General features: G+C 34.2%; 10 protein-coding genes across 10 annotated transcripts; 5 read left to right on the top strand and 5 right to left on the bottom strand.

Annotated features, from left to right (window-relative positions):
• The first annotated feature begins 17,718 nt into the window (after nt 1-17,718).
• On the top strand, nt 17,719-27,521 carry LOC123661592 (activating signal cointegrator 1). The gene is made up of 12 exons (XM_045596543.1): nt 17,719-17,886; nt 17,959-18,083; nt 18,365-18,550; nt 18,915-19,033; nt 21,474-21,622; nt 21,894-22,057; nt 23,205-23,377; nt 23,744-23,907; nt 24,529-24,650; nt 25,599-25,695; nt 26,062-26,159; nt 27,366-27,521. Exons 1-12 carry the CDS (start codon nt 17,819-17,821, stop codon nt 27,452-27,454), a joined length of 1,554 nt encoding a protein of 517 aa, XP_045452499.1. The 5' UTR covers nt 17,719-17,818; the 3' UTR covers nt 27,455-27,521.
• Nucleotides 27,522-28,006: 485 nt separating this feature from the next.
• LOC123661813 lies at nt 28,007-32,431 on the bottom strand. The gene is made up of 4 exons (XM_045596753.1): nt 32,320-32,431; nt 31,656-31,756; nt 30,712-31,438; nt 28,007-30,607 (listed from the first exon to the last, which is right to left on the bottom strand). Exons 1-4 carry the CDS (start codon nt 32,429-32,431, stop codon nt 28,044-28,046), a joined length of 3,504 nt encoding a protein of 1,167 aa, XP_045452709.1. The 3' UTR covers nt 28,007-28,043.
• Nucleotides 32,432-35,177: 2,746 nt separating this feature from the next.
• On the top strand, nt 35,178-37,264 carry LOC123661812 (chaetoglobosin A biosynthesis cluster protein C-like). Its single transcript, XM_045596751.1, has 3 exons — nt 35,178-35,192; nt 35,787-36,583; nt 36,829-37,264. Exons 1-3 carry the CDS (start codon nt 35,178-35,180, stop codon nt 37,262-37,264), a joined length of 1,248 nt encoding a protein of 415 aa, XP_045452707.1.
• Nucleotides 37,265-39,678: 2,414 nt separating this feature from the next.
• On the bottom strand, nt 39,679-41,056 carry LOC123661811. Its single transcript, XM_045596750.1, has 2 exons — nt 40,867-41,056; nt 39,679-40,616 (listed from the first exon to the last, which is right to left on the bottom strand). Exons 1-2 carry the CDS (start codon nt 41,054-41,056, stop codon nt 39,679-39,681), a joined length of 1,128 nt encoding a protein of 375 aa, XP_045452706.1.
• Nucleotides 41,057-60,707: 19,651 nt separating this feature from the next.
• Nucleotides 60,708-67,666, bottom strand: LOC123661810. The gene is made up of 14 exons (XM_045596749.1): nt 67,407-67,666; nt 67,042-67,212; nt 66,277-66,603; nt 64,067-64,220; nt 63,820-63,980; nt 63,621-63,744; nt 63,400-63,521; nt 63,168-63,282; nt 62,912-63,094; nt 62,563-62,812; nt 62,192-62,410; nt 61,926-62,065; nt 61,356-61,586; nt 60,708-61,097 (listed from the first exon to the last, which is right to left on the bottom strand). Exons 1-14 carry the CDS (start codon nt 67,664-67,666, stop codon nt 60,708-60,710), a joined length of 2,847 nt encoding a protein of 948 aa, XP_045452705.1.
• A 334-nt stretch (nt 67,667-68,000) lies between these two features.
• On the top strand, nt 68,001-72,043 carry LOC123661355 (DET1- and DDB1-associated protein 1). The gene is made up of 4 exons (XM_045596325.1): nt 68,001-68,181; nt 68,291-68,429; nt 69,940-70,001; nt 70,699-72,043. The coding sequence occupies exons 1-4, from the start codon at nt 68,179-68,181 to the stop codon at nt 70,798-70,800; spliced, it is 306 nt and encodes a 101-aa protein (XP_045452281.1). The 5' UTR covers nt 68,001-68,178; the 3' UTR covers nt 70,801-72,043.
• A 128-nt stretch (nt 72,044-72,171) lies between these two features.
• Nucleotides 72,172-73,736, bottom strand: LOC123661354 (inactive selenide, water dikinase-like protein). The gene has a single exon (XM_045596324.1). It carries the CDS (start codon nt 73,734-73,736, stop codon nt 72,528-72,530), a length of 1,209 nt encoding a protein of 402 aa, XP_045452280.1. The 3' UTR covers nt 72,172-72,527.
• A 621-nt stretch (nt 73,737-74,357) lies between these two features.
• LOC123661808 (dystrophin-like) lies at nt 74,358-83,508 on the top strand. The gene is made up of 11 exons (XM_045596748.1): nt 74,358-74,554; nt 74,626-74,762; nt 76,577-76,778; nt 77,080-77,311; nt 78,549-78,716; nt 79,623-79,751; nt 80,007-80,251; nt 80,980-81,106; nt 81,541-81,844; nt 82,714-82,890; nt 83,390-83,508. The coding sequence occupies exons 1-11, from the start codon at nt 74,496-74,498 to the stop codon at nt 83,506-83,508; spliced, it is 1,899 nt and encodes a 632-aa protein (XP_045452704.1). The 5' UTR covers nt 74,358-74,495.
• Nucleotides 83,509-84,660: 1,152 nt separating this feature from the next.
• On the bottom strand, nt 84,661-143,902 carry LOC123661645 (hillarin). The gene is made up of 14 exons (XM_045596598.1): nt 143,608-143,902; nt 135,810-135,999; nt 126,994-127,184; nt 95,873-95,989; nt 95,350-95,549; nt 93,846-94,068; nt 92,337-92,563; nt 91,569-91,787; nt 90,505-90,713; nt 89,016-89,146; nt 88,344-88,487; nt 86,854-86,967; nt 86,347-86,524; nt 84,661-85,642 (listed from the first exon to the last, which is right to left on the bottom strand). The coding sequence occupies exons 1-14, from the start codon at nt 143,755-143,757 to the stop codon at nt 85,506-85,508; spliced, it is 2,430 nt and encodes an 809-aa protein (XP_045452554.1). The 5' UTR covers nt 143,758-143,902; the 3' UTR covers nt 84,661-85,505.
• On the top strand, nt 99,695-101,678 carry LOC123661646 (probable methylcrotonoyl-CoA carboxylase beta chain, mitochondrial). The gene has a single exon (XM_045596599.1). The coding sequence runs from the start codon at nt 99,695-99,697 to the stop codon at nt 101,366-101,368; it is 1,674 nt and encodes a 557-aa protein (XP_045452555.1). The 3' UTR covers nt 101,369-101,678.
• Nucleotides 143,903-144,179: the final 277 nt, after the last annotated feature.

Below are 144,179 nucleotides of genomic sequence, written 5' to 3'. Positions count from 1 at the left end.
TCAAAATTTTAATTTGTAAAATTACGTATTGTTTTCTAATGTTTACGCGAATATCACTCGTTATAATGAAAAAAACTTTTTCGGATACTTTACAGCAACCATGATCATGACCAGTGACCATTAAAAAGTTGTTTCATTATCTATATAGTAGTACGTGAAGCAAAACCTTTTTACCTCTTTTTACGAAAATTGCGCGGACGGAGGAATATGAAATTTCGTACACTTATAGTTTATATGTGCAGAATGCTAATTTTTTTAAATTATACATTAAAAAAAAGATTGAATCAATGAAATAAAAAAAAATTACACACACTACCATGTATTTGACACACACACACACACACACACACACACACACACACACACACACACACACACACACACACACACACACACACACACACACACACACACACACACACACACACACACACACACACACACGCATACACACGCATACACATATACTCTTTTGTTCAATGTTCAAATTTATAATTTAAATTAAAAATGGTCGAATTTCATTTTAATGTGTAAAACGACAATTCGAAGTGCTTTTGAAGATTATTTGAATAACATTGTTTTTGATTTTGATTAACAGAAACGCGAACAAAGCGTCGCTATCGCAGGATTGTGTGGATGTCTCCACATCCTGCACATCGTCAGAACAGTTCTCTGCGCGCCCCCCACCGATACTGCGCAAGCGCCTCACCGTACAGCCCGTCACCGTCAACATAGTGGTCGACCAGCCCGTCGAGGTCTGTACACTTTGAAGTTAAACTTCTTTACGCACGCTTGACTTGGCTAGTAAGCGGGTGAATGTATGACGAGAGCATTACGAAAAGTGTGACCGGCCAAGGCGAACGGAAGATGAGAGGGAAAGGAGATAAGATAGTTAAGATAGAAAGTGGGAGAGTTACGTTGCGTATATTACCGTAGGAGCAATTAACCAAGTTTTACTTCAGTCGTGTGGATTAAGCTCACTCGGTTTTTGGTTGTTCACGTTCCTTCAGGTTGTCTGGAAGAGATTATTTTTTAGTAATATGATCGCCTAATTGTACAGTTTTTGACTAAAATTGCTCGTATCGTTGATTTTATTCTTTGTTTTAATGTGCAATCAAGTATATTATTATTTAACGGACCTGGTAAACGTTTTTCTGCCATATGGGTAGGCATAGCCTCAACATAAAACTAAGGAAGTATGTGTGTTCATTTTAAATATAGTGACCGTAGGATGCAAAATAAAGAACAGTTTCAGCAAGCTGAGTTTAATAATAAATAAAATAAGAATAATAATGTTTGTCTATTTACGTTTCGCAGATGTATCCACAACAAGTGCAGATATTACAACAACAACTACGCCAACACGTACAGCTGGCAGCGTCGAACTTCCTTCAATTATTCGTTCACCCCTTGCATTGGTCGTACGCGCCTAAATACAAGGAGTATTTGGTTTGTAGACATGAAACAGATATATATTTTTTTTTATGTCACCAGGTCGGTAAACAAGCGTACGGCTCACCTGATGGTAAGCGATTACCGTAGCTTATAGACGCCTGCAACACCAGAAGCATCGCAAGCGCGTTGCCGACCGAATCCCCAATCCCCCAAGAGCTCTGGTCACCTTACTCACCAACAGGAACGCAATACTGCTTGAAAACAGTATTATTTTGCTGTGATCTTCTGTAGGTCGAGGTACTACCCCAGTTGGGCTGCTCCATATTTTGAGCAGGAAATTCCTGCTGTGCCCTACCTCAGTTAAAATTACAGGAAAGCTGACTTTGATTCATAAGACTTTCAGTTCTAGTTCATTAGAAATTTGAGGTGAATTTAGTCGATTTGCGTTTAGAAAATAAGTGACTCATTGCTGTCTTAATCGCTTACTTCGACTGACCAAATTGAACACGGCATTATAATTTACTACGATTTAATAAGTAAAGACTCGTCGTTAATCTACTTAGCTTGATACTTGACTACGATGAGTCTCTATTTTCTTACTTTAATGTTTTGTAGGTGACGTCTTTTCAATAAATATATACGTATTTAGAAAAATACAATTGCTGAAACCAAAAATGTACAGTGGCATTGATATATTATTTTCAGTCGGTTAGGTTAGGTAAGTAAACAAACTTTCGTTTAACGTATTTTTTTTTTATTAAATTTTTATTATGTTTTTTCAGGTATCACTAAACAAAATGGTAATAAATAATCCCAATTCCGTTGTGAATGTTTGCAACCTACAGCCGGCGATAGAACTCGTCGAGAGCTGGGAGAGAGCTCTGGCGCATGATTCGCCGGAATCCATTGCAATGATAGAGTAAGACATTTTAGGATTTTAAAGTGATTCTTGAGAAAAATATATATTCCTCGTTTGCAAGCGAACCGATTTTAATTTAATTATAAATTACTCTATCAATTCAGTGCTATTTTACTTTTCACTTTTTACTATTTCACTTTATACGTAATTTGTTAGGTGCATTAAATAGGAAAGTATTAACGATCAAACTTCATTGTATTTTTCTTTTGTTACAGGTTTATTGAAAAAGAATTAGAAAAATGGTAAATATAATCATACATCTTTTTAATCGCATAGTAAATAATTAATTTTCTGAATTACTTATTAATTCTTTATAATCTAACTTTTCAGTCGTATCCGAACGTCGCAAAACAATACTTATATCGGGGATTTCCCCGAAATATTTAAGAACGTAGTGGCTAACAGTTCAGTGTTTCTTTACCCGTATTTGTTGCCTCCCGTGCCGTATAAAGGCGAATATAATCACAGGAGATTCAGTTTTCTACGTTCTGAAGACCAGTAAGTATGAATTGTTTTATGGGTAGGCTTATGTCCAGCAGTAGACTGCGATAGGTCGAAGCGAACGACCGTCCAATGAGCTCATATGCAAGGTTATAAATATAATTTACTAGCTGACCCGGCAAACGTTGTCTTGCCGCTAAACGCTATTAAGAAATAGGGGTTGGTGGTAGAAGGGTGAAAATTTAGGGTTGTATGTATTTTTTAATGTTGTATCATAAAAAAATAGAAATTAAAAATTTTGTCTAATAAATAAAAAAAAAAATGATTTAGGGGTGGACTACCCTTAACATTTAGGGGGATGAAAAATAGATGTTGGCCGATTCTCATAGATACCGGATAAGCACAAAAAATTTCATCAAAATCGGTCAAGCCGTTTCGGAGGAGTATGGCAACGAAAACTATGACACGAGAATTTTATATATTAGAGAGATATCGAAAGGTCGGCTTACGCCGAATCGACTACCGTACTTCTTCTTTTCCTCACGTAGCAACGTTCTATGGTAACTTGCAGGTTAATCGTGCTGGGCCTGGAGCAGTTCTGGCGCTACGTGGAGGACAACCCGCAGCTGTTCCGGCGGCCGGCGCGCGCGCACCCGCGCCAGCGCTGGGGGCTGGCGGCCGTGGCGCGGCTCGTGAGCGCGCTGCTGCTGCCCGCCGTGTCGCCGCGCTCGCTGCTGGCGCACCTGCACCTCGCGCGCAAGGCGGGCGCGCGGGACAGCGCCATCGTGGTAGGCGGCTCGGGGCGGGCGGGACGGGATGTGGTAGCTGGCGGCCGTGGCGCGGCTCGTGAGCGCGCTGCTGCTGCCCGCCGTGTCGCCGCGCTCGCTGCTGGCGCACCTGCACCTCGCGCGCAAGGCGGGCGCGCGGGACAGCGCCATCGTGGTAGGCGGCTCGGGGCGGGCGGGACGGGATGTGGTAGCTGGCGGCCGTGGCGCGGCTCGTGAGCGCGCTGCTGCTGCCCGCCGTGTCGCCGCGCTCGCTGCTGGCGCACCTGCACCTCGCGCGCAAGGCGGGCGCGCGGGACAGCGCCATCGTGGTAGGCGGCTCGGGGCGGGCGGGACGGGATGTGGTAGCTGGCGGCCGTGGCGCGGCTCGTGAGCGCGCTGCTGCTGCCCGCCGTGTCGCCGCGCTCGCTGCTGGCGCACCTGCACCTCGCGCGCAAGGCGGGCGCGCGGGACAGCGCCATCGTGGTAGGCGGCTCGGGGCGGGCGGGACGGGATGTGGTAGCTGGCGGCCGTGGCGCGGCTCGTGAGCGCGCTGCTGCTGCCCGCCGTGTCGCCGCGCTCGCTGCTGGCGCACCTGCACCTCGCGCGCAAGGCGGGCGCGCGGGACAGCGCCATCGTGGTAGGCGGCTCGGGGCGGGCGGGACGGGATGTGGTAGCTGGCGGCCGTGGCGCGGCTCGTGAGCGCGCTGCTGCTGCCCGCCGTGTCGCCGCGCTCGCTGCTGGCGCACCTGCACCTCGCGCGCAAGGCGGGCGCGCGGGACAGCGCCATCGTGGTAGGCGGCTCGGGGCGGGCGGGACGGGATGTGGTAGCTGGCGGCCGTGGCGCGGCTCGTGAGCGCGCTGCTGCTGCCCGCCGTGTCGCCGCGCTCGCTGCTGGCGCACCTGCACCTCGCGCGCAAGGCGGGCGCGCGGGACAGCGCCATCGTGGTAGGCGGCTCGGGGCGGGCGGGACGGGATGTGGTAGCTGGCGGCCGTGGCGCGGCTCGTGAGCGCGCTGCTGCTGCCCGCCGTGTCGCCGCGCTCGCTGCTGGCGCACCTGCACCTCGCGCGCAAGGCGGGCGCGCGGGACAGCGCCATCGTGGTAGGCGGCTCGGGGCGGGCGGGACGGGATGTGGTAGCTGGCGGCCGTGGCGCGGCTCGTGAGCGCGCTGCTGCTGCCCGCCGTGTCGCCGCGCTCGCTGCTGGCGCACCTGCACCTCGCGCGCAAGGCGGGCGCGCGGGACAGCGCCATCGTGGTAGGCGGCTCGGGGCGGGCGGGACGGGATGTGGTAGCTGGCGGCCGTGGCGCGGCTCGTGAGCGCGCTGCTGCTGCCCGCCGTGTCGCCGCGCTCGCTGCTGGCGCACCTGCACCTCGCGCGCAAGGCGGGCGCGCGGGACAGCGCCATCGTGGTAGGCGGCTCGGGGCGGGCGGGACGGGATGTGGTAGCTGGCGGCCGTGGCGCGGCTCGTGAGCGCGCTGCTGCTGCCCGCCGTGTCGCCGCGCTCGCTGCTGGCGCACCTGCACCTCGCGCGCAAGGCGGGCGCGCGGGACAGCGCCATCGTGGTAGGCGGCTCGGGGCGGGCGGGACGGGATGTGGTAGCTGGCGGCCGTGGCGCGGCTCGTGAGCGCGCTGCTGCTGCCCGCCGTGTCGCCGCGCTCGCTGCTGGCGCACCTGCACCTCGCGCGCAAGGCGGGCGCGCGGGACAGCGCCATCGTGGTAGGCGGCTCGGGGCGGGCGGGACGGGATGTGGTAGCTGGCGGCCGTGGCGCGGCTCGTGAGCGCGCTGCTGCTGCCCGCCGTGTCGCCGCGCTCGCTGCTGGCGCACCTGCACCTCGCGCGCAAGGCGGGCGCGCGGGACAGCGCCATCGTGGTAGGCGGCTCGGGGCGGGCGGGACGGGATGTGGTAGCTGGCGGCCGTGGCGCGGCTCGTGAGCGCGCTGCTGCTGCCCGCCGTGTCGCCGCGCTCGCTGCTGGCGCACCTGCACCTCGCGCGCAAGGCGGGCGCGCGGGACAGCGCCATCGTGGTAGGCGGCTCGGGGCGGGCGGGACGGGATGTGGTAGCTGGCGGCCGTGGCGCGGCTCGTGAGCGCGCTGCTGCTGCCCGCCGTGTCGCCGCGCTCGCTGCTGGCGCACCTGCACCTCGCGCGCAAGGCGGGCGCGCGGGACAGCGCCATCGTGGTAGGCGGCTCGGGGCGGGCGGGACGGGATGTGGTAGCTGGCGGCCGTGGCGCGGCTCGTGAGCGCGCTGCTGCTGCCCGCCGTGTCGCCGCGCTCGCTGCTGGCGCACCTGCACCTCGCGCGCAAGGCGGGCGCGCGGGACAGCGCCATCGTGGTAGGCGGCTCGGGGCGGGCGGGACGGGATGTGGTAGCTGGCGGCCGTGGCGCGGCTCGTGAGCGCGCTGCTGCTGCCCGCCGTGTCGCCGCGCTCGCTGCTGGCGCACCTGCACCTCGCGCGCAAGGCGGGCGCGCGGGACAGCGCCATCGTGGTAGGCGGCTCGGGGCGGGCGGGACGGGATGTGGTAGCTGGCGGCCGTGGCGCGGCTCGTGAGCGCGCTGCTGCTGCCCGCCGTGTCGCCGCGCTCGCTGCTGGCGCACCTGCACCTCGCGCGCAAGGCGGGCGCGCGGGACAGCGCCATCGTGGTAGGCGGCTCGGGGCGGGCGGGACGGGATGTGGTAGCTGGCGGCCGTGGCGCGGCTCGTGAGCGCGCTGCTGCTGCCCGCCGTGTCGCCGCGCTCGCTGCTGGCGCACCTGCACCTCGCGCGCAAGGCGGGCGCGCGGGACAGCGCCATCGTGGTAGGCGGCTCGGGGCGGGCGGGACGGGATGTGGTAGCTGGCGGCCGTGGCGCGGCTCGTGAGCGCGCTGCTGCTGCCCGCCGTGTCGCCGCGCTCGCTGCTGGCGCACCTGCACCTCGCGCGCAAGGCGGGCGCGCGGGACAGCGCCATCGTGGTAGGCGGCTCGGGGCGGGCGGGACGGGATGTGGTAGCTGGCGGCCGTGGCGCGGCTCGTGAGCGCGCTGCTGCTGCCCGCCGTGTCGCCGCGCTCGCTGCTGGCGCACCTGCACCTCGCGCGCAAGGCGGGCGCGCGGGACAGCGCCATCGTGGTAGGCGGCTCGGGGCGGGCGGGACGGGATGTGGTAGCTGGCGGCCGTGGCGCGGCTCGTGAGCGCGCTGCTGCTGCCCGCCGTGTCGCCGCGCTCGCTGCTGGCGCACCTGCACCTCGCGCGCAAGGCGGGCGCGCGGGACAGCGCCATCGTGGTAGGCGGCTCGGGGCGGGCGGGACGGGATGTGGTAGCTGGCGGCCGTGGCGCGGCTCGTGAGCGCGCTGCTGCTGCCCGCCGTGTCGCCGCGCTCGCTGCTGGCGCACCTGCACCTCGCGCGCAAGGCGGGCGCGCGGGACAGCGCCATCGTGGTAGGCGGCTCGGGGCGGGGCGGGACGCGACGTGACGTGGTGCGACGTGACGTGATGCGACGTGACGTGACACGACGTGACGTGACGTGATGCCACGTAACACGACGTGACGTGACGTGATGCCACGTAACACGACGTGACGTGATGCGACGTAACATGACGTGACACGACGTGACGTGACGTGACGTGGCGTGATGCGACGTGACACGACGTGACGTGACATGACGCCCTCGTCACGCACTTGGGACTTAAGATTCAGCCTGTACCATCACACTACTGGGCAAAGGCCTCTTTCTCCACAGCGGGTTGGCGGATATATTCTTGCTTTGAGTAACGATCGCTATTAGGTGTCTACGATAACGACCGGTACCGACTGCGTAAAGTTCACAAATCTGAACTTGAAAAAAAAATTGTACCAATCCATCGCGAGCGAGAATTGAACCAGCAAATCGTCGGGCATGGGCATTACATATACATCAATTACTTATAGACTTACAGACGGCTTACTTGTAGATCAATTTGAACACAACGTTCTAATTTATAACGATTTAATTAGTCAAGAGGCGTAACCAAGCTAAGCGACGGCGTTGAGTCACTATTTTCTTAAAACAAATAAACTATAACTATCGAGATGTCACCTGAATCTCGCGTCAAAGTACACACAGAAAGTATGTATGTATGTTTATTTATTGAGTTGTTTCACATTATTTTTTATAAAATTAAACTGTACACCTACACTGTCAATGTATCATCTCCTTTGCCCTAAGGTTGCCTCAAAAAGATTGCTTTTAAACAATAAGGCCGCCTTTTGTACATTTTTCTACTAATTATTGTTAATGTTGCTTGTTTATTTTATTTGTTTGGTTGTACACCAAAAATAATAAAGTAAAAATATAGTGTAAAAATAAATAAAAATAAAATAAAGTATACACTTTTGTACACACTTCGTTATTTCTATATAGACAGAAACATTCAAAATTTACTTTTATTCTTTCATGTTAACGACTATTTAATGAATTTATAATTTTTATTTTAAAATTTTGTGATCGTGTAAAAATAATTGCTATCTATAGTGAAGTAAAATAATCTTAGTTACAAAATATAAGATTTAACTTTGTTTCAGCAATATTTCAAATATAACAAAATAGAGCCTGTCAAGCACAAACTCCTGCCGTTCAATCCGAAGATAACCCTTTACGAGCAACCGGAATTCGAAATGCCACGTCTCTGGATCAAGTATTTAGCGAAAAATAGCAAGAGATTTCGAGTAAGTTGTTACTTATCGGTATCATAACTTGTTAATTTTTACAATAATAGTATTTTTAATATTTATTTTATTAAAGGATTACATACATCGCCGGCAATCACAACCACCAGAGGGGGTAGATTTAGGTTTAGATACAATAGTTGAAACCGTCGAAAGGCATCCACTACCCATCGATTTCATAAAACCCATATCATGCAATAAAATAAACATGAAACCATTACAACCAACGCCAGAATTGGTAGATAAAGTCGACGTACATATACAGAAATTTGACCAAAGTGCGACGTCTAATACGACTGTTTTGGTCGCATCAAATATTTATACACTAATCAATACTAGTAAAGGAGCGCAGTTAGTACCGTTACAAGCGGAAACGAGTACAGTAAACAGTACTACCACGCCTATCCTTACACCGGCTATTGTTAATCCTATTGCCACTGAAAAAACAATAAATGCTGACGACGTTGACGCTACTAATGATGTAGAAACTGCAGAAGAGATATCACACGACACGAGACAACCTACTGACGCTGTGGTTCAAGAAAAGGACGATGGTCACTGCAGATGTTGTAAATTAATTAAAAAGATACGCAGAAAACGACAGACAATTATAACAGAATATTTTAATAGTAACAAGAAAAACAATATTAAAATCTGTGATTGTAGAGGAAGGAAATATCCAAGAATAACTAATAAGTTAAGATTGTTAGCAAATAATTACAAGACTCTATCGAAAACAGTGTTCAATGAAGTGGTAGCGAAATTAGGTAAATATAAAAAAGGGAAGAAATGCGACTTGGATAATCATGTAACTCAAGATTCTGAAATCAAAGACTTAGGTATGGAAACTTTTTTAGTTTTTTGTCCAATGCCGAACAAATAAATTTTTATATCAGTAAAGAACCACGACAACCTCCATCTTTATTTGGGTACAGAGTGATTTGTTTCAAGAAGCCTATTTCTTCAGATGGTATATTTTTAAGTGTGATATGATTTTCGTGGTATTTTTGTACATTACTAGTAGTTGTTTGAGCACTTTTGTTACTGAAAATTAAAACTTACTTTATTTAAGTAAACTATAAAAGCACTTTTGAACATCATTTTACAAATTAAAATTATATTCATCATCATCATTACAGCCTATACAGTCCACTGCTGGACATAGGCTTCCACAAGTTTACGCCAAAAATAACGTGAACTCATGTGTTTTGCCCATAGTCACCACGCTGGGCAGGCGGGTTGGTGACCGCAGTACTGGCTTTGTCGCACCGAAGACGCTGCTGCCCGTCTTCGGCCTGTGTATTTCAAAGCCAGCAGTTTGATGGTTATCCCGCCATCGGTCGGCTTCTTAAGTTCCAAGGTGGTTGTGGAACCTTGTTATCCCTTAGTCGCCTCTTACGACACCCACGGGAAGATAGGGGGTGGCTAAATTCTTTAGTGCCGTAGCCACGCAGCACCATTATAAAATTATATTACCGGTTCAAAATGTAGTTTCGGGAAAAAGAATCGGGATTTAACTCTGGACTTACTTTTTTGTATAATTATTTCCAAATTTTCAGTTGCAGTAGTGATGTTTCAAATAAAACTAGTTGAAAGATGGAATAAAGTAAGAAATTCAAGTATAAAATTGAATACACCCAGAGTTTTTGCTAAATTCGATGTTGACAATGACGATCCTTTGGAGTTAGCTGAACGTCTATTCAATGTGTTTGACGTTGATTTAGCTGAGATGTACAAGGAATTCTTAGTTTTCCTAACTGCGCAACAGGCGGATCAGATTAATAGCTTTAAAGATTACTTTGTACGAAATTGTGTTCAAGAATTGATTGTTAGAATTGAGGTATTTATCATTATTTTTACTAAAATTTTGGTCTAATTCGTATTGTAACTTCTAAATATTTTTTATAAATATTCTTTTTCTTTCAACTTTGATTTATTTTATATATACCTAGGTCAACAAAAAAGCGTACGGCTCACCTGATGGTAAGCGATTGCCGTAGCTTATAGACGCTTGCAACACCGGAAGCATCACAAGCGCGTTGCTGGCCCTATCCCTAATTCCTCCCTTTTAAAGAGCTTTGGTCACCTTATTCATCAACAGGAACACAACACTGCTTGAAAACAGTATTACTTAGCTGTGATGTAAGGTACTACTCCAGTCGATCTGCTCCATGTTTTAAGCAGGAAATTTCCTACTGTGCCCTAAGTTTATAATCTTGAACAAATGAATGTTCGAAAATTATTAACAAAAATACTAGTGACTGCTATAATTAAAATTTCTGATTCAGAAATTCTGAATTAGATCGATGGCTACCGCCATGAACTAAGCAATAAGTTATTACCATCTTTCACCTTACTAGTTAAGTATATAAAACTTGACTATTGACTAAAATTATAATGAATAAAAAAAAAAACAAATATTCATTAAAATAAAATAAAAACTCTATGAATGGTTCCAGGAACACATATCGGATAGTAAAAAGCGTGAAACAATACTTAGGTGTATAAAAGGTATAATATTAAACAACAAGGCGCAAGCGTGCGAGATCTGTTGCAAACTATTGGACTGCGCTAAAGATTATCCGGAACTGGCGCAGTATATTTTCTCGTTATTCCCTCATCGATGGAGAGAGTGAGTTCACAATATTAATAAAATTTATACATAAAATAAAAGCAAAAACTCGACAAACGTTCAGTCTTATATCAGTTACTTTAAAAGATCAGGAATTTCTCTTTTCTCTAATACCAGCTTTAAGGTCATTTTCCAATCTATGCTAATCATAGACAAATAAAATAATGCACCAAATAAATATAAAATCGAGGCCATTAAATTAAATGTCATACTGTATACCATTTCTAAGCTTAATACGGAAAAAAATAGTGAAATAGAAGCAGGCGACACGTTTGCGAAGCGGTTACAGCACTGGCTGATGTGCTGGCGGTCACGGGTTCGATTCCCGCTCACGACAGACGTTTGTTTATATTTTTATATATAACTAGGTCGGCAAACAAGCGTACGGCTCACCTGATGGTAAGCAATTACCGTAGCTTATAGACGTCTACAATACAGAAGCAGTGCAAGCGCGTTGCCGACCCAATCCCCAATCCAGGAGCTCTGGTCACCTTACTCACCAACAGGAACACAATACTGCTTGAAAACAGTATTATTTAGCTGTGGTCTTCTGTAGGTCGAGGTACTAACCCCGTTGGACTGCTCCATAATTTGGACAGGAAGTTCTTGCTGTGCCCTACCTCAGTTGTATAGGCGATATAGATGTTTGCCATGGTCCGGGCGTTTGTACTTGTGTATTGTGTGTTTCCGGACCCCCACACCCGAGTAAAACCTACTGGGGGCCGTTGAGTGTAATACGTTTATTTATATTTATTTATTAGTAGTTCAGGCACAAGAAACATTTTTTGTTTTGCGTAAATAAAACACCTTTAGACATATCGTAAAACTAAAAACCTAACTTATAATAATAAAAAGCTAAGAAGTGTAATTTTTATATGTCGTTTATTTTAATTTAATGTGTATCTTTATTTATTTTATTTTTAAATTTTTACATTACACAGGGAAGCTGACAGAGCTGAAGCTAGCAGTGGATCAGATATAAGTAAAAAGGATATTGACCCAAAAGAAAGTAATTTAAAAATAAGCACCGAAGCGGAAACTGTTGCCGCCGCGGAGTATGAAGCTGACAATTCGTCTAGGTTTGATTTTATTATTAATGTTGCCTTTCTCAATAAATCTTTTTGTTATGCATTAATACCGAATAACATTTAGTACGATTTGACCTCTGGTCTATCTAAGCTCCAGTAGACGAGCTATGGCAATAATTAAACAGTTATTGCTTTCAAATTGCTATTTAAAATATACGTAATAAGGGCTTCTTTTACCAGTTGTGGATAACGCTGTTTAACGGATGACAGTATACGGATAACGGATACAGTAAAAACTTTTTGATTCATTATTCTTTTTTACCATCAAATTCTACTATATTTATTAATATATGCAAATATAAATATCTATTTCTATTTGCATATATTAATGTTGTTGTAGTTTGTTGAGAAGAAATGAGCCCTAATGGTCTATTCTACCTTCCGCTGTCAAAGTCTATTTTGTATCATCATCTGTCAAATAGCGTTATCCACAACTGGTGAAACTGGCCCTGATTATGACAGTTCTTATGAGTAACTAGAAAATTAAAACATTAGCTATGTTGTACTTGTAAGCTACTTTGTGCTAATAGATTTTTGATGCAGTTATATCACGACATATTTATTTTATGTAAAAGAAAAAAAAAAACATAATAATGTGCTCTAAATTTTTTTTTTGTAATGCGCTTGTTTATTGTTCCCAGCAGTCGGAACTTTATACTTACTGTCATTGTAAAAGTAAACATTAAAAATTCTTGTTAAATATCTTAATTCTAAAATGTTGTCATATCATTGTTATATTGTTGACGGCGCGTTAGCGCAGCGGTAATAGCACTGGCTGTTGCGCTGGCGGTCGCGGGTTCGATTCCCGCTCACGACAGACATATGTATCGACCATACGGATGTTAGTCGTGGTCTGGGTGTTGTGTTTATGTATTTATGTGTTTCCGGACCCCCAACACAGGAGAAAATCCTACTGGGGGATCCGTTGAGTGTGAAGCGTTTATTAATTCTAATTTTTACTGTCATTTTAAATAAACAAAAAGTATTTTTTTCAGTGATGATGACGAAGCTGATGAAATTAGGAATGATGTGACAAGTAATGAACTTCAAAAGGAACACAATCAACAAGAGCAACGAGATCGACTTACTACAACTATTAAATATGTATGTTTATGCTACGTAGTATTTAAGACACCAGATCATAGCTACTGCGAACTGAACTTGATATTTATACAACATTAGATGCTTTTATTATATATGTACAACGAAATATCAAGTTTGTATTGAATATCTGATATTTGAACTGATTTTGTACTTTACAAGCTAACCGTTAATCATGGCGCCTCCAAAAGTGGTAGTTACGATCATTCCGGTGCAGTATATTACTAAATACGTTTTCAACTTAGATACAAACGTATTTTGTATTTGTACAAATATTCTGTTTCTGGTCTGGTCTCGAATATCTTTGTGCGTCTCCCCACCATACCTCTGTTTGAATGCTCTTGCGGTTCTGTTTTTTATCATAAATACATAAACAATAATATCACATGGTAGAGATTCATACATTTAATCAAAAAGCTATCAAACGCTGGTGCGACGACGTCAAACGTCTAGTTAAATTAATATTTATTATTGATTATAGTCGTCACAAAATAATAGGCCCGTTTAGACATATGTCATCGGGACGTAAATAGCGATTATAACCATACAGCTACACACGCTAAGTCGATTTTGTATGAATATTTGATCGATTTGATTACGTAATGTTAAGTGCATTTGATTACAAAAACTTAAACTTTAATATTGTAAGTAATTTGAAATAATACAATGGCGCAAAATGTCAATTTGTCTTTATTTTAATTGTTTTTTATTGTTTACACGAATTTTAATAATTATAATGAAACAATTTTTTCGGATTTTATCGCGGTTTATTAGCCAAATCAAAATTTTAATTACGGCTTTGAGCCCCAATACAATATTTAATTACGATTAAAATCGAATGAAGCTCGTGAAATTCAGTAATTATTTAGTTACAGCATATTTAAAAAAATACTTAGAACGTAACTGTTTTTGAGACGTTTCTTAATAATTAAAAATGGCATGCTACTTTAAAGTAAGCGCGAAAAGAATACTCCCAATATATTCTATCACATTATTTAACGCGCCAAAAAACGTACGTATGTTTTAAAAACACTTTATGTTATTAATAATTATTTTATTGTTTCTTACAGTTTCGTACCAAGTTACGTTCTAGGGTATTTGTCAAATGTCCAAACGGGCCGCTTATTTTGTGAGGACTATAGTTTATAATATTTATTTATTTTTACAGGAAGAGCCCGATGATACAGAAATGACCATAGATGAAACAGTAGACAGAAGTGACTCGTCTGATGATAGTATGTCCATGCTCATTATGTCAGAGGATGAGTCTTTCAAAGTAGAACTTCCAGACTGGACGAGAGAAGAGGACAAGCTTATACTAGAAGTATTGAAAAACTGTATAAGCCCAGAAGAGATGAATAATAAAACTCTTATAGATATCATAGAAAATAAAAATATAGTGAATATGATAGCGGATAGCTTGTCGCATAAGTCGTTTGATGAAATCAGGGGAAGAATGTTATATTTATTACAAATTCTTGTGAATAATTTTCCTTGAATAAATTATTTTTTATACCATGTTTTTTTTTCAATGTGTCATAGTGTGGTCAGTTGAAAATAAGTTTTATTATTATAAGATTAAATAGGTTTGCTTCTTTTCCAAGTTACCAATACATAGGATGAGCCATCTATACTTATTTATTTATCTATTGATGGGTGGTGGTGTAAGCTCTACCTTACTTACCATACTTCATTGTAGACTATATATTATGTTTAACTATTGATGGTTAAAGAATGTAATAGATTATGTATGTAAACGGAAAATTGGTGGACTTATTAAAGACAACCCAAACAATGAAAATTTTTAGATTGAAGCCAAATAGGTTCAGTTTTCCTTGAATTTAAGTAATTTTAGGATTGGAAATAAGGAGTTCTCTGGATCTATTTACATCAATTAATTAAATACATATAGTGAAACCACATTAAATATTTTTATTGTTAACTAGCAGGAATTAAATTTTATAAAAATTGTATCGTGATTTCGTTATATAAACTTTAAAAGTTCGATTTTAGCCAGCTCAAAATTCATCCAGTTTTCTACTATATAGTAGGCATATTATAAGATTCGAACTAGCGACCCTCGGTAGCGAGCTCGGTTTTCCGCATTTAGACACAGAGGTGGTCCGTTGTGCGTGAAAAGAGGGCTGACTAATTCAGCCAGCCCAGCTCCTTCCAGAAGCTCAAAGCCTCCTGGGGCGTTCACAGGCTTCTCGGAGCGTCCTTATTCCCTTAAGGATGGTAGCCCGGTGTGCGGCCACTCCCTCGCATTCCAGGATTACGTGGGCGGCTGTTTCTTCAGCAGCCAGACAGCCCCTGCAAAGAGGGCTGTCTGTTGCATTCATGATGAATAGTTGGTGATTAAGTGCCATATGGCCGGTAATCGTGCCAACAACTATTCGGATGTCTAAACGGTTAAGACTGAGCAGTCGGCACGCTAGTTGTGGTGATACTTCTGTGAGTATCAATTTTGACTGCCTACAGCCGGTTTGGTTTGCCCAAAGGGCATTGTGATTTGCACGTGTACGTTGCCTTACCCACGAGCGCAGTTGTCCAAAAGGTTATTAGGAATACGGCATTAGGATAGTTGGGCCGGCAACCTTTGTATTGGACCCCTGTTTTGCAAGCTCGTCGGCAGCGTCGTTACCGTGTGATCCATTATGTCCTTTTATCCACTGTAGTATTACCTCATTATGTGAGGCTAATACTTCCAGGGTTTGATGACATTCGTATATAAGACTAGAGTTGATCGAGTTGCTCTCTAGTGCTTTAAGTACAGCCATGCTGTCCGACAGAATACGGATTTTGCAATACCTAATGCCTTTTGACAGGACGGCGGTGGCTGCATGGGTTATCGCAACACATTCACATTGAAAGATGGAACTGTGTTGGCCCAGCGTTAGTGATAAATTGATATTAAGGTCTTGTGAGTACACTCCAGCACCGGTACCAGACCCCATTTTGGAGCCGTCCGTGTAGATGCGGACCTCGCGTATGCCGGACTGGTCTCTTACAGCCTCAAATGGTTGTATATGGTATTTCCTTTCAAAAATATGTTGTTTGGGAATCCTATCACATGGAGCGGCAAGTAGTGGCTCATAGCTCATAAGGTTGCTCCAAAGTTTGTTGTCTGGACCCTTCTGGTTGTATAAACAGATCAAGCGGTGCCAGGTCAAGCATAACCTCAAGAGCTGCTGTGGGAGCGGTACGCATGCAGCCAGTGATTGCAGAGCACGCTATTCTCTGAAACCGCTGGAGCTTATTTTTAACGGTTATAAGTTATGTTCTCTGCCACCAGATTACCGCACCGTAGGTAATAATAGGCCTGACAATGGTTTTGTAAAGCCATAGAGTAATTTTAGGTAATATGCCCCAGCTTTTGCCGAGGAGCCGTTTGCATTGGCAGAGGATTATGCTGGCTTTGTTGATTTTTGAGTCTAAATGCCTGTTCCAAAGAAGTTTACTATCCAGGATTACTCCAAGATATTTGACCTCCTTGGTTAGGGCAAGACTGGTGCCAAATAATTTAGGGAGTTTGAGGTTCCCTAAATTCCGTTTATTAGTGAACATCACAAGTTCCGTCTTTGCGGGGTTCACTGTTAGTTCGTGGTCTACACACCACTGTTCAACGACTTTTAGTGCGGCCCTCATTTGGTCGCAGACTGTCCTCTCAGATGGTCCACTGACGAGTACAGTTAAGTCGTCTGCATAGCCAACTGTGAGAAATCTGCCTCGCACGGGTATAAAATATAATTATAGCATATGTCATTCACTGAAAAAATGATTAAAATCGATCCAGTAGTTTTTGATTTATTCATTACTGCCCGTGGCCCGCACGCGTTAACTTTAGAGTAAAAGCCGGCCGGAACCGCCGCAAACGCTACGTACCGCAATTTTTAAATCTGTAATCTTTGAAAATATTCATTTAAATCATATGCTGTAAAGGGCCATATAGATCTATATTAAGTCAACAATGTATTTAAGGTATTTAATTAGATAAGGCTGTATTGGTTAAAATCGCTTTGAAAATTAGCAATTATTTGGCGTAAAAAGTAAATGACAAAAAAAAATGTTATTGTGGGATATCCATAAGAGATAGACATATACCATAGCGGAGTTTTCTGTAGACCTTTTCAATGTGTACAATACTTAGTACATTATTTTGATAAATCTCGTAGGGTTCAGGCTGCGTTTGCAATGTAAGCGGAAAAAAATGTATGTATTTACGACATCACATTAGAAACGTCAAAAATAACAGTGTTTCTCCACTATTTAATGGATGTTATCATACATATAAACCTTCCTCTCCAATCACTCTATCTACTAAAACTGCATCGAAATCCGTTGCGTAGTTTTAAAGATTTAAGCATACTTAGGAACATAGAGACAGAGAAAGCGACTTTGTTTTATACTATGTAGCGATAATAGGTTTAAGACCGGTTTCACTATTATGGATTTTAATGGAGGTAGAATAGGCTATTAGGACCTGTTTCTCTTCAATTAATAAGCTACAACTTTTTGCGCGCATATTTGCAAGTAAAGATATCTCATAAATATAGTGGAATTCGTTGATAAGAGATTATATAATAATATATCATAAACTTCTGTCACTCATCAATGATTGATGAATTTCTCTAGGCTCCATGCCCTTAGCATTTAAAGAAAAAAACAGAATATTAAAAAAAAACGAAATGTCAGAGTCAGCTGCTTAAATGTCACGTTTGTTTTACGTTGCACTTGCTCGATTTGTGTGTGAGGTTGAGTTTTCTGAAGTATTGTTGCAAATTATTACGAAATAAAAAATGGATCAGTGGCTCTCCGAAGGATTATCGAAAATACTAGATTTTGAAGTTCCTGAAGACCTTATAAAGTAATTAAAGTAAAAAAAATATTTATAATTTAAATTTGGTATGGAACTTTAATTAAAACGTTGCTTTTTTAGGTATATATTATCAATCAACAATGAAAATGATTTAAATGAATACCTTAAAACCTTATTAGACTTCGACAATTCTCAGCATAAGAACTTTTACTTAGAATTGGTCAAAAAGAAATTTCCTTTAAGAGGTTAGTCAACTTACTGACTTATGATTAACATTATATTTAATAACATTATATTATATTACATCTATATTTTATCTATATAAATAAAAACGAATGTATGTATGCGCATAACTTTTAAACAACTGCATCAAATTGCATGATAATATTTTTTTGCCATTAATATTGCCCAGAACAAGGATTGTATATAAAAAAATCATTTAATAAAATCGATATAGTCACGAAAACAAAAAAATATCGGTACTAAGATCGCCGAGTCAGCTAGTTAAATATAAACATTGTTTTAGCCGGTACTCAAACAAGGCAACAAAAGAAAAAAATAGCAAAAAATAAGCAGCAACAAGATTTTACCAGCTCAGAAACAAATACCTCGAGTCAAGTCGCTGAAACAGACACAAAATCTAAGAAGAAAACTAAATATGTGAATTTGTATTCACAAGAGGGGAAAAATGCTCAAGTTGTTCTATTAAAAGGTACATAAACATCTGCAAGAAGTATTATATTGTTTGTCATGAACGACTCAAAATATCATTTTATTTTTAGGACATTATTTTTGCTACTCTTGAACAGAAAAGTTTTTACTAAGTATTCAAAAGCCTAGCTTTTTAGTCATAGTTATTCATACATTTTATTAATGTTATAACTATAATTATAAGTACTGGCTTATAATTATAAGACTTACTACTATTACTACTTAGACTACCAAATTACACTATTATTATTTACTAACACTTACTTGGCAAAGTACTGTAGGTTAAGTACTAGGTACAATAAGTTAATTTTTAGGCAGTTCATGAAAAAGATGCGCACAATTTTAACTGTCTAAATGCTTTACAGGTCGACATCACTGTGAATGTCAAGCATCAAAACATGAACTCATAAATAACTGTTTGCAGTGCGGTCGAGTGGTTTGCAAGCAGGAGGGTTCAGGGCCGTGTCTGTTTTGTGGCAATTTAGTAAGTTTCTGAGAATTATTTGAGGTAGGGCAGGAAATTTCCTACTCTAAATATGGAGCAGCCTGACTGGTGTAGTATCTCGAACTTATAGATGATCACAGCTAAATAATCAAGTAGTGTTGTGTTTCTGTGGGTAAGTAAGGTGACCAGAGCTCCTGGGGGGAATAGGGGATAGGGTCGGCAACGTACTTGCGATGCTTCTGATGTTTCAGATGTCTATAAGCTACCATTAGGTGAGCCGTACACTTATTTGCTGATCTAGTTATTTATATGTTAAAAAAAACTTAGGAAACCAATCAATTAAATTACGTTAATAAATTAATTTATTATATTATCAAAGTAGTTATAGTAATTAATTAGATATTTATTAGTAGTTTTTTGTTAAAATTCTGTAGTAGTTTATTTTTATGTTACGTACGTGTACGTTTATCAACAAAGACATTGTCTAGGTGTAATTTCAACCTAGTATACAACCTAATATTGTATAAATAATAAATTATGAAGAATCGTAAATATAATAATGGAAGTAAACGATTCTGGTCTCTGTCGAAGGCAGTAGAGTCCAATTTCTGCCGCCCTACATTGCCTCCTCTGCAGAAGCCTGATGGTTCGCTAGCTCACTCGGCAGTGGAAAAGGCAAACTTGTTTGCATCTCTCTTTGCAAGCAATTCGCGTCTTGATGCTAGCTCTACACAACCACCATCCTTGCCTCGATGTGACTCTTCTATGCAAGAGATCACGATCCACAATAAAGAGGTCCGTAGAGTTTTGCTGAATCTTGACGTGAATAAGACTAGTGGACCTGACGGTATACCTGCGCGCGTCCTAAAGGCCTGTGCACCTGAGCTGTCTCCTGTTCTCACGCGCCTGTACCGCCTCTCTCTTCAAACTAGAACAGTGCCAAAATCTTGGAAGCTGGCTAATGTGCAGCCAGTGCCCAAAAAGGGTAGCCGAGTGAATTCCTGCAACTACCGACCAATCGCCATCACCTCCATGCTTTGCAAAGTCATGGAAAAGGTGCTTAACAGCAAGTTGCTGAACTACCTAGAAGACAATGAACTCCTCAGTGAACACCAATACGGCTTTCGTCAGGGGCGGTCTACTGGAGATCTTCTGGTGTATGTCACACACTGCTGGGGCGAAGCCATTGAGAAACATGGTGAGGCGCTCGCTGTATCACTAGATATCTCGAAGGCCTTTGACAGGGTTTGGCACGCAAGTCTCTTTAGCAAACTTCCTGCTTACGGCATCCCTGCAGACTTTTGTAGCTGGATTTCAGACTTTTTGAGTGAACGGTGAGTGGTCGTGGACGGCTGCTCCTCTGACCTGATGGATATAAACGCCGGCGTCCCTCAAGGTTCTGTTCTCTCTGCAACTCTTTTCCTGCTCCATATTAACGACATGCTACGACCAGGCATTGTTGGATACGCAGATGACAGTACGATTGTTGAGAGATACTTGTCCAGCGCAAGAGACAGCAGGGACGTAATACGTTCTCAGAGAGAGGCCATGGTAGAACGAACAAATTCAATACTGGGGCAAGTATCCCAATGGGGTGATTGCAACCTGGTCACGTTCAACGCCGCCAAAACGCAGGCTCGTTTGTTCTTCGCCAAACGGAGTCCTTTCAACTTGACTTCTACTTTCCGTGGTACACCTGTCCCTGTGTCCGATACCCTCGACCTCCTTGGCATAGAGTTGAATTCTAACATCAACTTTGGCAATTACATTGAGTCCAAAGCGCAAACTGCGGCCAGAAAGCTTGGCATCTTAAATAAGGTTAAGCGATATTTCACGCCTGAACAGCTTCTTACGCTGTACAAAGCTCAAGTCCGATCGTGCATGGAATATTGCAGTCACTTGTGGGATGGCTCAGCTAAATATCAACTCGCCACACTGGACTCAGTGGAACGCAGAGCCAAGCGGCTAATCGGTAATGCCGGTTTGGTGAAATCTCTTCACACTCTGGCTCACCGAAGAAAGGTTGCCAGTCTAACGGTCTTTTACAGGTTGTACTTTGGGGAGTGTGCCCTGGAGCTGCACGAGCTCATACCCCCATCTCCTTTCTTCCATCGGACTTACAGACGTACCGCAGGCTTTCATCCCTACCTGATTGATATACCTTTCATACGTACAAAGCGCTTCGAATCATCTTTTTTAATGCGCACAGCCAAGGAATGGAATTCCCTGCCGGCGTCTGTATTTCCGAGTTCATACAACCCGAACATGTTTAAAGCGCGAGTGAACAGGCTTCTCTGGGCGAACTCGCTCCATCTTCGACCTCGTCTGTGCTCTAGAGCTAGACTGAGGTCAAGAGTAAGCCCATAACATAATAATAAAAAAAAAATATATATATATCATTACATTGAATGTCCTTATATTCTTTATTTATTAAATTACAGAAATACTTAATTATTTTATATTTTTTCTGTTAATTCAGGTTTGTACACCAGAGGAACAAAGGGAGATAAATGCCAAGACCAAATCCAGCGCTAAGTTGATGGAGTCTCTGATGGAGAGGACTCGTCCTAAAGGTTGGGAAGCAGCTGTCTCTCATAGAAATAAACTCCTTGAGTATGATAGGACCAGGTGAGTGAAATGACAAAATATAATATATATAAAAATAGAACACAATTTTTGAAGTTAAACTTCTTTACGCCCTGTAATGAAACAACTTTTATGGATTATTTTATCGCGGTTTATTAATTCTTTTAGATGCCCGACGTTTCTGATACTTTAAAGCAACCATGGTCACGGGCACCAGTTTATTCCCTAAGTTAAACGTGCGTAAAGATGTCTTACAAAGAATGTTTGGAAACAAACATGAATAATTTAAAAAATTTCGCTATATATTCGACAGTGAGCGTCGCACGCGTGTCACAGACGATGACAGTGATTACTTCAGTGCCAATAGCGTGTGGTTGAGTGCCAGTGAACGAGAGAAACTACAAAAGTATCAAACTTCTCTACACGAGAAAAAACATGGTTCCAGGCTAAATAAGAAGATGACGTTCGATTTTGCTGGTAATTTACATACAAACTTACTAATATTCTAAAACATTATTACATATCAGAAACCTGCAAAAATATGCAAACAAGCGAGTGTAAATTCAGTTACAGACCATCTTGTGCTCAATGAATTGCTTTAAATAAATTTTATTGAGTTTTTGTAATATACAAAGCTTAAAATATGATGTTGCCCTATCTATCCTCCCTGTTTATTTGATCACCTTATAAACCATAAATTATTTCAAAATAGCGCTTTGTTGCTAAATTATAACTGTAAAAATGTGTACAATTTTATGAAATTACTAGCTTATCCCGCAAACGATGTTTTGTCATATATGTTAACTGAGGTAGGGCACAGCAGGAATTTCCTGCTCAAAATATGGAGCAGCCCGACTGGGGTAGTACCTCGACCTTACAAAAGATCACAGCTAAATAATACTGTTTTCAAGCAGTGTTATGTTCCTGTTGGTGAGTAAGGTGACCAGAGCTCCTGGGGGGATTGGGGATTGGGTCGGTAACGCGCTTGCGATGCTTCTGGTGTTGCAGGCGTCTATAAGCTACGGTAATCGCTTACCATCAGGTGAGCCGTACGCTTGTTTGCCGGCCTAGTGACATAAAACAAAAAAAATAAAGCCCCTTAATCCCCCCACCCTCTTATAACTTAGGGGTATGAAAAATAGATGTTGTTCGATTCTCAGACCTACCCAATATGCACACAAAATTTCATGAGAATCGGTCAAGCCGTTTCGGAGGAGTTAAACTATAAACACCGCGACACGAGAATTTTATATATTAGATTGTCATATGTTACTTCAAATATAATTGCTTAGTGATAACTTAATGCTACGCAAAAAAAAAATGCATAAATCATTTATATTCGCTGTGCTATTAAGTTTGCATGAAATTGCATTTAAATTTTATTTATACCAAAAATTAATCAACACGCGAAAAATAAATTAATAAACAAATTATCTAATTAAATAAAATCAAATTCAATAACAGTAGGTACTTAAATAACTAAAAAACATTAACAGAATATATTGTAGTCTATTAACGAATTATCGCTGTTACTTAGCCACGCCTCTCGACCAATTAAATTGTAGCAAATAAGCAGTAAGCAATTGAGACAGATCCCCTCGAAGTTTTTATTAATTTCCTGCAGGACGTCAAATCGTCGAAGACAATACGATTGAGCATGAAGTAGACGAAGAACGTATTCATCAAATAACGAACAGTAATGATACAAACAGCGTTCAAATGTTGCGACCAGATATTTTGACTAATTCATCAGGTGATAGGGACGTCGCGCCTGGTGTGAACTCGCCTTTATTACAGGTATGGTAATTATAGAGTTACTGGTAAAAAAATTTTTAATAATGGGTCGTCCTTAACTTTTTAACCCCCTGCTCCTTAGTGACCCCCCCCCCCCTTTAAAAATCATGTGTATTTTTTGTGTCAAGTATATTTTAACTTTCAGAATATTACTTTAAAATATGGGTTTTAATCTTATTAAATGTTGGAAAATTTATCATCATGATACAAATGTCCAGATATCAAGGTTGAGGGTGTTGTTTTTTTTTTTTGTTTTTTTTTTGTGGTTTAGAAATTATTGTAATATTTTAGTATGTGTATGAAAATATAAATATTGTAAAATTATTAACATAAATTTGAAAGAACTGAAATATATTTTCTTTTCCCCAGTTCGATGAATCGGTAGAGAATCACAGTTACTCATCTGTTGCTAAGTCAACCTGGGCTCAGTCATCTCGTATCCAAGATTTAGAACTACAGGAGATGTCTGACACCGGCAAGTGTCTATCAATGCACCAGCCCTGGGCCTCTTTACTTGTGGAGGGTATTAAATTGTAAGATAATTTTACTGTTCATTCCTTTTCATCTCCCATTTCAACCCTTCAAGGCTTTTGTCATAATTAATTGAAGCTTACCTCCTTTCCCATGTAATCAATGAAAGGGTAACAGATTGACAGAAATACAGACAAAGAGTTATATCATAGTGATAGTTTTGAATTTTAATATTTGCGAGGATTAACGAACCTTTCGATAATATTTAATATCTTACAGCAATGTTTAAGAGAAATTTGTTTTGTTGAATAAAATGTATTACGATGTTAATGACTTTTTATAACCCGGAATTTAGAATAGTAATTTAATTACTTTAAAGAGAATTAATTAAACACGATATATAATAAACATTTCAGTTATTATAATATTAATAAGATAGTTTTAGTAAATAGTTATATCATATATTAATAATTTAATAATGTATAACTAATTCAATGATAATATATTAAAAATATTGTATTGAACCCCATTAATATTTAATATTTGCACACCGTGAGGTAGAATATGTTTGGATTATACTAATGTTACCCTTGTACAGCCAATACCATGTTCTTGCAAATAAATGATGATGATTATTATTATATCAAAAAAAATTATTATGAAGATAAATTTGAATTACCCAGACATGAAGGTCGCACGTGGTATACGAGTCACCGCGGTCGTCTGTGGATAGCGTCCACTGTGAAAGCTCCAGATCAAGATGTCGTCCGGGCACTAGAGAACCAGTACAAGGTTCTTTATCCGGGTATGTAATGTGCCTAAGTAGTTTGACATAAGAAAACTTAACTTGAAAAGGGTTTGAAAATTAAAAAAAATATTTTTTTTGCTGTCATGCGATCGTCGATTCGTTTTTTATTCAATTTTATTTTACAAATGTAGAGATAGATTAGAGATTTCAGATTGGATGTTTGTTTGGAGGATTATTATTATTATTATTCTTGAAATGGCTCCCTTGCGGATTTGCCAGTATCAGAGTATTTAAACTTTGCTTTATTTGGAGTTATAGTGGGAGTACAAGTTCGGTTCCAATTCCCGCACAAGTTTGCTTGAAAAAAAAGTTAACTTGCCTGAGACAAAAACACACAAAGATATATAAAAATACAATAGTAAATATATACTTGGAATATTTAACTTTTGTTAGATATCTCCATGCCGTTATAGTTTTATATTGTCAGTTTCAATGAAAGTGCATAAAGAAGTAATAAACGGGGAGAAAACACACATTAATAAGGATTTTAGGTCAGTAGGACGTGGAATCTCAGGGGGAAGAGCATCATACAAAGAGAATCGTAATTTAGGACAAGAAAAAAATATATGTTCTGGGGTGCCTTCGTCTAAACCACATTCACAAATAGAGGAGTCTTTGATTCGTATTTTCGCCAGAAATACAGGTGTACACGAGTGGCCCAACCTTAGACGACATATAGTTTAGTAGTTAGTGTTTGGAGGATTAGAGATGACAGATTGTGGATTCTTTTCACCCTGGGTATATATATATATATATTCATTTGTATGTTTATTTAAAAAAAGTAGCTATATCAGTCGGCTGTTACCTGTAACAAGCATTAAGTTGCTTAATTTAGGAGTTGATAGATGTGTGTGTGTGTGTGTGTGTATGTGTGTGTTAAAGATATTTATTTATTTATTTAGATATTTTAGTATACTTTGAAATAATCATATATTTTTTATGCAGATAAGCAATTCAAGTTTCCATCCTTCTACCCGACTGGCTGTCTGCTCGGCTGTGTCAATGTTGACGACTGTTTGCCTCAAGAGGAGTATTCTAAAAAGTATGTTTATTTAATAACATTTAAGTTTACTATCAATATAACATTTATATTAACAATCGCCTTTTACCGGAATAATGTGTGTCTTTCCAAACAAAAAAAATCTGACTTCAACTATATCGATAACTAATAAAATTAGAACGTAATCAACCCAGTCGAAGTCATGTAATAAATATCTCATAAACGCTCGTTCGCTCAAATTTTAATTTTGTAGAAAGAGAATCAACAAATTCAGCCCACTTAGTAAAAATTTGAGGTAACAAGCATAAAAATACACGTCTTCCTTTTTTGAAGTCGGCTAAAAGTACAAATAATTGTGAAAATTAAATATGATGTATGTGGGTATATACTATGTTTTTGTTCTGTTAGATATCCAGACGGTGAAAGTGACAGTCCCTACGTGTTTATTTGTTCAAATCCGGTCAGTCTGAGACTACGGTTCCCCGTAAAGGGGCAGCATAAAATTTGTAAGTACCCTCTAAAAGCTATGTATACTTTTATACGTCTAATACAAAACCTTCTCCAAAATATAAAAGTCTTGTGTCACAGAGTTTGTTATCGAACATCTCCAAAACGGCTCGAACGATTTTTATGAACTTTTTTGTGTATTATATTGAGTAGGTCTGAGAATAGGTCGTGTGGTATTTTTATACCCCTCGGTGATAATGGTGTTCCTATCCATATTGGAGGATAACGTTTGCCGTGTCAGTTAGTGTAGGTATAAAAAAGTGTGTGTGTGTGTGTGAGCTTCGACACGCTATTGGAGTTTTCTCCTTAACAACAATCACCTTGATATTTAAATATATATTTATCTCTTTCCCGCAAGAGCGCGGTAAAATTTCGTTGTCTGGCAGGTCACAGTTTCGCAATATTTGATTCCCCATATCTTTTAAATAACACTTGTCTACGCACGCTTGACTGTGTGACTGGGGATTAAGTTGTGAATGCGTGATGAGAGCGTTTCGAAAAGTGTGATCGGGCTGGGCGAATGGAAGTTGAGAGGGATGTGTAGGTTAGTGAAGATAGAAAGAGAGAGAGATACGTTGCGTAAGTTTTACTTCATTTCCATCGGTTTTATATCGTTTCTTAAGGAGTAAGTCAGAAAAAAAGACATAAATTATTTTTTATACGACTAATTCGGCAAACAAACGTACAGCCCACATAAACACATTGTAATCAGTTACTGTAGTCGGTAGACGTCTGCAACTCTAGAAGCATCCCAAGCGCGCTGCCGACTCTATCCTCGAGCCTGTCCAGTAACTCTCAACTTTACTCACCACAGGAACACAACGCTACATTTGAGCTGTGTTATTTTTGACTAGCCCGTTGGCTCAGTCTGTAGCCCCACTTTCTGCTCCAGGGGTTGTGGATCGATTTCCGCCTGAGTCTGAGTGTAATATCTGTATTTATTTATACAGCCGGCTGGTACCTATAACACAAGGATTAAGTTGCCTACGGTAAGAACAGATGACCGTGTATGAATGTTGTAAGATATTTTTTAATATTATATTTATTTAGCTGTGATCTTCTGTAACGTTGAGATACTTCCCCAGGCAGGCTGCTGCACATTTTGAACAGGATATATCCTGCTGTATCCTACGTCAATAACATATACATACTGAATCCAAATGATTAAACATTACTAAAAAATTAACTACATTTGTTTATTACAGATGCTTTGGATAAAACTATTCACCAAGCGGCGGTTAAATGTATACAGAAAATGGCAAAGATGCAGGCGGAAGAAGCAAATGCAGGCTGATATAATTATACGGCTAAATTTGAAATTATTATTTAATTTATAGTAAATAAAACTATTATTCCATTAAGAAAATAATTTATTTACACATTAAATTACTATAGTCAATATAAATATTTAAGAAACATCCACGCAAACATGCAAAAGATTGACAAACGCATACATTGTTTCAAATTAATTTGTACAAAGTAAAATTTAATAATAAAGAGGATATCAAATACACGTTTAAAGTAAAAGTTATTCGATTACAATAAAGTATAATTTAATTAAATAAACTTTCTGCTCGATTTGTTGTGTTTCGAGTTTCATACCGTTTGTAGAAATATAGAATAGATATTTCACACATGCATATTATTACAGCCACACAATCATAATACTATAACCATATCACTAGATATGTTAAACTTAACACTAAAATGAGCACCAATAGATAAAAACAATGTAAAATTGTTAAAAGTATCAAAGAAATGCAGGTGGGGTCTTATACAACCACATTGTAAATGCTAGCCCTAATATTGCATAAAACTAGAAAATAAACTTCGAGGCTTTGGCAGACGAAAGGATTTGCTTTGGTAATTAAGTAATAGGAACGTTACGATTCCTTCTTTTGGTTCAGCTGAGGAAAGAAAGCCTCTATTGGTAGGATGGGGTCATCGGTTGCTATCGTGAAGTAACTTGGTATCCTTCTGCTGTTTGAAGCCACGGATTTAAACATACCAGGGGTGTTGTAGTCTTTACTAGCAGCAAGAGTTAAGTCCGAAACACGCTTCGAATGTTCGAAGAGTCGTTCTATGTGATCTTGATGTTTCTTATCAGCTATCTTCATAATAGCGCTCTCGGATCTGGTTCTTTCTGAAGTTATATCATTCTTGTGATCATAATTCGCTGTCGTTTCAGTTACTATATCTTGCACAGACTCTTCGATTTCTGAATCTTGATACCTCTTTCTTTGTGGTCTTCTATTATGCACTGTTGTTGGACTCGAGGTTTCTATTGGTTCCTCAGTGGGTCTCGTTCTTCGTTGACCATTACGTACGCGCGACGAAATTTTTTGTGTAGTTCCTTCACTTGGTTCTGGAGTCTGCTTTTGTCTTCCTGCTTGTCTTGAATGTATTTCTTGTTCATTATTTTCTGTTTTGTTTAATCTGTGCCTCGGTTCTTTCGGTGTGAATTTTTTTCTTTCTGTTGTTGTTTCGACGTCACTAAATATATCTGTGTAGGGATTTTTTCTTTGTGCGTATCTACTTTTAGGTGTACTTTCGACAATTTTTTCTGTTGTGCTAGTGGTAGAATTTAGGCGGGTTCTGTAATCTTTTACACTGAATTTAGGTCTTTCTTGTTTATTTTTGAGTCTAGGTCTTTGTATTTTTGTTATTCTTGTATTTGATTCTGTTCGATATGAGAAGGTCGTTACTTCGGGTTCATCCTTTTCTTTAGCAACATCGGTCGTTGATTCTTTATTTTCTACAGGACGGACATCTCTATGGAATGAGAATTCTTTTAAAGCATCTTTCGTTTTCAGGGTGTCGCTGAGGCTTACGAAAATATCACTTGTTGGCGTATCTTTTTCATCTTGCTTGTGACTGTAGTCTGGAATTTCAGTATTTTTAAATTCATTCCTATTTAAATGAGATTTAGACGATTGAGGGCGAGACGATATTTTCATTATTGAAGATTCTCTACTATTGTAATCCTGTATTGGTTGTGTAGTGGTCTCAATTTTATTCGACACAGTAGTCAGAGGTCGGCGATGTCCTATTACCTTTTTCTTTATAATTGTTGGTTTTGTTGGCGAAGTAGTTGGTAGAGCGCTAGTGGTTAGTTCAGTAGTTTCTGTTGGTGTTGTAGCAATTGTTTCAGGTTTAGATTTAGTCGGCCTTATTCTGGGTCGTATGGTATATATTTCTTCTGTAACTGTCGTTGGAGAACTTTCCGTAGAAGAGACATATTTGCGTGTACTAGTTTCTTCTTTGTTACGGTTCGCTAGAGATGGCCGGCGTCTTCTAATTTTGTTTCGCTTCCTAATCTTATCTCTATCAGAAGAGTCAGATGTACTCGGTCGTTTGAAATGCATGTTTGGTGGAAGTGTAGGAAGTGATTCGACCGGCACGTCCGTTACCTCCAGAATATTCGACTGCGTTGTTACATCAGGTGTAGCGGCTTCAGTCGGCTTCTTAGTGCGCCTGTAAGGTTTGCGTTCATTGTATGTTGGAGTTGATACTTTGTAGTAGTAATCTTTCAACTTGTTCGGTCTTATTGGTTCGAAATCGTCACCTAATGGTCGTCTGCTTTGTGATTCAAATTGATTGTCATAATTGTAAGAATTTTCATAATTCTGCTCTGACTCAGTCACGATAGCATATTCTTCTCTTAAATTGGGAAAGGGTGTTGTTGGTTTTTCGAAAATATTATTTACGTGATCATGCGTTGTGACTGGCTCATCAACATTTTGATTGTACTTGTATGATTGTGGAGTTACAGTCCAAGCGGTGGGCGAGGCATTTGTTATGACATCTTCTGATACGTTTTCTACTACAGCATATGAGGGACGATGAGCGAGAGCATTCAAGCTGCTCTCAAGATCGAACAATCCTGGCGCGTTAACGTATTGTTGCGATACTTGTTGCGTGAGTCCAACATTATCTGACACTTTTTTCTTTTGTTTATCGTAATTAACGTTTAGTGAACCTTGGTTTTGATAGCTTTGGAATGGTGTATTTTGATTTAGGTAATTGTTGAATGCTGAATATGCTGCTGTTGATGTTTGTATTGCAGGGGGACTGTATGTAGTTATTTTATTATAGTCTACGTTTTGGAAATTCTTTATAAAAGGGTCTTGTGGGCTAGGTTTGAATCCGTGATTTGTTTCAGCATTAGGATCAATCTTCAACGATGATACTATTTTCGTTTGTGGCGTTGAAACACTTCCTAAGTCGTTCAAAGTGGAACCGTACAGTAAGTTGAAGGTTTGTGCCTTTGTTAACTTAGGAGTTGTCGATGCGAATATGGACGCAGTCGTTTTGACGCTGGGCGAGTAATTATACGAGTTGAAAAATGTTTGTTTAGACGTTTGCGGTGGCAAATACGTTGTTTTGGTTGTCGGGTAAACTGGATCTCTTCCTTTGACAGATTGTAAGCCAAAGGATCCGAATGTACCTGAAATTAGAAAAAGGTATCTTATCCAAATTCCTCGAAAATCATCAATATTTATTTTAATTAAAATGTAATATGCGAAATTGAGAAAAAGGAAAAATACACACCTAAAATGCTGGGTGGAAATACAGTATCCTTGAATGGGTGCCCATACTGATTGATAGGCACTTTTGGCAGTGTGTATGTTTGCTGCTGAGCAGTTTTCACTTGCTGATTGAAATATTGTGATGCGACGTTTGTGTCCGGCAGCTTATATACTTCTGGTTTAAAAATCTCAGTCTCTGCTGACTGCGGTCGCTTTCCATCCGGTCTTGAGTACGCTTCGATCGGTTTTCCGAATAAGTCTAAAGGTTTCACAGTGGAATACTGCCCGAATTGAATTGGCTGTACGTTAGTCAATTGCTGCAGTATATTATTGTGGTATTGCTGCATTTGCTTCGTTTGTTGCTTCTGCAAGACCGGACGAGCGGTATATGAATTTTGTTGGTTTCGTATCAAGACGCTGTCGCCTGGGAAGTTTTGAATGAATTTGTATTGATTAAATCCATTGTTTGGTAGAGAGAACGGATTTAAGTATGAGTTGATCGGTTGATTGGCGGGAAGAGTGTGGGATGGTACTGAAACTGTACGAAGAGTTGTCGGTCTATAAGATTGAGCTATAGACGTCAGTTTCGTGACATCTCTCGTTGCTACTGGACGTGCGGATGAAGGGTATAAATCTATAACAGGAATTTTATAGGATGGTGCATGTAGCGGAGCAGTCCCAAACGACCCGTATAGAAGTCCACCGGATCCGACAACCGGTCTCCAGCCACCCTTAGAGACCGGCAGATTCTGGAAGTAAATTTTTTTACATCAGTTCTAGATTATTTTGTGCTGCAGTAAGAAAAAAGAGAATTTCTGCAATTTAACTCTTTTTCTTACTGATTCAATTAATTACTTTATGTTCTGTAACTTTAAAATTCTCAATGATTTAAAATGACAAATTTTGATAAAATAGCTATTAATAATTTTCTTAATAAAATTATAACTTAAATAACTAAAGGCTTACCGCATGCCCAACTAAAGAGCGGCGATGATGAGGACCTTTTCCACAAAGGACAGTCGTCAACGAAGCTTGTATTGCCAGCGCGACCAGACATAGCCGCACCCCTGAAATTCGAAAAAAAAACTAATTAATAATTATTACTTTTTTATTTTTTATTAATAATTATTTTATTTTTATTTTTTATTAATAATTATATTTTTATTTTTAATTAATAATTATTACTTTTTTAATTTCTACAATTCTAATTTTGGCTATAAGCGTCTTTTTAACTGACTTCAAAAAAGGAGGTGGCTACTATTGTGTTCTAAGTTCACAAATTTAAAATTTTTACTGAGTCTGGGTGTAATATTTGTATTTAATTATTTATGTATTATTTCTATGTCTATTTATCATGAATAAAGCTATATCAGTCACCTGTTATTTATAACATTGTAACACAAGCATACCGTAGGAACGGACGACCGTGTGTGTATGTTGTAAAATATTTTTTTTAATATATTGTTATTAGTTGTTTTAATGTGGACCAATCACTCAACTGTTTTTCACTCGTCAGTCTGTGACAACAAAGATGAATTTTTTAAAGTGGTAAAGATAGGTTAAAATTTTTATTTAATATTTATACATATACTCTGGTTTTTATAATAAAGTTACGAATTCTTATTCTCACAGTGACGTAGCGAGCTCAACTCGCGCCCGGGACACAATACCTTCTTAGCCTCCCTCTCCCCCCATTCGAAAACCAAATAACATGTCGAGCAATTTCTTGTTTTGCGGACCATTTGTCGCCCCTTTGTGAGTAATGCAATGATGCCCCCTTGCCGCCCTCGCTACGCCACAGGTTGAGTGAGCTTTAAAGACGTCGCGTGTTTAATTCCCGCTCGGGATATTGCTGATATTTGTTTTTGTATTAATATTTGTTTCTGGTCTGAGTGTATGCCCTTAAAGGTCTCTCCTCAAGTTCTTGAAGAGCATGTAAAGCAGTCTGTCCTGTTAATTATCTTGGACACACGATAGCAACCGTTACTAATTTTAGATTGGTAAGTCATCCCTCAATAACAGGGATATCAAAGATATGGCCTGCGATTGCAGTGTGTCACAGAAAGAAGAATCATGGCTTCACTCAATTCCTAAGAAGTTTTAAAATGCGCACACTGTATTTATATTTTATTTGAATCTGGCCCGCCAACACATTCTAAATTTAATATATGGCCCTCTGCAAAATTGAGTTTGACACCCCTGGTCTATAGGTATATCCGTAGTAGTTTACAAGGCCGACTCGCGTTTGACCGCTTTTTTCTGTATATATTTTGTAATCACAGTACTGGTCAGTTAGTGTAATTCTCTTATAACAAGTAATTTCATAATCATCATTATTTTGAACTGCGTCTCGGGGTCACGCTTTCTACTTATTTCTATTGTCACTTATCTAGCGGCTTACAACTCGAAATTTACTGAATTACAATTTTACTTAGAAAGTAGTAGTTATGTCTCTCATCATGTTATCGATTATATTTTCGAATTTTATAGACGTAATTTTAATGTCATTTGAAAATTTTTAAACAGGAATTGAATCAAAAATGAAATTATTTACTTTGTACCCAATATCGTATAAAAGAAGAATTAAATATTAAAAAGATTTATCTCGTGACTAACACGACAAAACACGAAAAGAATTTAATAAACTATGTTTGTTAAAAATATATTCTGCAGGTTTATGATAGTAGCGTATATACTAATAGGCTCAAAACAAAAATACATACATTAATACATTAAACTATATATTATGTAATATTAACGTAACGTAATTATTGTATCGTATTTTATTTTAACAACATTAGTAATATATATACGTACATATGTATATGTATATATATATATATATATACTTATCACTAAAAATTTGAATAAATATTTTAATAGATTGTATGTATGTCTTCTAAAAAATAAAAATCGATGCGCATAAGATTACAATAGGAAGCAATGTAGACAGTGTGTATCGGAGTCAATGAAAAAACTCCAGCATGTAGACCGGAACTGACCGTGACCGCGACGTCTCCATCCGTTCCCACGACTTTGGACACGCTATTAAGAAGTCGTTTTTTAATATAAGCTATCGTAATTGAAATTGATTTATTTTGAAATTTTACAATATTATACATTATTTCAATTTACAATTTAAAAACACGTCTGCGGGGAATAGTGCCAATGATGCTGGGGGCATTTTACCGTTGAATCGCTATGCCGATTCTCTGGGTAAAAAATGCACCTGCTCTCTTGTTACAAGTGGAGGCAATAAGATAAGAAATTAAATCTTTTAAACTTTTTCAGCACTGCTACTCCAAGGTATCTATTATTGAATATTTAGGAAGACATTCTGAAAAAGTAATTCGGCAACACACGGAGCATCCGACCAAGAACGGAACAGAACAACTCCAAGACCTTATATCTCAATGGCCTTAAAGAGCAAGTGAGATGTTTGCCTGTCTATATATGTCTAGTATTTTGGAATTCTAACCTTTTATAACTTATATTCCTTATCATATGGAGCCGCACTTTCGAAAGTAAATTATTTGATTGAGAAAAAAAAACTTATAAATACTAAAAAGTTTACATTTCTGAAAGTTAAATTTCAATATTATAGGAATTCCAGAAACTTCATCAAAATAAATAAATTAATCAATTCTTACGTAAAATGATTTATTTGTCAAATATTTTAGAAGAAGTAATTGATAAATACCACACTACGATTCTTCTAATTTAAGAAATACAACAAGAATTAATTTGACGAGTTCTCAAAACTTTATGTACTAGAGAGATTAGTAGTAAGTAGTAATGTTACAAGTAATTATGGAAGTATTACTTTCTAACGATTGCGTTGTGATACGTGCTTTTAATTCATATACAGGCACGTAATCCCTTACAATTCGTATTAGTCATGGTGTTCAACATTATGTTTAATCGAAAGTGATTGAAACCATGGGTCATACATTTTGAATTTTGATTAAATATTTCCTGTAAGACCTTTCCCTACTTTTATAAAACATGCAAATGATGATGATGATTGATCTATGTACCAATTTTATAGTGACCACTGTAAAACAAAAAAAACGAGCGTGCTTTAGACTACACAAGTGTAGTAAAACATCTTTAGCAATAGGCCTGCACTGTGTCTTAGATATACGAAACGTAATTGGTTATGGGAGAAAGACAGAAAGAAAATGTGTGCTCGCACCTTTCTCTCTCTTGCGCCATTCGCCTCATCCGATCACACTTTTCGTAACGCTCTCGTCAAGCATTCACCAGCTTGCTCACTAAGTCGACCGCGCGTAAAAAAGTTTTACTTCAATAAATAAATATAATACGCCTTAGTAATTTGCATATTTCGTAAAATATTACTTAATCTCAAATAGGAAATATAAATGTAATTTTTCACTAATCTCAGGTAACTGACAGGTAATCAAGCATTTTTGATGACGAAGAATTTACTTGAGTAGGGGAGGGTGGGGGAATCACGGACAGCGGGTAATGGCGGACGCGCAGGTCTAAGCGTGTTAGAACAGGACAGTAGATATTTTGATTGACGCAATCGTAAGTCGATCTTGCAGCCAGTGCCAAACAATAAATCTTTAAGTGAGGAGGCTCTCGCGCTTCAAGGTAAGTTAACTTGATTAATTTCCAATAATTACATCTTATTTTTGTGTAAAATTGGATGCATGCTTTTTACTGTACAAAAAATATAGGATAATGATGATTTTTTTTGTGAAATAACACCTAACTGAACAACGTTTTAAAGCACTCATATCATGCACCGCATGGTTCTAACCTCAAATAAAATATTTATATTGCGTTTCTGGGCGAGTCGGTTAATGGCGGACGATTGAGGTGGGGTAAATACGAACGTCCGCAGTTACCCCTAAACGGTATTGAGTGCTGAACTTTTATTAAATATTGTAAATACATATTGTGTGTATATATATATATATATATATATATATATATATATATATAATATTTCACTGATATGTAAATAAGTGTATTTTGGTATAGAGATAGTTGATAAACCTAATAATTATTTTTTATCCCAATTACTACGTTATTTCTGATATTGTTATTAAATATAAATTAATATTTCAGATGCCAAGAAATTACCAAAGAAAGACAGAGACTAAATATAAATTAGTGGACTTAGAGAAAGCCATTGAAGCTGTGAGAAATAAAAGACTTTCAATAGGAAAGGCAGCTATTACTTATTCTGTACCAAAAAGCACTATACATGACTATCTTAAGCAAGAAAGTATGAAGACTCCAAAAAGTGGAAGAAAGGCTATATTTTCTCAAGAACAAGAAGTTGAACTAGTGGATCATATTTTGAAATGCAGTAAACAATTTTATGGTTTAACTATTGAGATGGTCCGCAAAATAGCCTTCAAATTTGCCGAAGTAAATAATTTAAAGCACAATTTTGACAAAAAAACCCATATGGCAGGTAAGGACTGGTTCTACGCGTTCAAGAAAAGGAATCCTAATATTTCACTTCGTAGACCTGAGTCTACTTCCATTAATAGAATCACTGCCTTTAACGAAACAGAAGTGAAAATGTTTTTCAATATCTTGGAATCACTGCAAACAAAATATCAATTTGATACCAATCGCATATATAATGTTGATGAAACCGGCATTTCTAACGTGCAGAGAAATTCCAGGATACTAGCTCCAAAAGGCCAAAAGCAAGTCGGTATGATATCTAGTGGTGAAAAAGGAACTACAATAACAGTTGTTTGCGCATTCAGTGCCTCAGGGAATTATATTCCTCCGTTTTTCGTTTTTAAGAGGAAAAGAATGAATGCTCAATTGTTGCGTGGAGGCAATTCTGATATGATAGCAGCAGTTAGCGATTCGGGTTGGATAAATGAAAACCTCTTTGTTGATTGGTTACATCATTTTATCTCAAATGCAAAGCCATCTGTTAAAAAACCAATTCTACTTGTTTTAGATAACCACGAAAGTCACGTTAGCCTTGCTTGCTATCTGCTTTGTCGCAAGAATGGAATTATACTGTTATCTCTTCCACCGCATACGTCACATCGAATGCAACCTCTGGATTTAACATACTTTGGACCCCTCAAGACTGCATATAACCGCGAATGTGATTTATACATGGCATCCACGGCCAAAGGATTACTCAGTACGAAGTCGTTGAACTTTTCACTAAAGCCTTCAATCGGATCAGCAATATTGAGAAAGCAGCAAGTGGGTTCCGGGCAGCTGGTATTTGGCCATTAGATACAACAAAATTTGATGAAGAATTCATAGAAGCGACATTGCCTGAGACTCATTCAATACCCTCGTCAAATGTTCAACCACCAGAGGATGAGGAAACACAATTATCAAAAGAGAAAAGACCTATAACACCTGAAGCTCAGTTGATAAAGCCATTCAGCCAAGTATGTCAGTTGGACGAATCAATTCCACTTCAGGAAATTGTAACTGTTCCCCAAATATCACAACTTAAAACAAGACATACTTCTAGAAAGAGGCATTCAATTATAATAACCAGCACCCCCATGAAAGATGCTTTAGAAGAAAAAGAACAAAAAAGAAAGAAAAAATAGCATCAAAATAGCGTCAATGAAAAGATTAACAGTAAAAATAGAAGTAATAAATGCGTGAAGAATCTGAAAGCATTTGAAAATGATGCATGCAAAAAAATTTATAATAAAAAAGTCAAATCGAAGAATGAAGAAGAGTATTTTTGTCTGATCTGTAAAGAAAAATATGTACAACCAATCACCGAAGACTGGATAATGTGTAATAAATGTAGATTATGGGCCCATGAAAAGTGCACAAATGGGAAAAGCACTTCGAAGGGCTTTTTATGTGATTTTTGCGCTAGTTAGATTGTGTCCGGGATTACCCCGCTCAGTATCCGTAATTACCCCACATCATGTGGGGTAATCCCGAACACCAGATGTTTAGTTTTTTTATTATAACTTGTTTAAATTCAAAAATTTATAACTGTTGATTATAAAAACGTAAGGTTGATTAGTATAACTAAAGACTGATTAATAAATAACTTTGATAACTTAATTTGGTTTCGTTTTATTTTATTTTTTCCTTAGGTGTTCGCAATTCCCTCACCCTCCCCTAACAATAAAATAAAGGAATTTACGTCGACAGTATTAATTGAATATCCGGTTAATAATGACAGAGAAAGCGAAACACGACAATTTATAAATTTGTAAAACAAATTCTTTGTTCGCATTAGTTGTGCGTACTTAAGAGCCATTTCACAAAAATCGGTAACAATCCGCGAAATTGTAATATTTTGACGTCGTTAATCTCAGTGTTGGATGCAATAATGTAATTTATATTCTTGAAATATAATAGAGCAACCTTTGTTGTAGTCCATAGTCAGATCAGAATTTCGATTTATATTATGTGTATAAAATTATTAACCTTTTCATCAGCCTCCTCCCTGGGTAAACGGTCGCAATGTATACTTTGAAGTCCTACTTTTCAATAACCTCTACGTTGAAACCATTTTAAAAAAATATCATAATATGTGGAATATAATTTTGTTGTCCACTATCATAGATTTTTATTCCATTTGTATCTCTATTAAACGATAAAAAAAAATTTAAAGTTACGAATATTTTCCAAATAAGTACAATTTTAAAAGCGATATTTCTCTTAGAAAACTAAGAAATTTTAACGAACTATCTTCATCAAAGTAAACTTAAATCATTAAGGAATACAAAAAAAAATAATTAAAAGATGTAATTATTTTTAATACATTTTATATTAAATAATAAAAAGATAGTATATATTGCCACGCATCAAGCCCAGTAAATCAGTCGAGCGCTAGCGCTCTTAGAGGTAAGGTCCACGCCAAATTCTGCGCAGCCGTCTCTTTCGCTCACACGCGCCAAGCGCCTGTTGTTATAGCGGATAAAACGCATTTGATACTTTCATAATAAAATATAAATAAAATAAACATATTACGAAAATGACTGTAAAATAATATAATGATAATTTCTGTAAACAAATGTATAATTTAATTTTCTTTTCTCACACTATCAATACAAATAGGCATTTCAATCTGTTTGTCTTGTTATTTGTTAATTAATATGTTTGTCGGTGTCGATGTCATTAAATGCTTTTTTATTCATATCGTAAATATTAGATTCATTCGTAAACTGAAAAAACTAAATCAATTTAAAAAAATTGTTTCATAAAATTGATTTTTTTAATTTTATTTTAAATTTATTGACTGTTGTTATATAACATACTTGAAATTTTTAACAAATTAATTATGTAAAAAACATTTTATACCATAGTTATAATTTTTATTATACATCAGAAAATGATCACGATGGTCTTTTGGTTGTCACACTATACGTACTAGCACAAAGATCGCGCGGCTTGTACGACTCGCGCGATGCGACCAAATTTACCTAAACTTGCAGAGCGTAAAATTGTGAAATGGCTCTTAAGGTTCCTTAACCATTATTTAATAAGTTAACAAGTTAATTATTGTAATAATTTAGAAAATAAGACGAAAGTTACATAAGGCTATACAGCGTAGCTACACTTTTGTAAGTAACGTATTTATAATGTTATTTGTTATGTAAATAACACTGTTTTACTTATTACATAAGTTTCATTAAATATACTGTTATGCGTAATTTATTTTACTTTACATCATATCAATTTAATTTATCTTTACGACATCTTTTACGTTTGTGGAAAATTTTCTATGGAACATAAGTGGTCCAGAAAAACTAGGCCTAAACGTTTTCCGCGTTCATTATTACTATTTATCAAAACAATGGGATATATCTGAGCGCATGCACCGTGGCGACCATTGTGACTTCCTATGATGACAGGCTGAGAGATGAGGCCTTAAGACAATGCAAATCTCGTATACGCAATATGTCATGTCCCATAGCAGTAATGTAATATAATAACAAATGTATTTTGTATATACTTATAGTAGTATAAGGCCTGTAACATCTTGACAGATGATTTAATCAGTGTCTGTGTTATTTATGCGACAACGCCGTTCGTGGCTAAATAAGTCAATCCGTGAACGACACATTCGTCCACACTTTGGACACGCATATTGGGGATTCATCGGTGGAGGAGCCCCCTCGCGATTGTGTCTCTTGGCACGCTTTTGAGCCAGGTCTTCGAACCAGGTGCTATCGTGGGTTCCGCAACCCGTGAAGATGGTCTTCCGCCACTCATTGCGGTTCGATGCTAGGTCTTCCCAAGAGTTGCGATCAATGTTAAATGCAACCATGTCACGTTTAGCGCAATCCCTGAAACGCAGCATAGGTCGCCCCACGTTACGCTTTGCAAACGCAATTTGGCCCAATAAGGTTTGTCTGGGCAAACGCGCACTGTTCATTCGGTGTATATGTCCCAGCAATCTCAGGTGTTTCTGTTTGAGGAGAGCGACAATGCTAGGAAGCTGTGCAATCCCCAACACTCTCTCATTCGTTACTCTGTCCTTCCACGTGATGTTAAGTATGCTACGGAGACAGCGCATGTGGAAAGTGTTAAGTCTTCGCTCTTGTTTGGCGTACGACGTCCAGGTCTCGGCTCCGTACAAGAGTATGCTTAATATGCAAGTTTGATAGACTATCATCTTAGTCTTTGCGGTAAGGTGTTTGTTATTCCACACTCTTGTACGCAGCCTGCCGAACGTCGTGGCCGCTTTGCCGATGCGGATATCAATCTCTCCGTCAACGGAAAGATTGTTCGACACAGTTGACCCCAAGTAACAGAACTTGTCGACTACTTTCAAGGGTTCGCCTTCCAGCAAGATAGAAGGCTGGTAGGTGTAGCCCTGCGCTAGAATTACGGTCTTCGTTGCATTTATGGACATGGAGAACAGCGAACATGCGTATGCAAACTTTTCCAACAAAGTCTGAAGCTCCCCGGGAGTTTTCGCCACGAAGGCTGCGTCGTCGGCATAGAGCAGACTATCGATATATCTCTCGTTTACGGGAAGATTTCAACTGGGCGGTACCAAATAATTTCCCATCCGCTCTTGTGTGTAGGTGAACTCCCTGTTGTGCATCACCAAAGGCAACTTTCAGCAGCAAGGAGAAAAATATGCCAAACAAAGTGGGTGCCAACACACAGCCCTGGCGAACTCCTCTTCGCATGTCGAAAGCGTCGGACATTTGGCCATCAAAAATAACGGTACCCTTCGTGTCATCGTGGAGAGATTTCACCAGCTTCAGCAGTTTTGGGGGGCATCCTATTTTCTTAAGCGCGATGTACAGCCCCTCCCTACTCACCGTATCGAAAGCTTTGTTTAAATCAACAAATGCGATCAACAGGGGCGTGTTCTGCTCTCGGCACTTCTCTTGAAGTTGCCGAAGGGTAAAAATCATGTCCGTGGTTGACCGTTCAGAGCGAAAGCCACACTGGGCCTCAGGGTATACCCGTTCAGCAAGACTTTGCAGTTTAGTCAACATGACCCTTGCAAATAGTTTGCCAACGATGCTAAGAAGAGATATGCCACGGTAAGAGTTACAATCGCCGCGGTCACCTTTCCCCTTATACAATGTAACAATATTTGCATCTCGCATGTCCTGAGGAAATCGCCCCACCTCCCAGCATTTGCCCAGAAAGTTATGCAGAAGTGGTAACTTATATTTGCTATAATATATTAGTATACTTATATTTGCTATAATAATACGTACAGGTTTTTGTAGCGTAGATTTACTGAGAACATCCCCTTTTTTTTAAATGGGATAAACATTTGTTGTTTTATAACTTTTACTGTGTTATTTTTTGTAAGAGTGTTTTAAAATAAAGGAATAAGTTTTTAACTGTCTTTTGTATATATAGCTATAAGTACAAAGTATACAATAGAAATATTTCCAAAAAAATATTTATGCGTAGGTACTTGACATATTTTTATTCGCAGATATTAATCCTAAAGTTGAAGTTTATTAATTAAGGAGAAACAGGTCCTACTGGCCTATTCTATTTCCTGCTGACAAAGTCTATTTGTATCGTCATCCGTCAAATAGCGTTATCCACATCTGGTGAAACTGGTCCTTAAACGTATACAAAATATTATAATTACTGAAAAAGAAGCGTCAAGAATTTCGGAAGGAAAAGCAAACACACTTACAAATTTTGTTTTTAAATACATTTTTTAAACACGTAGTGTTTACAAATCTTGGTAATAGTAACGTTACGTATACTGATTCATATGACAACTTTAATTTTACCTTATTGATATCTTTCTATTCCCGTGATGGACGCACAACGGTAATCCCTTTTCCGTTCATAATCCGTAGGTGTTTCTTTTTAATAGAGAAATGATATACTTGACAATAATTTTTTTTGTTATATTTGTATTTTATCGCTGACGGTTATTCGAAGCATTGATTACTAGCATATCAATAAAAAAAATATTTTTTAAAATCACTGTCGGAGTTTATTAGAAACTATGATAACGCTACGGTTCAGCCTGCAATATTCAACTGCTGGGCAATAGGCCTCTTCTCTTTTCCCATGTAGGAGAAGGATCAGAGCTTAATCTACCACGCTGCTCTAACGAGGGTTGTCGGATATATTCCCTACTATTAGTACTCGTAACGATCGCTATCAGGTGTACATGATAACAACCGGGACCGACGGCTTAACGTGCTCTCCGAGGCACGATGGGAAGACCTAAAAGGACTGCACAAACACCCAGAACACAGCGAACATCTGTATGGCCAATAGAAATGTTTGTCGTGTGCAGAGATCGAACCCGCAACCGCTAGCGCAACAGCCACAAACCAGTGCTGTAGCCGTTGCGTCAACGCGTCGTTGATAACGTTAGTTATTAATATATAGAATGTGAACAGAAACTTAAATCTTCTGAAACTTTTTTTTGAAGTAAATTATCTTTACGCTGGCTTGACTTGGGGGAGTAACATTGTGAATGCGTGACGAGAGCGTTACGAAAAATGTGATTGGGGTAGGCGAACGGAAGTAGATAGGGATATATAAAATTTTGAACTAAGAAAAAAAGAGAGAGAGTTATGTTTCAGATATTAATGTAGGTTCTAAAGAAGTTTTACTTCAGTCGTGTGGTCTAAAGTAAACTCGTTTTTTTGTTACACAGAACGTGTAAATATTGACAGGCATTTATTAAAAATGTATTCGATAATTACACAAGATGAATCAATTGAACACGAATGATAAGTACGGGTTTCATTTGAAAATAGTCCTAATTTACTTGAACTAGCTGCACGACTCGCGTAATGTTCAGCGACCGTGCAGCGTTTCACTCTAGCTATTCGCCGAGAAAACACATACTGATGCTTCATCTTCACGAAATGTGCTAACAAATAAAAATGTACCGTATTCGAATGAAAATAAAAGTTGTTATCCTAAAAAATTTTTCGGTTATCGGACCGATGAAAATTACGTATTGTACTTTTCGATTCGTTGTACTGTCATTAGTGCATGATATGTGACTTAGAACAATTAGTCTGTGCAGTATTTATTTACAATATAAACGGTAACTGAGACAGTCGTTACTAGTGACTAGTGACCAATAGAGGTATCAGTTTAATAATAATAAAGTATCGCTGTTATATGAACGTTGAATGTTAATTGTTTAATAGAATTATAAAATGTAATGCGGGAACACCACCTCGCAACTGAAAATTGCACCACTATCGGAAAATTACTGTCGAAAGATTTTAATAAAATAAAAAAAAATATATATAAAAAAAAAATAATAAATATAAAAATATTTTAATATTAATTATATGACGATCATTCAGTTTTATAGTTATGTAGAAATAGATAAAAATAACTCGAATTTTTCGTACAATATTTATACAAATAGTTTTAGACGACTCTATAGACATTTACTGTACTAAAAACGTGGTAACTATAATATTCTAAGCATAATTTAAATAACATATAAGATAAAATGTGTTTAGCTTTTTAAAATATTTATTTTTACCAATGTTATAGTGATAAAAATACTCAGATAGCTTTGAAACTGTTCTAAAAACCTAAATAAGAAAGGTACATAAATATAAACATAAAAAATGACTGCAGTTAAAAATTATTTAAATTTAAATAAAATATAAAATTAAATCATGATAAGGTTTATAGTTTTAATAAAAATCTTGAACATAAAATGAAACGCAATATGCAAAATTATAATAATAACTTGAGTGAGTGAAATCATCATTGATTGTGATCTCGTAACTTAATTATAAATAACCTAATAAAAATCGTGATGAAATATAAGTACCGTATATAAGTGTATAATCTATGTATAAGTACTGTTGTATTTAGTTTCGTAGTGTGTCGTTTAAGTAACGGGCGCTAATAATAAAAAAAATCTTTTTTGTACAATTTACAACCTTTTCATTTGAATACTGTGCAAATAGTAAGCCAAAATAAATAATTAGGGTAATGTAAATATGGAAAAAACAAAAAATTATAAAATACTACAATGTAATTAGATCTAAAAATGTTTTTTAGCGAACGCGTTGAAATCTTTTGTATAGCGTATTCGCACGCTTAATTTGTACAAATAACATACAAACATGCGTTTACGTACTACGGCAATAAAGTTTAATACTTTAAATTAATATTTTGTTTAAATAATAATAAATATATCACGTTCCACGTTAAAAAGTCCGTTTTTGTTGATTAAATAGATATAAAATTTAGAAAAGGTCTAAGATTTTTTTTTTACGTGGAATGTGAAGAACAGATACAGAATCTCATATTAGAATGAACGCTGATGAGAGTCGAACACTCTATATACAAAAACGTTTAGCCTTTAAATTAAAATTCGATCATTATTTAAAAAAAAAATATTCGAGTAATGCGCTCAAGGTATTTTATTTAAAATTTTAATCCGTGTGTGTTTTTATAATGTTCTTCAATAATATTTATATCAGATCACTTTTGGCATTTCTCACTAGTACGTAAGTGTATGTTCACTAAAATACACAAAATATAAACACAATCACGCGGAACACTTCAAATATGTGTGTAAACTATACATAATTGTCTCAGTCTTTAGTTTACGTCGAGATTTCAGTCGTAAATGCAATCGCTGCACTACTACTCTACCCGAACACACACACGCATACACACACGCACACGTATGCACACAATAAATACACACATTAACATAATTAAAAAATATTCTCTATACATTAATTTAATTTTGTCAGTTAAGTTGTAGCCGACTTCCAATAGAGACAAAACGTAAATATTATTTCAAGACCATCACATATGATTGTAACTCTTTCTAGAAACCAAAAGAACAAGCTAATATTTGAGGTTCTCACATCGTTACGAATATAGTAATGAAATGTGTGCACATGTAAAATATGCTTTCTCTATGTAAAGTTCCGTGACACAAGGTAATTCACCCACTGGCAGTGTTTCTTTTATTCTAATTACCTATATATATTTTGCCAGTAGCACATACTGTTCCTTGATTTTCTCACGCGATGTTATATAATTTATAGACATAACCTCGTTCTTGATAACTATGTCAAGCGTTTAATGTTACCTTATATTATTATAATAGTTGCGCACCGAGGTTTTACGAGTAAATGTGTGGACAAAACGACTTTGTTATGATTTCACTCAATATTTCACTAGAACAGTTTTTAACTTTATAGAGTAAATTCCATTTTTAGATTTTACTTAAACATGAAACTTACCCAAGATTTTAAGCTAGATCGCCATGTTCATAGCTATGCAACTGCGTCCATTTTCGTGCTACATTATTTTGCGAAACACCGACCCAAACAAAAAGACAAAAAGACGACAATTTTAAAAGTAACAGTTTTGGTCTCTATACTTGTTGCAAAGACAATCACAATTTTTTGTCAATTTTTTTTTACAATTATATATTTTTTTCTTCTAATAAATGAAGAGATCTGTCACGTACAGACATACCACAGACATTTTTGTTATATGAAATCCAAAACCAAAATTAACTTTATTCAGTTAGGCTTGAAAAGCATCTTCATCTCGTCATTTTAAAAATCATAATGTGATGTCCTGAATGTTTTATTCTATTAGGAGATTTTGAGCTACCTTTCTCAGCGTTATTATAATTTATTAATTCATAATAAATTTGTGTTCCCATTATGTTTATCTATAACAAATTATTTATTGTTTTTTTTTTGTTTTTTTTTTTTTTTTTTAATTTATATTCTATACTTATTACTTAAGTATTTTATTAATTTCATTAGCAATCCATACTTATCGTAATTTTTTGTAATGTTAGTTTGTATTATTTTAATGTTTAGCAATGTTAGTTGCATCATTAGTCTTTATAATGTAAATTTTTTATATTATTTTTTATTTTAATAACGAAGACTTTAAATCAATTTTTTTTCAACATCTAGAAAATTCGCAAACTCTAAAGTGTAAGATTATAGTTTTAATAAAAATATCCATATATGTTTTGATTAATGCGCAAGACATTCCAACTATTAAAAGAATTTTTAAAGTAAAATTCGTTAAAGTTCGTTACATAAATGTTCTAAGTTTTAAAATCGTTATTAATGTAAAGTAAGGGACTGTGCACCGATTACCGTTACAGCTATCTGATGTTTGACGGTATTAAAAAGACAAAATTTTATGGTACATTTTTCTTGTTCAGCACCAAATTCAACTTTAATTTATTATTTATTACAAATTTCTTTGCGCTGTGCCTAATAGTCTTTTTACCTCCTGTTAACCGTTATTCATAACTTGTGTTCCACATAAATTCTATCAAGAACCGGTGAAACAGGCCCTTTTTATCACTCTCATCAGTATGTGTAACTAGCTTTCCGTCCTTTCTTAGCCCGGATTACACGAATTTCACCGTTCGAAAACCACGTGACCATTTTCTTCTGTTAAAAACGTAGCCTGTTGTAACATGACATTATATTGGTGAAAGAATTTTTAAAATCAATCGAGCAGTTTATGCGTTTATCAATTACAAACAAACACTAACAGCCAATTTCAATGTCTCTAATTCTAATATCTAATTTGCTTATTAGAGATAGAATTTTGGAACTTAAACGCTGACGCTTCAGCCTGTAACATCCTATTGCTAGGCATAGGCCCCTTTCCCCATGCAGAAGAAGGATCAGAGCTACTCCAATGCGGGTTGGCGGTTATATTCCCCACGATATACAACCTATGAGTAACGATCGCTATCACGTGTACATGATAACAACCGGGACTGACGGCTTAACATGCTCTCCGAGGCACGGTGGGGAGACCCACAAGGGCTGCACAAGCACCCAGACCACAGCAAACATTTGTATAGCCAATACGAATCGTTGTAATGTGCGGGGATCGAATCCGCAACCGCCAGCGCAACATTCACAAACCGGTGCTGTGACCGTTGCGCTAAAATGCGTCGTCACAAGCTCCATACAAAGTGAGTCAAAAATCTATCGCTAGTAAGCAAAGCCAGAAATAGATAGATTATTGAAAACAGCCTGTAAATCAAATCTTTCTCTTTATAATATTAGAATATACAGATACAGATAAAAACTTAAAACGCTTTTTCGCTAATATTTTTTGACGTAATACATCTTGACGCACGTTTGACTTGGGGAGTAAGCTGGTGAATGTGTGACGAGAGCGTTACGAAAAGTGTGATCAGGTGAGGCGAACGGAAGATGAGAGGGAGATATAACTTAGAAAGATAGAAAGAGAAAGTTAGGTTTGGTAAATTTTACTTCAATCGTGTGGTCTAAAGCACACTCGTTTTTGTTACTAATTTCATTCTATTACAAAATACACCGATTGATTAGTACAGTGCCATTGTACAAAAGCACATTAGTTTTATTCTCAAAGTTACAAAAACAAAGTTGTGTGGGAACTTCACAACGATTAAACGCTCCTTTGTACCGATAAAGTGATACATTTGCGTAATATTGCATGCATAATGTTTAATTGCATTTGTATGTCATCTGATAGAATAATTAATTAAGGGTCATATCTTACGATTTACATATTCGTAAACAAAAATTTTAAAACTTTTAGACCTATCTTCCGATAGTAAATAAATGAATATAATTTAGTTTAAATCGTATTGGATTCGTTGTTGAAAATTTATAGAGCCCACTTTTTATAGGAATATGTACTCGGATACCGTAAAAGAAATATTATTTTTTCATTAATCGAAAAAAAAAACTGTTTTTTATACTCAGATAATTTATTAGGTGTAGCCTACAGTGAATGAAATGGAGCAGATTAACGAGTTAAGGCAATGTAATGTATTTGTATAAGTATAAGCTTTAGCCTAGAAATAGGTGTCTACAGGTGTTTTACTTTACTACAGCTTAGACTGAAAAATTTGAAAATATAAATTAAAACATGTTTATACTGGCTACATGCAATGAACTTAAAAAAAAGAAAAATGAATTACACGTACATTACACATATTTAATCTGTGTTTAAATTAAATTGCCATTCAACGCGTAATTTCCTCCTCATTACTCATTCCATGCCCGTGACCTTCGTTCACCGAGTTTGAATCGTTCACTTTCCACGACAACGTGGAACGATTACTTATGACCTACGGATGTTAATACTTTCTTTTTCATTGGAATTTAGTTTTGCTTATTGATTATTATGAAATTTACTTACATTTCCTCGTCGTTTTCTAAATAATGATTGTATATTCTTTAATACCTTACCGGACTTTGTTAAAATATTTGATATATTTTAGTTAAGCTCTTGTAAGATCCTAAATCTAATCCTTACGTATCAATGCAAGTAAATGTTAAAATAAAGCTAAGTTAAAGTTATGTTTGATAAATGCTCAAATATTACACTTTTGTGGACTCTATTGTGTCTCTACATTCTTAATTTATGTAAAAAAATCGAATAAAAATACAAATGAACGGATAAGAACTGATGCAAAAACATTTAGAATTTTGCTTTTGTTTGTAACCCGTCTTTTGTTTGATAGCAACATATAATATTAAATACTCATTTTTAACAATAATGAAATGTTGAATACTCTACCGGTGACAACTGATGATTTCAGTAACGGCTCTTCCTAGAGTTTAACTGGTAATTGACCTGCTTTTACATTTTTTTTAGTTATGATCTGAGCATTATGACCACTCACTACAACTAAATAAACAGGAAATATTATGCAACGTCTTGACAGAAAGATAAATACAATACAGTATCCGATATTTCTTGTAAATTAAACTTGTTTTTTTTTCCTTATAATAAAAATATATTAATTATTATTATGCATATTTACACTAAGCAGCGTTTTCGGTGCGACAAAGCCAGCCCTGCGGTCACAACCCGCCTGCCCAGGTGACTACGGGCAACACACATGAGTTTACGCCATTTTTGGCGCGAATTTGTGGAGGCCTATGTCCAGCAGTGGACTGCAATAGGCTGAAGTGAGTGAGTGAGTGATATTTACACTGCAAAACATTTCTGAGCAAAAATTATTCAAGTGATACAAATGTCATCGCATTGATTTATTATAGTTGAGAATCATTGGATACTCTTTTTTGTAAGTCATGGATAAATACTTGTCCTATAAAAAGAGAAAATAAGTGTCACAGCCAGACATTTCAAGATAGATGGTATTTTTATGACAATTGCTGATTCATTTGATTGACAAGTAAATTTACTGTCATAATGACCGTACAATTTCTTTGATAATTTGGCAACTAAAAACGCTACATTATTATCTTATTATATTCCACTTTAGTATATGTGTTTTTTTTTAAATTTAAGTGTGTAATTTTATAAAAGTAAAATAAAAAAAGTTGTAATAAGCTCTCAAAAATCGTGTGTCCCTCTTTTGATAATTAATTATTTCAAATAGTTGTTTTTGACAGATTTGCTTTATAAGTAATCTTTTTATAATGGGATCGGTTACTCATAGGTTTGATCCGCTGGACCGACGTTCTACCTAGATTGCCAGCGAGGCTGGATTAGGATTGCGGAAAACCGGGATGCTTGGCGCGAGTTTGGGGAGGCCTATGCCTAAAACAAAAATCATATAGAACCTGTATCAATATGGATTAAAAAGAAAACAAATTTCATTAATAGACCATTGAAACGATTGAAAGTAGCACAATTGCGTTCCTGTATATGTCCAGGCATTCGTTAAGAAAGCTAATTAACCGTTTATCAAATTGTATAACATATCATTACCAACGCCATAAAATTGCACAACACAACCGAACTAGAATGAAGTCGTAACATTAGCCAACAGTAATAAAGTATACGCAAGAGCATTAAAACTATACCGATTTTGGTATAGTACTTTTCCTTATGTGAAAGTTTGTAATAATTGTTAACCGAAAACGTAGTGCTCCATGCGGTCTGATTAACATCGAAGTATTAACTTAGACCATCACACACGCTCGTCGTCCACCGTGTAAAAGTGAAATGCCGTTTCATTTAAATTATAATCGTTATAATTATCTCTAAATAAAGATTAAGTGTGAATATGTATTATGTATTATGTTTAAATTCTAGTACTGTGTAGTACAAAGGTAGGCAAGAAATATTCTGCTCAAACTCTGGATCAGCCCAAGTGAGGAAGTACCTCGATCTTATAGAAGACTAGCTTTTGCCCGCGACTTCGTCCACGTGGAACAGAGGCGCGCGCAATACTTGATCAGTATTTTGCTGCGATGTTATTTTAAAACTGCGATATCTCCTGAGATACTCATTGAAATCGAATTATGTAAAGGCTATTATGTTTTAAATTAAATACTTGTAATGAATAACGTATTTATTTAGATAAGGATTAATATCATGTTTATAAAAACAACTTCGCAAATAATGCATTATTTTAGAACAAACTTGGTTAGCATAAAAAAGGTTACAGTGAGCCAACCTTAAAAGATATATTTGCAGTCGCGGATTTTTTTTAGAACTTTTAATGAGGATCAATTTTTTCATACATGATTTTTGCGAAACTTTAACTGTTTTTACAGCGTACGCAGCGGAAGCTCTCAAAAGGAAAAAAAGCCCCTATTTTGAAACATTCTTCATTGGTGTTCCGCTCCTTTTGGTCTTAACGTGATGATATATAGCCTATAACCTTCCTCGACAAATGGATATATAACACTAAAATAATTTTTCAAATGGGACCAGTAGTTTCTGAGATTAGCGCGTTCAAACAAACAAACAAACAAACAAACAGACTCTTCAGCTTTATAATATTAGTATAGATCACAGTTAAATAGTACTGCTATCAACCTGTGTTGTATACCTGGGATGAGTAAGGTGACCAGAGTTCCTGAGGGCTCCTGAGCGGTCCGCAACGCATTTCTGGTATTACAGGCGTCTATAGGCAACGATAATCGCTTACCATCAGATGAGCCGTATGCTTGTTTGCCGTCGTTGTTTTAAAAAAAAAACGGAATGCTAGCTAACTTGATCTTGGTAAATTGCAACATGTCACAATTATTAAATAATTTACTTTAAAGTGAACTCTACATTACGTACATAAGGTTCTCTCAATCTTCAATCAAAGCACTCATTATAAAGTTCTAAATCATGTTTTTTTTTTAATTCTAGTACCGTGTACTTTTTCGGCAATGACAACAATAGACAATCATAGAGTACAATTATAGAGTGCAACTTCTAAAAAATTATTTATTTTTAACGTTATATATAATATGCTAAATGTATATAAAGACTAACACGTAACTAACTAAATGTGACTAACTCGTTTGTTTGAAAAAGCTTGTCTCAAAATTTACCGAATTGTTTATATATATATAATATTATATTTCAAAGGCCGGTATTATTTTCTTATGTATTGTGGAATGGACTATGTGGATGGCTAATAGACGATAGGTTATGTGAAAAACCATACAAGTAAGAATTTTACTTATAACATTTTAAATGTGATTAGACTAAATGACGTGTACTAGAAGTAATTATATTATAAAATAATTATATGACCATTCTTCATGTTGACATTTAAACATACCTCAAATATTTTTTCTCAAACTTTTTTTTGTTTAAGAAACTGCCATTTCTTTATTATTTATTTAAATCTGCGCAGAAAACATTATAAGTAGTGTTTGTAATTTATAAATACTTTTAATTTTTATTTTTAAATTCGTTGTACAACTATACGGACTTGAAGCTATTCAGCCTAATCTGCCAACTTTAAAACGTGCAAGAACAGAGCGCATGGTAATAAAAATATATAAAAATAAAACCAATACTTTTTTTGTAATTCTATACCATTAAAAGTTGTTTTCCCATGTCATTAGAAAGTGGTCGAATGTATAGCGCGGAAGACTATTGAATCGTAATGAATGACAATGTAGACAAGGAAAAACATAATTCAGGGGTGGTTTGTGTGTCTTCGTCGGTCGTTCCCACGAGAGGGAAAGCTTAGGTCTTCTTGAAATACATGTCATTGTTCATAGAATATGCCCAGTATTTTTTCAGGGAGTATTTTTATTTGTTTGACAATTGTCGTGCACTTAAACTCACACACTTGTATCTTAATTCAAATATACATTTGTCTTCATTCCGAATCGATTGTAGCTTCTGTTTTAACTATAATTAATTAATTAAAACTAATATCATTTTAATGTGTAAAATTACGATTCGAGGGTTCTTTTGATGGCTACTTGAATAAAGTAATTGTAATTTTGATTTTCATGATTTTTGATATATTTATATTGAAACAAGGGTAGAAAGAACACTGCTTTATATGTATAAAATTTTGAATCTCTAGTTAGAAACCAGTCTTTTAAACTATCTCTGATTTTGAAATATGTAAGTTTAAATAAATTAAAAATATTTTATGGTATGAAATTTAAAAAAAAAGAAATATAATAAGTATATATTTTTTTATAAAATATTGCTTTTTTATCAATACACTTTTACTTTTAAGTAATTTAATTAATTTATTTTTTATATTTCGAGAATTTTAACCAAGCATATTTAAAAGTAACATTTTTAGTTCAATTAAATTGCTACATTACGTAATTTAGTATTTTATGTAAAGTGCTTATGGATAATATCTAATTGCATATGGATAATATCTGATAGCATGTCTTTACTATATAACATTTCATAGCTTTCATTTATCAGTCCCTGTAAGAAGCGAATAGCATCGTAATCGGTTCCGGTTGTATTACCATATTTTACTATTACTCGAATCGTCTGTTCCGGTCCACGTGAGTTTAGACTATGATAGGTCAGATTTATTTTACTCTTTGGGTCAGATGGTACCACCGATTCGGAATAAACTCCGCAGTTACTCTATTGAAAATAACAAATAAACTGTGTAAGTACAAAATTAATAATATCTTGCATCAAATATAGCGTCACTAAGTCCACACCTATTTATAATCTATGTAATCCTGAACCGAATACACTCTATCTATTAATTAATTTTTAATAAACACTAAGTTTATGTCGAGACAATTGCAAAATTGTTTGTGGTATTTTATTATATTTTCAAAATTCAGTGCCCCGAGTCAGTAAAGATTGCTACACCATAAATTAAAGGAACCAACCCGCCTGCCCAGCGTGGCGACTATGGGCAACACACATGAGTTCACGCCATTTTGTCTTTAATAGCTTGTGGAGGCCTATGTCCAGTAGTGGACTGCGATAGGCTGATGTGATAAAAAGGGTAAAAGTAGTGTATGTAGTAGGGATAAGAGTTTTTGGAAAGAAAATTTTTTGGATATTTTTTTAGATCGCCTACTAATAATACCCATTATATTTCGGCTGACCTATTCTTTTCACATACCTAACTAATATGTACCCTCGCAGAGTGCCCCGGAACATGGCCCTTTTGGCTCTATGGAAATACGCCCATGGGATGGCGCCGTCCAAGACTTGTACTACTGGTGTGAGCATTGACGCGAAGACGGGTTAGGCAGGAGATATGTTATCTGTTATCTTATCTAGGTGAAGGTCAATCGTGATTGTAGTACGTACCTTAGATGATTACGGCTAAGTTAATGAAGACAGAAAGAGCATCACTGCATTATGGACTACTTTTGCTGACTTGTAACGTAAAAAAATATGGCATGAAAAAAATACCGTTAGTTTCTGTCGATGAAGATTGAAGACTAGCCCGTCGTCGGCGCAGTTTAATGAAATGACTCTGCTTTCTGTTCCGCGGGTTGTGGGTTCATTTCGAGTCTGGGTGTAATATATATAGATATATATAATTTCTATATATAATATATAATTATTATCATTTTTTATCAAAAAAATATCTATAACAGTCGGCTGCTACCGTTAAGACAAAGTTAATACAACCATTATGTAGCTTACCTTAGTAACAGTGTGTGCGTTATAAGATATTTATATTTATTTGTACGAAACAGAGAAAAACATTCATTCCTTATTTAATTTGTTGAGTATTTGTGAGTAGTTCGTATAAAATTGATGTCTGAAGGAACAAAACAACAACTAGCATTTTTCAAAGTTCTTTAACTTTTATTAAATAAATATTTTTAAACGAAAGCCGGTAACTGACACCGGAGAGTGACAATATAAAATTATTCTTTTGAAAATATAAACGGTGATCGATGGCGTTTCTACTCTTTAAAAAAATACACGCAACAGCTAACGGATTTACCATTATGGGATTTTTGATATTTAATTTCTTAATGGATAATAAGCAGAGGAATATTAGTTCGTCATCTGCTTTAATAAGTATTGCAAAGAGCAAAGGCAGACGGCAATCTATTAAGAGATTAACGTTTATAGAAGTTCGTAACTATGTTAAAATAGGATTTTAATTTTTCGAAAACTTAAAAAAGTGATGAACTAACTATAAAAAAGATCCTATTAGTTACAGAGTTTTTTTCCGAATCCAAAAAAGGACGTTTCTCAATTTGACCGTATATAATTATTTTTTTTTTGTTTGTTCGCGGATAACTTCGCTAATGAGTCTATTGTGATGATTCTTTTTTGTTAGAAAGGAGATATCCCAAGAATGGTACCATGATAAGGAAACCAGGATCTGATGAGGGCATCCTAAAGAAATCGAGAGGAACCTTCGAAAATAGTAGTGGTGACTAGTGGTATTGTTATTTTTTTTGGTCTATTTACTAATATTACTTGTCGATGTAATGTAATTGAAGTCGGTTTTTTCGTTTGCTAACAAACACAACTATTTAAAAGTAATATCGTAAAAAGAAAAAGGAAAGGTGGGATGAGTAATCTAGAAAAGATACCTACCCTCAAAGACATAGGTATGCATAATTATATGTTACTAGAAGCAAGTATATGTACAGAACTACAAACATAAATATTGAGAAGGAATTGATCCTACAACCGCCCGTGTAAATACAGTTCGTACGTATATCAGACCAGTCGGTTTAATAATAAAAAATAATATGATGGATTCAGAATAGTAAACTTACTCAAAATCATTAGTAGACTTTTTCAATGCATATGTTACCGTATTATTATCGAAGTTTTTCGTATCTAACAGTTCTATCTTTCCAAAGCAAACTGACAAATTATAAATTGTCTCACAAAGTAACGTGAGTTACGTTTTTATTAGAGCTTAAGGCATAACACTTAAAAATCACAAGTGGGTGTTTGAGTTTATAATTGACCTGTTTCCAAGGTATAAACCAACGATTTCCACAATAAACTTAAATACATAATTAATAATATAATTGTGTTTTCAGGCAAACGAAAAAAAAAACCGACTTCAATTATATCGACAAGTAATACAACGTAGGTAGGCGAAAACACGGTCAAGTAAATACGCATTATCATTACTTGAAAAGTTGTAATCAGAGCTCGATGAAATTTAAATGTGACTACATGATAAACATCGGCTTTCGATTAAATTTAAAAATCATCAAAATCGGTACACCCAGTAAAAAGTTATGCGGATTTTCGAGGGTTTCCCTCGATTTCTCTGGGATCCCATAATCAGATATTGGTTTCCTTATAATGGTACCACACTTAGGACATCTCCTTTCCACCAAAAAAGAATTATCAAACCTCCTCCTTTTTTGAAGTCGGTTAGTAACAAATGATTTTTTTTTAAATATCACTATCTATTATTAGTCACAATTATTTATTTAAGTATTTTTTCTTATTCGTCAGTGCTTTGTTAAAAGTAAATAATAGTTCTTTAACGACAACGAGAGTGAAACTATAAAATTGATCACGTTTTGCTTTCTTTTGGTTTAAAATAGAATTCATGATTGAAATAAACAAAAACTTGTCTAACTTACTTAGCAATAAATTCACAGATTTTACGAACGCTATACGATTAAAATATATTAAAATATTATGATGTTTAGTTTTTTTTTTTATAACTAAATCAATAATAAAAAAGCTATGAAAATGTTAATATTAACATTTGTGTAAATATTTATAACTTTTTACTGTCACTTATAATACGCTAATCATTAAATTTTTATAATGTTCTGAACATTATAAACGAAAACATTATACAGAAAATGAACGAAAAATAATTTGTATATTAAAATACAAAATAAAATTAAAAAATTAGCACATAGTCACATTGATCTCAATCAGGTCAAAAGAATTATCGGATTTAATGGCAAATCATAAAATTCATTAAAAACTGCTATAAATTTAATAAATAATAAGCACTCACAAAATAAAATATATAGTTTGGCTTGGTATAAACTATATAGTTTGGCTTTTTTAATAATGTAGACTTTCCTTAATGTTCGTTACTTACATTTTAATTTAATTTCAAATTAAAAAAGCAAAAAATATAATAAAGAAATATTGTATACCGATAGGTTTTCTTTATTGTACTTATTACTAATTAGCTTTATTTCAAAAAAAAAAAAATATGGTAATTACATGTTTATTAGATTACCACTTTTATACATTGAGTGTTGTACATTTATTCGACATTTATTTTTGTAGCTTCATCTGTTATATCTACCATAAAAAAATATTGAAAAGTACGTTCTTTATTTGAGATATAAAAAAAAAAGTTTTATTAAGCTGGAAAGTAAGTTATTGGCCGCCTTCGTGCAATTGTTATCTCGGAACGCACTAATAATCACTAACGGGGACTTTGCATTAAATTATATCGGCAGAGAGAGAGAATATTATTACTTTATTTTTTTTTAAGTATGTATTTGAAAAATCTGATCAGTGTTGTACGCCTTTGTTATACGAATAGAGTATTTTATATTTTTTTGTTAGCTACAAAAAACTATCATACGTAATATCCATAAGCCTGTATAAACAAAAAACCTTTAGAAATATCTATATTCCTATTATATAAAATTACCAAGTAAAATATAAATTAAATTACTAGGGCGACATAATCGCTTTTGCGATAAAGCCCTTAATTTTAATTAAAAAAAAATACTAATTTGTCACAATAAAATAATTATTTATTTATTCTGTTATAAATAAAAAACTTACCATTCATTTTAAAACGGCTACTCCACACGTACGATCACAATGTTAAGCTGCGTATACACGTTCGCATCACTATCACAACACTCGCGGTAGGAACGCACGAACTCTTGCAATAGAAAATCGCTTCTGACGCGCCGAACAACTGACCGAAGGTGTGAGCCCGTGGTGGTGGTGTTTGAATAAGGAATCACGTATACGTTTAGAAATTGGCCTCCCGTGGTTTATTGTTTATAACATCATGATTATTTTTACCACTTTTTTATTGTTTAACTTAAATAAATAAAACGTTCTCAATTATTTGTTTTAAAATTTAGAATCATGGCTATAAAACTAAAATGTACATGTCACATCCAAAATTTTTAGTTGGATATAATACTTTTTTTCTTGCTGAGTAGAAGCATTGCTTTATATCTTAGACATTCTTTATCTAAGCTTTATATTAATGAAAAAAAAAAAACATTATGCTGCCCCATTGCGATTTGGTAGATAAACGTGTTTCAAATTTTATTTGTAAATGGAAATTTTCATCGCTTTATTTTGCTTTGTTACTGAGCATGAGACAAAATTTGAAATCACCTTATTCAAAAATTTCAGGATCTAGGAAAAGTCGATACAAAGTCCGGTCAAGATTCTCATACTCTATTTAATGGACTATCAAATGTATCGACTTTCTATAAATTTATATAAGAACATTTTTTTATTGCGAAGATACTTTAAGACACTATATAACGTAAAAGGTTTTTTAATTACGTACTCATTCAAAGCTTGGTATTTTTAAATCGAGAAGGAACGAAAACTCGTAATGCAGTCGATTTTCGACGTTTAATCTTTTACATTTTAGCCTCCTCCAGTATTATGACTTCAATCATAGTTACTTCTTGTACCAAAAAATAATACCATTACCATTGAAGTAGTTTTCCTACTTACGATTTTTGTTTCAAATCTGACTGTTTCATGTGACCGAGATTACTCTATTTGTGTTGTTAGAAACACATGAAAAGAAGCTTTGATTCAAATAATTTCTTTACATCAATCTTTCTTTAGGTATGACGACAGTACTTTAAAAGGCTTGGCCTTTTTTCAAGTATTTGATTATTTAATATTGAAAAGTGCCCCACAAAAGTATCTTTATTATAATAAGTCCTAATAAATGAGACTATTCAACTAAGTATTTAAAATATTTTTAACCCATATCGCCGTCTATCATTAATTTAATTATCACTTCTTCTTTCTTTACTAACCGACTTCAAAAAAAGGGGAATCTTAATTCGACTGCATTTTTTTATTACGTATGTTACCTCAGAACTTTCGATTGAGTGGACCGATTTCGATGATTTTTTATAATCGAAAGGTGGTGCGTGTCATGTGGACTCATATAACTTTTTGAGTAAACTTTAACAATGTCTATTTACTTGATGATTTTTTCGTTGACCGTCATTGTATTACACGTCATAAATTTTTATTGGGTATTCAAGATTTCGATGTTTCTTTTTTTAATCAATATCTAATACTTGTCGTGAAGTTTCATTTAAATTTTGTGATATCTGATGAGTACTTTTTGAGTAATATTTGATAACGTGTAACGACTATTCTTTCGTCTACCTACATTATATTACCTACTTGTCGATGTAATTGAAGTCGGTTTTTTTAATTATTAAGCAATAGTTTTGAAAATAATATAACATTATCTACACTACTACTACCCTATACCTGCCAAGTTACGGTGTAATAGTTTCGAAGATGGTGCATATGTACCGTTACGTAGATACTGTTTCTTCTTTACCTATGTATGTTATTGTATGGATAAAGCATCATACAAATAGGAAAATGGCATCGTTGTCTATCGATAAATATATTATTATCTATTATACTTTCTTTCATACTCATTTCTATTCATTGCAAGTTCCCTTGCGCATATTGACGCGTGATACTATAATTTCTCTCGTCCTTCAGAATATAAAATGCATGGAAAGTAGTTCCGGAATATTTTTTGGACAATCGATAATAAAAGAAAGTAAATTAGTTACGTATGATTACGATGTTGTAAGTTTTATACTTAAGACAAACTTTATTAGTAGGCAATATTGTCCTACGGCGACTAAAATGTTAGAACTACCCCGTTAAATGTTAATTATAAATACTTGGGATAAGTCAACTTTGAGTTGGAAGGATTGGAAGAAAAACTAAACAGACTAGAATAGTATTATTTATGTAATTTTGCAGAATTAGCCGAATACATGAAAATATATAGGTATACTACTTCAATATATGTATGAGAAATGATGTGTATAACGGACGGTTACGGATTTTTATATATTAAATTCTTTTAAAAGTCTCTATTTAATTACCAATTAATATTAACTATGTATAACTTTGTTGGCTTAAGTATGACTTAGGTACTGATTTGGTAAATGTATACGCATTATTTTATGCTATTTTTTTAAATAATGTATTCAATTTTTTTCGTTCAACTTCAATGTTTTTTTTATAATATTAAAAAAAAAAGTCATATAGTTACATCGATCAATCCATCACAGCTTGAAAATAATTTTTATCTTTTAAGTACTAAACAAGTTTAAACTCGATGCTATCTTCCTTTTTACTGCTAAAGAAAGCTACCAATCTGGTCTAAGAATCTATATGGTTATTCTAATTTCGAAAACAGCAAGTTTTTTTTCCATGAACCTAGAAATAATTTATAGATCGACTTTTATTTATAATTAGCTTTTTAAACTTTCATCGTAACTAACGCTACTAATGAGACCTAAAATGTGATATTAACCACCTTTGACGATAATTGTTGAACTTAGTGTTTATTATGTAGTTGTAGAGACCATTAAGTATAAATAAATAAATACAAAACGCATATCTAGAAAGAATGATGCACTCACGCTTTTTCGATTAAAGTGACAAATTTATCTATGATTTGTGTTTAATTTTAGATCTTAGTCATTGATCATTTTGAGTTCTCTGTATTTCGGCATATTGCAAGCACCATGCACCATATTACAGGTACGCTTAAGGTTAGGATTCTGATTTTCTATATAATCAGAAAAGTTGTGTTTATAAACCTTTTAAAATTTAGAAACATACCTTTAACGATGCAAATTTGAGTAAACAAACTTGAAAATATAATCTATATTCACATTCAGTTAATAATTAGAAAAAAGAAAGCTCTTAAACGTAACAAATAATATATGCATTTACGTAATACCCAGCTGGGTAATACTAGGAAATAGAGAACGTATTTTCATACATTACTGCTATTATCCAATTAGTTCGGGAATCGAAACTTCCTCGTCTAATTACTTCCGATTTGCTGTACAGTAAGCTGTTCATTTAATTTTAAATGTTAAAGTAAAAAAAAAATAGGTTTTAGGAGTAGAATATTATATTTAAGTTCTTAATTTAAATTTTGAAAGGTTTGTTGTTAGATCAAATAAAAAAAAATACAATTGATTTTCAGATTTGAAGCTCAATCATTCTACTTGAGAACATGGGGGCAGTATATTGTACCTACTATTCATTTTTTTTTTATTATTACACATTAAATAACTTAATTAAGTTTTAATTTGTTATATATAATTAATATTTTTACAATTAGATACATTTTATCCGATTGGACAATTTTCCTTAAATAAATGATTTTTCTCTACTATTACATTCTTCTAAAATTTCTCGAACAATCGTGAGCAAATTATCGCTTGATTCTTTCAATTCTTCTTCATTTAAGGAATTCTTTAAAATCAATAACGTTTTTATTATTACGCTACGTTTGGAAATGTGTTGTTTCTTCAATTCTCTGTCTTTTTTTATAGTTACTTTGAGCAAAGTTAACCAGTTTTGGGTAAATGTAAGAAATTCTTCTGTTAAGTTTGGTGTTGGTTGAAAACGTATAATTGTGTGAGTCCAAGGTTGGGACGTGAGTGTACAGACAAGTTTTAAATCGTTTTTGTATACAATTGCATGTTTATAAATTGAACTTAGAGTTTTCCAAGCAGCTGTTGACTGATTTTTGGGATCCTGTAATGAAAATTGGTTGTATTATTTAGAAAGATATATATATACCCATGTGAATAATATAAAAATATTCGGCCAAACTTTGGTAGAATTTAAACCGAATATTTTTGTTCCTCAATCACATAAACAAAAAAAAAAACTAGGTTTAACCCTTATTGGATCATTGTGAGGCCCATTTAAATACCATTACCAAAAGAATTCGATATTATTAAAATAATGTTTGCAAAACAAAATTCCTGCTAATTAGTAACTATTACTTACACGAGAACAAAGCAGCAACTGTATCCTAAACATGAGAGCTCTTAACGCATAACACTGATCATTTTGTGAAGGATGCTCCATTAAATTGTATGTCAAAACAAATGGTGTGTTAGTATTCGAATTAAGAATCATATAAACTAATTGTAAGAGAGATGAACCTCGTTCGTTTTCAATATCGTGTCGAAGCGATTTTATTATTAAATCAGTTTTCATTTCTATTATAGATTTTGGCTAAAAAAAGGTTTTGCTTAAATAAAAACTTGTAACTTACCTATTTACTATAAAAAGGAGTTTTAATAATAAAATATATGAATGACAAATGACAGACGATACATACAAAATAGGAATGAATATTGATCAGTATTTAAATTCTATTAGATAAGGTATTTGATTGATTACAGATTTAGAGTGATCAATATGCAAGATAACATAAGACTAACATTTACATAGAATGTAAATTATTAAAACGTGGATGATTTGTTAAATATAATTTACGTACTTACAGTTTTACGATCTAAGGAATATTTACTACAATGAGATTATTCAGATATTTATTGAATGATTTCTTACTTGATATTTATTCTTTGTGAAGCAGAAGACAATATAAGAAAGCAGTTGGAGAGCGATGCAGGCGACGCCATCATCTGAACTATTTGTTGCTGTGAGTACACTTGGCAAGAAACCAGGTCGATTTATGAAAGTTAGTAATACTATAAAATACATATGTAATTTTTTAAATGAACACAATTATAATAACGCTAAAAAAACAGATACATACACATTAAGGGTAATTTATAATAAAAAAATATAAGCTTATAATTTACATAAAATATTACCTTTATCATCATTTTGGTTCCTTGATATACCCAAAAGTAACAAACACATCTTTAAACATACGTATTCATAATCAAGTCTAGACGAAATATCATTCGTTTCTGGGATGTTCTTCGAATACAATGTTGTTATTAGAACAGCGACTTTAAGGCAAATTGACTGATCGATTTCTGCTGGTAGTTGTGTTGTCGCTATTTCCAAAATATGGCAGATATTTGTATCTATTTCATAGAGAAATCATTATGAATAAACAACCTAATAATTTTAAAATTAACAAGTAGTCATAAACATTATATTAGTAAGAAAATTTATAATTGTTGTATATAAGTGAATTTTAAGTGAAATAATTTAGATCTACGATTTGTAGTATTACCTATTTCATTTTCACAGTCTATCAATGCTTTCGATAAAACACAAGGAAGCATAGACCATATTAAAATAGCGAATTCTGCTTTAGTCGTTTCATCTACATCGTCTAAACACGTGTTTAAACCATCCATGCTGTTAGTTATGACTATGTCATCCTTACTTTGAGTTATAAGATTAAGAAGTATTTCCCATATTTCTGATCCCTTAGTTAAATCGTTGGGAAGAAAACTCTCCGTTTTGAACCATTCTGATAACTAATGGAGGTACATCAGTGAAACATTAGTCGTGTTTTATTTTATTAAACTAAATGGGACCAATAATAGTACCCAGAAGTACCCGAAAAAAAAACTTACAACGTGTAATTTGATGTTGTTAGAGATACGTGAAGATGTGAAAGCCCAGAATAAAATAGCAGGATTGTGAGTATAATAAATTGCGGGATTTGGACATAACATATCCACTACACGATCAGTAGCCTTCTCTAAATAAACTCTTTGATCTAACGATTCTAGCGAACGATTTGATACCGTTGACATCTAAATAAAAAATACCACATATTAATACTGTTTGGTGAGAAACATTAAATAATTGGAGGATAATAATATTTACTGCGAAAACAAGCCATAACGCTTTTATTACATATCCAGGAAGTTTTGACTTTTTAGGAAAACGTAATATGTACTCTATTAGGAACGGAAGCAGAGGTGCTGTTGATTCTTCAGGACTGAAAACAATTGCTTTGTTAAATTGATTTTTTTATTTAAAATTTCGAATGCGGAAAATATATATTTTCATTCATGTTAAAATTAAATTAGATATATTGAAATAAAAATGTTATTACTTCTCCGATGATTGACAGTAAAAATAAACATAAATCAACAAACTGTAAGACTGATTTTTTTGTAGCTGCATTCCAATATTTTGTGGTTTCTCTATACCATATTGCAATTCGATCAAACCCATCTGTAAATGCCCAAAAATTTCGTACAAATCACTTATAAATAATTATAAGTATCTATAATTATATATTAGATGTACCAATAAGTGTTCTCTTCAACTTACATGAATATCTTCACTACATTTATCAGAATTAAAATTTTCATCAACATACAAATATTTTACAGTCAAAATTTTCAGCATTTCCCCCAAAATTAAAATGCTAACTTTACGAACTGTTGCATCGTTCCTGTATTTTTAAGAAAAATTATATAAAGATTGAGGCCGAAAAACCGCTTATAAATACATTTTAAATCTTTTTTACCTGATTAATTGCATTTGCGGTAACATTATCAGATAGCCCTTTGAAAATAAGATATCACAAAAATCCGGTAGAATATTGGTTTTTCCATTTTCATACATAAAATTTAGTAGAAATTTTAAAAATTCACCATATTCCTCAGTATTTATGAGATTTTGATTTTCCTACTGACAACAATGAAACATTTTGTATGGGATATAAAACATTATTACATGTTCATGCATTTATCTCATAATATATTTTCCTTTACCTTCACAAAAATTACAAGCTGTTTGATAATATTGTAAATTGAATTTCTCAATTTTGAACAACATTCCTTTAACAAAATTATTTCTTGTTCATCTTTTAATATTTTATTGATGAAGTCCATTGGTTCTTTGCTGTTTTCCAGCAAATTCGTAAGCCTGACAAACCGCTTTATTTTTACTTCATAAGAATTCAAATTACATTTCATACAACTATTTTAGTTACATTACGTAATTTACATTGTAAAGTCGCTAAGACATCATCAGATATTGTAAAAGGTATTTTATTCGGTATTTGAGATAAAAATAAAATACACATTTTAAAAAAATAAATAAACGATAATAAGGCAAAAATTAAGCAGGTCTGTATAGCAGATTTTTATTTGTAATATATTAACGCAGTTAAATACTTTATAAAAGGCAATATATAATTTATACAATTATATTACATATCTATATTGATTTGAACATCAGCTCAGACACTTTTTTCTATATTAAAAGTAGAAAAACTTCTTTCACTTTGACAGTGTTTGAAATGCTATGCCCAAGTTTGGATTAAATATAACAACTTTTATTAATTTTGCAGTTTCTATGACATTTTAATTAACTGAATCATCTGAGTACTCGACGTTTTTATGTTTAATTTTTGTTCACAAATAAATTTACTAATCTATAAATGAAAGCTTTCCAATAACTATTCCTATCTTTACACGACGACAAATAATTCTAATCTATTATCAACTAGCGGACCTGAAACAGACCGGAAAACAGATACCAAATTTGATAGCTTACATACCGATAGCAGCGCCACCTACCGGATGCAATTGAGATAAAAAAACTACCATATCTTCCAAGTCAGACAAAATAACAGACGCTTAAAAAATTTGATAAAAATTGGTTCAGTAGTTTCGGAATTACATGAACATTTAAAATTTTCATTGTTAACGCCCACCCCGTTATCCGAAATTATATATAGTTATCCGAAAATCCGCTCATCGATCATTTCTACATCACATATAGGAGATTCGTACCAAATTTGGTCTACTGTGTGGCTATGGTAGTAAAAAATATAGCCACCCCCTCTCTTCCCGTGGGAGTAGTAAGCGGCGACTAAGGGATAACACAGTTTCACTATCACCTTGGAACTGACAAAGCCGACCGATGGCGGGATAACCATCCAACTGCTGGCTTTGAAATACACAGGCCAAAGAGGGGCAGAAGCGTTTTCGGTGCGACAAAGCCAGCCCTGCGGTCGCCAACCCGCCTGCCCAGCGTGGTGACTATGAGCAAAACAAACGAGTTCACGCCGGAAATGGCGGATGGCGGATTATGGAGGCCTATGTCTGCCTGTATGAGGCTGAAATGATGATGATGATGACTAAATTTGGAATCGATAGGAGCTACAGTTTAAAAATGGAAATTTTCCATTGTTAACGCCCCCGCAACAATATAATAAGTAATGTGAAATAGCTATTTAATACTATTTTTATGTATGTAAATTAAATTAAAATGCGGTCTACGATTAAGATCAATTTAATCATTAATAACTTACGTAAAATGCGCTCTAATATGTTATTTAACATGAACTTTATTGAATAACAAGAAAGTTCAAATTGACTCTACATTTTAGTTAGAAAACGTTTGTATGGGAAAAAAAGGGCTGTTTTTAGGGTTTTCCCGAAAATCATTCGAATTTTTCTCGCCGTAAAAACAATCCTTGGACTTCAACGAACATTAAAAAACAAGAATTGGTAAAATAGGTCCAGGCGTTGTTGAGTTATACTCTTACCAACACATTTTGCGATTCATTTTTATCTATAAGAAGACTAACTGGTGCTCGCAAACATTTTACCCAACTAATCCCTAAAATATTAGACAGGGAAAAACTATGCAAAAAGTATTAATAAAGTAGACACATGTTTTTACCAGAATTATACCTATTTCTCTGTTAAATTTCATTAAATCCATTCGGTTACTTGGGCTAGTTATAGTAAACATCGTCTTTCCTACCAAACTTTTGCATTTACGAGTATAATAATAACAGCTCCTTACGATAAATCTTATTTACGTATAATAAAATACTGTCTAAATTATTAAAATATCAGAATGCGTTTGTTCGAAACTAATCTAAGTTAATCTCTATTTGCCTGCTATTGCCTAAATCCTAATAAACGCATGACCAAAACCAAAGTTACTAAAATGTTATCCGTATTACCTTAACGTGTTAACTCCCAATTGACAGGTAACAACCAACATCATCCCTACATCGCTTTGTCCAACTAACATAACGTGATTTAGTCCCGACATGAGCATCTCCAGCCATTTATCTAAAGTTTCCACTAAAACTTTTCCTACACTACCCTTAATGTCCAATCCTGTTGGTTGATACGATATAAGAGCATCAAGTACTAGAGCAATATTGAGAATTGTGTTTGGTTTGTTGGTTATTCGACTTCCCATGGTAAAAATTGAAGCGAGTAGTTGTTCCACATTATAAGAACTTTGGAGGGACAGTGCTGATGCTGTTTTATGAGACCTAATTCTGGAAAGAGTTTTTTATTATTAAAATGTGGCTAGTGTTCTTCGGGTTGTCACTTTCTAAATTGGTTTTTGGGCAAGTTCTACTTTTGTATGCAAGAACAACTCTTTTTCTTTAAAATCTCAGCACCTTAAAAATTAACTTGAATTGAGAGATTTTCTACATTTCGTTTTGAAAGAACATATTACTTAAATACATAAAACGTTAAACTTAAAAATTTAATTGATTTCAAGCTTTTTGCCTTTTCATTATTAACTGTTTCAGAAGAATCAGAAATTCCAGTAAACTTAGGTAACCTTACAAATAAATTATAAACCAGTTCTATGTAGTATTTTGAATTTGACCGAATTCTCTGTATGTGCGATAAAGTTTATTATTGTAATTATTTGCTAAATATGTGACAAAATATTCGTATGTAAGGTATAACAAACAAATACAAACCCATGTAACAGATCGCAAATAAAATGTAAGCACGTATCAACGGCACTTAGAGCATCGATGGCGGAATAATGTACCAGTGCTCTCACAACAGCAGCTAAGGCGTGTGTCGCGTGCTCCTCTTCAAAGAAACGCTGTTCGCGCCATAGCAAACGAATACATTGTAGCACTGATCTAGGAATTTTAATTATTAAATATATCGTTTTTAATAGTGTTAAATAAGATTTTAAAAATATCAGTTAAAAAATATTTACGCTATTAATATCTCAAATAAGATAAGACTTATACCTAAATCCTTCTTAAATACAAAACTCATACGTGCCAGAAATAAAATAGAAGCCTACAAGGAACAACTTGTAAGTACTTACCGAAGAAGTAAAAAATCTAAATTAGATGTTGCTTCACATAGAAATACAACAATGTCGTTGTCTAACAAATATTGGACCATTCGACTTTTCTCATTTGAATTACTATCATATCTACTTATAACTTCTATTAAATACCCACAGGATTTATTTTGAGACTCAGTGTCTCTTGACGTCAGTAGTCTTTTTATATCACTTAAAGCATTTTGTCGCCCGATAGGATTGTAAGTTCGATTAAAATTAAAATTAACTAAACTACACATTTGTATAATTACGTTTGTTTCACTTTTGTTTTGTCGATTGAGTTTTGAGTTAGGATATGATTTGAGTTCCCGCCAATATTTTTGTTTGTTATTTTTGATAATGATAACATTTCACAAATATTTAATATAATTGCAGTGAGAAATTTATAACAGATTTTTAAGATATGATTAGTAAATATTATATTAGTCATATTTAAGCTTATAATAAATAAATCTTTATTTTTTACGAACTGTGTCACGTATAATGGTGGGTTAAATATATTTTGTACTTATTTCATAATTCTGTGCATAGCATAGGCAACATTTCCTACTTGTCTGTCGAAATGTCATTGTTATTTCATTCTCATCTGGTTTGTGTCCATAGAGTACTTTGTATATACAGGAAATTTGTGTCGAAGTGTCAGCTAACTAGCAGTTTGTCTTTTTATTTTTGGATTATTTATCATTTCTACAACCTGTAAAGTAACAGATTTCTTAGTTTGTAGCCTGGAACATATTAAATTAGATTCACAATGGTAAGAGAACTTTAAATTTTAAGTTTAAATGTGAAATAAACTGTTCCGTAGACCATACTCGATAGTGCTTCATCTATGTTTTAATACTGCATGCTTTTGATATTCACAGTCGGTGATGGAATTTTTGAAAGATCTGCCATCATACGACGAGCACAACTTTACACTATTTAATACCGATCACGGTATAAGAAACTGTTCAAAAAGACCTTCAATATACCTGCCTACCAAGGATATTCCTTCCGAACAAAGTTGAGTATACAATTTTACTTATTATGTGTTTTACATCTCGGCATCTTTAATTTATGATTGTTAAACTTTAAAGCATTACATTTCAGAAGATTAATTAATAAAGCAAGTTCTTGTTGATCAATTAACACGTGATAAAAATTGCGTTTTTACGTTGTTGCGTTTTTAATCTACTCATAGAAACGGTTAGTTACGTTTCTAGAACAGGTGAGGAACAATAAAGGAGGCAAGATCTAGGTTTAACCTTCATTAACATGATATTTTTTTGCCAGCAAGCAGTTAGGTTTGGTATTTTCTCAGTGGGAACAAAAACACTCGCTTGAGGGTAGAGCATTTATTTATTTATTATACTTGAGTATTTATTTATTTACAGAACAAAAAATACAGTTTATGTGATAAACAGTGCAATAAGAATTAACAGTTTCACAGTACTATATTTAATAAATATGTTTATGAATATTTGTTTTGTGAAAAAACCACATGGTCAAAGTAGTGGCGTAGCATGGTTTTTTGCCGTCCCGGGCCCACCAAAAATTTGCCCACCGTATCTATTAATTTAATTTTTTTTACTAAATAAATTGGCTAGGCTTTAGATTAAGAACCGTCATTTTGAAGTTAAATAGGTTAGGGTTATTTTTTTTTGTAACGAAATTATGTCGATAAATGGGCTAAGTTGGAAGTTGATAGGTTAGGGTTATTTTTTTTTTGTAACGAAATTATGCTGATAAATGGTCAAATTTGAGCTTAGATAATTTGACGGTTCTTAATCATAAATTTAACACATTGCACAATATTCATTATATTCATTAAAAAGTGTCTTTAAAATTTATGCCAATCAATATTTTCACAAGATTTTCAGTTTTACTTTTTATAGATTTGTAGGTAGACCTTACCTTCGCTTTATCTTTAAGACTGAATAAAAGAATTTAATGGTGTGAGTTCAGCAACGTTTTTATTGATTGGTCAGTTTGTTAATTAACAAATTGAAAGGTTAGCTTTGTTAATTAACGATTAATGGATTAATTAGTACGTATCGAATACTCGTATCGAATAAGTTAATCCCCAGCGATTATTTTATATAATGCAAGTGAGTGTCTGTATGAATTACACCACCTAACATCTTTCCACAAGCATATTATCTATCCTATCGTTGTCTAGAAAAGATTGCCATACGGTAAAGTTTTTACTTTGGTGATTCTGTTATATGTATATATAATGTGGAGTGCAATAAACTTTTACAATAAATCACCAGAGTGTTAGCGATTACCATAGCTTATAGACGCTTGCAACACTTAAAGGATTGCAAGCATTTTGCAGACCCTACCAGGAGCTCTTCTCACCATACTCACCACAGGACCACAACACTGCTTGAAAGCAGTAGTTTAGGTATTTCCCTAGTCAGGCTGCTCCAGATTTTGAGCAGGATATTTACCTCAGTTAACGTGTTTTATGTCCTGTATTTGTAGCAAACTTTTAGTGAACTTTAACATAATAAATTATTTTACTTTCCAGTTATCGTCACGGAGAAAACAAACATATTATTAAGATATCTACACCAACAATGGGAGAAAAAGGTAATTTGTTTTGTAGTTAACATAATTTGTACAATATTTGTCTACCTTATTAATGATGAATATTTTATAATAAAAAAAAAATGTATTTTTAAAACAAAAAAATATTAACAGTTTGTTGGTGTTGCAGTATTAAGAATCTTTTTTAATGTCTTTAATATGACTATTAACTAATAGTTTATAGCGAATTAATAATAATATTAATTAATAGTTAATAGTTTAAATCTATATAAGAAAAAGTAATTATCATTGTTTACTTTCTGATTTATTTTATAATTTGTTTACATTTGTAGCAATTTAGATCTATTTGCTAATACATATCTATTATATTGGTGCGAAATAAGATTCTTATTCATTTCTTATTGCTGATATTTTTCTAACATTCAATAGGTGTAGTCAAGTCAATGGATTTCTCACTTCATATAAGGCCAAAATAGATTAATAATAAAAATTAGAACGACTGTGTTTGCTCACGATAAAAAAACCTTGACTTAAATTTACAGTGTATGTAGTATTAAGGATGAGTTAAAAAGTACTTGCTAGATCTCAATCAAATTTGAATTTACATGATAAGCCAAGTTGCATGACAAGTAAAGTTATGAGATAAAAGAAATTACCATGAAGATAACCTTAGCCTTGAAAATCTATATGGTATTATTGAGGCTGGTACTAATTTCCAGTATTTTTTTTTTGTTTTTAGAACAACACGTCTCCAAAGAAGCGTGATCAGAGTCACATAGAACAGAATGGCGATGAGAGTCGACCGCGCAAGAGGCCGTGTCTAAACTCACCTTTGAACTGAAAATGTTTGAAAGCAGGATCATTTAATTAGTGCTTCAGTTACAAACTTTACGAACTATATGAAAGTTTTTATTAAAATTTGTAAATCGCGTTCTTAGGTTAAATTAGCCATTGATTCTCAAAACACACTGGTTCCATGTATTTTGGGAAGTATTGTTTATTAAGTACCGTTTTGCATGGCAAATCTATCCATACAAACGCATAAAAATTTGACAATGACTACCAATTTGATTTTTATTTTCGTTATCTTTTCTATCTTTTTGTAGAATACTCTTACGGAATAAAACAATTAAAGATAATTAGTAAGAACCATAAAACTTAATAACTATTTGAAACAGAGCAGGAAAATGTATGTCAGGTCAGCTTTGTATTCAAATACTTAGTTTACTTAGATAATTCTTATTTGTACTTCCCATTATACATATTCACTAATGTTATTTTTGATTTCTCATTCCATGTTGATTTTTAGGGAACTTTATCTTTGACAAAACAACATTTTAGGCTTGTAAATGATAGGTTTCAAATCTAATACTATACTGAAGTGATTTAATGCATACTACTAGAAAAAAATGTGTTCAATCATTTAATGCTAATACAGTGACATTTTTTACTAGGTCAGGTAGTAGTTTTGAGTGTAAACAATATCAAGGTGCAAAATTTTCTGTAGAATATTAAATTCTAAGTAAAGTTAATAGCACTGAATTTTTATTGTGTTGTAAAGATTACTGTTTGCTTTGTTTTTTATTTCTATCTCAAAAAAATATATTATATTAAATGCTGTATTTGAAATATAATTTAAAAGAAAATGTCATCTTTTTGAGTTATTGAACTGTGGACTAGAATGCTGTCTTAAAATAGCAAGTTTATATTTATTAACATAGAACAAATAGTAACTATTCTTTACAAATTTATTCTAACAAAAAAGTCAATGTAACAGTTTATATTTAGCAGTACTAATGAAGTAATTATTCATGATTGTCATATTCATCGATTGGGTGTCAACAATGTTAATTTAAAAACAATAATTATTAGAAAAATTTTAATATTCACTTCTTTACCCTTAGAAATAATGAAAATTCTAGTAATAAAACAAGCAATATCTTTGATGTTAGTTGTAAAGTAAGATAATTGATGGTAATCAGACATATTTTTTATCTAATTCATATGACCTGGCCTGTAGTGCTAAATTTAGTATTTCGTTATTGTATAGCACGAAATTGATAAATATATTTAAAATATATAAGTGTTTGTTTTTCATTTTAATTGTATTGTAATGAACTTTACATACTGACTTAGTATTAATTTATAAAATAATATACGATTAAAGTGAAATAATTCAAGATCATAGACAAACTAAAATAAAACAGAAATAGAATGAAAAATAATTTTATTCTAATCAATTATACTTATTCCACAATTTGCAGAATCAATCCACAAAGTCATGTCAGATTAAGAGGGAAACCTAATGGAATAATTTTTTCTTAAAGGTAATAGTGATATCTTACTTATAAACCTAAAACATGTCATTAGAACTTGCTAATTTTACAACGCCATATTAATAGTGACAAGAGAATGATGCATTAAAAACAAAAAATATTTTTGCCATTAGCTATGACAATGATAAATTGTTTTTAAAACCATATTAAGATTTATCCGGCTCTGAAATAACATTAAACTATATTATATTATATTCATTGTAAATGTCTCATATGAACAGAATGTTATAATTTAATCCTTAGCAGGCACTTCAATAACTCGAGGTTTGTCAATAATTCTAGCAGTGCGGTTTCCCTTCTCTACAATTCCAATAATCCAGGCTTGATATCCTTCCTGCTTTTCGATGTCTTTACAGTATGCAGCCGCTTGTTCACGAGGTAAGCAGATTAATAATCCTCCGGAAGTTTCTGGTGCGTGACCTTGTAAAAGTTGAAACATATTACCACAAGCTTTAGCAACAGCAGCCATCTTAGCAATAACTGGTAAATTGTGAATGACAAACGATACTTCATTCTTCTGATGAGAAGCAAGATTTTGAGCATGTCCTAGAAGACCAAATCCAGTAACATCAGTAGAGCCATGAGCATTATATTTATGCATAAGTCTGGCCGCGATACGGTTCAGCCTACTCATAGAATCCATTGCACGGTGATATGCTTTTCGTACATCTTCTTCAGATACTACTAATTTAATCCTGTTCCAGCGTTCAGGTTGGTCCAGCCATTGATGTGCATTTACTGCAACTTGGGTACCCAAGGGTTTTGTAAGAACTAATACATCACCCATTACTGCATTATCTGGCACAATGTATTCATTGGGCTGACAAATAGTTGTTGCTACCCCTCCAATCGTGCACCAAGGGTTAATTACAGTCTGACCACCAGTGACAGACGTGCCTGCTTCTAGAGCGGAATCTTTAAATCCTCGCATTATAAGTGGGATTACCACATCACGTTCCTTTTCAGTCATCTTAGTGGATACTCCGAGCAACATCAGCATATTGTCACATTCCGTCACACCCATCGCGTATAAGTCGCTAAGAACGTTAGCACATGCTATCTTACCCATCATGTAGGGGTCGTCCACTAAGGGGTAAAAAAAGTCAGTAGTTTGCACCAAACAAAGCCCGCCATGTCTGAGCGGCGTCACTGAACAATCCAAACCAATGCCGATTCGCGGGATAGCCACATGCATAAACTGATCCTGATCTTGTTGAGAATAGTCCTGCTGAAGTGACTCAACAAGTTTAGATAGAACATCTTGAGGTACTTTACAGCTTCGCCCTTTTAAATCTGCGAATCTCGTCAAGCGAAAACTGGCTTCCAAGTCATGAGCCACTGGATCGAATGGCCGTCGCAAAGCCAATGCGTTGGGGTTACCGGCCATCTCTAACTGTGCTGCAGATAAAGTATCCTGCGCTACACTAGATTGATAAGACATATTATACACAAACAATACAGTATTTTGATGTGCTTTAGAGTAAGTTTGTTAAAAATGCCGAAACCCGACACGCTGCCAAGTGACGCTTGCAAAATGGCGTCTCTTTTACAAAGAGGAAATGGGAGTCGAAATGACGTTGGAATGCAGAATTGTCATTGGTCTTTGTGACATGTAAACAAAGAAATCTTTAATACTATTGGTTATATTTAAGTTTGTCATTTCAATTAGTCAAAGAGAACATACTATTACGCGAAAAATTGTTTTTCTTTGTAAAATACTAGTTAAAATAATAAAAATATATGGGAAAAAACCTAGGTACCATAAGAAATAAATGTATTCTTAATGATAAAAATTTTATGTTTTGTTCTGTTCGTTTATATTTTATTATCTGTGTAGGTTTATTTTGCTTTGCATTTGCAGTGGACTATAATATTCATGTATTGTATATTTTTACTCTGTTTTCAGTGTCTGCTAATGCAGTTTTGTATTGTAACCAATCACAACTTATAGCAAACTTTTGCTATTGGTTGTTAGTCACTCAAAATGAAATGTTTTATAGTAAAGATTGGTTATTTTAAATAATTATTCAAAACTTAGAATATCCTATTTTGAATATTTGTATTTTTATGGCGGTTAACTATTATTATATTTGATGTTGTTTTAAATGTTTTATCAAGAAAAAACAATTTATCCGAAATAAAAATACTCTAGGGTGTATATGATAATTAAACTAAGATGCAATTGTTTTAATTAGCAATAATGGATACATTAAAATGGAAAAAAATTGAAAATGAAGCGGGTTATCCCTGTTACATCGAGTGAGTGGAACAACTTTCACTGTTTTAATTAATGTTGTTAAACACTATATCTTTACTTGTTTAAATTGCAGTGAAACTAGTGGTAAACAAAGTTATGATCATCCTCAGTTCAGTAAAATTATGGATTCTTTGGAGGAATACAATGAAATCAAATATAGTTGTTATCGAATAGCTTTCAAAGTATTTGCCTTACAAAGGAACCTTCAAGGTAAGCTACAGAACTGCATTCCCTAAGTAGGTATATTTAGTTTTCTATGCATTTTATAAAACATTTATTATTAATATTATTTTAAACATTTTAGGTTTATAATTGTACTTCTTAGTTTTCTCTGGTCTAACGAATAAACTAGAGTACCTGCGCAGTTTCGCCGGTGTTGTTTAAATAATTATTATTGTACGAATTATTGGTTTTAGCCCCACACAAAAATGCCTTAATTTAATGTATCACACTAAAACTTTCTTAACAAATATCATCATCATGTGAAAAATCAATAATACATCTTATTATGTTATACACAGTTACAGTATAATATAATTTTTCAGGAATCTTAATTAAAAATTATGTATACCAGATTAGGTCGCATTTGGAAAGCAATATGTGGCTTAAAATTTGCTGCAGCAAGTACCTCAAACATACCAATTACAGTAAATTAATAATGCTCTTTTAAGTATTTGTGTTTTGCTTGTCTTGGTGCATAACATAGCCAGAGTTTCTGAGGGTGCACTATGTTGACAGTGGGGATATTTCGATTTTTAACATTTTCGTGAATTTCACACATTATGACTAGCCCGTTGGCGCAGTTTGTAGTGACCCTGCTTTCTGCTCCGAGGGTTGTGGGTTCGATTCCCACCCCGAGTCTGGGTGTAATATAAATATTTATTTATATATTTATATATGTATTATTTATAAGTATGTTTATCGAAAAAAAAAATATGTAGCTATATACCAGTCGGCTGTTACCTATAACACAAGCATTAAGTTGCTTACTTTAGGAACAGACGACCGTGTGTGTGTTGTGTAGATATTTATTTATTTATTATTATAATGAAACAACTTTTTTTTGATTTTATCGTGGCTCATTAAGTTTTTTTAAATGCCCGACGATTCGAATACTTTACAGCAACTATGGTCAGGGGAGGACAAGATGGAGAGAAAGGTGGAGATATAATTAGTAATGCACTTTTGAAGCTTCTTTTTTTACATTAAAAATGTCAACAAGCATACAGCTTTAGAGGTTACTGTAGCCTCTAGACCCCTGTATCATCAGTGACATTGCAAGCATATTGCCGACCCTTTTTTTTGTTGACCTAGGGGAAATCTGTTATATCCCGCCTTGGGGAGCTGGAGGGTTTATTGGACTTGCACCGATTATAACCTCTAGGGTGAACTCCACGCAAAAAAGGCGCATCAAGACGTCGAGTTGCGGAAAATAGCCCGTCTACAACCAACCAACAACCTCTAGGGTGCTATTTTTCCTCGCCTAGAGCAGTAGCACTAGAACATTATGCACTTCCGTTATCTTGTCGGTGTTTGCTACTAGGGCTCATCGCAATAAGTGTTGCTGACTCTACAACTGACTCCCCAGGAGCTCTAGCAACCCTACTCACCAAAGGATCACAAAACTACTTGAGAACGGTCTTATTTCTTACGGAACGCTCTTATTTGGCTCTGATCTTCTGTAAGGTTAAGAAACTTGCTCAGACAGGATAGTACAGATCTTGAGCAGGATATATCCTGCTGTAATACCTCAATAGAGTATATTGCAAAAGAATAGTAATGTAGGAGGTGTCCATAGGCTATGTTAACCACTTTTCTACCTAAGGAAGTACATACCCATTTGCCACCATAGCAGTTTAAAAATTGCTTACATAGATAAAAATGTTTATATATTTACAATTGGTGTAAAATTATGTACAACACTGGTAGAAAAATTTCTTAGTTAGGTAAATTTACGAAGAACTAGAAAATAAATTAATCTTGCCTATAACAATGACGAAGCAATATTATTTATTATATTACAGTGCCACCTCTCCGCATCAGTTCAGGGGTCTTTGCAAGACATCAACTCAGTTTATCAGAGAGCAGTTTGTCTCTAGACACTGCGGAGCTGGAGGCTGTGTTGGCTGATATTTATTTTGCTGCTGAAAAGGAAGGATTGTTCTCTGGAGATGTAGACTTGACCGTGGATCTCTTGATCAACTTGTTACTAAATGTTTATGATAAGTGAGTAAAATTTTGATATTAAATTGTATATGTATATAACTAGCTGACTCAGTGATCTTTACCATATATTTTTAATAAATATACATGTATTTTTTTTCTTTTTAATATTAACCTTGTTCAGACAGTGACGATTAAAAAAAAGCATTATTCAATTTGGTGCAGTTATTAGGAAGTTGTGTAAGTACGAAAAATAAACTTTGTTACTATCTGGTGTACGGTAGTTGCTTACCATCAGGTGAGCCGTACGCTTGTTTGCCGACCTCGTTATATAAAAAAAGTGCATTTTAAATGATTGTTTCAGGGATAGAAATACGCCAATAAGGGTCTTAGCTGCTAAGACACTATTGATACTTCTTAGTGAAGAACCTATAGCAGACAAGTGGGTAGCCCTTGCTAATTGTTCTGCAGACCACAATGGCTGTGTATCACCAAAGAGGTTAGCAGCTTTATTAGCCCATGTTATGGCTTTACCGAAATATCTTGGCTGCCAAAGTGACTATTTACAGAGCGATGTGGACTCTTGTTTTGAAAATGTGAGTATTTGTAAAATAAATAGGTGTATACGTAAGTAAGATAATGTAATTTTGTAAATGCGTGTTTGTAAATGTAATTTTGTTGCAAAATGTAGAATTTGGGTTTAAGAGCTCCAACAACACTATTAATTATCCAATATAGAAACAACGACCGCTTTAGTGTAAGGGTGCGTGTGCCGTGTCGGCCGCGCCTAAACACCGGCGGTGTTTATACAAATATTAATTTCCGGTCTGGTTGTTAGTCCCTGTGGGTCTCCCCACTGCGTCTCGGAGAGCACACTAAGCTGTCGGTCCGGTTGTTATCATATACACCTGAAAGCAATTGTTACTCATAGTGAGGAATATATCTGCCAACCCGCATTGGAGCAGCGTGTTTGATTAAGCTCTGATCCTTCTTCTACTTGGGGAGAGAGGCCTATGCCTAGAGTGGGATATTACTGAAGCGAAATAAAAACAAATCCAAAATAAAAGCTTCATATTATCCCTATGAGATTTATCAGAATTTTACACTGAGTACCTACTTAGATTAACAAAACAATATTGTTTTATTAGAAATTTATATTTAACTTGGGAATTCTCGAAGACACTGAACACTGAAGAAACCTATATAATATTACTCAAATATTCCTAATTTCACATCAGTTTCACACAGTCAATTTGTCGTGGTGTGGGCGTTTGTGCTTGGGTGATTAATGTATTTTTCCGGACCTCTACAGGAGAAAATTACTACCTCACCTACTGGGGACCATTGAGTGTGTTGTGTTTATTGTGTCGTGTGTTGTCATTATTTACCTTAAATACTCATCGGCCAGTTGTCGTAATTCGACCATATAATTAATTTAATATAGTTTAGTTTGAACATTATTAAGGTTCTGTTGTCAAAAACTATACTTCTATAATAAATAAACAAAAGAGTATATACGTGTGTGTCTGTCAAATATATGGTAGTCTGTGTAATTTTTTTTTATGGATCTAATGTATTTTTTATGCATAATTAAAAAAAATAGCATTCTGCACTCCCTTTCTATATAAACTACGAGTGTGCGAAATTTTACATTCGTCTGTTCGCGCAATTTATGAAACAACTTTTTTGGATTTTATCGCGGTTTATTAGAGTTTTTACATGCCCGACGTTTCGGATACTTACCATGGTCACGGGAGGACTGTCCTAAAAAAGTATTAAATTATGAGTGGAATTTGCTTAAACATTACTAAACAATATATAAAATGTTTGCAGAACGCGGGCATGCTAGGCGTGAGCGCCCGCGGCGTGTGCGCGTGGGGGACGTCCCGCTGCGCGAGCACGCGCTGGCTGCCCGCGCTGCGCCGCGTCGCCGCCAGCCGCGCGCGCCACCGCAACGACCTGAGCGCAGTCTGCTCAGCGTGCGCGGCGCCGCTCGCTCAGGTTCACTTGGCTAACTTAATTGTCATTCACTGTTATGTAGCCATGGTAAATGGCTATGTTATTTATTTATTTATTTGTTCAGATAGCCAACAGCTTCTTATATACTATTCTTATCACAAAGCATATAACAAATAATATAGCCAATAACAGGTTTCCCTAAAGTTAACAAATTGGTATTATGGAGATATAGTTGACAAAAAAGAAAACAATAGTCACAATCAATACATTCTGATACACAAAAAGTGCTTATAAGAGAATTTTGATGTTGAATAGTTATAAATGTACTATTATCCTATTACCTATATCTAATTTATAAATGTATGTTAACTGTAATGCACACGTTTCTAATATCAGTACGCTGAAGAAATCTTTAAATGTTTGGTTAAAATAAAGAATTTATAACTCTAACTGACTTAAATATCAACAAAATATAATAAAAACTATTTACATTTAAATACACTTAAATAGAATAAAAAATGACTTTTTTTTCACAAATTAAAATTTAAACTGTCGTTAAAAGTGAAGCCCATTTATCGAGGAAGGCTATAGGCATATATCATTACGCTGAGACTATTAGGAGCGGAGTACCAATGAAGAATGTTTCAAAATCGTAGGGTTTTTCCTTTTGAGTAGACTGTTAAAGTTTCGCAAAAATCATGTATGACAGAATTGTTCCCCTAAAAGTTCCACGTGGATGAAGTCGCGGGCCGAAGCTAGTTGCTAATATCTTGAATGAAATACAGCGTCACTAAATCTTAACTACATGTAAATTCGAATTTTCTTCTAAAATAATTAATATAGAAGCAGTAGCTTAATTTCAGTTTTAAACTTATCTTTATGGTTTAATTTAATGCGTATCGCTTGTATCCTCTCTGTATGAAATAAATAGAAATATTTAATTTACAGATGCTCAAATTTAAATGCTCAAAATGTAATATATTCCTCTGTGAAAATTGCTATTTATATGATAAAGACTTATCAAGTGTTCCTGGACATAAAAAGACTCATTTAGTTCAAGAAATTATTGAAGGAGAGGTAAGAGCTATTTCCTTTCTTTTGATGTCACGACGCTAGATGTCGCTAGTGAGGGTTTGACATTTGTGTGTATAAGCCATATATGTGTTTTTTTTTGTCTGGGCGGTTACAACTGTTGTGTCCTTCTGGACCCCTCACACAAGATTCAGATTTTTAGTTTATTTATATTTATCTGAGCTGTCTATGAACCATGTTCCTAACGTTTATGAAGATAAGTTTTCACTAAAACATATAAACTAAATATATTGTTAACAGATAAAACCCTCAGAATGTCTAAGCTTCATTAAAGGTATGAAGAAATTTTTCTTTTGTACTAAGAAAAAGAAAAAATCTAACAAAAAGGGTCGAAAAAACATCGAAAAACTATCAAACGCTGGGTCTGTCAGGCGAAAGGAAAAACCGGTTATATTCACATCAACAGTGGGAAAGGCGTCTGGTAATAAAAATAACCCAGCTGTCACCTTGCAGGATGTTATAACACAGCTGGAAAATGAGAATAAGTATGTATAAATTGTAATTATTTGTGGCTTTTTTTGTATAACTTGGTCGACAAACAAGCATATGACTCACCTGATGGTAAGCGATTACCATAGCTTATAGACGACGCAATACCAGAAGTATCTCAAGCACGTTACCGGCTCTATCGCCAATTTCCCCCAGGAGCTCTAATCACTTTACTCACCATACTTTTATTATGATCAGTTTTAATTATTTAAATCCTAAGAAATGATTTTTTTAACCATCTTCAAAAAAAGAGGAGGTTTGCGATTCGATTGTATATATTTTTTTACTGGGTGTACTGGTTTTGAGGATTTTTTTGTAACAAAGATGTCTTCAAGCTGACGAATAGTTTTTAAGTAAGGAGGGATGAATGCTATATTAGTAAAAGAATGTTAGGGATGAATGTTGAAGGACGAAGAACGATCGTCAGATCAAAAAACCATGGATAAATTTTGTGAGTAAGCACTGAAGTAATAAATAATAGAGAGGGATGGAAGAGGAAAACACCTTACATAAGTGGGATAAGGGCAGGGAGATGATGATCATGAGTAGTTTTTAAGTAATTTTTAATAATCTGTTATGTACAACAAACACAATTATTATTTTAGTTAAAAAAAAACTTAATATCTTATCTAACTATGATATGATATGAATTTTAAATGAGTATATTAATATTTTGATATTTTAATGTTTTATATAACTCTGTAAATTTAGTACTACTTTTTAGAGCCATAAAAGATCTCACAGATCAATTGGAAGCAGCTGTTAAAAATGACAATAATGATCTAAAAGCGAAGGTAGATGAACATTATAAACAGATATCGACTCAGATAAACAGACTTAAAATGTTAAAGGTAATGCTTGTTTGTACATATGTACTTAATATGTCCTTAATATGTTGTAGATAAAGTCAACTAAATAAAAAATAAAAAAATAAATAGTAAAAAAGCACACCATTGTCTGTGGAAGATAGCTATAAACCATTACTTATCACGTCAGCATTAAAACAAACAAAAAAAAAGTACCATAATCAAATAGCTACGATGTCACAGAAAGTCATAGACACGACAAACTTATAACATACCTCTTGCGCGCCCCCCCATCCCTTAACATCGGGTATTAAAAAATATTTTTTTTTTTAAATTTTGACACATTGTAACTTTACTGTAAAGCCAAACAATTTAATGCCTGTAATTGAGGTAACAGTGACGGGGTATCCATAATTATAAAAAAAAATTATGTAACCGATATTTTATGTAGAATAAAATTTTAATAAATACTTTTTCAGGATAACTTACTGAACACCCAAAATCTCCCATCTGAATCGACAAGTGACAAAACTGACCGACCACAAGCATTCGATTTGTTCAGTCCCATACCAATTGTTGAAGAGAAACCAAAAGTAACTGAAAACGTTAAAAATCAACCAAGAGTCCTGAGTATGGATTCTGGAAACTTCTCAGTTGCATCAAAACCTGATAGTCAGAATCTATTGACAATGTCCGGAGATGCTTTGAAGCCTGTTGTAGTTCATGCTACTTCTGATAGTATAACAACTGTGTCTATGAATGATGTGAGCAATTGGTACAATGGTAAGTGTTTATATGCAGTTAACTAACATCATATTTTTGTATCTTCTGTGGTGTATGAATGTTCAAGATTAAAACTATTGAACTGCTTGACATACTGCAAAATATCTAAATAGTGATAGACTAAAAACCTACAGCTCACAGCTCCTTCTATATAATAATAATAAGGTTTTGTCTGTGCAATACAAAATCAGGTGTTAAGATGAACAATTATCGAAAGTACCTCCTGAAGGATGGCCCTCCCGACTTCTGTCGAATCCATGTAGGGTTGTTCCATGCTTGCTAACAATGAGTACTTGCACAGACATAACCAAGCGGCCAAGATTCTCCACCAAGCTCGCTCTTATGTAAGATCTCCTGAAACAGAGGATGCCGTATTATCCAGAGGTGCTAATATTCGAACAGGACGGAGTCCGGCTCTACTGACGGGACGATTTTGGCGAACAAGCCTAATATCGTGGTGATGCACAGGGCACAGCCGAGGGTATTTTTGGTGGACATTACCATCCCGCATAAGAGAACATCGTAAAAGCCGAAACAGAGAAAAAACATCTATCTAGATTTGGTGCACGAGATTGTCGACTTGTGGGATGTGAGATCTGTCGAAATGATCCCTATCGTAATAGGGCAAATTTAATCGACAGACCAACGGTTTGGTCCCAGTTAGCATATCTCACCATCTGAGGCAACTGGGGGGTCTGAGACTTGTTGAGTGTGAGTTACTTGACTCGGCTAGGATTATCTGCTTTTTCCGCTTACATATCTAATCCTCGGCCGTTTGATCTCCCTGCCGGGGCATAACCCTAAAATACGATGTTAACTGCGCCATTGTAATCTGCCTTTGTTTTACATACTAAAATTTAATATTTCAGACACAGAGAGCACAAATCGCCCCACAGTAGGTAACATTTCAACAACAGAGCAACGCTATGCAGCGGACTTGCAAAGTGTCGAGCGTGGGAACCGGAAAGTGAGAGATCTCAACGCAGATCTGGATGCTGTGCTGGACCGCCTGCAGCAGATATTGACACACAACTTCGCTATGGATGGTGAGGCTCCCTCTCAATTTGCATATTACACTTATTGCATATTATACTTTGTCTAAATCTAATTGTGAAAAAATTAAAAATATACATGATACAGTAATATAGTACTAAAAATATAAATAAATAATTTATTGGCAAGGAATGTAGTTTCTTAAATTTTATGTAAAGTTAAATTCTACCTTGATTTTCACCTGTTTACAGCAACCAAATAGTATCATAAAAATTTAATGGAATAACTGTTGAAACATTTCTTATTTCGTAATCCTGAAATTGAATCCTGAAGATATAAAGAAAAAAAAAAAAAAAAAAAAACTAAACACATTACCTCTTGTCCTAATATTCCAAATTTTCATTTTACTATTTATTATTAATCATTAAATAAATATTTACCCTTACAAACGATGATACAGCGCGATGCGCGTTCCAAGCACTCGCCGTTACACCAAACAGCCACTTCATATTTACCCTTATAATGTATTAAAATTAAATAATTTCTGTCTAGATTCGTGTTTTGACAACACTCAGCTCAGAGAAACAGCCAACGAGATGGAAGGTCTGCTTGGTTCACTTATACGAGGTGTGGAAGAACGGGCAACACTTAATGCTAAGGGACTTGTGTGAATAATAAGAATATCGATAAATTTTATTTGATAATATCAGTGAACAAAGGTTCATCTATTCAGAGAACAACCTTTCAGAAATAGGTGCTTGAATTTTTTTAAAAATAATATTAATAGTTGAAAATTTTAAAAGTATCCCCAAAATAAATCTATATATTGTAACCTGCAAGCTTGTAGTTTCTTAGTTAAGGTGAAATAGGTCCTAAAGGCTTGTTTTATTTTTTACTGACTAAGTCTAACAAAAGCGTATATATGAGATTAAATGGTTGATAAAACCAGTAAAATAGGTTCTGAACGATTTAGACATTTTGAACTGTGAATAGCAAGTTTAACTATTTAATTTGACTTATATATTTCTCTAGTGTATACTACGCGACTTACACGTTACACGTCTTTGTGCTGTCCCCTATGATATAGGAAATTGTAAATAAATTAATCTTTTATAACTCTTAATATTTTAGACCCACCGATCCATGTTGTTCATTGTCGGTCAGAAAATATTTTCTATAAAAAAATAACACTTTATAATATGACTCCACGTTCCACGTGAGAAGTGATATGACAACTACTTAATTGGTTAAGCGATGTGACGTATAAAATAGTATTTCGATTTTTTAATAATTTTTGACTTTTGATTAATGACTTAAGTTCGGTTTCTATATTCAAATAATTCTTTTTCTTTTTTGAATAAAAATTAGAAGACTATTGAACTCATAAATTCCTCGTCAGATCTTGGTCTAATTTAAATTAGGACCACACGATAAGTACTAAGTAAAAAGTTAGTGTTCGCATAAAACGAAACGTTACTTGAATATAGGAACAAGAATTTTGAAAATAAGGATATTGTATATGCATTCTCATAGTATGTTTAACATACAAGTACTTAAGTATTAAACCATACCGTCCCACAGCATCGGGTGCTCAATATCATAAATCTGATTAGTTTGTAAAAATAAAACGAATATTTAGAAAAATAACTTGCCATATATTTTATAAAGAAAATTTACACACCTTGTATATTATTAATTAATAAAATATATACTATAAATTACGTATATCATAATGATAATGTTAAAATTATATGGTTCTTAGTAATTACATTTTATGGATTAAGCGTAAGTGGGATGTATCGTTAAATAAAACAAAAAAAAAAAATGCTTTAATTTTCGTAATTATTGACTTGACGTGGTTGTGATGAAAAAAAGATAATTGTCATGGATATTTTCTATTGATTTATATTAATACATAATTAATAATTTTTATATTTTTAATGCAATAAATATATCTGTAAAATTAGTAATTTGAAATTTGATGTATACATCTTTTATCTGTGACTATGTGTTCTGTGCTATCTTTTTTTTTTCATATTAAAATGTTACTATATCTTAATAAATAAAATAATTATTACATTTAATAAAATGTCATTCTAAATTTTTAACTGTTGTCAAATATCAATATAAGTTTCATCAAATATATTTAAAACTACGATCGCAATTAGATTGCGTCAACACAACCTAGATTACTTAAAATAATGAAATATTGTTAAAATTAAAGTCATTTACAAAAATATATGTATAATATAATTGTATTATTAAAATTTTATCTTAATGGACGGTTTTTATATTACCTAATAATATCTACATTTGGATATAGTTCTTATATTATATTATTAAACATTCTTTTAAAAATAGCTATCCCGTTATAGCATTTATCTCTTGCCCTGTGCTATTGCTAAAACATTTAGTCAAAAAATTAATTTCTTTTGGATTTTCACGAAATTTAGATTTCGTATTTTCATTAAAATTTGAGTTTTCATTCATAAAAAAAAAATTAATATTTGTTTCGATTCTATTTTGACAGTTCTTTAAATCTAACTCCAATCTATCTCGAATATTAAAGTAAAAAATGAACTAAAAATTCATTTAAATCCTGAAATTTTAGTACACAATTCCACAAATTTACAAAGAGACGTCTCTTGAAATATTTTAATAACTAAGTTTAGTTTCTTTTGCTGCTATTAATAAGATATTTGCAACAGTGTGTAAGGAGGTGCTTTTCTTTCTCCGTGGACCCGTTTTGATGTATAGCTGTAGGTCCATTGCGTTCCCTGGTGTAGATGTCTAGGCCGTATTGACCTGTAACAAAATTTTAATGGTTAGAGAGAATTTTAGTATAATGTTGGCTGTTGTATCGTTGTTGGCTGTTGTATTGTTGTTGATTATTGTATTATTGTTGGATGTTGTATTGTTGTTGGATGTTGTATTGTTGTTGGATGTTGTATTGTTGTTGGATGTTGTATTGTTGTTGGATGTTGTATTGTTGTTGTCTGTTGTATTGTTGTTGTCTGTTGTATTATTGTTGTCTGTTGTATTGTTGTTGGCTTTTGTATTGTTGTTGGTTGTTGTATTGTCGTTGGCTGTTTTATTGTTGTTGGCTATTGTTGTTATATGTTTATGTCGAGATGGGTAAATCGTAGTTTATTATAATTTGTGTAACCAAGTTCTTTTCAAGTCCAAAACGAAAGAGTATCAAACGTTATAGTTACTAAGTTTTACTAGTTTAAATAAAACTGATTGATTGACTGATGATTGCTTCAGCCTGTAACATCCCATTTTTGAGCGTAGGCCTCTTTCTCCATGTAGGAGAACGGTCGGAACTTGGCCACACCTTACTCACTACATGAATACAACATTTGAAAGCAGTGTTATTTAACTGTGATCTTTTGTAAGGTTGAACTACAACTATGACATTCCTACAACATATTTGCTTGCATTTAGCTGTGCCCTACTTCTATGGATATATGATATATCATAGCTAGGATATTATGTTAATAAATTACCTTCTTCAGGGAATGTTATATAGAAGGTAACGATGTCTTCTGAAACGCTTTGTTGCACGTATTTCGATAAGCGTTTCTCGTCAACTCCGTTCTTATGAAGGGTCGCCATGAAGTCCGCGAGAGGGCGCGACATGCGGAATTGGATTTCTAGCTCTCGTCCAGCGAATACTAGCGCCTCCTGAAATTTTAAATGTACACATATTCAATGAAGTATTTTAAAGTTTCTAAATTGATAATGGAGATAATTATGTAATAAATAAAGAAAAACTTCAAAAAAATGTAAAATTCAAAGGGTCTACTTACATAGGGGCTAATATGAAGTAAGTAATATGAAGTAAAAAGGTAAGCTAAAGATGCTTTATTATTATTAAACTGTGTTAATTTGATACAGTATATTTTGTTATCAGTATAAAAAAAAAAAAAAAAACGAACGAAATTTTGTACTTTTGTTAAATTAATCAAGATTACCAGTTTGTCTTGATTTTTTAATATTTTTTATAATTTTACCTGATGTGTAATTGGTACCAGTCCAAAGAGTCTGGTAGCTTTGGTCGGTCCCCATTCTCCGCTCGCGCAGTCTGGTAACGGAACCATGACGGTTTGCAGTTCCGCGCAACATATCTGATAATACAAAACAATTTAATACACTAAATTATAAATTTAAAAGCAATTTACTAGGAAAAATTTTCAACGTATTCAAATTTTAAACAAATACTTTTTGTTATTGTGTAACGACCTCATTTAACTTACAGACTATTATTCTTGTTATTTATTTTGTGGGTAACTAATTTTGTTTTTCTGTTCTTATCTTATTGTTTTTTTTTAACAATTAAAACAATTTTTTATACAACTAGGTTGGCAAACAAGCGTAGGGCTCAACTGATAGCGATTAGGGATAAGCGATTACAGTAGTCGACAGACGTCTGCAACACCACACGCATCGCAAGCGCGTTGCCAACACTAACCCCAATCCCAATCAAAAGCTCTGGTCAGTTTGCTCAGTATTATTTATCTGTGATCTTTTGTACGGTCGAGGTACTTCCCCAGTCCGGCTGCTCCAGATTTTGAGTAGGATATTTTCTGCTGTACTTCAGCCCTACTTCAGTTAAACTACATCGAAATTAGAGCTTAAAATACCAAATTAAGAAAGATAATTGTGTTTGCAGACAAACGAAGAAAAACCGGCTTCAATTATATCGACAAGTAACGTAGTACACAACAACGTACAACGTAGGTAGATGAAAAAATAGTCAAGTAAATACGCATTGTGCTGTGTGGCTACGGCACTAAAGAATTTAGCCACCCCCTCTCTTCCCGTGGGTGTCGTAAGAGGCGACTAAGGGATAACAAGGTTCCACAACCATCTTGGAACTTAATAAGCCGACCGATGGCGGGATAGCCATCCAACTGCTGGCTTTGAAATACACAGGCCGAAGACGGGCAGCAGCGTCTTTGGTGCGACAAAGCCAGTACTGCGGTCACCAACCCGCCTGCCCAGCGTGGTGACTATGGGCAAAACACATGAGTTCACGTTATTTTTGACGTAAACTTGTGGAGGCCTATGTCCAGCAGTGGACTGTATAGGCTGTAATGATGAAATACGCATTATCAAAGATTACTCCCAAAGTTGTAATCAGGTCTCGATGAAATTTAAATGTGACCACATGATAAACATCGGTTTTCGATTAAATTAAAAATCATCAAAATCGGTACACCCAGTAAAAAGTTATGCGGATTTTCGAGAATTTTCCTCGATTTCTCTGGGATGCTATCATCAGATCTTGGTTTCCTTATCACGGTACCAAACTAGGGATATCTTCTTTCCAACAAAAAAAGAATTATCAAAATCGGTTCATAAACGACGGAGTTATCCCTGAACATACATAAAAAAAATATATACGGTCGAATTGAGTAACCTCCTCCTTTTTTTGAAGTCTGTTAAAAATAGGAAAATAGTATGAAATTTTATTTTTACGATAGATTAAATGTAGACATACCTTAAACTTGCAAACGCTCTTGAATTTCATTGGCTCCCCAGTGAGGTATTCGCGAGGAGTGACTGCGTTTGCGAATATATCTAGAAGGAAAGCCCCGCTGCAAGGAGCGTGCACCCTGAATGATACTACATTGCCCACCACTGACTGAAAGTAAAAAAATCAATTATTGAAGTAAAACTTCTTTACGCACGCTTGACTTGGGGAGTATGCTGGTGAATGCGTGACGAGAACGTTACGAAAAGTGTGATCGGGCGAGGCGAACGGAAGTTGAGAGGGAGATATAAGTTAGATGGAGCTAAAGAAGTTTTACTTCAGTCGTGTAGTCTAAAGCACGCTCGTTTTTTTTTATCAATCTACTTATTTTAATATACATTTAATTGATTCATTTTAACCGGACATCGCAATTATAACAAAACCTAAGTCTGCAACGTCGCAAAATAAATTCCGTGAAATCGGTATTGATAATATTCTTGTAATATTAAGTAAGTGTAAAGAGCGACCATCAAGCTTATAAAAACCTTAGTTAAAACCTCATTTCTAAAATTTAATTTTCAGTTAAAGAACCCATAATAGGAAGTATAATTAAAATTTAGGTATACTTTAGATACATTATAGAAATTTCGAGAAAGTTTCAGATAGACAATACATTTGAAAATAAATAGAAGCATGTACCTGCATAACAAATCGCTTGAGACTGACGCCATCAAAGCCATCTCCTTCCGTATCGTAGAACTTGAGGTTGTAGTGGAAGATGAGCGAGCTTTGCATGTGTGCGGGCATCGCTATACGCATCGTCGCTGCACCTACACACACAAAATATCATACTTCTTACGTTAAACTATTACGTTATGTTATCATGTTATTTCAGTTGAAGCACGAGTAGAAAAATATTGAATTTTTATAGCTGTTAATAGCTGTAGTTACCTAATTAGTAGTTGTTTAAAAATTCAATTAAGACTTTTAATAACCTATATAATAAGAATAAAATAAACCATTTCCAACGTATGGTAACACTAATATCACAAACACAAACATACTGCTATAGTAACATTGGGTACGTTACTAGGTGACCCGTTTTTACAGTTTTTTAACCCCCTCTCTCTCCTTGGTAGCCCACCCGTAGTATTTGCTAAAACCTCCTCCTTCAGTTTTCACGTAGTAATTCAGAAGTGTGGTTCAACAAATCTTTGGAAACAGAAAGTTAAAAAAAATATATTTTGGCACTAATGCGTGCATATACCTACCTATAAGTGGAAAAAATATTATCAAGAAGAATACTATAACAGGAACTTAATTTACTAAAGTAGAAGTATTCTTTTCTTATATTAACATTTGTTTTTCATCTCAATCACCTTCAACGAACACGTTCCCAGTATCAATCCACTCGGTTCTAGAGATTATTGACTACGTGACGACAATCTAAATCCACTTATCGCCCCTGTGACCAAGCGTGGTTAATTTTAAAGACCGGTCCTGAACGGGTCGCGAAGTATGGGTGCGTTCCCTAAGACGTAAATACAATTTAGAATATCATTGGTGGTATTGCTCAACCTGACTGACTTTTTTCAAACTTAACGAATCAGAAATAAGCGAAAAAAAAAAAAAAAATAAGCGAAAGATTTAATAATCCTTCTCCTACGTGGATAAAGTGGCCTATGCCCAAAAGTGAGAAGTTTTTTCAAACGTGCCGAATAAGAAATAAGCGAAAGATTTAATAACCCTTCTCCTACGTGGATAAAGTGGCCTATGCCCAAAAGTGAGAAGTTTTTTCAAACGTGACGAATAAGAAATAAGCGAAAGATTTAATAACCCTTCTCCTACGTGGATAAAGTGGTCTATGCCCAAAAGTGAGAAGTTTTTTCAAACGTGCCGAATAAGAAATAAGCGAAAGATTTAATAACCCTTCTCCTACGTGGATAAAGTGGCCTATGCCCAAAAGTGAAAAGTTTTTTCAAACGTGACGAATAAGAAATAAGCGAAAGATTTAATAACCCTTCTCCTACGTGGATAAATTGGCCTATGCAATTATTAAAATCAATCGATTAAAAATAGTACAAAGATTTGCCTAAAAAGTTAAGTTTAAATGTAATAGTATATGGCGACTATAACCAACAGATGATGTTAAAAGCTGAATTAATAAATTAATTAAAAACGTACTAACCAGTAGAATCAGTAAACATGACAGCTTTAGTGTTTGGATCGCTGAAGTAAAGTCCATATCGGAAGAACAGCGACCTGACGAAGGGCAGTTCCTCGAAGTCGTGCAACGTTATTGGAGTCTTGAGTAGCTGCCAGTCCGGTTGCAGAGGGTAGAACTCGTAGATGAACTCCCGAGGGTCGGTCAGGAAGTAGTGGTCATCGTATTCATATCTGACAAATGTAAATAATTTGAGATAGGGTACTTGAATTTTAGTTCACATCTAGCTGTCTAGCTAGCTTAAGTTCTAAGCAACATATTAAGGTGAAACATGAGTCAGTTTTAAAGTCAGATTTCCAGACACAGACAGTAAGGTCATGAAGATAAAAGTTGAAAAATATTTTGTGGCTTCTAATTACATATGAAAACTCTTCATACATTTTTTTTCTCGAATAAACCAGTTAGTTTTGTTATAGAAATAGAAACAGTCCGCCATGAATGTTTTAACTAATCATCCATTTTTTGTTTCGTAACATTCCAGAGCTTGCACATTAGAAGTGATAATATTGGATAGTGTATTAATCGTTTTTTTTAATGTCACTGGATGCCAACAAGCTTACGACTCGCCTGATACTAAGCGGTTAGCGTACGCCATATACGTAAGACAGATTCTACCCCCGTACTCGTAGTTAATACAGCGCATTTCCAGCTCTGGCTATATTACGAACCATAAGAACCCAAAAATACCGTATGTAGTATTATTTTCGTGTGATCTTCCGTAAGATTGGTACTTCCTCAAACGGTCTGCTCTAGATTTGATTTTATTTTAATTAGTAAAACAGACAACGCTTATTTCGACCAACATTTATTTGGTTGTGTCCAATCTCAAAATTTTGTTTTAATTATTACATGATTAGATTTTATTTCATATCAAAGTTAACTTTGAAATATCTTAGAATATTATTAATTTTTATCTTCTATACTTTTAGATTTGACTAGTCATCAACAATTTATCTAATGGTCAATGATTCATATTACATTCATTTCCGATTTATACTATATATGAGTCATTATTTAAGGATTCATACCTCAAGCTGTCACTCTTCCCCCTATTCCCTGGTTTAGGGGCGTCCTTAGCATTCACCAAATGCCGAGCTCCCCAATTACACTGCACGAATCTCCAGGCACCGGCCACGTACACCGCGTTCCAGGAGTTACGAAACCGGTTGTCCTCGAAACGGACGCCCGGCTGGTAGCCCGCTGACTTGCTGTAGCCCTTGATGACCACGCAGTGCAGGCCTGCGTAACTGTAAGGATAGGGGGAGTTATATTACCGTCATATTTCAGGGTTTTATGTAGTGTTGTGGTAAATGTGTGTTAGTTACTATCAGGTGTGTGCTGACGATGCATAGCGCAGCGGTCACAGTACTGGCTGGTTAAGCTTGCAGTTGTGAGTTCGATTCCCGCACGTGACAAACATTGGCCATTTATATATTCATACTTGTGTCTTGTGTCTAAGCGGACCACCGACACAGGAGAAAATCCTACTGGGGGCCGTTGGGTAAAAAAGACAGTTTATGGCAAGTGGCGTTTGCCTTAACGGTCACGGTGATCAAATAATAATTATTGATGGTCTTTATTCGATATAAATTCATCATTTATATTATTGTTTTACATTACATCTACTAGAACTTTTACGATGTATCTGGCATGTAGTTGGTGGGCAAGTAAATAGGTACCTACTAGGCTACTAGAATACGTCTAAGTTGTTATCCCAATATTCCCACAGGTTTAGAAATTACGCCTGTAATAATGAAATGGTTAAGTGAATATTTCGTCAGTATGCTCATAGTTACCTGCACAATCTCTTAAACAGAACATGGTAACTTTCTGTGCCGTGCTTTATGCCTCTCAGCAGTCCGAGGGGCGAGTCTCCCCTGAGATTGTCATCGAACTGAATGTTGTTCAAGTTCTTGACGGTGATCCAGCGGAATATCGTGCGAGCTTTTTCCACGTCACTCGCACATCTGCCCACTAATTGTCGGACGAGATCGGTGAAGGTCTTTTGGTCTTCTTGCGCTACCTAATGTTGAGTAAAAAAATATAATTGAATACAAACATAATTTTTTTTTTAATTTTTAAAATTTTTATTTTTATGTGTAATTGCTTATTAATTTTTAGTTTGTTTTACCGGCTGTTGTTAACACAGCTTTGGATACTTATTATAGTAATCGTACATTAACATTTAATCGATAGTTATCCGTATTCTTCATAGATAAATGATTTTTTTGTTTCATCAAATTATAGATATTTGTTAGATATACTCGTAGCTATTCAAAACACGTAAAATCAATATATTATGTAGTATTAGTAGAATCTACATCTTAGAGTAGAATCTTCCGAATCAGTGGTAGCTTTACTTCTACAAATATAATAATTTATTTTTAAGGTTTTAATTTGTAAATGACGATTCGAAAGTGCTCTTGGAGCCTATTTGAATAACGCTATTTTTGATTTTGAGTTTTTGATTTTATTAGTTGAGGTGAAATAAGCCATAAAGTCCTAAGAGCCTATATACCTATACCTATATAACTCATGTTACTTATTTCTAAGATAGAAATTATCAGCCGCCGGCGTAACAAGACCTTAATATCGTTTTACGCGTAGGTGGTCTGTTATTATTAATCAAGTTTATTCGTTATAATGTAATTAATTTATCAATATAAATTCGATAATTTGCCTAAATCTATCGATTGATTCCGTTTTTATTTCACTTCATTAATATTAATTCCGTAATAAAATTACGTAAACTTTGGCTGTGTCTTAATTATGAAATTTCTATATAAATAGAAATGCGGACGGCTGGACTATTTCTAGGCGATTTTTTTGTGTTTTCTATTTCTTTGAGGAAGATTCTTAAGTAATAAAAAAAAAATCAAAATTGGTAAATTTCCGAATACGTAACAATAATTTAAATTGAATTATTCGACTAGCGCATTGGCGCAGTTTGTAGTGTACCATTAGCGCAGTTTGTAGTGCCCCTGCTTTATGTTCCGCGCTTTGCGGGTTCGATTCTCGCCTGAGTCTGGGTGTAATATTTGTATTTATATATGTAATATTTCTATGTATATTTATAAAAAAAATATTTAGCTAAAACACTCGGCTGTTACCTGTAACACAAGCATAAAATTGCTTAACATGGGAACAGACGACCGTGTGTGTATGTTGTAAGATATGTATTTATTTATAATAATAATATACTTATTAGGCGCAAGATAGTACAAACTCCATCAGCTAGTTAATAAAATATAATTTAAAATACATACATAAAACATGTGGTATCAATATTTTCTAGTTAAACTTACCGAAATGGCAATTTTGTCCACATCGGCGAATTCAGCGGGGTCTGTATAAATGTGGAACTTGGAGACTAAGGGTGGCTGCGGTGCTGGAGCTCGGGCAGGATACGGAGGGGCTTCTTCTCCATCGAGATAAATTGATGACGCTGCCATGTACTCCGACCTTCGTTCTTGGATGAGCTCCATCATTTCGTGGCTCTGTTTTTCTACCAAGGCTGCTGTCGCTGCCCTAAGGAAAATAATCAAATAACAACGATTTTTATTATATTTTTATGAATGTACATATAGATTTATTTTATAATGTTTTTCCTTAGGCGGTTTAAGATTTTGACGATGGTGGATAGAAATTCAAGATATAAAAAAATATAACAAGTTGTATAGTTATTATTAAACGAAAATTAAAATATTTTGTAGTACACTCATACAACATGTATGAAGGAACAACAAAAACTTTTTTTGGAGAGCTGGAACTTATTTTGAAAAAAAAAAGAAACAAATAAACGGAACTTACTACGATTGATATTTTTTAATTATATAAAATACAATATGCATAAAGGAACAAAATTATGAATTGTTTGAAAAGTGGAACTTATTACTGAAAAAAAAACAAAAAAAAACGAATTCTCGGCCAGCAACATCAATGAACTACATTTATAATGCTATCACGTTTGACCGACTGTGCGGTAACGTAAAAATTCATTTACACCTTTCTACGAAATCATTAAAAACTCATTACATTTTCATCTGATTACAAAGAGATATAACTGTCGACCGTTAGTTTATATTTATAATGTGATACACCATTCAGGGCCGGTTTCATTGGTTGTGAATTTATCCTGCAAATAAGTTACGGGTAGACTTTAACAGCAAGATATAGAATAGACCATTAGGAACCGTTTGACTTCAATTAGTTAACTAAAACTTTCAGATTCATATTTGCGAATAAAAATATCTCATAAGTATATTTTAATTGGATTTAAAAAAGAATAATTATATAATTGTATCATAAGCTGTATATGTGTGTAATATGTTGAATACCATCATCCGTCAAATAGCGATATCTACAACTCGTGAAAACGGCCTTCAGAGCTATATTCACATGCATTTTGTTTAACATCCGGCTTAGCAAATGAGTTGTAAAGGAAAGTAGATTCTCACTGTCTCGACTCTTTCAACTGCCCGCTGATGATGTTGCCATTTTTCACTTGATTGAACTTGTTTAAATGTTAAACGTGACGTAAGCTTATTTTCTTTTGATTTAATATTGGCCGTTTTTAAATTACTGATTCCGACATGAAGGTTTAAAAAGAAATTTACTATTAAATAAGAAGATATATTTATATATAGATGTATGACAACGAACGCACTTAGCGTTATGCTTCTATGCTTCGCCAATTTTGAAAAAAAAATAATAATGTAAATGGATCTTAACTTAGGTACCCACTAAAATTTAAACCTCAAGCTGTACCATTAGATGTATAATATAATTGACAAAGGTCGTAATTATTACCTTTCGTGCTCTAACATTTTCCTCGTCAGGCTTTCTTTCTTCTTATCTCTCCGGAGTGTCATGTTCTTCTCGAGATCGGCTCTCTCCTGCTGATGTCGTAGTGTCAGCGCACCGATCTCAGAGTCTGGTCGACGTTTCTTAACTTGCATTTCTTGCTGGAATCTGTTCGTTAACCTTTCTAACTCCCTTTCCCATTCGTCCTAAAGAAAGACAGTTTCATTCATTTTAATTTTTTTAATAAGTTCTACGATCTGTAATTCAGTAAATTCATAAATTATTTGTCTTTAAAATGTTTGCTTCCAGTCAGAGAAATTGCACTAGATACTGTACTATAAATTTTACGAATATTTTGTTGTTTTTTTGAAAAATTAGATAATTTAAGCCATTTGTCAAATTATGAAAAACATAACATTAATAGTTATTTAATCAAAGATTTATCTACTAAAAAAAAACCTTAGTTTGCGGTCGAATTGTCACGAACCTATGTTTTTACTTTTGGGTAACGAAATAGTAAGTATATTACCTGTATTTCTTCTCGTATTCTTCTGTTTTCTTCTTCACGATGTTTCGAGAATTTTCTGTACAAATCATCTTCTTCTTGTCTGTGTTTCATTTCTAATTTTGTTTGTTCGTCTCGATCCTGTAACAAAGTAATATTGTTGATTATTTATTATATGGATATTTTATGTGTAACGGAAAAAGATCAAAATTAAAGAAAAAAAAAAAACACTTTCACTTAATTTAAACAATGTCATATTTCTATCTTGACTTGCAAAATGGCTGTTGAAGATTTTCGTTGCATATTATAATAGAAATTAAAAATATTGCTTAACTAATATAGACTATCAAAACAAAATAAATAAGTAACGTCGATTCCATTACAATTGATAACCTACACGAAATATTTTTAAGGTCGCTTAGAAGTCAGACAAAAATAAATAATTACTCTTTATCTCTTATTTTTATTGTATTTTACTGGTCGTATGCATACGGATTTACCCACAGTGTATAGTAGCTACTTGACTTGGCTACGAACGGCTATCATTAAACACGTGAATCTTACATAAAATGGTCATCCTTTAAAATATTAATTAAGCTAGTTTTATCCCCTTAATTCCGGCACCCGCTTTTAGTTCATTAGGAGTTAAATTTCCAAAAATCTGAATGACATTAAACTATTATAGCAAGTTGCAACTGACATATTTCGAATTTTAGGAAGTAACCAATATTATTATTTTGTTATTTAATTTGAACTGAATTTTTTTGTACACATGATAAAATAATGTCCAAAATACAGTACGATGAGAAAGATTTTGATAGAAATTTATATCTATTGGGGTTAGTTGTCATTATTTAAACTGGGGACAAAATCTGGAGGACCTCGACTGGGAAAGTGCCTTTACAGAAGATCACGGCTAAATAATAATGCTTTCAAGTATTGTTGTATTCCTGTCGTGAGGTAGGCGACCAGACCTTCTGGGGAGGATTTAGCGGTAGGATCGGAAAAGCGCTTGCATTGTTTCTGGTGTTGTCTATAAGCTAGGGTAATCGCTTACCATCATCGTGAGCAGTATATATCTAGGCTTGTTTGGCGACCTGGTTGTATATTAAAAAAAAAATATCAAATGCAAACAGTGTTACTAACGCGACATGATGCTTTGCTTATTGCTTACCTACAATTTTTCAAAACAATGGGAGTATGCTACGAATTCATATATGGTACCAAATGCGTTGATGACACGACTTCCGTGACGAAAGGTTACTAGTAAACGATTAGGTATCTGGAGTGTGAAATCTTAACGAAATAGGTCTTGTTAAGCATTCCTAGAACACTGACAGCACACAAACGTACTTATAAAGTATGGTGTATTCTGTTATTACCATTGCAAGATCAGTTACTATTATTTACTTAGTTTTTTTTTAAAGTAACTGCAGAGTTCCTTGCCAATTCATCTCTGTAGAATCTATATTCCGAAATTAATTTACACAAATATAATTTTAATTTGTACAAACACGATTCATCAGTGCTTTTGAAGACCTACTATTTGTTTAAAGTAATTTTTGATTAACCCAAGATACCATCAAGGATACCATCAACAATGGTAAACATTTCAACATATAAATCATGACTTAGGTTTCTCCTTATGTTATTTTTTGTCTCTCTCTTATTAATAGCAAAAAGATCTTTACCACTATTAGATTTGGTTCCCCTCCTAGCTAGAACATATACTTTAATAATACAAAAGATACAATAACTTGAAACTAGCGCGAAACACGCAATATTGTTCTAATAATATATTACAGAATAACCCGTCGAAGGAAGGATTGACGCTGTGGGAATCCTGAGAGCAATTTGAATAACCTTTCACATTACATGTATGAGTATAATGGACTCATCGCTTTATCCGTCAGTTTCCGCTTTCCTATAATATGGGAACTTGCAGTACACAGTCGAATATGACTTTTAATACCATACTACCATTTTATTTATTTATTTATTACTACTTTATTGCACAATACATTAAAGAATTTACAAAAGGCTGGCTTAGTGCTAGAAGCACCAGCCAAACTTAGGACGTATAAGGGCAGACGTTTGTAGGTGTGCAAAATTGAGTATAAGTAAAACTCACACCTTAGTGTGAGTTTTTCTTATTTTCCGTAAATTTCTTTTTTTCTTTTCTTAAAAAGAAGAAAATAAATTTACGCAAAATAAGAAAAATAAGCCACGTTATTTAGGCACTATTGGAAGCCATTAATCCAAATCACTGAATGAAATGACTATATGTGATTCAACGCGTTTAGGTTATTTTTACTAATGAAGAAGTACCTATAATTTACTGATTATGTTTTAATGGCCTTATTGCATAATCATTCATCATCATCACTTCAGCATACAGTCCACTTCTGGACATAGGTCTCCACAACTTAGCGCCAAATATGGCGTGAACTCATACGTTTTACCGATAGTCACCACGCTGGGCAGGCGGGTTGGTGACCGCAGAGCTGGCTTTGCCGTACCGAAAACGCTGCTGCTCGTCTTCGGCCTGTGTATTTCAAAGTCAGTAAGTTGGATGGTTATCCCGCCATCGGTTGGCTTTTTAAGTTCCAAGGTGGTAGTGAAACTGTGTTATCCCTTAGTCGCCTCTTACGACATCCACGGGAAGAGAGGGGATGGCTATAATCTAACTACCGTAACCACACAGCAATTATGTGATCAGTTCTTATCTTTTATCTATTTCTTTTCGATAAAAAAAATTGATATAACGTTCACGTCAATGTATTCTTGCGGAGCAGGGGCGTTTTTCTGTATTAAATAATACATTTTATTATGTAAGTATAGACTCGAAAATAATTACACACCGCAAAGGTCAAGCCAAAAAGATAAATTTGATATATTGAAAAGAACAGTTAAATTTATTATTACAACCAACGTAACGTCAGACGACACCTGTGAGTCGCCCTCTCGTGCCTGTCAACGAAAGTGAAGCGAGTCATTCACCTTTTGATTGTTTAACACACGATTGTACGCCTCTACGTGTCGATTGTTACGATTTAATTGTTTTTATTTCTTCTTTTGTCTATCGATATTACTAACACTGTATTATTACAATGGATGTATGTATATGTAATGTTGTAAACGTAAACAAAGTATTCAGACGGAAATATATTGATATAGAATATATTTTTATTCCTAGTGTAGTTTCTTACTGTATTGGTATGTTGCAAAAACAATAATAATCTTTATGGATTTAAGGAGATTAACTATTATAGCACAAATAATATATTAAAATATGTCTGATATATTTAGTTGTATCATATCAGCAGAAATTAAATAAGTTTTTTCTTATTCTTACAGTAAAGCTACCGTTTTTAATAAATAATGAATGGCCAATAATAATTGTCCTTATATTTGTAAATTCGTATTCCACAGAGTATGCATACAAGTCTTATTGCATACACTATACAAATAATTACAATTTCAATAACTATTAGTACGAGTGAGTTGCGTTATTTTCATTATAATTTCGTATGCGTTTAACGTTCATAACAATAACAGTGTCATTGTCGTTTATTTTATTGCGAATTTATGCCGCGATAAAGTAACTGAATAGCGTGTACATGATAATAAGTAATCAGTGTTTCTACGTTGATTTAGTGTAAAGCAAACAGTTGAATAAAATATATTATCTGTGAATTCGAATTTTTATCACCGTGGGTCAACACGCTTGACGAAATTGTTTCCGTCCGACTTAATCGTTTTGATAACTGTAATTACTTTATCGTCAGTAGCGAGAAACAAACTCGCGTACCGGTCGTGTTTATTGCATACATTGTTAACGCGAAAATGCTTAAATTAGCAAAAGGTTTACGGCGTTTAAGTGGAACGTGCCGGCAATACAGTTACGCCACAGTGATTGGAAGTGAACCGAACAGAAATGATCCCTACTATCAAGAAAATAAGACCAAAATGGACGAGCTCGTTGAGGAGCTACAGCTGAAAACAAATGAGGCTATCAAAGGCGGTCCCGAGGAGGCGGTAAAGAGGCACACGGCGAGAGGAAAATTGCTAGTGAGAGACAGGATAAACCGGTTAGTGGACGAGGGAAGCGACGTTTTAGAATTGAGTACGTTGGCCGCCACCGACATGTACAAAGGTCAAGTTCCGAGCGCGGGCATCGTTACTGCTATCGGTAAAGTTCAAGGTCGGGACTGCATGATTGTTGGGAACGACGCTACTGTTAAAGGAGGAACCTATTTTCCTATCACAGTTAAGAAACACTTAAGAGCTCAGGCAATTGCCCAAGAGTGCCGGCTTCCTTGCATTTACCTCGTTGACTCGGGTGGAGCTCATTTGCCAGACCAAGCGGACGTGTTTCCGGATAGAGAACACTTCGGTAGGATATTTTATAACCAAGCGAATATGTCTGCAGAAGATATTCCACAAATATCCGTTGTCATGGGATCGTGTACGGCGGGCGGTGCGTACATACCAAGTATGTCTGATGAAAGTATTATAATAAAGAACCAAGGTACAATTTTTTTGGCTGGTCCCCCGCTTGTGAAAGCAGCTACAGGTGAATCAGTATCTGCGGAAGATTTAGGAGGTGCTGACTTGCATTGTCGACAGTCTGGAGTTACTGATCATTATGCTCAAGACGATGAGCATGCCCTACACTTAGCGAGAAATGTCGTTGCAAACTTGTACTGGAATAATGATCAAAGAGTTAGAGTTTATGCCCCAAAAGTTGATGATCCTGTATATAATATTGAAGATTTGCATGGAATTGTTGGAGCGAATATTCAAAGACCTTTTGATATCAGAGAAGTGATCGCTAGAGTAGTCGATGGTAGTAGGTTCCATGAATTTAAACAACTGTATGGTGAGACATTAGTTTGTGGGTTTGCATCTGTGTATGGTCATCCAGTGGGTGTAATCGGCAATAATGGTGTTCTACAATCGGAAGCTGCCTTAAAAGGCTCACATTTCATTCAACTGTGTGCTGCTCGTAAAATACCTTTATTATTCCTACAGAATATTACTGGTTTTATGGTCGGAAGGGAGGCTGAAGCTGGTGGGATTGCAAAGAACGGCGCAAAAATGGTGACAGCCGTAAGTTGTTTTAAAGGGCCTAAGATTACTGTCATTGTAGGTGGCAGTTTTGGAGCTGGTAACTACGGCATGTGTGGGCGTGCTTATTCTCCTAGTTTCCTTTATATGTGGCCAAATGCAAGAATTTCTGTGATGGGTGGACCTCAAGCTGCTACAGTACTCTCATTGGTTGCTAAAGAGAAAGCTAATAGGGCGGGCAAACCTTGGACAGAAGAAGACGAAAAGAAAGTGAGGGCACCCCTAGAAGCTCAATTTGAAAAAGAGGGACGACCGTATTACAGTACTGCTCGCCTATGGGATGATGGCATAGTTGCACCAAGAGATACGAGAAAGATAATAGGACTCAGTTTATCAGCAGCATTAAACGCTCCATTTAGACAAAGTAAATTTGGTGTTTTCAGAATGTGAGATAATTTCAAAGACTTTATGAGTGTGAGTGTGTGATAACGAGTGCTATTAACGATAACATAGTTACGAAGTACTATTTATGTTAGATATTATTATTAAACTTGATTTATTTTACGATTACGTTTATCAGTACTGATCAATTTTGTTACGAAATCTCTATTTTCTTTTACGTCGAAATATTTATTTAACATCATGCTATATGCATTATAAAAATATTTTGAAGTTGTATGACTATGTGTAAGTTATTGCTTGAGCAACGTAATTTATTTCTATCTCTGTACGCCGTATTATAAAGAAACCATTATAGAAATCGAAGTTTTATTACCGTTGCATCATTAGATAACCTTAGTCTCATCATAACAATGCTTTCATTAAGGATATTCATCTCATTAATCAATTTCGATCAATCTGAGTTGAAGGCAGCAACAAATGAATATCAACTTTAACTTCTAAACAATAAAGATGATAGTACAGTTTTAGCTGTCAAAATACGTTCAAAGAGAACAGCGTATAATTACAAGCAGAACAATGGTATAATAAAAACAATATCCGTCTCTCTTTAATATGCAAATGAAACTACGACCCGCGGTTTGATGTATGTTTTGTATACTATACCTACAAGTAATTTAGGTACAATTGGCAACCTGTTATCATTATATCGTTACATTAGTGAGTTGTAAAATAGTGTTATAGTTATTTGAAATAATTATAAAGTCTGTTAAGAGACGACCTTAGGACAAAAAGTTTTTTCTTAGTATTTATAGTGTAATTATTTATCATATTTCCCAGGTACGATTACGTTTATTCTTGAACTTTTAGTTTTTGTAAAAAATAATTCAAACTGAGAATATCATTTTCAATGCCCGGTCACTTGCTCATAGACTAAAGACTAGCCCGTTGGCGCAGTTTGTAGTAGACCGGTGGTTTCTGCTCCGCGGTTTGTGGATTAGATTCCTGCCTGAGTCTGGGTGTAATATTAGTATCTATTTATTTATATATGTACTATTTTCTATATATATTTATCAAAAAAAAAATAGCTGTAACAGTTGGCTGTTACCAATAACACAAGTACTAAGTTACTTATCACAGGAATAGATGACCTTGTGTGTATGTTATAAGATATTTATTTATTTACTTACATCACTCAACATTAATAAATGCCACGGCGACGCACATTCATCATAGATCTTTCAGTACATTTTACGCTTTCCAATCTTACCCGCACGCGCAGTTTTTGCTACCAGCATTCTTTATAAGAAATCCTTCACTGGCAGCTATTAAAAGAGTTAATTGCCGATTTGTATGCCGAATGAACATCTGTGGCGATCTGTTTTTGTTATTCTTTGTTTGTGCTGTAATCTTTCATCGAGAAGATTCCCATCGAATTCAAATTGTTATAGAAAAGTTTGTAATTACATAGTTGTTTAATTACGGCTTTTGGATTGAGTTTGGTCTTTATAGTCTAGTAAACTTTGAATTTACCTCAAAAGCTGTACGTCAAACCACAATATTTATATATCAATTATTTATATAAACTAGTGATCGCCAAGAGGTCGAAATTCGGCCATTAATAAAAAAAATTATTAAATAAAACCAAAAAATTGTGAAAATAAAGAACCTTTTTTTTAATATTTAAATTTGACTACCGACTGACAGTCAACAAAAGAATATAATATGCGTGTGTGTGTCAAATACATGGTAGTGTGTGTAACGTTTTTTTTTTAAATTAATTTTATGTAATTTTATGCATGATTAAAAAAAATATTAGAATTCTGCACTCCTTCTCTATATAAAATATAAGTGTGCGAAATTTCATACTTCTCCGTCCACGCAATTTTCATAAAAAAGGTACAAAGTTTTTGCTTCACGTATTAATATATAGATACTTAGTTTGTGTAGAACCAAATCAAATAAAATAACTTTATTCAAATGGGTATTAAAAGCACTTTCGAATTGTCATTTTACAAATTGGAATTTGATATTATTTTTGTGTGATTGTTATTTTTAAAGGTGAAGCTACCACCGATCATGAATTTACATTCTGCTAAGAAGAAGAAGCTTCGCAGTTGTTGAAGTACAAAAACTATGGTTTAGTATAAAATTAGCAATATCCTGCAAGAAATACATCATTACTAAGTCCACATACCTTTAGCAACTATATAACCCTGCACCGAATAATGAGCTTTATCTATTTTTTTAGTAAAAAAATAAAGACCTGCGTTACAAGATATCAAACTCGATTTTTTAAATATTAAGTAGTTTTAAAACGTAACAAACTAAAAAACAATCGAAGGTATAATTATGTATGTCTTTATAAAGTAATAATTAAATTCACTAAAACTTTCTGTTTGTTTCTTGTTTTGGAAATATTCCATTTTGGAATTTCATATATCTGGCTATAGAAGCTATCAGCATCAAAATTTAAAATAAAGTTAAGTTAAGCGATTGTATATTGAGTGAAACACACTATGTTAATTAAATTGAAAGATGTTTTGATAATCACCTAAAATCACTCGGACGTGGGTTGTTAATAGTTGGATGTAGATACAAGTTTGAGAGAACCATGTTGGTTTTATATGTATGAAGTATTACTATATCGTATATATATCATACTTATGTCATATATTACATATCATTCTATTTCCTAAGAATCCTAAGTTAAAGAACAACACAAGCTTACATTTGAATTATTTATATAAAAAAGTGTATCATATTTATCGAAAAGTATATTTGTACCGACTTTGAAGGTTGATTGGACCGATTTTAATGAAATTTGGCACAGATATGTAGCGTTGTCCAACTTAAAATATACTTAGACTATACTTTATTTCGATTCAAACGCAATTTTTTTTGAATCACTGGTCATTTCTTTAAAATTCAAATCTTAACGTAATATTTTTAAAACAATTATATACAGCCAAAAAACGCGTGGCCGGGTCAGCTAGTCTTATATAAAAATAAATTGCCGAAATGTAATATACGTATATGTAATGGAATACATATTATGTATGTATGCGCATAACTTCAAATTTTTACGAACGACTGCAACAAATCGGATATTTTTTGTGATCTTTAATGTCAGGACAAAAGAAGATTAAAAAATCGATATACTTATTTATTTACGAAAAAATGACAGTAAGAGCTAGTCTATAAAATTATTTAATAAAGAGTTTACTTATAAAATTCATTTCAATTTGAATCTAGTACATTTCAGTAAACGTGTGTTACACAATTTAACACATATACTTTAATGAATAAAATAGATTACGATTAATGAGAATATTTATATCTATATAATTATCTGCATGTGATTAGAAGCAATAATAAGTGTATTTGAAAGCGTTATCCTTGGTGTAGGAAGTCTTGTGCTTAGCAAGTAATAACCAACAAGTTGCTTGTATTATTGCGAGCTATTCTGTTTTATAAAGGTGCTTTTATATAAACCTTTCACAATATATATATATATATTTATATATATTTATATATATATATATTTCACAATATATATATATATATATATATATAATATATATATAAAGAGTGTCCTGTCTTTAAATATTTAAATTTAGCGTTTTAAAGTGTCAGATGACATGAAAAAATAATATGGTGGCTGATGAAGACGTATAATAATAATAAAGTAATTAATAACGTAAGAGTTGATTTAAATGATTTTTCTTACAATGTAAATTAAAATTTTATGAAATAAAAACTTTATTTTCAGAGCAACGCAATTAGTTTATTTTTAAAGAAATATCTTAAATATATTTGTCAACGTATGAAGAAAAATATACGCTTCAGCCTGTAACATACCACTGCTGGGTATAGGCCTCTTTCCCCGTGTACTAGAAGAATCAGAGCTGAATCCACCACGCTGCTCCAATTCGGGTTGGCGGATATATTCCCTACTATGAGTAACGATCGCTATCAGGTGTCACATGATAACAATCGGGACCAATGGCTTAACGTGCTCTCCGAGGCACGGTGGGGAGACATACAACGTGAATATATATTTTATAATATTATAACAAAACTTCAAATTCTATATTTATCTGTATAAGACTGTACTTATATCTTTTAGGCTGTAAAGCGCCATGATATACCCATATGAATCTCTACTTCTTTACGCGAAGTATTTTAAAGTTGTCTTAAAAAATATTTTTAACACCCGACGCAAAAAGAGGGGTTTGACGTGTCTGTCTGTCTGTCTGTCTGTGGCTCCGTAACTCGCGAACGGATGCAGCGATTTCAATTTAGTTTTTTTTGTATGAAAGGTGAGTTACGGGCGAGTGTTTTTAGATATGTTTTATGAAAATCGGTTGAGTCGTTTAAAAGTTGTGGGGGGAGAAAGTGGGGAAGAATAACCGCATGTTTGCAAATATATTTATGCCCCTGTATGGCTACGGTAGCAATGAATATAGCCACCCCCTCTCTTCCCGTGGGTGTCGTAAGAGGCAAGGGATAACACAGTTCCACTGCCACCTTTTTAAAGGCAACTCAGGTTATTGTGTCAGTTTTTTTTAAATTTAATTTTTATATCTCTTATCCTATGATGAATGTAGTCGTTAAAAATATAGATGATATAATTGCTAAAGGAAAATTAACATCCTATCATTAAGTCTCCATTAAATCGTTACAAACACTGTAAAATTTATAAGAACTTCTCACTTAGTCTGTAAATGGTAATTGTTTTAAGAAATATTTTTTTTAAAAATAGTTCAGTAAACACAATTATGGTCGACATCATAGTATCATTATAAATAGGTTCAAATGAACTTTACATAGAGTTATTTTTACCTTGATCTTTTAGAAGGTTAGTTCAAACATTTTAATGATAATTTTGCTTAGGCTAAGGCAGGGTTATTTTTGCGCAGTTAAATTACAATGTATCGTCAAATTGCTATTGCTGCTATTATAATTAATATAGGAGTTTAACTTAGCATAAAATGAGCACTGAATACCAAAACAAAATTACATTTTTTGCTATGACAATTGGTAGTAAATGGTAAGCCTAATCTATCACGCTGCTCTTATGCAGATTTGTAGTATTATGCAGATTCCTACCAAGAGTAATTATCGTTTTAAGATATTTATAACAAAAACCGAGACTTGTACAACTACACATAAAACTTAATTATAAATGTTAGAACAAAGGCTAATGGGCTAACGATTGTGGGTGCGATCTCAGCACGTGACAAATATTTTTTAGGTCATACTGATATTTTTGTTGATCCTGTATTGTTTGTGTTGTGTGTGTTTTTGCAACCCTAATTAAGTATTATTATACTACTGGGAGCTGTAAAGTATTAAGTGTTTATGTATTAATTTAAGATCATCAGATCTAACGATAAGATCGAGTCCAATGAAATAGCTCCCTAACGTTCAGTATGTGTTTAATTCTGCGTGTGTAGTATTTTGTAATTCAAATGGACATTAGCAAGATGTCTTGGCTCGTGAATCCTATTATTTCTTCTCGACATTCCTGTTAAGTAAGTGTTATTGCGGTATAGATGGCGTTAATTGGTAATAATTTGAAGAACTCAATTTTCTTGTGGATCGTTATTTTTATGATTACTAAAACACTATGAAATATGATATATTATAGTTTCAACATGTGTTGTCGGCTTGCAATTAGTTTTTTTTAGTAAGTACGCTTAGTTTCTGCTTTTAATTAATGTCGTTATCATGACGAACTTATATGGCATGGAAGAGATGAATCGATATTAGACAATAATGGGTTTATTATTCGTGTTAGCACAACTTAATTTTCGAGTTAAATTTACTTTAAATATTGTTCTTATGTTATGGATGAACATTGAAACAGTATATTAAGGACATGTATTATTTATTTTTTTAACCGACTTCCAAAAAAGGAGGAGGTTCTCAATTCGACTGTATTTTTTTTTTTTTTTTTTTTTTATGTATGTTACATCAGAACTTTTGACCAGGTAGACCGATTTCGACAAATTTTGTTTTAATCGAAAGGTGGTGTGTGCCGATTGGTCCCATTTAAATTTATTTGAGATCTAACAACTACTTTTCGAATTATATCTAATAATGCGTTTTTACTTGACGCTTTTTTCGTCGACCTACGTTGTATTATACCACATAACTTTCTACTGGGTGTACCGATTTTGATAATTCTTTTTTTTGTTGGAAAGGGGATATCCCTAGTTTGGTACCATGGTAAGGAAACCAGGATCTGATGATGGGATCCCAGAGAAATCGAGAGAAACTCTTGAAAATCCGCAATAACTTTTTACTGGTTGTATCGATTTTGATAATTTTTACTTTAATCGAAAGCTGATGTTTATCATGTGGTCACATATAAATTTTATCGAGATCTGATAACTACTTTTTGATTAATCTTTGATAACGCGTATTTACTTGACATTATTTTCGTCACCTTACGTTGTATTATACCTCATAACTTTTTACTGGGTGCATCGATTTTGACGTTTCTTATATAAATTAAAAGCTACTATTCGTCACGTGGTCCCATTCAAATTTAATTGAGATTTGATTCGTAATTTGTGAGTTATATCTAATATTGCGTATTTACTTGACGGTTTTTTCGTCACCCTACGTTGTATTATACGTTATATCTTTTTACTGGGTGCACTGATTTTGATCTTTTTTGTATAAATCAAAAGCTAATACTTGTCATGTCGTCCGTTTTAAATATGATTGAGATATAATGAGCAATTTTTGAGTAATCTTTGATGACACGTATTTACATGACGATGTTAAGACGACTGTGGTCATGTTCAATACTTTGCCACAACGCCATCTATCAAAATGTTATGAAATTACTTCGTTCACTATCGATCAAATTACAATATTCCACTAGAGTAGAGAGTAGCAGTTTATTCGTTATAAATATATTTGAGCTTTTAATTTTTGAGTTATCGCTAATACTGGGTATTTACTTGGCTATTTTACGTCGACCAACGTTATATTAACCTCATTACTATTTTACTGGGTGGACCGATATCGATGATTCTTTTTTTAATCGATAGGTGGTGCTTGTCATGTGGTCCCATTTAAATATAATTGAGATTTGACTCGAACTTTTTGAGCTATATCTGATATGGCGTATTTACATGACTGTTTTTGGAGTTTTCTCCTTAAGAATCGATTTTCATTTAAGGCCCCGGAATGAAAAAATTGAACAGTAAAATCTACTGAACGAATGACCTTGTTAGAGATGGCGTTCAGACGTTTTCTAATAACGCAATTAGGTTCCGATAGATGGCGTTATTGCATTCATTTATTTACAATTTGATATAGTAATAATATATTTCTTAGACTAGTAAGCCTTTTTGTGCCTATTTAGACAGTTGATCTGAAGGGGTAAACTCCAGTCGTGCATCGGAGCTGTGTGAAAACATGAACATTACATATTTTTAATAAAAAAGACATAAACCGTAATTCAATATAAATCCGCTTCAACTAAAAAACCCGCCGTAATAAGCGATGTCAGCGCTTCGCGCGAATCGACGACGGGCCTTTTATGAAATTTCTGCCTACAATCGCTAACAAAATGTTAAAAATAACAGTAGAACATTATATAATTCTACAATTTTATAATGTCGCGTTATATGGAATACGAACAAAGTATTACTATTTTTTCGTCGATCTACGTTGTATTACTCTTCGATGTAATTGAAGTCGGTTTTTTTTTCGTTTGCGAGCAAACACAATTATATTACATTTAGTACTTAAACATGCGGTGAAGTAGTTTGATTAATCAAGTTGAAATATTTTCCTCCATAGAAGAAGAGGCATATGAATAATTGTTACGACATTTTTAGATTGTAAAAAAATAAGTATACAATTTAAAGATCGATACTGAAAAACAATTGTTAAGGTATCAAAATAAACCAACTATGTATTTGATGATAAAAGTTAATAAACTATTTATTTATGTACCGAGTAGGTACTCGTTGACATTTTGAGGAAAATAATTTTTAATTACAATCCTCTTCATACTTCGTTAATAGCTTCGTTAACTGCAGCTATTTATTACGTTCGTTTTCACAATCAAGCCAATCATCAGATTAATAACTTTCCCCGCTCATTAAACGATCAACTGAAAGTTTTAATAGTAGACGAATAAAATGTATAAAACCTTTTTTTGGCGTACTCTTTTGTTTGAAATAAATAATGTGTATAATTAAAAAAATATATTACCCGCTTAATTTTTTTACTATTAAATTATAATATAAATTACTTTTTTTAATATAAATTATAGAGCTGTTACAGTTTTCCGCCTTAAGAAATAATTAAGAAATTTTTGATAAAAACTCTTACAATTTTACAAAACAAAAAAAGAAATAATATTTTGGCATTGTACTTTTTATCATAAGTCCGATTAAAATTTACTTTATTTATTTATCATTACCGTTTATTTTTAAACGATGTTTTGTTATAACGAATTAAAAAGTGAGGGTTCCTTAACTTATTATTTATTCTTATCATCATCATTATCACTTCAGCCGAATACAGTTCACTGCTGGACATAGGCCTCCAAAAGTTCAAAAGTCAAAAGTTGGCGTGAACTTATGGAGGCCTATGTCCAGCAGTGGACTGTGATCGGCTGAAATGATGATGATGATGATGACATACTAAAGCTTCTAATAAGTGTAAAAGTAATTATTAGAAAAAAAAATTGTAGTTAAAGTACAAAAAAATGTTACCGTCATCAGTCTTGTGAACTGAATGAACGAGTCCGAAACGAGAAATTTTTCAAATTACGTTAAAACTCGAAGTCAAAAAACTATAAACGTAACAAATTTTAAAGTATCACTTACATACGAAACCGAGAGGCGTTGTATTTTGGTATACGATAATTTACTAGGTAGACGTAATTTCCTAAAAAATATATTAAAAACATCGATGATACCCGTGTGAAACTTGAGAAACATAGAAAAAAGGTTATACAACTATTAATCTTAAATGCTAATTATTATCTATGAAGTTTAAATAATACCGTAGTAATCACTAAGAGAACTTTCACACACATGCGTAAATTTGAAGTATGTGTGTGTATAGTGTTTGGTGTGTGAATCTGTGTTGAAGCGATTTGTTAAGTTATCGTGTGGGGTGTGGGTACCGCTATTGCGTAGGCTGTGCTTAGTATGGCAATTTATAATTAAATGTAGTGCGTATTTTAGTGAAATAAAAAAATATATATTACAAACTTAATGTGTGTGTAACGTTTAAATGCAAATGATTTCGTGTAAGCGCATCTTTATACCTATATGAAAAAAATATTGAAGTATATTGCTGGGTAATTATTTTCGATAATTTATATTTTTCTATATGATAACGCCTACTGTTGGTGTATCTTGTTAGTTATTTACTAAAGCGATACCAACATTGTCAAAGTGATTTTTGTATACAAGTATGTGTATGTACAAAATACTTCGAACGCGATGCAGTATGTATTTGAGCTCAGTTTTTCATTATTCATAAGTTTCCTGTCGATGTCTTGATTATGTTTACATATAAAATTTACAAAATCGCGGATCACATGCTTTTAGACTTAAAATTAATTATGAGGCTTATAATCGAAGTGCAGTAACTAAAAATGTCAGAAAACCAGTACTTATACTATATATTAAACAGGGCAGGCGAAATCTAGGACTTTTAATGAAAATACTAATGTAGAAAATACTAAATGTAGGACTTTTAATGAAAATACTAAACAAGGGTTTTGTGCATTTAAACTTAAAACAAAACTTACTGAACAAGGTTTAGGTACTTCAAGTCACTACTTACAACAAATAAAACTTATCCAGTAGTAACTTATTATATTGTTATGAAAACGAATCAAGGAAGAAGAATATGTCCAGTAATTCCAATTACATCAATACGTACAGGAAATTACAGAACGTTGAATGTTCAGTAAGTTTTTGCGATAGCTGCGCAAGCGCATGATTTATGCTCGCCTTTGTGTAGTACGAACTGTAAATAGACCGCTATTCCCACGGCCGGATTCAGCTGCATTCACATGTATGAATTTACTAAGTTCTTTAACTTGCTTAATAAATGTCTAGGGTAGATATTACTAATATAAAGAAAAAAATGTAGGTTTTTGATTGGTTATTGTAACCACGCAATAAAATTTGTTATTATTTCTTGTTTTTACCCTTTTCCCAAAAATGTGCCATATTCGACAAAAATTATTTCATTAAATATTCACTAAATTTGCAGTTTTTGTTGACTGCCATAAATCAAGAAGACTTGGTGGATAGAACATGGAAATCCATATCAGATGGTCACAATTTTAAATCTAGGATAACGATTTGTTTAAATTCTTTATAACGAATTATAGTTAGGTATGTAAGTCATATTAAAGTGAGAAATATAAGCAAAACATTTTCTGATTTTTCATACATTTCTGATATTCCGAATATTAATTTCAAAATTCGGTTTTAAAATTATGACAAATAAATATAATTAAATTGGTACTGTTTGATTTTTAGTTTTTCTTTAGTCTTGTCTACTATAGAAAAATTTTATGAGCTCATGTTTCTATGTATTTGTGTGTATGTATTATGACAAGGACCGATTACTTTATTATTTTTTAATCTAGGTTGCATATTTAAATCAAAATTAGCAGTCTCAATTTTTATTTATCGATCATTGCAGCTAATATTGCGTCAATGTTATTTATTATTAGCTAAATTCACGCTTCTAACCTAGAAGTTAGTCCTAGACACAGTTTACGAACGATAAGAAATAGAATGACATCATTTTAAAGCAAATATAATTATGCAAAATGATATTTTACATTCGAAAAAAAAAAAAAACCGGTACGTTTCGCCCACTTACTCGTACTTTTTAAACTTACTTTCGAAATATATTTGTTTTTAATTCTTACGGTAATTTCTTCCGTGAGAATCGGACCTTTTGTCACGTTTGTGGGTTATGTTTGGAGGTGAAAAGGTTATTCGGTTTTTGATTAAAATGAGAGTTGTGAATGAGGTCTCCATTAAAATTTTTAACATTATTAAGATTTGAGATTTGTAATCTGACAAGTATAATTGAACTATCTTTTTTTGGGTCCAGGTTTATCTTTTTAATTATCATGAATTTGACTTCTGTGAGTTTCTTTGGATTGGCTCGAGATGATTTTATAAAGTTGAAAGGGCATACTGTAAATGGGACAGACGAATAAAGAGAGAGGCTTGTGTTAATTTATATGGTTTTTTGACCACTTTTGCAATTTTATTTCATGACAATTGCCTTGTACTTATAATGCTGAGCGTATAGTTATCAGATTGTATAGTTTAAATACGTAAATAGCCTATATTAAATATACTAAATAACTTTTTATTATTAAAAGTATATTCAACTTTGTCCATAATAAACAACTACTTGGCATTGTTAGTCCCAGCTTTTGTCACCTAGGTTTGTTTTCGACTAACACTTTTCAGCTTTGTTCCATCTTTTGGTCTGATTTTATTCATTTTATTCTGAATAAACATTGTTTTAAAACATGTTTGTTGCTGTAAAACTTAGACACCTGTATAAGATTGTATATTCGCATGTCCATAAGAAGTCCTGGTCCTTAATATATCTGCCTTTATTAGAACTTATTTGAACTATTGTTGCTATCATGATATATGTAATTATACTGTCTTCTTAAAATTAATCAACTTTATAAAGTATACGCTGTCTGTCTGACAGAATAGATTTTCTAGCAGCGAGTGTTGAAACACTGAGACTTTGCTAATTTGATAGTTGAGTGACAAGGTGACTAGGTGAGTATTGTAATCACGCCCTTAGAAGATTTTATAAGGATTATGAAATAGATTTTCCAATATTTTCCTTCCTAGGGAACCTACCCTTACATGGGGAAAGAGGCTTATGAACAGCAGTGGGATACAGATTGATTCATTATTAGCAAGGAAATATTTAGTGAAGATTCAGAGGTTATAGCAAAAGTGTGTTGATGATATAACTAGTTATAAACAATTTGAACTTCGGCGTCGATTATTTACGAGATTGTTTATTTTTAGAGGCAATTCGACATTAAATAGTTAGTATGGCTGAGTTTCATATAGTGAAAAAGAGATTCAAAACTTTTTCCTTCATAAACCAACCTAGTTTCTTCATTATCACTTTCATCTTTTAAGTGCAAATTAATCGTGCTCCTGTGGAGAATAGGTTACGCACAACGTATATAGTAAAGACTTATGATTATTTTCGTTTAAAATATATTAAACAAATAATTAATGAATTATAATTATTGGAGTGTACAGATAGTCCTAGACTTTTCTAGTATTTTCACACAAGAAATACTAAATACAACAATCAGAGCAGGGAATTATGAAACCCAGTAAGCTCCTGCGTCTTCCGTGTTATGCTGTAACAGCCTTGTTTGACTGTCGCAAGGAACCATAGGCTGTTGTTACAACAGCAACAATTGTGGTAAGACTTAACGAGCGTTGGATACGACAAATATTTTAAACTACATATAATAAATTGTATAGTCTAAGGCCCCTCGTAGAAAATGTCACCTGTGTCGGGAGTCCGGGAACACACAATACACAATACACAAGTACAAACGCCCAGACTACGGCAAACACTTGTATGGACAATACATTTTTAACATTTAAAAAAATGAAATAAACTACGAAGTAGGCACTTTATGTCATATCACTAGTCAACAACTATGTATCAACTAGTTGGCGCATGTTGAAATCTAAGTGAAATTATTTTAAAGAAACAAAGCCTATTGTGCAGAAAACTTATTTAGTTTTATTAAAATAAAAAATAAAAATAGAATTCTTAATCTGAACCCGCTACTCGGTTAAACTGACGTACTTTAAAAATTTTCCCAGACTTGCCAGTTCCTTTATGTTAAATTCTGTATTGATAGATCCATTATGGATCTGTAAGATTTAAAACCTAATTACATACCAGTAAAACCGAAAAACTCGTGCCACGATTATAAATAAAAATATGGATAAACAGATATTTATAACTTAATCATAGCAGAACGACTAAACGGATCCGAATGAAATTTGGCACAGAGATAGTCTAAAACAAGGCAATGCTTCTTCTTTGTAAAATATTACAGTTTTCGTGGGATACATTTTCGCCCAACGGAAGGCTTAGACCACAGTTATCTAGTATATAGGAACTTATACCGAAATTAGTCGTGGCAAGATAGTATCTAGTAAAATACATACCACTTAATTTCTGTATTCACTTACGGGCAGTTACAAAGCGTACAGTACCGATGTGTGGGCGCAAGGTCGTACCCACTCCATTCATAACCTGATATACTTGCAGCGGTTTATATCACCGATGACATTTTTGCATTAATATTTTGATAGCGATCTTTAATTTATTTTCACATTTTGAATCCATCAACAACGCTGAGTGTTAACTCACTTATACTAAGTATATATTTAGAAATCAATGTGATGTTTGTTTGAATGTGTAATCTTAAAATGATCCGATATTTAAACATGTTTTATGCCATAGAAAGCCTGTTTGTTAATGAATTTGTTAATGTTTATAGGCTGTAATATATCACGTTGATATTCATCAGAGACTAGCAAGGATATTAACAGTTAATGCGGGTCTGCAAAAAAAAATGCGGGGTAAAACAAATATCATAAAACTTATTAAGAAATAAACAAAGCAGTAGTTATTTCACTCGACTTCGTCTGCTTATTACGTCATCATTAAAAATAGAGTATTATCAATGTATCAAGTATGTACATAAATACGCTTCTCACGTTTTTGTGATACTGAACTCAATAAACGTGATTCAAAAACATGTCGAACATTTTTAGTGCCGAGATTGTACCCGACTGTCACTATTTGTTATGGGTAGTTATTATTATTATTATTTTTCATATAACTAGGTCGGCAAACAAGCGTACGGCTCACCTAATGGTAAGCGATTACCGCAATTTATAGACGCCTGCAACACCAGAAGTATGTCAAGCGTGTTGCTGACTCTATCCTCAATCCCCCCCAGGAGCTCTAGTCACCTTACTCACCAACATTAGTACTACTAACTGTGGTCTTCTCTAAGGTCGAGGCTACTACCCCAGTCGGGCTGCTCCATATTTTGAGCAGGAACTTTCCTGCTGTGCCTTACCTCAGGTAAATATTACTTTATTGCTTATTAGATTATCATAATATTATTAACTGACTTTGTATATATATTTACATAAATTTATTACTTATATCGACTACTAAACGTTTGTTGCTGTGTGGTTTCGGCAGTAAAGAATATCCACCCCCTCTTCTCTTCTCGTGAATGTCGTAAGAGGCGACTAAGGGATAACACAGTTCCACTACCACCTTCGAACTGTTAAGCCGATCGACGGCGGGATAACCATCCAACTGCTGACTTTACAGATAAAAGAAGAATCTTTTTCAGAGAATAATGTCAAAATACATTTAAAATGTTAAAAATTCGAAAAAGTTTTTATAACGTCTCTAACTCTACAAAGTAATAAAGACATATTTTAGTAAAAAAATACAGATTGGCATTTCACAGCGGACGCACAGACACTCCCATGGTCTTACGGTAAGAAATTATGTCATCGGTCTTTAATCTTTAAGCTTTGCACGGTTTTCATTTTATACAAACTATGATGTAGTTGCAATAAATAAAACAAAATTAGAATTTAAAAAAAAAACTTCGTTACGCACGCTTGACTTGGGGAGTAAATTGGTGAATGTAAACGAGAGCGTTACGAAAAGTGTGATCGGGCGTGACGTACGGAGCAAGAGGGAGAGAGAGAGGTACGAAGTACACATTTTCTTTCTCTCTTTTTCTCATAGCCAGTTACGTTTCGTATATCGAAGACACAGTGCAGGCCTATTGTGGAGACCTATTGCTACAGAAGTTTTACTTCGGTCGTGTTGTCTAAAGCACAATCGTTTTTTTTTTAGTGAAATAATAATTATAATATTAGGTTTTGAGTTTGAGTCCAGTTGATTTTTTTATTTTTAAGATAATTCCTTTCCATTTCCTTTGCCCTAAGGTTGCCTGGAAGAGATCGCTTTTTAGCGATAATGCCGCCCTTTGTACCTAATGAATATATTGTCAATATTTGTTTTCTTTCTTTGATAATGTATTATTTCTGTTTTTGGTGTACAATAAAGTGTATTATTATTATTATTATTACTAGAATAACTGTTACAGGTAAAAATGTGACGATATATCATTTATTTTTTATTACTAGGCGTCTTATTCAAGTGTAATCAAATTCACTATACTAATGATATTTGATACTTTAAAAATAAAACTTTTATGAGAGACCAGTGTAGTATACTATATTCTCAGAGAAAATTTTCGTACGGTGTGAATTTCTTTTTCTTAGCTGCTCTGTTGCCCCTTTTTTTTAGCCAGTGACATATTTACTTCACAGTTCCTTAAATATGACAAACTTTATTTTATAGGTAGTTGTCCATCTGCACGATTTTTAATGCCAATATTTTTGGTTTTTATAAGCTACAATGGCCTTCTCGAAAGATCACTCGATCATTTTCTAAGTTTGATGTGATTAAAAAGTGAAAATTCATGCCATATTTGACCTTGACTTTGAATAAAGAGATCCGGTATGCACCGAGCGAGCGCTTTTCCTGTCCATACATACTTATACATATCTCAAATATATATGTATATAGACATACATACATACATACATATCTGGCTACTTTCATCGTCTTCAATAGGTCATATATGTTTATAGAAAGCAGATGTGAAGATTGTGACGGTATTTTATAATTACTCGACTACGGCGCGGATAATGAGTGTAATGTTTTACGTTCTCAGTTTTTCTATTAAAACTGTATGTATTGTTTGGTATTTAAATAAAGATTTTCCAAATCTGAATTAAAAAATAAATCTAAAGGATAAACTTGGGAATATGAAAATAAGTTATTTCATATTGTTTTCTAATGCTTCCGCGAATTTCATTCATTATAATGAAACAATTTTTTAGGATTTATCACGGTTTATTAAGTATTTTAAATGCCTGACGTTTCGGATACTTTACAGCAACCATGGTCACGGGGAGACTTAAAAACCGCGATATAACCGCGATTTCCGAAAATCCGAAGAGTTGTTTCATTATAATAAGTTAATCACCTTACATCACTCACACTACTACTTACAACTCCATTAAATATAATTTACGGAAATGTTTACACTGTAAATATTATAATATATTTAGAAATAATATTGTTAAATAATTGTTTAGACCAGATACGTATTGAATCTTGTAAAATTAATTATATTGACAATATCTTGCATTTTTTTTTTTTGGCAATACAATAAGAACTAGGAAAAAGGGACCATTTTGTAAGACTTACAATTTTTGAAATGTTAAATTAAGCCCCGGGGCGTCGTGGGACCTTTAATTTGCCACTGTTGATCCGTCCCTGGTAGTCTGTCAGATCACGTCCGGTTTTCACTAAAAGGAGTCAAGGATTCAACCTCGTTACAAATCTGAAGTCGTGGTCATGCATTATTGAACACATCATTGCTGTCAACTCCAAAATGGACAAGCTGTGGTAAAACTCCTATCGCCGACCACCGTACGTGTAACTTGCAAAGCTATTTCCGGTTCAAACTAGAATAATGTCGTTTTTATTGCCCTAGATAATTACGTAAAATGACTTTAAGTATTACAAACTTATGTTACGTCTATAGCATATAATTTTAAAGTGTGAATTAATAATTATAATGAATGCTTCAGATATTAATTTTGCTTGGAACGATCGAAATTCACAGGTTCGAATTTGATTTGCGCCACGAGTTTTGGTATGATGTTTATTTATTATTGTAAATGCACAATTTATATAAATTTACAACAAAAAATGTATATTAACCAGCTGTTACCTAAACATAGGTATTTTATTGCCTACCTTAGATGTGAGTTTGTTAAATATATTTACGATTAAATGGGACCATGTGACAAGAACTGGCTTTCGATTAAGAAATTAATCATCAAAATCGGAATACCCAGTCAAAAGTTATAAGGTACATACCAACAAATACACACACATAAAAAATGAAGTCGAATTATGACCCTCTTACTTTTTTAAAGTCAGTTAAGAAAGCTACTTTTGATAGTTCGGTGATATCTGTATATACCAGATCTTTTGAATTCGTTCTACGTATCGATACATTATTTATTTTACCGCGGCGATATTTCGGGATTCACTTGAAGTTTATTTATAGCCCTTTGTATTAATATGACGAGAAGGGGTATGTTTGTTTAAAAATCTTCAAACGATTTAATGCTTTGTAATAAACTTGTACAAAATTAAAAATTTGTCTAAGAGACTATGATACCTTGGCATGATTACTTTTTTTATGATTAGAATAAGTTTTTATGTATTCGTGTTTATCATTTCAATTGTTTTTTATTTTTCTTCTTAAGAAATACTTCTTGCAATGTTTTCCTCGCTATATGAAACACTTACTCATGACCATGGGTTTTCTGAAAGAAATCTCTTTCAGAGATAAGTCCACCTTTGCCATAAACCTTACTATAATTTAATTTTTGTATATGTTTTTTTGAGAGCAATAAAGTATATAACATATATTCAAGTTAGCAAGAGGCAAATTAGATGTAGGAGTGTACTTGAAAAATTGGGAAAAACGTTAAAGATATAAGAAATTAAGTTATTCAGAATCATACATGATATACGTAATACACCTCGTTACTACATTTTTTTTGTTATATTTTTCTTCCTAATTTTCAATGACACTTTTTGTCACGTAGTGTAAATACTAGGCTACATAAAAGTAAAATTGGTTATAGCTAACATCCACAATGTATTTTTAAATGTGACATATGTATAGGCGAAAAATTTCTCAACCAAATGTAGAATTTAAAATCTATTTATAAATACACTAATAATAAGTATTACATAACACGCTGCCCACAAGGAACAGTCACATGGAAGTCTCTTGACACTCCCTATATGGACACAGTCCATTGCCGCCTGAATTTCTTTTTCACCAAAAACAGACAATGCTTCCTCGGCATCGGAGCGAACACATAAGTACGATCGCCTTTATTTGGTGAGATGGTTTTTCTGTGATTCATAGAAGGACGAAGTTTTGTTATTCTTGAAATTCATAGTAAGGTACTAAATAAGGGTATGAGGAGATATAAAAAGTCAACAAGCGTAGTTCTGTTTACGTACAAAATACACACACGCATAAAAACAGTTACAAAAACTTGACCATATATGAAACAGTGGTCAACCATTTCTAAGAAGAAGAAAATATGAGAAAATCATATTGCAATTTATAGTAATGAATGATACAGCCTCCCAATGCTGGGCATAGGCCTTTGTCTCAATTTAGAAGTGGGGTTGGACCCACTACCATCAGTGTCCCGAGCGTGAATCTAAACCGTGACCATCGGTGTTGCGGCGCCTAACACTGGAGCAGTTACCAATTTTACTGTCGGAAAACTTCTTTACTCAATCTTGACTTGGGTAGTAAACTGGTGAATGCATGACGAGATCGTTACGAAAAGTGTGATCGGGTGAGGTGAACGGAAGATGAGAGGGAGATATAAGTTAGTGAAGATAGAAAGAGAGAGAGTTACGTTTCGTAAGCTTTAACTTAGTGGTGTGGTCTAAAGCACACTCGTTTTTTTTTAATATAATGTCACACACACACACACACACACACACACATAAAGAGTTATCATACTATATAAATACATAAATACATTATTTTACAAAAGTATTTATATGCTATTAAATTAAAATAAGAAATAGAGTGATTATATATTATTAGTAGATATATCTATAAATGGTGTTCTTGAATCTTCTCAAAATAACACCTGCGTCAATCTGAGTAATTTATTTTATCTGTTGTTGATAAAGTTGAGCTTTAAATAAAAATTAAATTTAGGATTGAGCAATAACTTTATAATATATTAAAAACAATCATGACTAATTTGTGTGAAATAATGTAAAATTTGAATTTGATTGCTTTTTTTTCCTTTTATTTACTAACTTAGGTGATCTTAGCGTTGTTGGTTTGGTTGGATTCTCAAAACAATATTTACGATTTAGCCTGTAACATCCCACTGCTGGGCATAGGCTTCTTTCTTCATGCAGGAGAAGGAACGGTGCTTAATCCACCACGCTGCTCCACTGCGGGTTCGCGGATATATTCCCTTCTATTTTAGTAACGATCGTTATCAGGTGTATATGATAACAAATGGGATCGACGCGATGGCTTAACGTACTCTCCAATGTACGATGTGGGAGACCCGCAAGGAAAGACATCAAAACCGGAAAGAAATATTTGTACAAATACAAATAGCCACCTTTAAGACCACCATAACATAGCCTTTAAGATATCTTCTTTCCAACAAAAAAAGGATCATCAAAATCGGTTCATAAAAAATATATATATGTGTCGGTCGAATTGAGTAACCTCCTGGAAGTTGGTTAAAAAATTTAAAAAAAAAGTTAACCGAATCGGTCCAGCCACTCTCAATTTTTGCGCTTAGCAACACACTGAGCCATTCATTTGACGACTGACCACCCAAATTAATAAGCTCCTTGTTTTAGAAGTTGATTTAAAAAGAAAACAAAAGAAATACAAAAACGAAGAGAAAATAATGCAATAGTATCTGGCAGCGGATTGTCCTGCAATCAGAAGTCTTGTCGATTTCTTGCTGCAGTTAATGACGAATCGATTGTTTGGCTTTTTACTGGTGTCCAAGTTATAAACGACAACCGGTTTAAATTTAAACAACAATAAATAAGGCCATTTTGAGTGGTACTGTAATATTTTTCTACATACTAACATTTTTAGTAGCATTTTCATAAAGAATTTTTATAATATTACTTATGTAATGTACAGATTGTTTGAGCGATTTTTCTATTAGTAGTAAGGAATATAGGATATTTGTTCTCAAAGGTAGAAATATTTCAAAGTATATATTTTTTAGTTTATAAGGTTTAAAACATATGCTGTGTGGTTACGGTATCAAAGAATATAGCCACCCCCTCTCTTCCCGTGGGTGTCGTAAGAGGCGACAAACGGATAACACAGTTCCACTACTACCTTAGAACTTAAAAAGCCGACCGACGGCGGAATAACCATCCAACAGCTGGCTTTGAAATAGACAGGCCGAAGACGGGCAGCAGCGTCTTCGGTGCGACAAAGCCAGCCCTACGGTCACCAACCCGCCTGCACAGCGTGGTGATCATGGGCAGAACATATGAGCCAAAAATGGCGTGAACTTGTGGAGGCCTATGTCCAGTAGTGGACTGCGAAAGGCTGCTATGAAGGCTTAAAACATTATTTAGTACTTTGTCACTCAAACTTACTAAATAGTTCTAAACGATAGGCTTACCGTATCTAAAAAAAAGTTCATTGTAGTTATACTTCTTTTGGTGTATTGGGGAAAACGACGAGAGTAAATTTTTAGGATACGCGCACACACCGCCACAAAAATCGACATCCTGAAGTTAAGCAAAGAACGTCAAGTTAGCCAGCCAATGAAGTATAACTTCTCACGTGCGTTAATAGCTATCCATACACTCCTTTTTATTTTTACTGTATAATAATGTAAATAAAAAAATTATATTTAAATACTCCCTAACTCTTTTAACAAATTACTTTAACTTTTATTTTAAGTTTATTAACACACTGTTTCTAATTTAATTTAATTTCTAGGTTAGATGACCTTAAGTTATTTCAAATGACACAGATTATATCGTTATTATAACAGAAAAATACCGTCACATCCTAGATTTACTAGACAGCCACCGAACTGGTGATCTGTAGTCATGGGTAATAAAAAGCATAATTATAATGAATGATGTTTAATATAATGGGTATTTCAAAGCCTTTTGGTGTTCAATTATAATAAGACAAACAACAGAGCTGGTGCGGCTTGTGAAGCGGCGGAAAAAACAAAAGCAGACAAATACAGGGGTCTAGGCTCCGAATATGATTTTGTCCCATTCGGTGTCGAGACCCTTGGACCGTGGGGTCCTAGTGCTATAACACTTTTTAAGGAAATATCGAAAAGGTTATTCGACGTCACAGGAGACCGAAGAGCAGGCAGCTACTTCGGACAAAGAATTAGTCTAGCTATTCAAAGGGGGAACGCTGCCAGTATCTTCGGAACCTTGCCTAAAGGGACTCCTTTTAATAATATTTTTTAATTATTATATTATGTATATATATATATATACTTAAGGTTTTTTAGTTTAATGTTATTTATCTAATAATTATTATTATTATATTATAAGTTGCTAATAAACTTTGTTCATATGAAATATTAAAAAAATAATATATTATAATAAAATAAAAATATGCATATGCAATAACGCTGCCTGTTACAAATTACACCGTTTTACCGCAAATTCCGCGTGCGCACGCGATCGGTTCTACTCTAAGAGGCAGGAATGCGATGATCACCCGATATTGAATATAGATTCATGGTTATTATATTTTTAAAAACTTAATAATTATATCAGATAAATCAATATCACCTTTTATAGAAAGCTGTTGAACACAGTGATTAATTTATATCGATTTAATAAAAGCAGACTAAAGAAAATTTAATGGTTAACACAGATAGTATCAACAAAAAAGTTTCAGTTACTTTTAATAGTTAAATAATAGTTACAAAACGAGCTGCTTTGTCACTAATTAATTATAACTATGTCGCTTATTTTTTTAATATAACTCGTATCGTGATGTTTTAAGGCCTATGTTATGACGAAGTATTTAATCTTCTGCTCTGCAGAATATCTTAATTCCGAATCGGTGCTAGCTTTAAATTAATTAAAATTAATAGGATAAATAAAGTTTTAATTTCTAAAATTACAATTCCTAAAGCGCTTTAAAAGTCGACTCGAATAAATTAAAATAAGTATAACGAAAACTTGACTTTGATTTTAAAATTAATTTTATATTGATCGATGTTAATTCAATTATAAAAATGAATAGAGAAACAGGCAACAGTTCTAGTATATATTATTTCATTCATAATGATAAGACTCGATATTACAAGAAATCTCAGCTCATTCTACTTTAATTTGAGAGTTATAGTAGAAGATCCGAGCCTAAATCAATAAAACGTAGAAGATAACTGGTATCGAGATACCTGTTTATACCTGGTAACCCAGTAGCTCGTCTGGGTTACCAGGTATAAACAGAATAATAGACGACCCAACGGCTGCACATTCTATACGTTTTATACTATCAAGTCATATTAAATTTTCTTATTATCTTGACGTTGCGATTTTCAGTGAAATATTTTTTTAAAATAATTAAAAATAGTCAGTCCAGATTTTTTTAGGCAAACCATTTTTTATATATTCTCTAATTTACTAAATTTATAGTATTTTTCATTTTATTATCAGCTCGGTGAAGATCGATTTATGTTCGGATTTTATACCATTAGAATTCTTTAGTGATATCATATCAACAGATATGACAGGGATCAAAAAATATAACCGAGCAACGGTATCATCACATGGTGATATATTGACACCAAAGGCAACAAACTGGCAAGTACCAACAATACCACTACTATAATAAAACGTAATTAACCACAACTAGCTTCGGCTAGTCCAACTTTCTGACATACGCACATAGCTATACCATACCAATACGTGTTTACAATAAGCGTCAGAGGACGTGACGGTAGAACGGCGCCATTGCACAGTCACGTATCGGCAAGTTCAATTTATATGTAGATGGTTAATTACCTAATTGAAATGGACATTCAGCACGAGTGACCGTGATTCTATTGTCTTATATTTCCCTGGGATATTTTAGTAATAATATTATATATAATATTTTTACATACATCTAATGTTAATTTTATAATTTGTCATGTAAAATGAAATATTAGATATTTATTAATCTAAGTACGTCACTTAAGTGTAAAAACCAATTGGCGAGTAATTGGTTTTTTTTGTTAAGAGGTAATTTTAAATAAATGAATGCTTGTACATAGAAAATAAATAAATACGTATTATGGCGTTTTTGGACGTTGTACCTTTAAGTGGTGATCACCACTTAAAGGTACAACTTATACACAGGTACAGGAATTTTGTGCAGAATTTCTGTGGTATTTTTGGACCTAAAAGCTTAAAAGTCCTTTTTTATTTTGTATAAAAATTAAATAAACACTTGAGAAAACTTAAAGTCTTAGAATTCTTGCATAGTTAGCGACAAAACTATATAGTTTTGTATATGGCTATTATAAAAAATTAAGTGAACATTTCTGCGATGTTAGAAAATTAGAAAACACGGTTGATTGTTAAACAATAATGCATTCAAAATCGTGGGTAACAAGAGTAGTAATCTATAATAATATATATAAAAGCGAAAGGTCACTCACTCATCACGAAATCTCCGAAACTATAACACTTACAAACTTGAAATTTGGCAGGTAGGCTCCTTATAAGACGTAGACATCCGCAAAGAACGGATTTCACGAAACTCGACCCTTAAAGGGGTAAAACGGGGGTTGGAAATTTGTATGAAAGTCCTATGTTTTTAAAGTACTTGAAATTTAAAACGTATGCTCTATAGATGATGATAAGGTGTCCAAATAATGTATCTTTAGAAATCAACTCCCTTTTGGGGTTAAAACGGGGGATGCTAGGTTGACTCACTCATCACAAAATCTCCGAAACTATAACACCTATAAACTTTAAATTTGGCAGAAAGGCTCCTTATAGAGCGTAGACATCCGCTAAGAACGTATTTTACGAAATTCGATCCTTAAGGGGGTAAAACTAGGGTTGGAAGTTTGTGTGAAAGTCCCATGTTTTTGAAGTAAGAGACTTGAAATTTAAAATGTATGCCTTGTAGATGATGAGAAAATGTCCAAATAATGTATCTTTAGAAATCAACTCCCTTTTGGGGTTAAAACGGGGGATGGTAGATTGACTCACTCATCACAAAATCTCCGAAACTATAACACCTATAAACTTTAAATTTGGCAGAAAGGCTCCTTATAGGGCGTAGACATCCACTAAAAACGGATTTTACGAAATTCGATCCTTAAGGGGGTAAAACGGGGTTTGGAGGGTGTGTGAAAGTCCCATGTTTTTGAAGTAAGAGACTTGAAATTTAAAATGTATGCCTTATAGATGATGAGAAAATGTCCAAATAATGTATCTTTAGAAATCAACTCCCTTTTGGGGTTAAAACGGGGGATGGTAGATTGATTCACTCATCACGAAATCGCCGGAACTATAACAGCTACAAACTTGAAATTTGGCAGATAGGTTCTTTATAGGTCGTAGACATTTGCTAAGAACGGGTTTTACGAAATTCGACTCCCAAAGGGGTAAAATGGGGCTTGAAAGTTTGTATGAAAGTTCTATATTTTTGAAGTAAGAGACTTGAAATTTAAAATGTACGCTCTTTAGATGGTGAGAAGGTGTCCAAATAATGTATCTTTAGAAATTAACTCCTTTTTGGGGTTAAAACGGGGGATGGTAGGTTGACTCCCTTATCACAAAATCTCCGAAACTATAACAGCTACAAAATTGAAATTTGGCCGGTAGGTTCCTTATAGGGCGTAGACATCCGCTAAGAATTGATTTTACGAAAATCGACCCCTAAGGGGATAAAACGGGGGTCGGAAGTTTGTATGAAAGTCTTATGTTTTTGAAGTAAGAGACTTGAAATTTAAAATATATGCTCTATAAATGGTGAGGAGGTGTCCAAATAATGCATCGTAAACTATGTATATAAAAGAGAAAGGTAAGGAAAGACTCATCACGAGAACTCAAAAACCGCTGGATGGTCTATCCATCCAGGTTGAACAAAGATAAAATTTGGCAGGGAGGTAGATTATAGTTAGCAGACGTCCACTAAACGGGTAAACTAACTAACGGGTTTTACGATATTCCACCGCTAAGGGGGTTGATAGTTTGTATGAGACATATACAGCCTGAAAATAAAACTAAAAATGTGGTGTATAGAGAGGTTTTATAAAAATAACTATTAAATTATACTAAATTGTGCCTTTCAAAAAGTTACTCAGTTTGATAAGCATTTCAAGTGGCTGAAATAAAAAAATAATTTGCGTTAAACATCTTAATAGTAACGCATATCTTCATAACCACGCGGACGTGGTCGCGGGCAACAGTTAGTGTATTATAAAACAAAGTCCCCAAAAGTGTATGTGATCGATTCGCTCAAAATCTACTGAACGAATTTTCATGCGGTTTCAGCATTACAGAGAGGGCTCCACCATTAGCAAGAAGAAGGTTTACGGAACGGCTAAGCCGATTTTGGTGAGAATTTAACTGGAAGTTTGCCGGGAAAACTTTGTGACACACTAATTTCAACGCGGGCGAAGCCGCGGGCACAGCTAGTATTATTATATATTTATTAATATTTAGCAATACTCTGGCTATTTACAGTAAACATAAACCTAAATAAACCTAATCTAATATCTACTTATGTATATCTACACCATTAATAGGTATACAAAGACCACCATTATCTCTGCCCAAAGGTTACCTGGATAAATCGCTCTCTAGCGATACGGCCGCCTTTTGTACTGATTTTCTATACTATCCCATTAAAAATGTATTAATACTATTACAGTAGAACTTACCAAATAACAGTCAATAGGCTTTTCCCTCGGTCTGTGGTAGGCTTTCTGCAGTTCTGTTTGTTTGAGTGCATGTGCGATGTGCAGCGCGCTTGCATCAAATCTCCCATATTGATAGTCTGGTGTGTCTCGAGATAACTCCCGCGCAGGGGAAGCGTGCACGCTACCTCCATTCGTAGCACGGGTTGGCGACACTAGTCAACAAAAACATTGATATTATTAACAATCAAATAAATCAAGAGAAAAATGATGAGACTTACATTTTAGTAAGAAAACGCAGGTATACTATATTCTGCCTCACTAGTAAACAAAAACGTACCCAGAAAAAGAATCGGAAAGTAAGTTGAAAAAGTACCAAGTTGTCTTTCAAATTATTAAAATATAATGTCCAAAACCCTGGTAGGTATCTTGATTAGCGCATAAGCCTGGCAAATTGTGATAGAGCCACATATCTTCTTTGGTAGAACTATATAGAGTCTATGGTAAAAAGTTTTTATTATCGGATCACGTTTCTGTTTACAATTGACGTTTAATAAATAACGCGGCTGAAACAGCGGGGCACGGCTAGTATTATATAAAAGAGCGTAACAAGTAATAATTTATTTATTTTGTTTAATATTATAATTACTACGATACGAATGAGTCATAACAGACCATTTCATCTTGGGTCGGTGGCAGTCTCTGGAATATTTTGATGGGCCCTTTTTTACAAAAGGAGTCAAAATAAAGTTACGCCGACATCGGGGCATTTATATAACCATTTGATTTATTATGTTAGGGTAGAGTCGTTGCTGATTGACTTGTCGGATGGGTCGAATGGAGGGTGTATTTTTTTTACTAACCCTTCGTGATTCAATAAAAATATAAATGTTGACTACATATTTCACTTTGTTCTGGTCTTTTAATCTTTATGTATATAAGTGAATTGGGGTAGGTAAGACTAGTTTTGAAAAGTAATCTACATTTTGGATTCAGTTGAGAAATTCCGTTGAATGTCGTCGGAGCTAAGAATTTAAATCCATCCAGAAAACATGAAGAGATCGTTATGTTAACTCGTAAGCAATAAAAAGATGCGGAGTAATTACATAGCCCTTTCTTCTCAGAAGTAGGTTAAAAAGGTACATTTTAATTTGTTAAGTTTTTTAGCCGTACCATACATTGCATATAATTAAAATTTATTATAATGAACTTAAGTTCTTCGGCTTGCTTTCGGCAAAAATAGTATACTATATTTAGAATACACAGCTTCAATATATTATTCTGATCATAAAATTATTCATCACACTAGTAAAATAGTGAAATTAAGTGCTACTTAGTTGATGTATGATTCAAGAAGTTATTACGCGAATATGATCTCTAATCCATGTACGTATGTTATAAATTCCTTCGATAACAATATCAGAAAATTTACACCTTGAAATGGGGCCAATGACCTTTTATATAACCATAAGTCACATACTGTGCCGTTCCGTAGAATTTAAACCTGCATACCTGTTCTAAGATACTATTAGAAAATGTAAATGTTCATTTGATCCGCTTATATGTGTCACAGATAATCTTGACATTATATTACTTAATTCAAAAGAAACATTACTAGTATCTGTGTCATCTACACACACAAACACAGTCTAGTAAATTTAATAAAGCTATGTACTAAAATTATGCTGTATTGTGTCAATTGTATTTTGACACTTTTTTTTTTAAATTGTAGTTCTATGGTATGTAGTGAAAATAACTATTAAGTTGTCAAGTTTCAAGTGTAAGTACTGTAAACATATTAATATTCAATATTTCGTGTAAATAAAAAAGAAAACGCATAAGCTGCGCAATTAATCATATTCATATTAGAAATATACGCTTCAGTAGGAGAGATCAGAGCTTAATCCACCACGCTGCTCCAATGCGGGTTGGCGGATGGTTGGCGGATATGTTCCCTACTATGACTAAGGATCGGTATCAGGTGTACATGATAACAACCGGGATCGACTGGTTAACGTGCTCTCCGAGGCAAGGTGGGTAGACCCAAAAGGACTAACAACGAGACCGGAAATAAATATTTGCATAAACACAAATATCCACTCCGAGCAGGAATCGAACCCGCGACCGTCCGTCGGTGCTTAGGCGCCGCCGACACGGCACACGGCACCCTTTACACCAGAGCGGTCGTCCCACCCAGCTTACATTTAATTTGCATTACAACGAGACCGGAAATAAATATTTGTATAAATACAAATATCCCCGTGACTGTCGGTGTTTTAGGCACCACTGACACAGCACACGCACCATTACATCAGAGAAATATACGAGGACTTTTAATTTCTGTAACATCAGTGTCACATCTGTCGTTGCGTAAGGAGTAAGTATTGTAAATAGATTTGAACACACTTAAAAACACTTAAGAAAAAATTGAAAAAAGTACATACAGGATAATAATATATGTAATTATAATAAAACTAGTGGTCGTCCAGTGGTCGAAATTAGACCATAATAATTAATTTAAATTTAAATATTACTATAATAATAAACGAAATAGTGTATATGCGTGTGTGTGTCAAATACATAGTAGTACGAGTATGTGTAATGTTTATTAAATTGATTTGGTGTATTTTTATGCATAATAAAAAAAATAGCATTCTGCACTTTTTATCTACATATATAAACTATAAGTGCGTGAAATTTCATACTCCTCCATCCTCGCAATTTCCGTAAAAAAGGGGTACAAAGTTTTTGCTTCACGTATTAATATATAGATAAGATATATCACATAAACTTGATAGTAATTAATAAAGCACGAGTAATTACATAACACTATTATTTTAAATTCAAAAAATGTATATAAAAGTATATGCATAATGTAATTTTATGACGAAAAACAAACGTACTCTATAATACTACAAGTACACAGTTTCTATATTCAAAGACAATATAGCTTTAATTAGAAGCATCATTAAAATGTATATTATGCATTTCATACTACGTTATAAAGTAATAAAATTTTATATTTTTTCGTTTTTCTTACAATGCGTGCATGCGTGAAATGAATAAAGATTTATGTAATATTAAAAAAAAAATTATAAATTTGCAGCAAATAAAATTTGATTATGGAAACTTTACCGTTCACGTAATTTATTTTTAAATACCGGTAGTATTAAATATGTAGTAAAATGTTGAATAAAAAGTGTAGAAACTAGTTTTTGTAAAAAAAAAAAAAAACGTGTAATTGCAAAATACATTCTCGAGCGTTACAGTTAAATCAATGTTCTTAACATTTTTTCCAGCTTTGGAAATAATTTGAAATCTATCCGATGTACTCATACGGTTTATCTTATCTCCAAATCTGCTTTGGAATCGGATTTTCCATGATGACAAGGGCTACATCACCAGCTTAACTTATCCTCTATATAGAATGATGTATTTATGGCCATATAAAGATTCTAATCTAGAGAACTCTAAATCAGATAAATTAGGAGAAATCTAAAATCGAGATGAACAAAATTAGACATCATCATCATCACAGCAGCCTTTTGCAGTCCACTACTTGACATAGGCCTCCACAAGTTCACGCCAAAAATGGCGTAAACTCATGTGTTTTGCCCATAGTCACCACGCTGGGCAGGCAAAAAATTTGTCATCGAACTATTAAATATAATATCTAAATAGGATAGGTCACAGCATGAAATATCCTGCTCAAAATTTGGAGTAGTCCGACTAGGGAAGCACCTTGACCTTACAGAACATTGAAGCTAAATGAGTTATGTTCCTGTGGTGAGTAAGGTAAGTCGGCAACACGTTTCCAACGCTTCTGGTGTTGCAGGTGCATAAGTTACGATAATCGCTTACTATTAGGTGAGTCGTATGTTATATTTTGTTTGCCGACCTAGTTGTATTAAAAAAAAATTGAAATAAAGAAAACTTTGTAATTCGATTTTTAAACTATAACTGATATCAGTTTTTTTTAGATTAGATTGAATAAAGAAAGCAACAACTTAAGTAATTTCAAACAATTTTAAATAAATATCTTTCTTGCTCATAATTAGAAGAAAAAAAAATATATACGCATGGATATACATATATTATGACATTTTAAAATTCAAAGAAATTGATAATTCATACACATTATAACAGTTACATATTAACAGTTGAAATGGATTTGGTCAAGATTTAAATCATAAAAATTAAAAAAGAAATGTATATTTTGTGGAAGTAGAAGAGCGTGCTCTTGTTATCAAAACCATTTGAAAAAAGTATTTTACCTTGTTTGTTTTCTTTGAGGAAGACTTTTTCTAATTTATAACAGAACGTGAACGTCAATTAGATTTACAAATATCGAAATTCATAACAAAAAAAAACATGATCGCTGCGTTATTCCTAACATAACCTAAATCTCGAAAGTTCCTATTGTCAAGTTTACTAACAAAATAGCAATAAACAAAAAGAAAAATAGTGTACTAAAAGTAAGTGCTTCTTATATATATTAAACATTCATTAACCTCCATTTCCTCTTTTATTTACTAATGTTTACCGGCATAAATAATAAATTATTGATGTCAGAATCAGCTCTGTTAAGAACGTTGTATACATCTTGCGATGTTCATGAATGTGACCATGGTTCAATATCTGTTATCAAGAGATCATTTTACTGATTAATCTTCTTACATTTGATCTTATAAACGGTCAATGTTAGGTCATTAAATAATGGTTATAATCTGTAGATCCGATATGACATGTCGCTGTGGACTTGTTAGCTTTTCCATTCTTGACTAACTTAAAATGTGTATAAAGTTACATTATTACATAAAACTATTATTATTAAATTAAGTAATATAATTTTTATGTTAGTCTCATATTTTATTGTATATTGTTAGTCTCATACTTTTAAATTAGTTTTTGGATAATTAATTAATAATTGCGTTGCATGATTGTTCCAGCGGTCTATACCATTGACTAACTTTAGTAAGAAGAATTCAGTGTGTCTATACCATATGAGTACAACCAGCTGTATTGCCCAAGTGTTACACATGCTCCCGATAAGGTAACGACATCTTACAAAACTGTCGCGTATTGGAATACCACATGAGTTACCTTAAGAGCCAAACTCTTAGCTAACGTCGACGATATCTAATGCAACTTAATTATATAAGGATAGGTAGTGTTTAGTTGGTTAATCTGAGACGTACAAATTTAAATTCTCGTTTTTAATCGACAAATTATTTCTAATAATTCTTTTTTAATTTTCTAATAATTTGTCGAAACAAGAATTTTAAGCCGCTTAAGTATTTATTGGAATTGATGTTAAGGAATTTTGTGTAATAAATTTGCTTAAATATATATTAAAGATAAAATCGATTAAAAAAATATTTGTTACTTCTATATTCGGAAATATTTGAAGACAAAATTAAGCGAGTGAGAGTAGAGAGTGATCATTTGATGTAATCGAGATTTTTAATGTCAGTTTTTGTTGTATAAAGGTCCATAGGCAAGATAAATGTACTCATTCAAATTATCTATAGGCAATTTAAATGTAAATTTAATGAGAATTGGTCAGCCATATTTCAGAGTTGATCATAACAGTTAGTCTACACAGAGCTTTAGGTCACTGGGCTGTTACTTGGAATGCGGCCGCTTTTGCAACAAGTTCTTCCGTCCCTTTCACTCAACTGATGATACGACATCTCTCTTTCTAACAGCGAAATATGCCGAATAATTTTTGTACAGGTTCTTTCAAAGGACTAGTTGTAAATCTAAAAAATTAACACGAGGTAACGTTTTTCTTTTATTTTTAGATAAGAGAAATGAAGATGAAATAATAAATAATTATCTATCTACATGCAACACACTACAGAGATCCACAAAAGAGAATATAATGTTTATTGTGTCTGCATACCGCTAGGTAGTATTTTAAGTTGTGCGCGTTGGCGCTTTAATTTTTTTTTGTTTTTTTCGAATTTGATGTATTTTTGGTTCTTTTTTTTAATTTCATCAGGAACATTAACTTCTGTTTTTATATTACATAAGATTTTTTTACAGTATTGTTTTTATTTTTAATAATTAATAAAAATAAAAATAAAAACTGGACCAAATAATGATTTCCAATTTTTTTTAATTTAAATTATTATTTCTGTGATCGAAAATTATTAGTCACTTTAGGTTCGTTTGATAGAAATTCTATATAATCTTCTTATTATATATATAAATGAATGTTCGTCTGTATGTCCTTTATACAATCGTAAACCATGCATTTGATCAGGTGAATCTTCAGCAAAGTGTTGTGCATGAGCCCACAAAGATTTCTGAGGTGGCACGACAAAAAAAAATCGTAGCAACGGGCGCAGAATACAGCTAGTATGTAATAAAAATAACGACAGTGTTTTATACAGTAAATCTGGTATAATTTGGCAAATATGAAATATTGAAATAAGTTTAACAGTGACATTTCTTTAATTTTTCTAAAACATTACAATAAATACGTTACTATACAGTTAAAGGTTATGTGTTATACAGCAATAAAACGTGTTCGCAAGGATGTTGAAGTATATTTTATTATTAAAAAAGTTGAATTGCAAGGTATATTGTCAACCGGTTTCAAATTGTGAACGACGACATTATATAATGCATATTATATCAATTATAATCATTAAGTTTTTATGAACGAAACAAATTGGTACGAAGCGAACCAGTTACCGAGTTTATTTGTGTAATGTTGTATCACTAGGCTGTGGTTGTATCATAACATGTTATGGGTTAATATTATTTTGCATCTATATTACCAATGTTTCTTGCTCATAATAAAGTTGGCTGGTTTAAAATGCAGTAGCTTAAATCGACGCATTTGTAAATGAATCAATTGTGTTGTACAATAAATTATTTAAAATAACAAAATAAATACGTGAATCAGCTACTTGAATAGAAACATTTTCAAATTCACAATTTACTTTCTTGTGCTACCGTAAACGTAACACTTCTTCTGATATGGAAGATATTTGCAAGTTTTCAGTTAACCATCAATGCGGACCAAGTTGAAATGTATACGAAATAGAATTGTTATCAAGTCTTATAATATTATCACATAGGTTTAGCACAATCAATTAACTTTTTTTAAATTAGATTAAATAAAACTTTTCTTTAATACGGAGTCTGTTGTTAACCAAAAGGTAAAAAAAAATATATGTGTCAGTCTAAATCGCGTCTGTGTGTATAACTACATATATACAACTCAAATTAGTCTGAGTTATTTTACTTGTATTGGTTTTATATTTGAAATAATTTAACGCAAGATTATGAAATTGAATACAGATTTAAAAACATTAAAATATGAGTAGACAAATTTGTATAATAATAAAAGATTCTTGATAGCAATGTAATTAAAATTTAGAGTTCTGCAAAATGAGGTGCTCGAAATATAGAATTATTTTTGTTTTTTCTCGAAATTCCGCTGTCAAAATTTGGGCAAAACCAGAAGATGTTCGTGATTTATTTAAAATTCCTAAGCATCTTATTTTTGTCGAGTCGTCCAGGAAATGTACCATCATTTAATTACATCTGATATACGAATACTGTTTGTCCGCTTATTAGCTGAGGTCATGAATGCAGTGCCATTGTAAGTGGATGATACAACGCGCCAGAAGGCCGTGCTATTGTTAAGGCTCTACAGGTCTTTGTTATAAATAGAAACGCGACTAAATAAGATTAAATTTGTTGTATATGGAATACAATTATTATATATTTTCAATGTTGCGTAGGTTTATAATATTTTTTGTTTTGTTTGTTTGTTCGAGCGGTAATGAGTCAGATTTTCAAGTTTATGCTTTATCTTTATTAATGTTTTGTTAAATATATTCCCTGCAGGTAACAGTCTTTTGCAGTTAGACATATAAGCTCTCATACATTTTCGATGTTTTGGATTTGTGTCTGTTATTTTCATCATCATCACTTCAGCCTATTGCAGTCCACTGCTGGACATAGGCCTCCACAAGTTTGTGCCAAAAATGTCGTACACTCATATGCCCTCAGTCACCACGCTGGGCAGGCGGGTTGGTGACCGCAGGGTTGGCTTTGTCGCACCGAAGACACTGCTGCCCGTCTTTGGTCTGTGTATTTCAAAGCCAGCAGTTAGATGGTTATCCCGCCATCGGTCGGCTTTATAAGTTCCAAGGTGGTAGTGGAACTGTGTTATCCCTTAGTCGCCTCTTACGACAGCCACGGGAAGAGAGGGAGTGGCAATATTCTTTAATGCCGAAGCCACACAACTTATTATTCCGTTATTTTAGTTTAATTTATATTGCTGTAACAAGTCTAATATCTGTGTTTACGTTGAGATTTATCTTTCGAAAAATTCGCAAAATTTCGAAAAATATTCTGCAAGGTGACAGAAAATTATAACAAATGTCTATAAATAATTAACTACGTTGCATGTAGTTGTTTAATTACAATGGATTAAGGCTTTGGTAACTTGGTTGTCGCTTATAATTTTAGACCAAAGTTGGGCACAGCAGGAAATATCCTGCTAAAATCTGGAGCAGCCTGACTGGGAAAGTACCATACAGAAGATCACAGCTTAATAATACTCCTTTCAAGCAGTATTGTGTTTTAGTGGTGAATAAGGTGACCAGAGCTCCAAGGAGAATTTGGGGTAAGGTCGACGATGGTCTTACGATGCGTCGGGTGTTGCAAGCGTCTATAGACTACGGTGTTCGCTTACAATCAGGTGTGCCGTACACTTGTTTGCCGACCTAATTGTATTTAACAAAAATCCTACTGCACAGTAACAAACACCCGATACAGATATAGCTTGCCCTTTACAGAAATGCTATAATACTTACGTTCCGTTTCATGGCTGTTCCTCGTATGTCCTCTGATCTGTTCGTTCACATAGTTGTTGCTCTTCGGAACGTTGAGGGCGCTGCGGATGCCCACGGACGAGTTATCCAAGTGACCAGGCCCGATTTTGGGAACATGACTCGAGCAGTACACTTCTTTGTCTTCCGTCCAGTGCTGATTGTTGTAGTATGTCTGGTGAATAGAAAATGAACAATATATAAGCCAAGGGTGTGGAAGTGTGGTGGTAGATTTATTAAAGATTATTACTTTATGTGATTCATATTTTATATGAATTTTAAATGACGGATTAGTGCAGCGGTCACAGCACTTCCCGGCTTATGACAAACACTTGTATTGGTCATACGGTGTTTGCCGTGGTGTAGGAGTTTGTGTTTGTTTCCGGTCACAGGAGTAAATCTTAGTTGAGGCCGCTGAGTGTGAGATGTTTATTTATTTCGATTTTATCTAAATTATAGGTTAAGTTGTAATAATATTTGTAGAAATTTTGCGCAACAGTTTTCTGATAAAGTGCTGAATAAGACGAAAAATATTTATTTCATGATAAATCATTGTTACAATAAGCTATCTACATAAATAGTTTGTTCAGAATATATATTTTGTTACAAAAATATTAATGAAATAGAAGTAATAATTTTTATGAAATAGAAGGACGCGGTTACAATACATAGGTAAGTAATTGTTATGTGATACATCATGTTACTAATGTTATCTTTACATGCAAAGGTTGTCTATGACAAGGAATTTTTTATAAGGAATCACTTAAAATCAAAAACAACTTTATTCAAATAAGCTTCAAAAGCACTTTCGAATCGTCATTTTATAAATTAAAATTTTAAAATGGTTATTAGTTTTTAAAGGAATGTAGATTCTGCAAATTAGTGATAAGATCGCCTTTGCGTCTTATTAAGAGTGCAACATTATATTAAATAATAATATTAAATTAATAAATAATATTACATATAAATAAACATTATGCAGCATTATGCAGTACTATATCCTCTTAAAACCGCCTAAAAATTAATATTACGTGGGGCCTACTTCTTGAGTGATATCCGTCCGGTTGTAAGACAAAGTTGCAACTATTTTACACATTCTCAATCAAATGTTTATTACATTATTTAAATAAACATTATTTTCAATACTAATATCGAATTATTAGGCAATAAATTTAATAAATTAATGATCCGTGAAAACAATCACGAAATATATCCAATGAATGTGTTAATTTGATTTTATGGTATTTTTACGCCACTGTCAGCGATTCCGCTGTCGATTTCATTCAAATACGAACGCTCATTATTAAGCTGATTCATTCATTGAGACACAATGGTAAACAAACCAGCAATGAAATACCCTTACTATCATTTCCGTCATTATTAGGCTTCCACAGTGTAAGTAAAAATATAGTAAAAACCAAACATAATTTACGTTTGGTTTTTGGTATATTTTATATATATATATATATATATATATATATATATATATATATATATATATATATGAACTTAACATTTTTAGAAGTTTTTAACGTTTCATATTATATTCAATATTTTAATGAAATAATAAGAGACACACTACACTGTTTACACTGTGTTGATAATAACAATATCAATGAAAGGTCAGACTTTTCATGGCCAAACTATTGCACAAATTGTAATAAAAATTAATATGCAGATATAGTTTTATTTGTGTGTAAATATCCTTTCTCACGATACATATTGCATGTTTCCTTTCTATGGACAAAATTGTTAAACTTAAATTTACTTAAAGTAAGTTTACTTTTTTACTAAGTTTATTGCAGTTTAATAGTAGTTTATTGCAAAGGCTAGGGTGTATTTTATAGTGAATCACATTATAGTGGGTTTATAGTAGTGTGATGTGTTAGAGCTAATGCAGATGTTACTTGGAATATTCTCAATACCAAACTACAAAGACCTTGCTAAGACGTATTACAAATCATCCTTATACGTATAATAAATACTCTAATTGTTTGTGAATTATTATGTAAAAAAAAAGTTAAATTGTCTTGCTAGTATTCGATCGTTATTAAAATATAGCAAAAACCAAACATAATTTACGTTTGGTTTTTGCCATATTTTAGATGGTAGGCTATTTATAATCTGTGATTATTTATAAAATACGGTTTTATGAAATGTGGAAAAAAAATATATTAAAAAGTATCTTATAAAATGAATGGGGAGGTTAGGTCAAGCTATGTTCGTTTTTACGACAAAAAATTTAATCAAATTAAGTTTTTGTGACACACTTACATAAATACGATTTAAAATAGTACTTAATATATTAATATTAATATACTCCTATTAAATTAGATGCACAGAAGCAACCGTTAACTATTCACACTATTTTTACTTTCATGTTATTATTTACCGTTGTCCATTTCAAAAGCTTTTATTTTGTTTACATAATTATAAAAACATTGTTTTAGTTTTGTTTGCTTAAAAATACTTCTTTCTTTTCTTTCATTCCTTTACAAATATTAAAGTAAAATAAAATAAAAATAGAATTCAGTCATACCTACGGCGTAATTAGGTTTCAACTAAATATTTCCTATCCGTCAACCCGCGGCGTGGTGGATAAAGCTCCAATCCTTCTCTTAAATGGAGAACGAGGCCCGGCAGTGGGATGCTACAGGATGAATCGTAAATATTTCCTATTTTTCAAATTAATCTTATATATAAAATTCTCGTGTCAATGGTAGTTACCATACTCTTCCGAAACGGCTGGACATTTGTGTGCATATCGGGTAGGTCTGAGAATCGGCTAACATCTATTTTTAAACCTCTAAGTTATAAGGGAGGAGGAGGAGTTTAAGGGGGTATAACATATATGGCAAAACAGTGTTTGCGGGGTCAGCTAGTTATTTTATAAATCTTTACGTTAGGTACTTGATCTTGCACGTCATAATAGGTAGTTGAAATCATATTTACCTTATCATTACCGTAATACCTTAAATTATAATATTTAATGTATCTCTTGGTGGTTATCACATGATTTATAAACAAACAGGTACATATTTTGTAAGTGGTACGAAGCTTTACACGTGGCATTACTGTCTGTTTCGGGTCGTTATTTTTAATAAATAAATAAATAAATAAATAAATATTTACACAATACACACACGGTCGTCTGTTCCTAAAGTAAGCAACTTAATGCTTGTGTTATAGGTAACAGCCGACTGGTATATAACATTGAACCTGCGACCTGCCCGGTATTGCACGGGTGCATATATTATCTAAAGCAGACCGAGGCGTGGCCAGCCACCCAACCGTTTCGAGTTGAGTGAAAATTTCAAACTGTAATAACTTTCAAAGTATTCCTTTAAATAATACAAGTGCAATTTTAATCTAAGCTAAATGAGTCTACTGTATACCTTACATTTTTTCGTGAATATTTCGATATACTCATTTCTTTTAATTTAAATGAACAACAAAGTAAATAATTGTCCAATTGGGTGCCATCGTACGGAAATTATGCGCGTACATTTATTGCGGCGATATATTTTATTTATAAAGAGAAGATATATATATACCTAGTGTCTAAAAGGCAAGCAAAGCTCCATAAAAATAGTTAGTGTTGCCTAAGAATTTTTTTAAGTCTCCAACAGTCGAATTATTGAAATTCGCAAAACTGATATACTACGTTGAGTTAGCTATACAAATAAATAAAATTCGTGTGTCTGTTTGTAATATTAAAATAAACACTTTTTGCTAAATGCATATGGACGTAGGTATACACGGTACATATACCAAAATAACATTTTTTTTTTACAATTTTTGTCTGTCTGTCTGTTTGTTCCGGCTAATCTCTGAAACGACTGGACCGATTTTGACGGGACAATCACTGGCAGATAGCTAATGTATTATTAAGGAGTAACTTAGGCTAATTTAATTTTAGACATTTAATTTTGTAACTGCGAACCGAATAAAAACTTTTTTGTTAAATTGAACGCGAATGAAATCGCAGGCACAGCTAGTAAGAGAGATATTTTAGAAATTGTGCATAACGTTATTGAATGAAGACAACTTTCACTTCTTAAAATAAACGGAAAAAAATGACAATCGTTTATATTTTTCTTTAAAAACGAAATGTTACAAACTGAAAGAACTGTTTAATGCAATATTTTTGATAATTATATTTTATTATAATATACTACGTGTACCCCGCAATTTCACTCGCGTTAATTTAAGGAAACAAGGTACATACTCGTACTAAAATATTATATAGCCTAATAGCCTTCCTCGGTATTATCCACTACAAAAAAAAATCTATTCGAACTACTTAGGGTTCCAGAGGTTAGCGCGTTTTAGTGTAAGTAATGGTTTAAAGCAGGGGTGAGCAACCCACGCCCCGCAAATAGAGATTTTGTGCGACCCGCCAGAGTTTTCAAATTTTCAAAACTGTCAATTTTATTATAATAATGCACATCAAAATTCAATACTTAAAGTAAGTCTTATCATTTTCCATCAATTTTTGCTTTTGGCCCGAATATCAATTTTTCAAAATTTTGCGGCCCTCTACTAAAAAAACGTTGCTCACCCCTGGTTTAAAGTATTTTAGTACGTTTTTCCCTCAAATTGATGCGGTGAAACCGTGGCTCACAGCTAGTATAAGTATAAGTATAAGTATCAGTATCAGTATCAGTTACATTATAAGCCTTGTTTATAATGTAACTGGTGGAGTGATGGTTGCGGTGTCATGGAATAGATTTTCGTATACTTTTGTATACAATACATATATATTTTCTGATCTGTTGGATTGTCATGTATATCTCAAACAGATCAAAGTGATCTGTACGTATTTCCACATTGTGTCGCTTCGTAGAGAAATTATTCGCCAACCGGCAGTGGAGCAATGCGATAGATTTAAGTACCATTCAATATGAAGTGGTAGTTTTTTCCCAAGAGAGATATATTCCCTATAGCTATTCAAAAATCAATAGGTTGTCAATATGTACTTTACCAATACTAAATCTCCTTCTCTTTTTCAACAGGATAAAGATTGGTTAATCCCTTTATTGTTTTATCACGTTCAACATTAAAATAAAATTGATATTAATCTTTATTTTCGTATTTACTAACTTATTTAGTCTGTATTTTGCTCAAAATAAAATAAAAAAAAAATTACGGCTTACATATAAAATAAGAGAATATATACAATAGGTAATCTTCGCTAAATATTCCATGTGGTCTAAATTTCGAAGTGAAATAGATAACGTAATGTATATATACTGTAAATACTAGCGAAAATTTATATTTTTATATATTTTATTTATTTACAGAACTTGGCCTTGAAAACAATGCTTTAACAGTTATATACGTTGCAGGTGAGTAACAGGTTAGTTACACGTGACTCATTTACAGACTGATCTGTATCAACATTACTCATGTTTGTTTACCTTGGATTTAATACAATTAATACTATCAGACGTCTCATAAATTTCGTTTTTTAGTTTTCGATGATTTTTGCACCAATTTGCTGACCCAACTTTGTCCCGCGTGACAGTTCACCAACTGTGTCCCGCTATATTTATTTTAAGCGGCTTCAAAAAAAAGGAGAAGGTTCTCAATACTGTGTTGTAGTGTGACTGTATTTTTTTTATATAAGCCAGCTCATAACTTTTGACTGGGTGGACCAATTTCGATTATTTCTATTTTAATCGAAAGGTGGTGCGTGTCATGTAGTCCCGTTGAAATTTAATCAAGATCTGACAAGCACTTTTCGAGTTGTATCTAATAATGCGTATTTACGTGACTACTTTTTCGTCGATCTACGTTGTATTATACCGCATACCTTTTCATTAGGCATAACGATTTTGATGTTTCTTTTAATCGAAAACTAATACTTGTCTTGCAGTCCCATTTCAATTTAATCGAGATCTGATGACTACTTTTTGATCTTGACTTGATGATCTTTGATGACACGTATTATTTTGTATACTTACGTTGTATTAATTGTCGATGTAGTTGAAGTTGGGTTTTTTTTTTTTTCGTTTGAGAGCAAACACAATTATCCGAGTATGTACATGTAGTTTTTTTTTAATTTCTTTAATAATATCTTAAATTTTTTACTTTTTTTAACTTCTTTTATTTATTTTTTGACTATTAAGTCATATTAATGCATACGATTATGGAAGTATAATTTGTATGCTTTCTATTTTTATATAATTATATAGCCTTAATTTTTCATATTATATAAATGAAATTGTTATTCTCGTAAGAAATTAAGAGCAATTACTTTTTATTTTGCGTTTTGATGCTCTTAAAATTAAAAAAGACTTAGGATAGGCCAAGAAACACAAGCATGCAGAAATATGCAGAAGTGGCATAATTAAACTTTAGAATGTCAAACAAACCATAGAAACAGCACAGTAGCAATGAATGTTAATGTAAACGAATTCGCGAGAGACATCTAATATACCTTTTTTGTATATTTTAAATGCTTAACTGCTGTGTGGTTACAGCAGTAAAGAATATATAACCTCTCCCTCTCGTCCTGGGGGTGTCATAAGAGAGGGATAACATAGTTCCACTACCAACTTAAAAAGCCAACCGATGGCGGGATAGCCATCCAACACCTGCTGGCTTTGAAATACACAGACTGAAGACGGGCAGCAGCGTCTTCGGATCCAGGACGAATTTTATGCACAACTGTCGGTCTTTTTGGTATAAAAGAATCGTGTGGGATAATCGCCTTTTTCGCCATCAAACTATGTTCATCAAAAGTTTCGCGAAATATAGATAGCACAAAATTTATAACAAAGTGGATAAATGAAAAAAAAAAAAATATATATATATATATATATATATATATATATATATGCATATATATATATACATATATATTTTGTTGGGGATACATTAGCTCTGTGTGTATAAATTTTATACTTATTTGATAATGTTTTGAATGTGCCTCTTTCACAGTACTAGCTTTCAATGTGTTTCCATCAATGTAATTCCTGTACTTAAACTATATGTTTATGTTTACGATTTCTAATAATCTTCCATAAGTTGTAAAGTATTATTTATAATTTATACCTTCCTCCATAAACAGGCTTTTCTAACATATAAATAGTTTTTATAGTTACATCGTTAATTCCTGAGATATATTCAATTTTATTACATTAATAAACTTGTAGATACGTAGAAATTTTAATTAAAATTCTCTTAAATTGTTAACGTCTGTATTGATTCTTTATTGATTAATATTTGGTTATTTATTTTGAATTCGTGAAGAACAACAAACGTTTGACTTTCCTAAAAGTTTTATAGCATTCGGAAAAACCAATTTCTAATAGTTTAATATATTTATTTTTTCTATTGTAGTATTATTAATGTTAATTTATTAATACATATTTTATGCTTTATTGCACACTGTCAAAATATGTGCAACGATAATACGATATACTAAACTTAACAGCGTGCAAAAACGGTTTCGTCGCTTGTATTGATATCGATATGATTTCTTAAACATCCCTGTCTATAAACAAAACATTGATAAAATTACAACATGATAGGCACGCGGTCTGGGGTAATAGTCGTTATTTACGATAATTTTTATGTACTATTTATCAAATAAATACATGTCTGGGTAGAAACGCTGAGAGTCATATACGCGATATCAGTGCAAGTCACTTTGGAGCAGTGTCGTTAATTATGTTCCAATCCTTTTATTACACATTTACCTTTATTTAATGATACAAAGATTGCAGTACATAAATCAAAACGTCAAAATTAATGAAAATAAATTACTATACATTACCTTTAGAGTTAGCTTCGTTCCACAGACCGCGCACTTGAAGCATCCACTGTGGAAAAATGTGAAGTCCTTCAGTGGCCCAACTCGGTCCACTTGGTACACTATCTCGTTACAACGGAAGCAGGTGCTCTCGTAGAAATTCGGACGATACATGGCGGTTACGGTCACGTCATAATTAGGATGAAACACTTCACTACACTTCACTTTTTCAGTTATGTGTCACTTCACTTTGTCACGTGTAACTATTGGAAATTGCAATAAAAAAAGGGTTTTTGGAACTCAAATTTTACTTCATTTTTGAACTTAGCTGAAACAAGATTTGTATTGTTATGTAAAAGGAAATAATCACTTGTTGGTAGTAATGTTAAATTGTAGTTTCGCGGATCTAATCGCAATAATTAAGCAATTTCAACTGTCATCGCTTCAACGATTGCTCTTTAATATATAGTAGAAATCAATGAAATGCACGTTGCAAACGATCAACGATTGTTAAGTGTACTTTTTGAGTGACAGCTGATATTATATTTTAGTTTATTTTTAAATTGCAATTAGATTTCAATAGCTGCATAATTGAT

Source organism: Melitaea cinxia, chromosome 17, assembly GCF_905220565.1.
Source record: "Melitaea cinxia chromosome 17, ilMelCinx1.1, whole genome shotgun sequence".
In the NCBI taxonomy this organism is placed as follows: domain Eukaryota; kingdom Metazoa; phylum Arthropoda; class Insecta; order Lepidoptera; family Nymphalidae; genus Melitaea; species Melitaea cinxia.
The sequence above is the reverse complement of the archived record's forward strand: the minus strand, read 5'-3'. Positions and strand labels throughout refer to the sequence as shown.

Coding starts and splice junctions, on each gene's coding strand:
- LOC123661355 (XM_045596325.1), top strand. Junction 68,430..69,939: donor GGATATTCCTTCCGAACAAA/GTTGAGTATACA, acceptor TTTACTTTCCAG/TTATCGTCACGGAGAAAACA. Junction 70,002..70,698: donor ACCAACAATGGGAGAAAAAG/GTAATTTGTTTT, acceptor TTTTGTTTTTAG/AACAACACGTCTCCAAAGAA.
- LOC123661813 (XM_045596753.1), bottom strand. CDS start 32,431: ATGGTCCGCAAAACAAGAAATTGCTCGACATGTTATTTGGTTTTCGAA. Junction 31,757..32,319: donor GTTGAGCTCGCTACGTCACT/GTGAGAATAAGA, acceptor TTCGAATTTCAG/GGGTGCGGCTATGTCTGGTC. Junction 31,439..31,655: donor GCTCTTTAGTTGGGCATGCG/GTAAGCCTTTAG, acceptor ATTTACTTCCAG/AATCTGCCGGTCTCTAAGGG.
- LOC123661354 (XM_045596324.1), bottom strand. CDS start 73,736: ATGTCTTATCAATCTAGTGTAGCGCAGGATACTTTATCTGCAGCACAG.
- LOC123661645 (XM_045596598.1), bottom strand. CDS start 143,757: ATGTATCGTCCGAATTTCTACGAGAGCACCTGCTTCCGTTGTAACGAG. Junction 94,069..95,349: donor AAAATGTTAGAGCACGAAAG/GTAATAATTACG, acceptor TATTTTCCTTAG/GGCAGCGACAGCAGCCTTGG. Junction 90,714..91,568: donor GGGAAGAGTGACAGCTTGAG/GTATGAATCCTT, acceptor TACATTTGTCAG/ATATGAATACGATGACCACT.
- LOC123661810 (XM_045596749.1), bottom strand. CDS start 67,666: ATGTGTAGTTTAGTTAATTTTAATTTTAATCGAACTTACAATCCTATC. Junction 63,283..63,399: donor TACTGTCAATCATCGGAGAA/GTAATAACATTT, acceptor AATTGTTTTCAG/TCCTGAAGAATCAACAGCAC. Junction 61,098..61,355: donor AGTTGCTGCTTTGTTCTCGT/GTAAGTAATAGT, acceptor TTTTCATTACAG/GATCCCAAAAATCAGTCAAC.
- LOC123661811 (XM_045596750.1), bottom strand. CDS start 41,056: ATGATTTTTACCCTTCGGCAACTTCAAGAGAAGTGCCGAGAGCAGAAC. Junction 40,617..40,866: donor TCTCCACGATGACACGAAGG/GTACCGTTATTT, acceptor CCGACGACGCAG/CCTTCGTGGCGAAAACTCCC.
- LOC123661808 (XM_045596748.1), top strand. CDS start 74,496: ATGGATACATTAAAATGGAAAAAAATTGAAAATGAAGCGGGTTATCCC. Junction 74,763..76,576: donor CTTACAAAGGAACCTTCAAG/GTAAGCTACAGA, acceptor ATTATATTACAG/TGCCACCTCTCCGCATCAGT. Junction 76,779..77,079: donor TTACTAAATGTTTATGATAA/GTGAGTAAAATT, acceptor TGATTGTTTCAG/GGATAGAAATACGCCAATAA.
- LOC123661592 (XM_045596543.1), top strand. CDS start 17,819: ATGGATCAGTGGCTCTCCGAAGGATTATCGAAAATACTAGATTTTGAA. Junction 23,378..23,743: donor TGAACTCGCCTTTATTACAG/GTATGGTAATTA, acceptor TCTTTTCCCCAG/TTCGATGAATCGGTAGAGAA. Junction 25,696..26,061: donor CAAGAGGAGTATTCTAAAAA/GTATGTTTATTT, acceptor TTGTTCTGTTAG/ATATCCAGACGGTGAAAGTG.
- LOC123661812 (XM_045596751.1), top strand. Junction 36,584..36,828: donor GAAAACCTCTTTGTTGATTG/GTTACATCATTT, acceptor CCACGGCCAAAG/GATTACTCAGTACGAAGTCG.
- LOC123661646 (XM_045596599.1), top strand. CDS start 99,695: ATGCTTAAATTAGCAAAAGGTTTACGGCGTTTAAGTGGAACGTGCCGG.